Source organism: Cavia porcellus, unplaced genomic scaffold, assembly GCF_034190915.1.
Source record: "Cavia porcellus strain 051 isolate PalLab524CR breed Dunkin Hartley unplaced genomic scaffold, mCavPor4.1 scaffold_29, whole genome shotgun sequence".
NCBI lineage: Eukaryota > Metazoa > Chordata > Mammalia > Rodentia > Caviidae > Cavia > Cavia porcellus.
Window position 1 is genome coordinate 12,080,574 of NW_026947512.1, and position 144,179 is coordinate 12,224,752.

The 144,179-nt window shown below is 39.0% G+C and overlaps 1 protein-coding gene, 1 long non-coding RNA gene and 1 pseudogene across 3 annotated transcripts; 2 read left to right on the plus strand and 1 right to left on the minus strand.

The window, feature by feature from the left end:
* Nucleotides 1-6,063: 6,063 nt before the first annotated feature.
* Prdx6 (peroxiredoxin 6) lies at nucleotides 6,064-16,351 on the minus strand. The gene is made up of 5 exons (XM_003474706.5): nucleotides 16,146-16,351; nucleotides 12,853-13,009; nucleotides 9,404-9,550; nucleotides 8,522-8,668; nucleotides 6,064-7,022 (listed from the first exon to the last, which is right to left on the minus strand). The coding sequence occupies exons 1-5, from the start codon at nucleotides 16,238-16,240 to the stop codon at nucleotides 6,894-6,896; spliced, it is 675 nt and encodes a 224-aa protein (XP_003474754.1). The 5' UTR covers nucleotides 16,241-16,351; the 3' UTR covers nucleotides 6,064-6,893.
* On the plus strand, nucleotides 15,359-58,100 carry LOC106028756 (uncharacterized). 2 transcript variants are annotated; one of them, XR_010044551.1, is made up of 6 exons: nucleotides 15,377-15,470; nucleotides 15,801-15,920; nucleotides 25,423-25,549; nucleotides 30,405-30,501; nucleotides 31,864-40,406; nucleotides 57,640-58,100. It is a non-coding gene; the product is annotated as an uncharacterized LOC106028756 (long non-coding RNA). The 2 variants fall into 2 exon arrangements; XR_010044550.1 differs by lacking the exon at nucleotides 57,640-58,100 and having other exon boundaries at nucleotides 15,359-15,470; nucleotides 15,878-15,920; nucleotides 31,864-32,007.
* LOC100731864 (N-acylneuraminate-9-phosphatase-like) lies at nucleotides 51,380-52,144 on the plus strand (annotated as a pseudogene).
* Nucleotides 58,101-144,179: the final 86,079 nt, after the last annotated feature.

Below are 144,179 nucleotides of genomic sequence, written 5' to 3' on the forward strand. Positions count from 1 at the left end.
CTTGTCTCTTACAGCTTTTAATATTCTGTTCTTGTATTGAATTTCTGGAATTTTTATTATTATATGCCTGGGTGTTTCTCTGTTAGGGTTGTAGGTAGCTGGGGTCCTGTATGCCTCATACATCTGAGTATCTTTACCTTTTGCTAAATTAGGAAAATTCTCCTGGATTATTTCTGTGAGTAGCTTTTGTAGTTCACTTGTTTGTGTCCCTACTTCTTCTTTTATGTTCTTAATCCTTAAGTTATGGCTCCTCTTATCATCTTCTTGTCTTTGTATTATTGCTGTTTGTTTCTTTGTTATTTTTAAGAAGTTTTTCATTTCATTCTCCCATATTTCAAGTCTGCCCTCCAGTTCAGATAGTCTGTCCTTAGTTTCTTTCAAGCTGTTATGCCAGTCTTGGATAGACTTCTTAATTTCTTGATAGTCCCTTTGAACCTGCTTCACATACTCAATGCTTTCTCTGTTTTCTCCATCAAGCAATTCTCCCCTCTTTTTCTGTTCTTCCATTCCACCATCTGTTTTTTCCTGGGTGGTGCTTAGCATTTCTCTAACTATTCTGCATACTTCTAGCTTCAGGTCATTGATAACTTCATTCCTGAATTGGTCTATGAGGCTCTCTAGATGGCGCTTAATGTATATTGGTGCGGTGTCCACTATTGCCTGTTTCTCAGGATTGGGGGCCGAGGAGCTTTTTTTGTTGCTTCCCTTCCCCATATTTTCTGTTCCTTATAAAATGCAAGCTTACATAGGAGGCCTGGCTTCCCTGCCTGTCAGCCACAGCCTGATCAAATTGTGCTGGCTAGTTGTTCCCGCCCACCGCTGCGCACCAGGGAGTTGCGGAGGAGGCAGCCTACTCGGGAGTCAGTCGCTCCTCCGGGCCACCGTCAGGCTCTGGGATCTGGGTTAGGCCAGCCTAGGGAGTCCGCCAGCAGCGTCACTCAGGCCAGGCACTTTTCACCAATCCCGTCCGAGAGGGGAATGTGTTGCTGGAGTTGCCACTGCGCCCTGCTCTTACAGGACTGCCTGAGCCCAGAAAGACCTCCGCTGGAGTCAAACTGTGGTAGGGGGTCAGTTTCTCACTCACCTCGCCACCAGTCAGTTTTCGTGTACGCCTCCTTATCCGTCCTGTTTTCGACTCCGTTCGCAGACTCCCGTTCCCAGAGCTTCTGCGCGTCTCTCCTTGCCGAGCCGCTTGTGGAGGCAGCCAGCCGCCGGGCAGCGGGAAACCCAAATCGCGGTTTCCAATGGCGCGGGGTCGAGCCTCTACACCGAGTCTTTTCTGTTCCTATTTTAGCGCCAGGACTATATTCTAAGTTGGTTTCTCTCAGCCCAGCTCGTTCCTGAGTCAGCAGAGCATATCTCTACTGGTTCGTGTCTCCTTAGTCCGCATCATTCCTGGCCTCTGAGCCGAGTCTTTCAGAGAGCCTTCGGTAGTTGCTGTTGTCTGTCCGCCATGTTCTCCCAGAGTCCGCTAATTTGGTTTTTCATTCCTATTAATAGTTGCTTTATATAACTGGGTGCTCTGAAATTTGTTGCATATACATTTAAGATTGTTATTTCTTCCTCTTGAAGTTTTCCCCTAACTAGTATGTAATGACCTTCTTTATCTCTTCTGATCATTCTTGGTTTGAAGTTCACATTGTCTGCAAACATAATAGCTACCCCCACTTTTTTTTGGTTCTTGTTGCATGAAGTATTGTTTTCCATCCTTTGACTTTCAGTCTGTGAGTATCTTTTTGGGTTAGATGGGTTTCTTGTAAACAGCATATGGTTGGATGTTGTTTCTTGATCCATTCTGCCAGTCTGTTTCTTTTAATTGGTGCACTGAGACCATTTACATTAATGGTTATAACTGTTATATATTGGTTTATTGATGACATGTTATCTTTCTGCTGTTGCATCTTTAACTTTCTGTTGTGTTTAATTGTCTGCTTTGCTTAGTGGTTTTTTCCTAAGTGTATCTAAACTGTCTTTCAGTATTCTTTGCAGGGCTGGCATGGTGATCATGAAGTTCTTCAGCTGTTCTTTGTCATAGAAGTATCTTATCTCTCCATCAATTCTGAAGGACAGTTTTTCAGGGTACACCAGTGTAGGTTGGAAATCATTTTCCTTTAGGATCTAGAATACTTCACTCCATGCTCTTCTTGACTTTATTGTTTGTGCTGAGAAGTCTGCTGTGATTCTGGTAGGTTTTCCTTTGTAAGTGATCTGTCTTTTCTCTCTGACAGCTTTTAATAATCTATTCTTGTGTTGGATTTCTGGGATGGTGATTATTATATGTCTGGTTGTAGTTTTATTTTGGTTATGACTATTTGGAGTTCTATATGCTTCACTGATCCTGATGTCGGTTTCTGATCTCATGCTTGGGAAATTTTCAGCTATTACTTCTCTAAATATCCTCTTGACATCCTTTATGTTGTCTCCTTCTTTTTCATTAATCCCTATCATTCTTATGTTATTTTTCTTTGCATCATCTTGCAGTTTTTGAATTGTTGTTTCCTGATTCCTTGTTATTTTTAAAAGATCTTTCCTTTCCTGTTCACTAGCTGCAATCCTGTCTTCAAGGTCTGAAATTCTATCTTCACTTTCATTGAGGCGGTTTTTACAACTTTCAGTGGAGTTTTTTATTTCCTGTATATTTCTGTGCATCTGCATTATGTATTGTTTGCTTCTTATATTGCTCATCTAGGGATTCTATCTTTTCGTTTAGTGCCTCCAATTTTTTTTTTTGTCTTGTTCTTTTTTTTATCGGTACCAGGGATCAAACTCATGACCACCTGCTTGCAAGGCAGGTGCTTATGCCGCTGAGCTAAATCCCCAGCCCCATAGTTCCTCCAATCTTTTAACTGTGTTTTCTTTAGATACATTCAGAATCTCTTTCATTTCTTTTATCATTTCTTCTTTTACCTGGGAGAGTATTTCGAGTTTGAATTCCTTTAAAGCTTCCTGGAGTTGCTTGTTAATTTCAGTAGCTATTATGTCCGATATTTGAGGTGAATGGCATGTATTTTCTTCTATATACATCGCTCCTAGGGTTTCTTGAGATGGGCTAGAGGTTTGAGGTTGTAATTTGGTCTTTCGTTTTGTCATTTTCCTATATTTCTGTGTTTCAAGTGTTATTTGAAAGCTTCCTCAGGGTCTGTTGGAAATCCCCTTCTATGTTCACAGCTCCTGAGACTCTGGCACCCAGTTCCCCCAAGCCACTGGGCCTGTAGAACCAATGGCCCTCTTCTGCCTGTTTAGAACTCCGAAGTTCCAAATAAGCTGGGCTCCAGGGACACTGTGCGCTCACCTGCTTGTTGGAAGCTCCTCAGTTCTCCAAGCGCAGCTGGAATGGGGAGGCGGACGTAGATGCCTCAGACCCACTTATCCACTTCACTGCACCCGGAAGCCTGAAGGGTCCCAAACAGTCTGGGCTTTGGGCAGAGTGCACTGAACACGTACCGCAGGCTGCGGGGCCTCTGGAACCTGCGATGCTCCCCTGCTTGCTGAGATATCCACAGTCCTCCAGACACACGGGCAGGCAGATGCAGGCGCCCCAGATCTGCCCCAGCCCTTCCTCTGCACACCGGTGGTGAGGTGCAGGAGTCCCAAATAGACTGGGCTCCAGGGATAGTGTGCGCCTATTTGCTGAAAACTCCACCGTTCTCTAGTGTCAATTTATAAAGAGCTACATAATGATCTTTTTTTTTTTTTTTTTTTGTACCAGGGATTGAACTCATGACCTCATGCTTACCAGGCAGGTACTTGTGCCACTGGGCTAAGTCCTTAGTTCCTTAGGTAATGATCTTGGTCAGGCTTTTAACTACCCCTTATAGAACTTTGACAGACAGTGGTTATTTTGCCAGTGTGTCAATCACTTCTACAGCAGCTGCCATTCTTAAAGCAGAGGACAGGTTTCTCCAGCATTTCTTTGGAGAATTTCCATTGAAGTCAATGGACAGACAGACAGCTGGCTTCCTTTCTGGAGACTGACCTTTGGTTGTGTGGGTCAATACAAACTGAAAACAACTGAGCAGTCATGGTCAGAACACCCAAGGGTGCCTCAGTAGAACCTGGCTGCTAACAGCAATTAGCACTTTACTTTCTTGCTCAGTCAAATTCAGTAGGAGACAAAAGAAAAAGGAAAAGCTTTAAATTATTCCTCAGAAAGACAATTCTAGATAACTTCCAACAATCTTCTGTTTGTTCCATGGGCATGAAATAAATCACATGGTCATCTTTTAACCAGTTCTACAAAGTTGTATTTTCTGTTTGCATGGCTTCAAAGTGCAAGGGTCACATGAATGTTAGAATAAATAAATCACTGACAGTTGACTCCATGAAGGAACTGGTATTTGACTTGGTCATTCTTGTTTAACTTCTCTCTGAATATCTTGATTTTTTGTCTTTTTGAGACTGTGAAGTTCAGGCTGGCTTTGAATTCTTGGCAATCCTCCTGCCTCAGCCTCCTGAGTGCTGGGATTATAGGCATATGCCACCACAGAACACCTTTAGCCTGGGCATGGAATTTGGAGAGCATGCTTTTAACCACATGTGGAACCACAAATTTATTAGCATATCATAAAAACCATTTAAGTCAAAGCATTTCCTTATTCTTGAAAAGTTGTGTAAATGCCTCTCAAATCTCGTTTCCCCTTGCTGCCATGATTATGCTATTTTAACAAGTAAATTTTTGGATGCATGACATTTATTCTATGAGAAGTGAACTTTACAAGGGAATCTGCCCCATGATTAAAGAGTGTACTCACGATCACTCTCAGCTTGGAAAAAAACTCACTATGGAACACTTGGAAAGGTATACTTGCAGTCTTACAGTTTCAATGTTATTTAATGAAAGCACTAGAATTGGATGAGGGCATGACTCCTTTTCCTTGAATTCCTTCAACATTTTTGTAGGGACAGCAACATGTGTGTAGAATAGAGCCACACAAAACACCAGGGCTTGCAAGCTTGAGGGCAGGGTGGGAGGCAGTTACATGTAAAATGTTGGGGGGAGAGTTGAAGAACTGGTTTTGAATCTGCTAATTCAATGGCAAGTGTTTCATCAGTGAATAAACAGGACTCAGGTAATTAACACTGGAGACTGAAGCTTTGAATGGTCAACAAAAGAAAACTAAAACTAGACACTTCATGAGATAAGCACTACAGGACAAACGTCAAAGGGGAGAGAGCAGGAAGGAACCTATTTGCCAGGGAAATGACAGGAGACTGGAGTGAGCGAAGTCAGAAGACACAAGGGACAGCTGATGTTAAATTCTTGAGGAGCAAAACAGTTAGAAAATAGTGATACTAGGTGACCAGCCCTTCTCAATCTTCCAGATCAGCCCTCTCCACAATGTTGTGGAGCCTCAGATTTTTGCCAACCTTTTCAATGTTCTTAGCATCACCCAAACTTTACATATACAGAAATCAAGGAAACATAAGACTTAATGACTTGTTATGCACACAGCAAAGATTTTTGTTGTTTTATTCTAGTCAATAGAAACGTCATGTAAGAACCTACAAACCAGGGAGCAGCCCCTCACCGGACAAGGGATGTGCTACTGCCTTCATCTTGGACTTCTCAGCTTGCTAAATAGTGAGAAGAATTAAATGGTTAGTGTTTAACCCTCCCAGTCTATGGTTCTTGACTGGAAGAGCCTGCATACTCCTAAGTGGGACAGTTCTTTGCAAACGTAAAGACTTATTCACATGGTAAAATACAAGTTGGATGGAATGACTAAATCCAGAGCAACAATTACAGATATTTCGTTATTCTCAGAATCTGTATCTTTAAATCCAGTTACCTCATCAAGGCATTAGGTTTGATTTTGTACCAGGAATCACAAATCCCATGGGATTCTGAGTCAAAAAAATATGAAAGAGCAAGATGAAAAGTGGGCCAAGACATATATGGAAATCATTATGTTGTTTAGCTTTTCCTCCATTTTCATCATATGACATTTTATATTCTGTCTTTGGAGAAACTAGTTATGCCAATCCTAGCAAGAAGGAAGCCACTGCCCTTCAAGACACGAGTTTAAATAAGTATTTTAAAATGTAACAAAAAATTCACTGATCTAGTTTTAACAAAGGATTTTATTTATTGATCCCCTAAAAGCAAAATCCAGAAAATAACAACCCACTTTAAGAACAGTACTATGACACATTTTAGATCATCCTCATCTTTCCAAGAGGTGTGGGCTCCCACGCATCTTCACAGCAGTGATTGGTGAAAGGCACATGGCACCTACACTCATGCCTTCAGGTGCAGCTCCCTGCAGCAAAGGAGGCCTTTTCTGTGGGTTTCCCCCTTTCACAGAAATTTATCACAATTTTTTTCAAACATATAAACCTCACCCATCAGGCTTTATAAGAAACAGAATTGAAAAGTTCTCCTCTCCAGCTGTGATTAAAAAACTAAACGTTAAAAAATATCTGAGTTCCTGGACTATATGCTTAGATATTTATAGAGGAACGTGAATTTCCAGTTCTGTTGCTCTCCAAAGTGGGAACAGAAGATTTGATCAACAGTTACAAAAATTGATAGTCATTCTGTGAAAAGAAAGGTAAGTATTCTCAACCATCAATGAATACTACCTTGTTGATCACAAACCCAGCAGACACCAAACAAAATCAGATTGTTGAATACAGAATAATTTTCAAGGAGAGCCAGCCAGCAGCAGAGGGCCGAGATGTGTGAACAGGACAGTGTTGGTGAAGGCACATAGTAAAGAATCCCAAGAAAACTTTAGTGCTACTTCCGTTTAATAAGCCAGTAATATAGCAACCTAAAAACCTTGGCTGTTATCACACCAGGATATTCTTATGGAGCAGCTGCAGGAAAAGGTGATGGCAGCTGGCACCTTCTGGCTCACTGAGCGAGTAGCTACAGCCTCAGCTTCGCAGACCTAAGGCTGGGGAGTGTAGCGGAGGTACTTTTTGCCAGATGGGAGTTCTTTGGTGAAGACTCCTTTAGGGAAAAGTTTTTTGGCTTCTTCTTCAGGGATGGTTGGAAGGACCATCACACTATCTCCATCCTGTTGAAAGACATTCAAGATGGTGAAATTCAATCTTATGTAATGGCAAAAGGTATTCCAAGAATTAACTTTGGAAAAGTAGTACAGATGTTAATAAAAATAATTAAGTATCCTTTTATTCTCTCTTCTCTGAGGAATTTTTTTCACAAATTCGATTTTGATACTTTTCTGAGAACAGCGATTCCCCATCTTAACAAGAGTCCTGTTTTAAGCCCAGGAATGACTGATTACCATAGTTCTAAGTTTAATTCCAAGTCTGTCCGTGGATTGGACCTGGCCCCCTCATTTCTAGCTCTTCTGCTCACAGGTTCACTGGCTCCCTTCAGGTCCTCACTACAGGTAAAGCTCCATCTGCCGCCACTGATCGTCCCTCTCTACTATGCATGACTTGGTTACCCACTTTCTTTATGTTCTTTCCATAGGTCCCCTCCCAAGGCATTCCTTGACAGTCATTCTTTGGCCTATAAAGCCAACACCTGCTTATTATTTCCTGTAGCATCTTCATCACCATTCAATAGACTGTAGATTTACATACTGCAGTGTCCACCCACTGGAATGTAAGTACAAGGGCAGGAACTGCACTGCTAGCTCCCTAGTGCTCACCATCAGGGCTCAGTAAGCTTGTGTGCCACTAAGGGGTACAGAATTTAAATGATTTCCTTGTCAGAAAACCCACCAACCCACCCACCCACTGCAGGTAAGCGTATTTTTAAAAAAATGTAGCAACATAGGGATACTCTTTGGGATATTATTTTTGTCTTATATATTTCAAAAGATTTTAAGTTTATGAACAAATTTTAGAGACTTCTATGTTTAAAAGACCGGAGCTTAGAAAAAATATAATGCATCATAATGTTAACACATCAATAGCTTAATATCTATGACTTAAAAAATAGGCAATCAAGATTTGGCTATAAATATTTTATCAAGGAATGGTTTGTTATTTTAAAAAATCTTGTGTAGGTTGACTATCCCTTAACTCGAAATGCTTAGGAACAGAAGTATTTCAGGACAGGTATGTTTGTATAGACTTTACTAATTTAGTATTCCTCAACCTAAAAACCTGAATTCTCAATGCCATCATACCCTCAAGAAATTTCAAGACTTAAGAGCATTCTGGACTTTAGGATTAGGACTGCTTAACCTATCTAGGGAAAAGCTTGTAATCCCAGCACTTGGGAGGCCGAGACAGGATTGCTATGAGTTCAAAACCAGCCTGAATCACATAGCAAGAGCCTGTCTCAAAAAACTCAAAACCAACCAACCAAAAGGAAAAAGAAATCATTCTGATCAATTTGTCCAACTTCTTTACCAGTCAGGAAGCAATGTGAAAGTTCTGTTTTGTGTGCTGTGACCTCTTAGCAGATCTCAAACTTAGTCTTAAGGAAAAATCCTCCCCACTTGAATGCCATAAGCTTAGTTCCAGGAGGCAACCATTTAGACACGGGTCCTTTAGGCCCTCCAGACAAGCTGAGTATCTGCTCTTTTAATATCTTTACCTTCCAATCCACAGGGGTGGCAACCCGTTTTTCTGCTGTCAGCTGGAGAGAGATAACTACTCTGAGAATCTCATCAAAGTTTCTGCCTGTGGTAGCAGGATAGAGGATGGACAGCTTCAGTTTCTTGTCAGGACCAAAAATGAATACCTGCAAAGCACAGAGAGGCATAAACAGAAAGAGCTCCTTCCAGTACTTTTGAAATTAAAGCTACTCAGAGAAAGTTCTGTAGTCATTAAAAACACGCAAGGCTATAAAAATAAAAACAGAAACAAAACAATCACCTAACAAGGACATAACAAACTGCTCACTGGGGTGACCACAGTGTAATTTTCTTTTCTGTTACTTTCAAAACTTAAAAGAAAATTCTATTTGGTCCTGGCTGCCCCAGTAAGAAAAAAAGGCTATACAACCTTCACCCAAGAAAGGCCCTGTGAAGGGGTTATGTCAACCGGGGATGATTATCATAAAAAATAACATTATCTGGAATTGATGCTGGGCCTCAAATAGCTGTACATTATGCAGATGCGTTTATTTTTTACTGGATAGAAGACAGGAAAAAATAAGAATGAAAAAGTGAGTTGACATATGAAGAAGAATATAGCTCACCACTTTAAAGACAGATCTCTCGGGACAGCTATAGAAAAGGTTTATTCTACACAGCGCTTTAGAATAAATGACTTGATCTACAATTTCTGAGAGCAATGAATTAAAGAATTTAGCAGACTATTCCTATCACTTTGCATTAGAATTACACACAATCGATAATATCATTATCAGTACAGTTATTTAGTAACTGTAGATATCCAGATTTCCTCCTATCAGGCCAAATAGTCCCACCGAGCCTGACTGGCCCTGCTGACTACAAAGTGGATGAAGACTCACCACGCGAGCTGTCACAGGCATGCCCTTTTCGTCCTTTTCTGCTGGGTCCAGCATGCCCAAAAGGATGGCAAGGTCCCGATTCTTATCGTCAATAATAGGAAAAGGTAACTTTTCTGTGGGCTCATCACCATTGTAAGCATTGATATCCTGGAAAGGCAAGAGAAAGGAAAATTCCAAACCTGACACATTCTCTGAATTTCATCAGTTAATAGTGATCACTTTGAAAGAAAGAAAATCATCATCATAGTGATTTCTCTAAGCAATTTTAGTAAGAAAATGAATGAAGCTGGGTGTGTGGTCCGTGCTTGTAATCCCAGCACTTGGGAGGCCGAGACAGGATTGCTATGAGTTCAAAACCAGCCTGAATCACATAGCAAGAGCCTGTCTCAAAAAACCCAAAACCAACCAACCAAAAAAACCCCAAAAAAACAAACAAACAAAACCCCCCAAAACTTCTCCTAATTATTTAATGGTAGGAATAACAGCAAAGTACTCACAGATCAAAATCTATTTACACCCAATTTTCTTAAATTTAATGTATTTGCTTTGAGGAAGCCTCAACAGGCTCTTTAAAAAGTCCATTAATATAGTTACTATGATTCCAATAGCAGGTAACTGGATACTCAGATCCTATTAAAAACATCAGAGCTGGGGATACAGCTTATTGCATAGCACCTGCTTGGCAAGTGTGAGGTTCTGAGTTCAATTTTCAGTACCAAAAAAAAAAAAAAAAAATCGGAAATAATAGGTTCCAGATATCTAGAAATAATGCTACATGGAAAGCACAGTCTGCAGATTAGGCCCACGCCTCAAAAGTACCCTGATTTAGGACGCCAGGCTACAGATCCTGAGAAATGAAGGTTGGGGGTTTGTGTGTGTCACAAAACTTAACACTGTAAGGGAGCTTTGAATGTATATGCTAAGGACAAATGAAAAATACCTAGGTGAAAAGCATTTCAAGTCAGAACAAAAGCAAATGACGTACTTCTCTTCTCCCTTAATTAAAAGCATTATTTAACTTTTCTCTTGTAATCCTCCTGCCTCAGCACCCCCGCGTGCTGGGATTACAGGTGTGCACTCCCATGTCTGGCAGGTCTACTTTCACTATTTGATCAAGTGTTGACAGGACACTTACAGTAAGCATATGTGGAATACAGATATGTAGACATGGCTCTCACATCAAAGGAACTTCCTATTTGCTAAGTAATTCCTACATGAAGTAGTATAGCAGACAAAAGACAATAATGCTTCAGTAGTGCTACAAATGTGGAGATACACCCACATCTCCACTGACGGAACTGCTGAGCTGGGAAAGGTTTCAGGAAAGACGCACGCAAAGTTCTTCTGGGCTCTTGAAGGATAGGTAAGATTTTTCACTGAGCAATGGAAGGACTCTGTGGGGGGAATAACACCAATGAAACATGTAGGCGGGATCATGCATAAACTATTATACAGGAGTGAGGAACTTAAGTGTGGTAGTTTGAAGAAACAATGAGGAGTTAGATCTAGATTTAAGAAAAGGTCTATTTATTATTCATATGGAACCCTAAGAGTAATAGAGGGAGTTAATGGCATAGTAGACACAAAACCTTTTTGCATTTCTCAACAGAGATGAAGTAAAAAGTGACATTAATGAACTCTGAATGGATTAAGAGCTTTTAACATTCATTAATTTTTTCATTCGAACTTTACTAGTCACTGAGCCAGCTGCCTACCAAGTTACCACAAGAAAGTAATAACCACTATGATTTCATGATAGAGGCCCCTGGAAGTTTCCTACAGAACTAGAAGGTAGGTCAAACCACAAAGATATACCCAGGGAGCAGGTTTTCCAAACACAAGCCTGGGTATACTTCATAGGCAGAGTCAAGCAGTTTGTGGATGAATCCAAGGAGTTAAGAATGTCTTCTGGACTTTTTCCTTGAGCAACTACTAAAAACAAACAAACAACAACCCTAGTCACCATTAGCTGAGATGAATAAGATGCTGGATGAAGACTGGGGCCCAGATTGAGACAAACTGTTTGAGAAGACTGGGCACACAGGACAGAGGCTGCACAAACCGTGGTTTTACCAACTTGGAGACCAGCAGGATCTGGCCCAGAGATGGAAATCAAGAATCACAGCATACAGATATTATTTAAAGATATGAGGGGATGAGCTTACCAAGAGATGGAAAAGTGATGCAAGAACTAGTTCAAGGCAATTTCAGCATAAATTAGGAGTTGAGAGACAATAAAAACCAGTTAAGGTGTGAGCATCAACAGCAAGGATGTGATATCCAGGAAGCCAGAGGTGGAATTTCAGGACACCGAGTTATCAGTGGGGCCAAATGCTGCAGGTGGGGCAAGGAAAACAGTACTTGAGACCTGACTACTGCACTTGTCAACAGAGATTGCCATGAAGTCCCAGTCAGATTTTCAAATAACTAGTGACTTATAAACCTGAAGTTTTCTTGTACTTTTATCTAAAATAATCAAGCTACTCTAGAATTCCTATATACCTCAGGCTCAAAGCATATACCCCGGAAAAGCAATACTTTTGATGATACAGAGAAAACAAACAAACAAACAAACAAACAAAAAACTAGCAACACATAATTTCTGTGACTTCTAGTCACCAAGTAGCTGGGGTTTTCATCTCTTCAATCAATCAATCAGTCAGTCAATCAATCAATCAATCAATCAGTTCTTTAATGGACACCAGCCTTCTTCATTCAACTCAATGTGGACTCTTTAGCTAGAGATAGTATCAGATACCACTTGGCCTCACAAGTCCGCCTCCCCATTAATGCCAACTGCAAGCTCCAGGTTGCTTTCTTTGTGCTTCTGACAGGCTATAAACTCAAGTGCCATGACGCACTGCTTGGTGTTGCTTATTTGCTAGGGTAGCTCACAGAACTCAAGTTAAGACTCTTGTCAGTTTTTTTTTTGGTGGAGCTGATAACACAAGGCAAGAACTCTACCACTGAGCCATATCCCTTGCCTAAGGAAAGACTTTTGTTAAAAAGGCATAGACAAAAGATGCAATCGAGGGAGGTTTGGAGCTCCCATCCTTCTCTAGGCATACCACCCTCCAGGAATGTGTTTAGTTACACAGAAGCACCTGCAAGTTTCTGGGTTCTTATGCAAGCTTCATTACAAAGGGATGAATGGTTAATTCATTGGCCTCTGGTGATCAGTTCAACCTTAAATCCATCCCCCTTTTTGTTTAATCCCCAGAGCAGGGGTATGATGCTGAAAGTCCCAACCTTTTAATCTTGCCTCACTCTGTTCAAAGACCAGACTGAAGGCCTCTGAGGCTACCCAAAGCATTCCAACTGCTGGTCCACTCATTAGCATACAAAAGAACACTGCTTACTTGGAAGATATCAAAGATTTCAGGAGTTGTATGGGAGGAAAGAGGAAAGGAGAAACAAAAAAATCTACTTCACATATCACTGAAGTCTACCTTGCTCCAGGCAAGATGGTCTTCAACACTGTCTATTGAAAGGGCAATCAACTTAACATTCCTCTTGGCAAACTCTGGTGTCAGCTTTGCTGCTCTGCCAAGCTCTGTGGTGCACACAGGCGTAAAGTCTCGTGGGTGGGAGAAGAGGATGCCCCATCTGAAACAAGGAAAAGAAGGTCACCACAGAATGCAGTTACCAGTTACCCATACTGTTCACAACCAAAAGCCACATCTGCATTTAAAACAGGCTTTTGTTTTTAAATAAATACTTCTGAACTTACCAACTTTTCAGTTGAGAAGTGCATTTTTAAACTCTCTCTAGAAAAGCCTATTTGGATAGCTCCATTCAATTAAGACACAAAATTCCAGGTAAGTATTTAAAAAGACTAATTTTAGGGTGTTGCCTCCTTTAATAACTATGGAACCATTCTGACTCCTTTTCAGCTAATAAAATCTGCTACCCAAGCTGAGTAGCCTGAAATAACTTTTTATTTCCTCTTCTGCGTTTCCAACCCATTTTTTTCTAGCACAGATCGTAATGTTCAGCTCCCAATATGCCCTGAATCCAAGCAGCTGCCTGAATTTAAGAATAAACAGATTATGTAACCCAAAACAAAAAGGTTTCCAGCTCAACTAAGTAACATTAAGGCTAGCACTTGGCTTCTCTGAATTGAGGGAATATAAAATATTTTTAAGTAGCCTTCCAAAAAAGACAACCAATGGGACAAAACAACAACACTTTTACAGTTTTATCTTTCTCTTCACCTGCAGTTTCTTTTTCTTCTGTTTTAAATCAAGCAGGTGGAAAAACTAAAATGTTACAGTGGAGACTTCTACAGCTACTGCAATTCTTAGGTTAATACTTAGAACTCCCAAGGATTTAGTCAAGGAAAAGATCTTACAAAAAAGATGAAAGGTCCTGGGGTGAAGAAACAAATCAGGGTGTGTGGCATGTCTGTATTTAATAAAGAGCAATAAAAGGGATATATTTTGAAATAAGTAATCTAGCTCTGAGCAAACTTTTGAACTTTAATTTTTTTTAGAAATGACCTATTTAAGGACTACAACTGACTTAAAGTTCCCAGGATGGGTGGGTTGGGGTGGAACTGGCCATTTTTGCATTGACAAAGGGGTGTGAATTAGACTTTCCATTGTGAGTCAGTCCAGAATGTTTTGCTGAGTCATGCTGAGGAACTGGTTTTAAACGATTTCAATCCGGCCCTCAGTGCTAGGGATTTAGCTCAGCGGCATAAGCGCCTGCCTTGTGTGAGGTCGTGAGTTCGACCCACCCCCCACCATGAAAAAGACAAAAAAAAAAAAACCTGTCCTCTTTCAGAAGCCAAACTCACAGGGCTAGAGCTAGAAAAAGAATAAATTCCAATAATATTTTACCTTGGCCTACCTTCCCCTCTGTTTCCAGACTGCTGCTCGGAAGTGTAATTACATTATCCCATTTCTTTCCTCATTTTCAAAAGACAAAAGATTTCCTCCTTTTAAAGAGAATGGTCTCCATTTACTGAGTCCAGGAAGCCCGGTAAAGCTCTTTCTGAAGATGTACTATGAAGCTGCTATCACATACAGAACTAGTGATAAGCCTCCATACACTCATGAAATGCAGACCAAAGTTGTTTCCAATTGTCATAGGTAGGATAGATTAACTCTAAAGTTTTATGTTACAGTATTCTGAAGAAATCCTAGATCAGAAATTGACAGTCTACCCTGAAATCATAGGTAGAATGGAGTTTGAGAAGATGCCACTTTTAATCAAAGCTGGCTAGATCTAGCAGTCAACAAAGAAAGAACCAAAAGGTATGGTTAGCTTAAATAATGACAGCATTTAAAACTGTTGCTAAAGTAAATATGCTTTAATATATATATTTCTTGCTTTAAGTTAATATTGAACTCTAATTCATACAAAAACTAAGAGCTCTGTTAAGATTTTGTTGCCTGGGAGTGACGGTTGTAGACAGAAATGGCTAGGATCACACTGCGAAAATCCTATGGAGTTTTGGAGAAAAGCTAGTATCTATATTCTGAATTGAGACCAGCTATAATTTATATTCCTGAAGCCTTCTGCTTCCAAAGTCTGAGAGTCCCACTCATCACCCTTCTTCTAGCCTACCCCTTTTGCAAAGCTTAATTTTCCCTTAATCAGTAGTTGGAAAACAGACTTAAAAGGATTGAGTAGGCCTGAGTGTAAGACTCCCAGATCTTCTATTCTGCCCTGTCCAATCACTGATTAATTTCATAGGCTTGTGGCTCAGTCTCTATGAATATATGTCTAGATCCTGGATACATAAAGGACACACACCTAGGAGTAATTTTCTAGCCTGGGGCCTAGGACTCTAGAATCATAATGTAATTAGATTATGTCTGGTATGCTTTTGATTAAAACTAAGCAATTTATAGTTTGCTGATTCAGGAGCTGTACATCAAGGGTGACATCTATTCACTTCTAGTTATTGTGATATCACCATGGGTCACCAATCTGGCTATCAAGCCCAAGCCCCAGTGCTGGAGACTGCACAGGAGGGGGAGGGGTCAGCTGGCAAACAAAAGGGTCTCAAAGTGGGGAGGTACACGTTCTCCCTGCGTCCAGACCGGCCTACACAGGCAAGGTAAGTCACAGTAGTTCAACACCTCTACTCAAACTGTTGCAAGTTCTGGAATGAAGGACACACTACACACAATGTTCTTGGTTCCGCATGAAAGTGGTTACATCAAATCCTATCTTGGTCATTGGAGGAGGATCTGTACAAAAGGTCTTTCAGCCACTTACTTGGCCGCTGGTGGTTTAAAATATTACATTTTGTGTTCAGAAGTCTGCAAATACCGTGACAGACAGAAACCTCAGATACCACAGTGGGGGGTTCCCTCAGATACCACTGCGGGGGGCTTTCCTAACTTGCCGGGTTCCAACTTTGGCCTGAGGTACCCGGCTTCTCCAGGGGGACTGTGCGACCCTGGGCACGAGTTCCGGAAGTGACCGCCAATCACACCATGCCCTTGCCCACCCCTTCACCAGGCCTCGGCCGGACCTCACAGCTTGGACAGCGGACCAAACCAAGGTAAATGAACAGCAAACCTTTCCCCCTGCATGCCCCTCTTCCCCAAGCCAGCCCAGGCAGAAGGGCAGGCGACCCAGCGGCGGTGCAGAGGGGCAGGCGGGCGCGCGGGAGCAGGAGCGGGAGCGGGCAGAGGCGACACGCAGGGACGGAAAGGAGAACTGGGGAAGGCACCGCCGAGTCCTGAGCAGGGAGACCAGGGCGGGACTGCGTGGGGGGGGCACTTACGAGTCTCCCAGAAAGTCGTGGAAACGGATGCGGCCGATGGTGGTGTTGGCCTCGAAGTTGGGAGCTTCGTCGCCGAGAAGGAGCCCTCCAGGCATGGCGGCAGCGGGAACGAGCGAGGACGCGGAGGAGTCGCAGCCGCAGCGGCAACTAAACCCGCCGGCCTGCGCGACTTGGGCACCGCGCGAGGCGGAGGGCGGCCCCGGGGGGCGGGGCCTGGCAGGACGCCCTCGGGCGGTGGGGCTGGGGTGGGCGGGGCCAGGGGTGGGCGGGGCCTCGGGAGGCGGGCGGGCCCAGGGGTGGGCGGGGCCTCGGGAGGCGGGCGGGGCCTCGGGAGGCGGGCGGGGCTCCAGGTGGCCGTGGAGCTCTGTTCCGTAGGTCGCTGGGACTCGCTCCTATGGGGCACTGAGGTCCGTTTTTCAACACGTTTCGTAGGGCTCAATGGTTTCGCCCCCTGGAGGCCTGGGGGACTGTGACGGTCAAACCCTGTGCTTTGGGACGGTGGGATTTTGGGACAAGAGGAAATGGCGCATGAGGGAGTCTCGAGGCGGACAATTGCGGGGCCGACAGCCTCACCACATGGTCCTGCAGCCCGGGGTGACGCCCGGTCCCGCGCAGACCTTGCACTACGCTCATCGGCGGCCGAGGCCGACCGAGGGGTCGGTGTCTCCTCCACTTGCACCCTCTTTTAGTGTGAGCGGCTGTGGGGTGCGCGCTGCCCCAGCCATCCTAGCCTGATGAGTGTTGTCTGTCAGGATGTGGCAAAATCCTGACGTGTAGAGGACCTTATGTCACAGGAAGTGGCTTTCTTATTGCAGCAGAAATTCCTGTACCAATGTTAGAACCTGGGTAACTTCTTTAGCCATGCTCCACTACAGATTAGTCAATGCAATCATCCTGAAATCTGAACGTAAAATTTAAAACAGAATTTCTTGAGACTCTCCTCAAGAGGCCAGATGTTTAAATCCACTAATTTCCTTTCTGTGTACCAAGCATGAGGTAGATGACATTCTTGTTCTAGCATTTTCTACTGATAAGTGACAGATGATAATCTGGACATAGTTAAACATATATTAGAAAGCCATAAATCCTATCCAAGTTGTGTCCTAGAGAGGAGGGGCTGCTTTGGATTGTGTGATCTGGCCTGGGAAAGCCTCCAGGTTAACAGAGGCAAACTACTTAGTACCTAGTATCTACTCTCAAAGTGGTAACTTATTTTGATGATGATAGTGGTTCATGCAATAACTCTTTACTGTGTCTACTGTGCGTTAGGCCCTGTGCCATGCAATTGTGGTACAGTACACTTATGATACAGTGTATGATATGTGCTGAGGAGGAGGTGCAATGGTGGCAGTTTAGAGAGGCTCCCAGGAAGGGGAGCTCCGGTAAGGAAGGTGCACGGTGATGTTGAGAGTAACAACTCTAATAGTTTGATTTGAGCTGTCATCAGTGTGATGTGTTCTATGTGTATGTGTGTGTTTGTACAATTGTACATACTTAACTGCTTCTCCACGGAATGAGATTTGGTGGTAAGATAATTGATATAAGTTTTGGAAAACTCTTTGAAACTAACATAATTTAATCCCCTAATCCGACTTCAAACTGTAGTTTTTGAAAGCACTGAAATTCCTTTCTAAAGGAAGAAAGGACAGTTTGATTTTAAGGGACTATTAACCACACATGGTATAGATGGGTTCGAAAAGAGAATACAAGATACATATGGAAACAGATTTTTGGATTCTAGCAAAGGCAAATTGTACAACTGTCTGTTGTAAAACGAGTAAATATGACTGCCTATGCATATAGGCCAACTCTTGCATTCTGGGGACTTGTTTGCTTAAGCTTTTGCAACATTTAATTCTCTTAGTGACTAACATGTTAGAAACATTTTTTCCACAAAAAACCTGCATCTCTGTTTCTGTCTCTATCTCTGTCTGTCTATGTCTCTGTCTCTGTTTCTGTTTCTATGTGTCTCTGTCATCTACCTGCCTGTCTGTCTGTCTCACTATATAGTAATAGGCTGACCTTGAGCTTGCTGTGTAGCTCAGGCTGGCCTCAGACTCACAGCAATCCTCCTGCCTCAGCCTCCCGAGTACTGGAATTATAGGCATGCACCACCGTGCCCTAGATTTCTGTCTCTTGAAAAGTCAGAAGATCTAGCAACCAGGCCCACAGTACACTTAGTAGGAGACATATGAAACCCCAAATTAATATTAGGATAACGGGGTTATGTTTTTAGAGCATCTTACATACTTTCTTACTAGATGATTTGATTGTCTCCCCGCCCCCCGCCCCACCAGGCGCACACAGTGTAGTTCTGTGAAACTGTCCACGGACGCTGAGGCAGGCTGCTGACCTGCTGAGTGAGTGGGCCTGTGTCTCCTCTGCTCTTTTTTCTCATGTTTAATGTCACATTTTCCTATTCTATCTATAATAGGACTTCAACACTGCAGGCATTAATCAAAGCAGGAAATGAACGAGTAAAAGTGAAAGACAGCAGAATGATAACTCTCAGACAGGCTTTGGGGTTGTGAATTCTGACATTTCTTTTCCCAAATAAATTGCACTGGGAGTTTACTGCTTATTTATTTCGCCATGATGTTTTTCTAGGAAAAAGGTTTGCTCATAACAGTTTCAAAGATTCAACTTAAAAGTATGATATAATACTTGCATAACTAAAGACCAAAAGCCAAATTGCAATTGCTTGAAAGACGGTGAGCTAAGTGAGCCAGTTCTCTTACCTGCTCTTAGGTAACCCAAAGAGGCCCATGCTACTGAGGAGAGGATTTATAATTTTTGCACAGTGGACAGTGTATTTAAAGTTGTGAAGTTTCACATCTCTGTATCTGCAGAGACTGTCACAGAGGAAAGAGAGGAAGGGGAAAGAGGAAGAGAAAAGAGAGAAAGCAGACAGCAAAGAAGTTACAAGAGCTGGGGAATGTGGGAAGAGCAGGGGGAGAAGAGAAGGTGTGTTGGAGCGGAGCCCTGCCGAAGGCTTGCCTCGCCGAGGCCCCTTTCTAAGGACAGAGGTCCACATGGCCCTGGTATCCCTGGCATCAGTGATCACACAGGACTGCATGTCTGACTCAAAGACAATCAGTGTGCAAAGCGCCTAACGCACTAGCAGGGGCTCTGGCACAGGTGCTTGCTATTTGGATCTGATCTTGGTGACTGGACTTTAAGAGAGTAGATTCAGTCAGCAGCTCATAGTCAGGTTGGAAGTTGAAAGGTGGTCACACAAGAGAATAAGCACAAGTCCTAAGACAGCAAGGAGAACAGAGTGAGGAGTGCACACCTGTAATTTTAGCCTTCTGGGAAGCTGAGGTGGGAGGATCTCAGATGTGAGCCCAGCCCAGGCAATTTTGCAACTTAGTGGAAGTCTGTCTCAAAATAAAATATAAAAATAAGGGACTGGAACATGTAGCTTAGCGCAAAGGCCCTGGGTTCAATCCTTAGTGCCAGAAGCAAAACAAAATAAAAAACCAGTAACACAAAACAAAACAGAAAAACCTCAAGTGCACTTTTTTTTTCAAAAAAGAGAAAAATCTATCTTAGTATTTGTAATGAATACTAAGGACCCTGAATATCTAAAATGATCTTGAAAAAGGAGAATAATGTTTGTGGCTTCATGCTTTCTGATTTAAAAACATTACAAAGCTATAAATAATGTATTATCAGAAAGACTGATCTGTAGACCATGGAAGAGACATCCCATAAGTAGAGCATCACATACGGGGTCAGATGATCTTTGATAAGGGTGCTAAGATCACAGAATGGAAAAAAGACAGTGCTTTCAACAATGCTGCTGTGACAACTGGTCACCAACATGCAAGTGAAGTTAGACCCTTCCTTATATGTAAAAATCAACTCGCAATAGATTAAAGAACTAAATGTAAAAAAATGGAAAGTATGAAAATTCCTCAGAGAAAGTGTAGAGGAAAAGCTTTATGACATAGGATTTGGTAATGATTTCTTGGATATGACTCACAATGCATAGATAAGACCAAAAGTAGACAAATGAGACAATATCAGATTTCACAGCTTCTAGGTCTCAAGGACACAGTCAACACAGTGAAATTAGAATGAGAGAAATACTTGTAAATTATGTATCTGACAAGAGATTAATATCCAAAAAAAAACAACTGCAGTTTAACAACAAGGCTGCACATAGTCCATTTAAAACATGGACTTTCTCTGCTGATGGAAGAAGCACACAAAAAGTGCTCAGCATTGGTGATCTCCAGGGAAGTGTGAATTAAAGCCCCAGTATGATATCACCTCACATTATTTAGAATGGCTACTGTCAAAATGACAAGTGCTGGTGAAGTTGTGGAGAAATCAAAACCCTGTGCATTGCTGGGACTATAAAATGTCACTGCCACTCTAGTTCATCAAGCAATTAAAATGTGAATTACTATATGATCCAGCAATTCCATTTCTGAATATAGACTCATAAAATCTGGGTGCAGGGTCTGGAAGAGATATTTGCATGAGATATGATGATCATTGCCACATTATTCACAGTTGCTAAGGAGTGGCAGCAAACCTACTGTCGCCCAGTGGATGAATGGGTTAGCAAACTATAATGGATACACAGGATGAAACATGATTCAGCACAAAAGAAGGAAATTCTGACATGCTACAGTACAGATGAACTTTGAGTGTGTTATGCTAAGTTTTAAAATTTTCAAATTATTTTAAAAATTAAAATGATAAAATAGTACAATAGTTTTTTTGGGATTTGTAAGTACAAATTTTAGTTTGAATGTGAAATATTTTATTATATATGTTTCTCTTTAATGCTTATTCTTACTTAGGAGTTGTTAGTTATAGCTTTATGTTTTTACTTTTTTTGTGTGTTTTTTGAGACAGGTTCTCACTCTGCAGTTCAGGCTGGCCTTAAACTTACTATGTAGCCCAGGCTGGTCTTGAACTTATAGAGATTCTCCTGCCTCAGCCTCCTAAGTACATGTACCATCATGCCTGGCTTAGTTATAGCTTTACAACTAAAGAAAAAAAATATAATATTGCTAAACAAAGTAAAATGTTAAAAATATTAGGTATATATAAAAAGTATTGACTAACTGGTTGGTGTCTTTTTCTTTCTTAAACTGTAAGATTCATTTTATTTTTTATTTAAACGTTTAAAAACTGGCTGGTTATGTATAGACAATGTTCAATAAAAAGAATTTCGGGTTTTTGCTCCCTGGCTGTTATTATTATCTTATTTTGTGGTAACTGTTGAAAATTATGTTATATAGAAGAGGTGGGAGGAGAGAGAGGCAGGTAACAGGGTACTGTGGGCACAGATGTATCTTCTTTAGCTCTCACATCTAACCAACTTCCAAGTTGTCAGGCTATCCAAGGGTGGTCTTCCACCTTACGTAACAGCCCAGTTGAGCACATTCAATGCTGGTCATAATCTGTTTTAACCAGTCATTCAGTACAGGCTGAGCATCCATCTGATACCTGTCATTAGGATAAGAGGTGAATGTTACATTCTCAATGATTATATTGAAAAACTCCTAAAAGTCCCAATAATTTCTACTCACAAAGTAGGTAGTACATATGCAATGTGATTAGAAAATAGGGTTAATGTTTAAATCATGTATATTTTGGTCACATCTTGTATATGATCAGAAATTGGGTGTATATTTGTTAAAAGATTATACTAGATTATTCATGAGTAATATTCATAATTAAAATTAAAAGCACCCATTCACATTTACAAGGAAATGTGGTATAGCTGCACTATGAGCTATTAAACAGCAAGTAGGATGAAGCCTCTGCAGCTACATACAACAGTGTGGACACATTTTGTAAACAGTGTTAGGTCAGAAAAGTGAAATGGAGAGAGCACGCGCTCTTTGATCTCTTGTACATGAAGTGCAGAGCGGGCAGCATCAGTCAGCACTGTGAGAAGTCACTGTGGGAGTCTGGTTGGTGCTGGGTAGAGTGAACGGGATGAAAAGGCAGGTGAGGGGCAGAGTCCTGGACTTCAGTGCTTCGCAGTCCCCTGTGGCTAGTGGCTGCCATACGGGAAAGCTCAGTTTTAATAACTTTTTCATATTTATCTCCATTCATCTCTTTCTCCTCTTCTACACATTGAAACTCATCTCTTTAAATCCAGTGCAAGCAGTTCATCCCTTTCAGTGCATTTGACAGCTGACCTAATTCATTCATTTATTGTTTTTCTTTTTAAATTTCATTTTATTTTTTTGGTACCAGGGATCAAACTCACAACCTTCACACTTGCCAGGCAGGCACTTATACCACTGAGCTAAATCCCTGCCCCTTTTATTTTTTTCTTTTTGAGACAGGATCTTTCTATGCAGTTCAAGTTGGCCTTGGGTTCACTTTGTAGTCCAGGCTGGTCTCAAACTTGCAAATATTCTCCTGCCTCAGCCTCCTAAGTGCTGGGATTACAGGAAAACCATGACTGGTTTTTAAAAATTTATTTTCAAAAGAATGAAACCAAACACATAAAGCAGAATAAATCCAATCAAAGAAAAAAAAAAAAAACAGTGAAGAGCTGGGGATATAGCTCAGTGGCATATGTGCTTGCCTGGCAAGTGCAGTCCTGAGTTTGATTCTTGGTACCAAAACAAAACAAAACAACTCCAAAACAAGAAACATGATACAATGAAAATGAAAATGAAATGAAAATGAAAATGATACAATGATACAATGAAAATGATACAAGATTTCAAAACAGGATAATAAGAAATCAATGTGGTTACCATAATGCCTCTTGTTAGTTTCAAAATTGCTGCCGATACCATCAGACTTAATAAAATCAAACAGAACAGAACAGAATAAAACCAATTAAAGCAGAACATTGAAGAAAACAAAACAATAAAACAGAACAAAACAAAACAGTGAGAACAATACTGGTTTTCAAAAACAAGACAGAAATCCTCCATGCTAGATTGCATATTGTTATCCTCTGTAGATGCTCAGACTAACAGTTTTAGGCCTATAATCAATCAAACAATACAAGAATTAAGTTATTTTTGTACCTCAGTTGCTATGAACTCAGCCCCTGATCCTCCAAGTCAGCTGGCTGCTTACGGGAAGTGAGGAGGAGGGGCTCTTCTTGTCCTCTAGTCTGCGGGCAGCTGGCTCAGGGGAAGGGCGAATTGGCTTCTTGTTTCTCTTCTTGGCCCCACATGGCTGCTGCTGGCTCACAGGAAGGGCGAATTTGCATTTATTGTTTTGTAAAAATTTCTTTCTCTGCTTTCATAACACTAAACTCGTTTTTTCACCTTTCTCATTGATTACTCTTTTGGTTTCATCTTTCTCTTCCAAGTGTTGGTTTTTCTCAGGGTACATTTCTTGGCCTTATCTAGGAGTTTCTTTGTAGACAATATTGTATGAGTCACTATGAGATCTACAGAGGGGCCAAAACAACTTCCCATCCTCAAGAGCTCCTTTTCAAAGCTATGGTTTCATAAATTAAAATTTAGAGGTTATGTTAAGATTCTTAAATAGAAGCATGTATTTTAAAGAAAGAATTCATGGTGATTATTGTCCAGTTCTGGACTTGTCAGCATTATCTCCTTACTTTATTGGTAGCAAGATAAACATACTTCTAGCTTTCTTACTGTATGTTACTTCAGTAGTATGGAAATTTTGGGTAAAAGACATGGGGCATTTGAGAGACACAATCTTTTTAGTTCTAAAATTTGTCCTCATGTTTCTGAGCTCTGAGTAGTTTTAGCAAATGGCTGGAATTAGGCTGGTGATAGAATGTCTTGTTCTGAGGACAAGTTGTGTGGGTTTGTGTTAAGGCTTAGCAATTGGGCTCAAGTGTCTGTAAACTAAATTCTTTCCTTTTACAGAGGACTAAACAACCAAGGCTAAACAAACAGAGGATTTCTCTGAATCATCCAGTCAGTGGCACTCCTTTACAAAAATCCCCTGGTCAAGTAGACTTATTTTGCAATTAACAATCAAAACCCCTTGTGTAGTTTTGACTGGTGGAAGCTCAGAATTTAATCTTTTATTGTTGGTTTATATTTTCACATGCTTTATTAAGTATGTAGCTAGTTCTTGTCAGTAACTACTGAACTTTCATTTCTATCTCAGAGTAATTGAGAGCCAAACCAGGGATTCTGAAAACCAAATTATGGTTTCAGGTCTAGTGTGCATTGATTACATGGCCCCATCTGTGCGATCAAGATCCTAGTCAGAAAGAGAGTTGGAGTAGGGTAGGTGCTCTTCACAGAGAAGCATTTGTAACAGAGGATAAAGAGTTGAAAGTACACATACCATTTGGGGGAGCTGAGAAGAAATATCATTTGCATTGCCATTTTGTATATAGGTAGATTTATTAAATATTTAAAGACTGATTAATTTAATATTTAATGCTACTTGCAAAGTTAAATTATTAGTATAGCTTTTCTCAACTCATTCATCCTTTCATTCAACAAGCATTTCACTCTTTGTATACAAAGTGTTGATACAAGGCCTCAACAAGCTTATAATAAAATGCTCTCTTTCCTAAACTCTTCTGTTTTCTCATCCTTTGCCATTCTCCTTTCCCCAAACATTTTTCTTTTCCATCCCTTGTTTTCTTACAGTGTTAGAGTGTATAATAAAACAATTATTTTTTTCTACTAAGATTCAGCCAACTCAAATCAGGAAGATGCAGGTTTCAAGCAGACCCTACAACAAACTCGAGCTGCCCTCCTGATCTTTGACACTAGCAGTTTTTGTTTATGGGAAGACAGGAGGCATAAGGGCAGTATGAGCAATGCTAGATTTCCTACTGAGGTTAATTTCAGAATGTTGGACTTAAAGCGCTAATCGTCTGCTCTTTCAAAGTCTAGCTCTATCTATTTTTCAGCCTGCATACAACCTCTAGTCTCTCTGAAACAGATATAGTTTTAGGGAATTTTCTCTGCCCAGCTATCTTGCCCATGTGGAGTCTGAAAATTTTAATTACACAAACATCTGCACCAAAAAAGAAAGAGTTTGGAATATATTAAAGATAATTTCCAAACCATGAAGGCAAGTGCTCATTATGAATCTAGAAGAGCCTCTTGAACACCGGGGGACTTTGGCTTTGTACTTTCTCAGGCTGCTCAGCACATGATATTCCTTTTTACTGCTGATACGATCCCTTGTGTTATTTGATAAATATTTACTGATTGCAACAGATGATAAGAAGCTAACCTAGATATTTCGGTGGTCAGGTGGACATATTCTGAAAGAACAAGCAAATAATATTGACCTTTTCATGTCCCTTTTCAAGCTGGGGCTTGTTTTTGTGTTTCAGTCTTGGGTCCTAATGGGAACTGGATAACTGGAAGCAACCACTGAACGAGGGGCGAGGGGAAACACTTAGGTTTTCATCACTGACTATGAAGTCAGCTGTAGGTGTTTCATAGACGTCTGTTATTAGGGTAAGTAAGTTTCTTTTTATTTCATGTTTTTACTTCTTTTGCTGAAGTGTTCATTTTTAAATCATGAATGGGTACTGGGTTTGTTCTGTCTTTTTTCCCCTGTATCCAGGAATATGCTCATGTTGATATGGTGAGTTACTCCTATTCCTTTTCCAGTGTTGAATGAGCCTTTTGTTCTTAAAATAAACCTGCCTTTGTCATGACACAATTCTTTTTACAAATTTGATTTGCTAATTTTTAAGATTTTTGCATCTCTGTTCATGAGTAATATTGGCTTGATTTTTAAAAAAAACTATAATGTCATTGGTTTTATGGAGTAATGCCTACCTCATAAACTGAAATAAGAAGTATTCCTCTCTCTCCTTGTTCTGATAATGATTGTGTAGAATTGTTATTCCTTCCATTAATGTTTGCTGGGCCCGTACTATCCATTATGAAAGGCTTTCAACTACAAATTTAATTTCTCATATATCTGTATGTTTGTATATATGAAATAATTAGATTTGTTTACTATTTACCTGCTTCTTCCTGAATAAACTTGGTAGTTTGTTTTTTTTAAACAATTTGATTTACTTCATCTATGTTGTCAAATTTATTTTATTTTATTTTATTTTATTTTATTTTTGTCTTTTTGAGACAGGGTCTCGCTGTGCAGTTCAGGCTGGCCTTGAGCTCACTTTGTGTCCAGGCTGGTCTCGAACTCGCAACGATCCTCCTGCCTCAGCCTCCCGAGTGCTGAGATTACAGGCATGAGCCATGTTGTCAAATTTATAAACATTTAGACTTTTCATAGTATTCCCTTGTTATCATTTTAATGTTCATGAGACCAGTAATGATAATCTTTCTTTCATCCTTTATGTTGGAAATTTTTGTCTCATTTTTTTTTGGTCACCCTCAGTATCGATTGTAATGAAAACTTCAAAGAATCAGCTTTTGGCTTTTTTTCTCTTTTCTATTATCAATATCAGTTACTTTTGTTGTCAGTCATTCCTTTTCTCCTGCTTTGGGCTTATTTTGCTCTTCCTTCTCCTTTTCTCTTCCTCCCCTTCCTTTTCTTTTCCTTCTCCTGTAGCACTTAATTGGCTTTAATGATAACTAGAATCAAGCAGCTGTCTGGATCAAAACTGGTTCTGAAAGATTCACCCCACCAAATGAGCAGGATATATTTATAGTCTGAGAAACATATAGACATATAGAAAATAGAAGTGAGATAGAGACAAACTGATTGATGATAGTGTACCTCTGCCCCATTTGAACATGGTTTGATGAGTCACGCTTGTGGGTGGCTGAGGCTCAGCTACCTGTTACATGAGTAGGTTTCAGTCTTTTTACACATCAAATTAGGTAAAGTTCCCTGTATTCAAGCGTAGCTCCCTTTAGGTCAAACATAAAATATGCATGGAAAAGCTTTAGAATAAATGTAGCAGTCCTCCTCCTTGCCATTTGGTTAACCTTGCAATTTAAAAATACGGTCGGTCAGTATCATCTATGGAATTCTTCAGTCTCAGTTCACACTGGGAAAGAGCGGAACAGTGGATTTTGTAGGGTGGAACAAAGAAATGCAATAATAGGAAAAAAACCACTGTTTAACATCAGGTTACTTTTGGTTTCTTTTTACAGAGGTTAAATCAGAAGGAACTTCTTTATTACACTTCCTCAGGTAGACTCAAACCCCTCACTTCAGGAAAAGAACTCATCTGTTTTGGAGTATAGCATCTTCATTAAAGTTTTAGTTTGATTGTATTACTTTTGCCATAAGTGACTTCATTTTGGTTTTGTTTTAGTCTGTGGGCAAAAGTTCAGTCCAAAATACGATTTCTCATAGTTTTGTCTGACAATTTTCCCTTTCTGAGCAGGTTCTCACAGTCTAGTCGGAGACCGTTTGATGATAGCTCCTTGCAAATATCCAGAAACTTTGAGAAAATACAAGGCACCAAGAAGTCTACTGTTGTGACTGTTGGGAGGATAATATCAGGAGTTCAGAAAACACTTTTTAGCCAGGGTTCCCATAAATTAAACCAACTACAATTGAACAGATCAAATAATGAGCAAGAAAGGAGGCTCCTCATTTTATATGAGCCAAGCATTGTTTGCACATTGCTTGCAATGGAGTGGCTAGTATACCCTATGTGTTCATCCATGCACAACAAGTACCAGCACAGATTTCTCTGTGTTTAGATAGTAGTAGCAATGATACCACCTAGCATTCCAAGACTTGGTTAGATTAAAGCAGGAAGCGACAATTTGCAAGTTACCTCCACAAGCTACTAATCGTGAAGTTCTGATTACGTCACTATTTTGCCAAATGAAAAAAAGTAGGCATAGGTAAGAAAAGACTAAGAGAACAAGGGTATTATTTTAATGGAGAGTTTTGTTTGTACAGAAATCTGCCCACAGAATAAAGCCAACAAATTTTTTATCCTGTGCTGTAGGTTGAATGTCTGGTTATGATACTGGGTGTCTTGCTGAACTCTTTATATCCTCTTTCTTTCTTTCTTTCTTTCTTTCTTTCTTTCTTTCTTTCTTTCTTTCTTTCTTTCTTTCTTTCTTTCTTTTTCTCTCTCTTTCCTTCTTTTGTTTTGCTTTGTTTAGTTTTGCTTTCTAAGGTACAAACTTCAATTACTGATTTGACATTTTTTTCCCCAAGATAAGCATTTAATCCAATGGATTTCCCTAGATCACTGCTTTAAGTACTTATACCACAAATTTTGGTAATGCTGTATTTTCATTTCCATTTATTTTTTTCTAGTTTCCTTTATAGATTTCCTTTTGACCCATGAGTAATTTGAAACCCATGAGTAATGAGATCCATGAGTAATGAGAAATTTGTTGATTTCCAAATATTTGGAGATTGACTGCACATCTGTTTTTATTAATTTCTTTCTTTCTTTTTTTTATTGGTACCGGGGATTGAACTCATGACCACCTGCTTGCAAGGCAGGTGCTTATGCCGCTGAGCTAAATCTCCAGCCCCCTATTTTTATTAATTTCTAATTTATCTCCATTATGGCCCATTAATTTTGCCTGATTTCAAGTTTTCTAGGAAACAACTTAAATTTTAAAATTTCACTTAGACTATGAAGTGTTCCTTTTTGAATGACTAGTTAATTGGAAAATTCTTTTTGTCTTTAATGTTTGAAAACTTACAAATTTCCCATAATTTCAATTCCATTTTAAAGTAAAAACTTGAAAACACAAATACATCCAGAATCTATGGAGAACTAGATAAATCCACAATTGTAGGAGACTTGGTAAGCCATGCTACCAATTTGAAAATTGTAATCTATAAAATGATATTATTTATATAGGCATTTCATATTTCTTATACATTTACTCAAAGTTATTCTGCTCTTTTAGTTGCTCTTATGAAAATTATTTGTTTCTGTTTTTTAAAAACTGGTTATTTCTGTTACAGGAAACCCATTAATTTGTATGCTGTGTTTTCACAGATGGCTACCATACTAAATCTTTTTTAGTTGACTTGTTTTTGGTTTATTCTTTAGAGTTTTTTGATTGTGAAATAATAATGTCAGCAGGTAATAATTTTTTATTTTTACCTTTTCACAACTTTAATTAGGATGCCATTAATTTGATCATGTAATAGTTTATATTTATTATGTTATGGACCATTTCTTCTAATCTTAGCTTATCACATACTTTTATTGAGAATGGATATTACATTTATAAAATAAATTTTAAGCATCTGTTGAATTAATCATATGATTTTTTTTTGTTAATCTGTTAAGGAACTAAAATATATTAGTAAATTTCCATAGATTGAACTAAACTTTCAACTTAAAAAAGAAATAACACTTTTCATGGTATATTTGACTTTGAAATACACTATTAGCCTTGGCTTACTGATATTTTTATAGCTGTATTTGTAACTGAGAGAAGTTAATGGTTTACTTGTTTCAAATTTTTACATTAGCATTAAGCTCACATTGCAAAATTCATGAACTGTGTCTTTTTTTAAGTGTGCAAAACACTTTAAGTACTTGGAGTTACTGTACCTGTTTTTATAAGGTATTAGAGACCTTTAGATATGAAAGTTTTGGGACAACTTTTCAATTTTCTTATGGTTATAGATTTCTTTTCTAACTTGTTTAATTTTGATAGCTTTCCTAAATTATTTTTTAATTTAAAGTTTAAAATTCAGTGTAATTTTACATTTTGTTTCCATCTTAAATGCTTTAAAGTTTTTACCACATTGTGGTTTTACTCTTTCTACACATGATGTTATATATGTTTCTTTCTTCTTTTGGGGGATGGTAGTGTGATATTCACCAAAAGTTTGTCTAATTTACTTTTCTTTGAAAATACCAGCTCTTTTGTTTTGTTTATCAGTTACACTAACATAGTTTTTCAATATAGATATGTTAATTAATGGCATAACTGTCAAGCAAACTTACTACTTGGTATGCATGTATGTAGTGTTATCAAATTAACTTGAGTTCCAATGCAAAGCAAAGAAACTTCATATTTTATTAATTCCTACCATCATATCATAAGTAAAATAGCAATTTAGGTTGGACTTTTTATACTGTGGAAGTGAATCAGAGATTCCCATGACTACAATTAGGATCCTAGATAGGGATTTTCAAGAGTATAAATGATATAAATTGTTGAGGAAGGAAGATTGAATGTATTTTATTTAAATGTGGGCTTGATTTGTAATTTTGTAGCATTTCCACTTTTATGAGAGAGCCTTTCTATGTATTCTGGCTCAGAGCATAACAAATGTTGGAACAAATCTGTGGGAGACATACCTTATCATGCTCGGCACTAACTTCTTTGCATTAATTATCTTTTTCTTCTGTATTATATAATGCTTTGATACCTTGGGACCTTGAAGACCTGGGAGAATCTGCCTTGGGGTTACCTAATTCTTGGAGATAAAGAATGGCTTGTCTACAGGCATATCTTTGACATCTGAATCAAGCAACACCAAGGTATATTTCCACATACCTTCTTTCATAAGAATCCTAGAATTTAGGAAACTATCCCTCTGCCCCAAATTACCCCAGGACGACAATGGATAACTAAGGAGCATTCTTGTTGTACCCAAAAAGGCCCCCAAACAAAGGCAAGCCGTCTTAAAAAGCGCTTTATTTTAGCTGGTACCAGCGACACACCCTGCCGCTGGAATCTGCAGAGCTGTGCCTCCAGGTTAGATTACTGGGGGTTTTTAAAGGGTCAAGACAGTGAAGCAGAGGAGAAAAAGGGAGGAAGCTTATACAAAGAGGGAGTTAATTTCTGCAAAAATGTTTTACAACCAGGGCCAGTTGGTCCTGGGACCAAGTGTTTTACAATCAGTGGTCAGCAAATGTTTTACAATCCAGGGTCAGTGGGTTACGGGACTAAATTGCTGTTCTGGAAAGGGATAATTTACAAGTAATGAGAGTTGAAACATAGGTGAGGGTAACGACGCTTACAGAACAGGATAGCGGCACTAAAGGAGGTTATAACAATTCCTGTAGCCCACCATCTTATGAAATTATTCAAACTATCTACGCCCAAATCTGCTATCCCTGTCTCACCTGTTCCTTGCTGCAAAAGCCCAACAAACACTTTAGCACAGGCTTTTCCTTAGAGCTTCTGCTCCCTGACTCACCTGGGTGTGTCCCCATCTAAACTTGCATTGCATGACAAACCTCTTTGGGAACTTATTGTCTTGGGAACCATGAGTAGTAACTATCTTTCCAATGGTACTCATCTCTCGATTGTTGGCATTACTATAATGGAGTGAAAACAAAACCTCAGGTATATTTAAAACACTCTTGGTTTCTGGATTGGAGAGAGACGTGGGGAATACAAAGGAGAAGGGGCTGAATGGTTAGGATGAAGGAATGGAGACGTTGAATAGGGGGGCCAAGGTATTTACCATCTGGTAGGAATGTGGAGGTAAATATTGCCTGAAAATCATCCCCGAGTATAATCATTCATTTTACTGATGAATCAGTGGAATAGCTTTAGGGATAAAGACGGGAAAACAACTCAACGATTGCCCTTCTCAGAGAAGATACTATATGTTATATGCCTATTCATTCAGGTATTTACTGAGCTCTTACTAGTTGTTCAGTGTCATGAGAGATGAAGTAGAGCCTGTGCTGATAAACAGATAACAGAAGCAGAAGCCCAGTGCTGTAGCTGGATTTTAAACAACCCTCCACTCTGGTTCCAAGAGTGGTGTTATTAGACAGAAGTGGAGTTTTAACAGCTGCGGCCTTGTGGGAGAACTTTAGGTCACTGGGAGTGTGCCTACAAAGGGGATAGTGGATCTCCATTTCCTACTTTTTTTCTTTTTCTCCTAGCCATAGGTGGTGAGTGTTTTTGCTTCTTTGCACACTACCTGCCATGATGTGCTCCTTTGTCAGAAGTCCAAAAGCAAGAAGGCTGACTGATAATACATTGGAATCTCCAGAACTGTGAGCCAAAATAAACCTTTCTGTTTATAAGTTGTCTTAGCTACTTTATTAGAGAAAGACAACTAACACACTCTGTTAAGAAATCTGTTTGGGAAGAAAGTATGTCCTGGATACACATACACAGAATGCAGGTTAAGAAGCTTGCAGTGAAATTTAAACCTGACCCTGAAGTATGAAGTGTCAGAAAAGACCTCAAAGAAGAAAAGGGATCTGAGTGAGTCTCTCAAATGTGGGTTGGATTTGGAAAGGAGGCAATGGAAAGGCCATTGCAGTAGGAAAGGACAACCTGATCAAAGGAAGCAAAGATGATTTGTGCTGGGGAACAATGATTAAATCATCATGAGCAAGGTGGAAATTACTGAGATGAGACAAAGGTGCAAGAGAAAGTAAATAAAAGGGATACAAATAAGAAAGGAATAAGTTAAATTATCCTTGTTTACAGATGAAATGCCCTATATTTAGAAAGATCCACTAAAAGACTTTTAGAGCTAATACTCTCAGAAAAGTAGTAGGATAAAAAATCAAAATAGCTTTTCTGTACACCAATAATGAACTAGCTGAGAAATAAATGAGGAGGACAATTCTATTCATAGTACTTTAAAAACCTAGCCACAGAGGTGAAAGACCTCCATGATACAAACTGCAGAGTACTGAAGAGTGAAACTGAAGACATTAAAGGATGGAAAGACTACCCATGCCATGGACAGGCAGAATTAATGTTAAAATGATCCCACTACCAAAAGCGATATACAAATCCATTGAAATTCCCATCAAAGCATCAGTGCTACAATACCAATGATACAATCAGTATAGAAGCCCCTCATAAAATTGAAAATGGAGCTATCATTTGATCCAGCCATACCACACCTTGTTATATATATATATATATATATATATATATATATATATAAAAGAATTAAAGTCACTATAGTGATACCTGCATACCCATTTTTGTTGTAGCACAATATACAATAGCCAAGATGTGAAACCAGCCTTGATGCTCATCAATGGATGAATAGATAGATAAATGCTATATATATTATTCAGTCATAAAAAAGAATGAAATTTTATCATTTATAGAAAAATGGGTGAATCTAGAGATCATGATATGGAATGAGGGGGATTCTGGGAAGATGGCAGATTGATAGGTAGCAGGGTAGAGAGCCTCTCTGAGAAAAACAACTCAGATGCTAGAACTTAACACCATGGAGAAGACCAGACAAAAGGATTCTCACGACCCAGGAAGAAACCGAGGGAAAAAAAAAAAGAAAAGGAAAAGAAAAAAAAAGAAAGGAAAAACATGGACGAAAGGCTGGAACCAGACTTGCACTCACTGGAGCTGATCCTGCACTTTGCTGGGTGCACCTTGGAGTTGGACGACTCATGGTCACACTGAAGTCGTGGCCGCTGAAATCCGGGGTTGGTGAGCCTGGGCCCTTGGTGGGAGGATGTGGTGCCATGGAGAGCAAAACCAACAGGGAGAGCTGCACTAACCCATGGTGAGTGCTAGGGATTGGGTCCCGTGGAAAGGGTGATGTTCATTCCACTGTCTTCCCTGTTCATGGAGGCCTCTCTGCTACTGTTGCTAGAATCCTGGTATTTTTTCTCTCTCTCTAGAATGTCCTTCAGTATTTCTTGTAGGGTTGGAATGGTGATCACGAATTCCCCCAGCTCCTCTTAGTCATGGAAGCATCTTGTTTCTCCATTAATTTTGAGAGACAGTTTTGCAGGGTACGTCAATCTGGATTGGAGTTATTTTCTTTCAGGACTTGGAATACTTTGCTCCAAGTTCTTCTTGGTTTGATAGTTTGTGTCAAGAAGTCTGTCACGATTTTGATGGGTTTTCCTTTATAGGCGATGTTTCTTTTCTCTGACAGTTTTAATATTCTGTTCTTGTGATGAATTTCTGGGATCTTGATTATTATATGACTGGGTGTAGATCTGTTTTGGTTGTAGCTGGCTGGAGTTCTGTATGCCTCATATATCTGAATATCATTTTCTTTTTCTATGCTTGAGAAGTTTTCCTTAATTATTTCTGTGAATAGCCTTTGTATTTCATTTGTGTTTACTCCTGCTTCTTCGTTCACATTTTTTATCTTAAGTTATACATCCTCTTGTTGTCTTCTAGCCTTTGCATTATTACTTCCTGGTTGCTTGTTATTTTTAAGAGATCTTTCCTTTTACAATCATGCATTACAAATCTATCTTCAAGTTTTGAAAGTCTAACTTTAGTTTCTGTCCAGGAATTTTGCCAGCTTTCAGTAGAGTTTTTAATTTCCTGGTAATCTCTTTGAATCTGTTTCATATATTCTAGATTTTGTTTATATTCTTTATCAAAGGTTTCTCTCTTTTTTCTGGGTTCCTCCATTCTTCCATCTGTGTTTTCTTGAGAGGTGCTTAGCACTTGTTTTATTAATCTTTTTGTATCTTGCTTCACTTGAATTAGAATTTCAGTTTTAAGTTCGTATATGAGGTCATGAAAGTATTTCTTTATGTCCACTGATGCTGTGTCTGATGTTACATATTTGCTGCCCTCAATCTGGTCTGTATTCAGCTCTCCTGGACTTATTTTCCCTGGGTCAGTGGCTGGAGGCTTTTTCTTGTTTCTTTCTCTTGTCATGTTTCTGGTTTCTTCCAGACAGTTGTATGGTGGAGGTCTCAGGCCCTTTCCCTATTGTTTATAATTTTTCTGAAGCATGCTGGCTAGGGCACTGCTGCCCTGTCCGGTATACTGTTGATCTGTGAGCTCCATGCAGGGACATTGTGGGCTGGCCCCTCTCCGCTGAGCCAGTCAACCTGCGAGTGTCTTTAGCACGTTAGTCTGTGCCGTGCGGATGTCACAGGTTCAGGACAGTTTTGTCCCGGGCTATTGGGTCCTGACCCAAGCAGATCCAACTCTTTGAGCCAGAAGCAGCCGACTGACGCCAATGGGATCCAGGTTCAGGCCTGTCCTGCCCAACTCCAATGTGTCTGATCTCTGGTTATCTTGCTTTGGAATCTGTGTCTCTTACATTGTTATCTTATGATCTGTTTTGTTCTGCTTTGTTATGTTTAATTTTACCCTCTTTAAAAAGAAAAAAAAAGAAGACATTGTGGGCTCCAATAGTAGTATGATTTTAAAACTACACACATCACAGTTTTCAGTAATCCTTGCCCTGGTCTCAGTTCACTCCTCCTGCCTCCCTCACCTGGGCTTTCTCTTCTCTTCTCTAGATGCCAGCCTCACCTCCCACCTTTCAGTCTCCTTTAGCCTTGGGGCCTCCCACACCCTGTTCTCTCTGCCCAGAACGTTCTTATTATTCTGCATGGTTGGCTCACTTTCTCCTTCGAGTTCCTGCTAATAGAAGACTCTAATCACTCCAAGTATGTCTCTTGCCAACCTTATCATGTCACCTGATATGTTTCCTTCCTAGCATTTATCACATTTTCCTGTTTGTTTTATTACATGTTTGCAATGCATAGTGAATGTATTTATGGTTGAGGGTTGGTACATACCACAGCTTAACCCTTATATTCTTCCTTCCCCTCTCTTTACTCTTTCTCTTTCCCTAGATCACCTTCCATCTCCAAGAGATCCAACTCTCTATTTGCAACCAGCTGTCTTTTTTTTTTTTGTTCTTTTGAGTTTTTATATTCGTATGTGAGAGACCATGCAATATTTAACCTTCTATGTCTGATTTCATTTAGCATTACGGTTTTAAGATGCATCCATTTCTCTCCAAATGCCTAAAATTTATCTTTCTTTATGGCTGAGTAGTACTCTATTGTATATGTATCCCACATCTTATCTATTTATTCATCTGGCGATGGACATATCACAACTTATAGTAATGTCTTTATCTGTCTACTTGTTTTTTGTCTTTCTCACTGAATTGTAAAACTTTAAAAAAATTATCTCCAAGCCCCTAGCATCTAACATAATCGTTGAAATAAATAAATAAATAAGCAAGAAAGTAGACTCTAGAGATCAATGTTGTATCACGTCTACAAGGTAGAGAGAGCTCTAGATGTCTTTAATAAAAGCTTTCTGTGGGGAAAATCAAGATGTTGCATGTGGGTCATCAACAGACAGGGTGATGACAGGCAGGAGCAGGATCAGGCTTGGGACCAGTCACACAGCCTGGGCTTTCTCTCTCCCTCAGGTCCAGATCCAGATAAAATACAGTAAGTTTTCGCTGTGCTGGTGACAAGTTGATGCAGACCTACAGGATGTGTATGCTACATTTTCATTGTAGTTTCTGCTCATGTTTATATTTTTACAAATCTTTACATTAACAGTAAAGTAGGCAGAGCAGAAGTCACTATTTTCTTGGGCAGAGACAAGAAAGCCTGGTCAGTGTGTTACCCAAATTCTTGTGGATAACAAGGACAACGCGAATCAAAGTCCAAGACATCTGTCTCCAGATTCAGAGCTCTGGCAGGTGTGGTGGTACACATCTGTAACCCCAGCTCTTTGCACTCCATTTCCATTTAGCCTGTGTTTTCACATACTTACTACAGGACAAATACGTGGAGGGAGGGGTGCAGGTCACACGAATATAAAACAGAATCCCTGGACCAAGGATATAGCTCAGCAGCACAGTGCTTGCCTGGCAAGCATGAGGTCGTGAGTTCAGTTCCTGATACAAACACACACACACACACACACACACACACACACACACACACACACACAGAGTAACTGACCTAATAGAGTTAAACAATTGCCAGAAACAAGATGACACTGCCCCATGCCACTCACAGGAGTTGAGAGGCCTGGCTAGAGGCAGAGGTGGAGGAGAGCTGGGTGAATCCCAGCTCTGCACTCTGCCGGGAGGAAGACGCCTAGTTCGTTGTGTGCCAGCCAAGTTCATCCCCTTGCCTTTCACTGGTGAAGACACTGCAGAACAAACAACTCATTTCCTAATCAGTGACATGATGCACACACGAATGTCTGATGCTGTTAGAGGCAGCACGACTCTCCTCATCCATCTACTCGGTGATCTGTCTCACATATTCTTGTTGCTTCTGTCCTCCCCAACCTACAACATTCAGTTCTCAGTGACTCAGCAGTACGCAATGCTTTTTGTCTCCTGAATCCTGTGACATTCCAAAATTAGACTCTGCCATGGCTGATCACAGCCGCCTTCCTTTCGACACTGGGGTAGCAGCCAACTTCGCACTGCTGCAGCAGGTGCTAACGGGCACTGCTGGCCTCTCTCTTGGTGACTCCTCTGCCTTCCCCTCAGAGGGTGGAAATGCCCTGAGTGGCAGCCGCTAGTCACAATCCTGCCGCCCTTCACAGAAGTCAGGAGAAAGCAACAACAAAAGAAAACGAGAGCCTCCAATGAGGAATGATCCAAAGTTAAGTACCACCAGGTATTGCTGGAGGCGAGTTCACTGGGGATACCTGGGACCCAGCCTAGGTCAGTCAGGCACAAAGCTGCTGGATGATGCACCGGCTTTGCCTATGGCACAGTTCTGCCCACCTGATGCCACCAAATGCACGGTTGGCCAACAATACGGGAAATCTACCCTCCTGGGTGAGAAACAGCTCGGCTTGTTCTTTCTTCCGCCTTGCTTGAAGATGACACTGTTCTTCCAGACTTTGGAGACAGAGTTGTCTGAAAGCAGAAGCTTAAAAGAAAACATCATTTTCATCCTGGTAGACTCTTGGGACTTCTTCCCTTCTTATTCAAGTAAGAACCAAGATGTGGCTTTTTAAAAAAGAAGATAAATAAATGCTAGACTAGTAAGCCCCCCAGTTAAAGTATCTGGTGTCATTTTATTTGTTTGCTTTGCATACTCCTCATACCAAGTTCAGAATAGAACTAATACCAGATTTACTTTTAAATAAACAGTGTCTTCAAATACATTCTACGGACACTGTGAAATGTGGTATTCTAAATTTCTCTTTAATGTGTCAGCTTTTAAATGCAAGCTATATTTCTCTCTTCCTTTCTTTTCTTTTTCTTTTTGTCTTTTTGAGACAAGGTTTCATTATGCAGTTCAGGCTCACTTTGAACTCACTTTGTAGGCCAGACTGAACTTGAACTCACAGTGATCCTCCTGCCTCAGCCTCCCCAGTGCTGGGATTACAGGCATGCACCATTACTCCCAGCTATACGCTATAGTCCAGCATAAATTACTTAATTACTAATCTGATAACATTACTAAATCTTCAGGTCCAAGTAATTTTGTCGAAATGTAAAATGTTCAAAATGCCTCCCCAAAATTGGCAAAAGTAGAAAATAAAGATGAAAATAAAAACAAAAGCTTTTTCTCAAAATATTATTGCTGCTAACACTTTAGGGTGCTGGACAGAGCAAGGGTAGCCTCCTCTCCCACCAAAGCAGTTGGATTCCACCCACCGCATGTACCAGCTGAGCCCAGCAAGCTCCTCACTGTCATTCAATTCCACCTTTTGCTTCCACTGGCCTTCTGCAGGGCTTCCTTCCTGGCTTCTTTTACTTCTCTCCCTTTTCCTCTTCTTCATTCCTTTCTCCCCTTTCCCCTCCCTACCCTCCTTGCTGTTTCTTTTTCTTCTCTCACTTTTTTTGTTAGTGCATATTGGTTACACTGACAGTGGGGATTTGGCAGATTTCTACATGCACATAACACACTTTAATCATTTCCCTCCATCACCCCAACAGTACCGTCTGCTCTCCTGGTTTCATATACGGGGGAGGAAGGCAGCATTCAATATGTATAATGTATCACATTCCCTAAAGGGAAGAGTGACTACAGTTTACAGACTCAAGCTCAGAGAAATGCTAAATGTTTGAGGAGATGGGAGTACTGGTTTCTTGGAGTTGATCATTACACATTGTATACATGTGTAGTATCATCACGTTGTGCCCTGAAATATTAGGATTGTTATGCATCAATTAAAAAGAGACCTGTGGAGATGTTGGGACTTCTAAAAGTCAGAAAGGTGCAATCTGATAAAAAGAAAGGAGAGAAGAAAGAAAGACCTAAAAGTGAACAAAAAGAGATGGAATAAACTTTTTTCATGTAAAGAATGCTAAAGTCTTACCAATCGCATATACTGTAATACCAAATACTGTGATAAAGTAGATGTTTGAAGCAATGAAAACTTTTAATCACTGTACAAGTATTCTGTAGATCCCTACCTAATTTTCATGTAATACTCTCTCCCTCTCCTAGCCACTCCTAACAGTGTCCAAGAGTGGAAATGCAGTTAGCATTTTGAACACATACTACCCTGTACTAAATGTTGTTCTATCACTGATCTCATGAGCCTGGTCCAAGCAGAAGATAATGACAAGAAGTGATAAGGATGGTCCTTACCATACATCTCTATTGTGCTAGCATAACCTTTCAATGTGTGGTGTACAGTAGATGCTCAGTAAATGCCATTCCTGTTTCCTCCTTAGAGGCAGGTCTGATTTCATGAAGGCCCTGCACTAAAGCTAGTGCACTCAGGGCCTGGGAACGTGGCAGGCTGGAAGCAGGTTGGCTCAGAAGCAGGACGGAGCTGTAGAGGAGGCAGTGGGATTCAGTCAGTGCTTCCCCAGCCAAGGACAGCAGGGGCCAGCATTTCCTCCACAGCAAGAGGGGTAGAATATTAAAACTTAGATCAACCAAATTAATCACTACCGGTGACTGAACAGGGCTTTACGGTTTACACAATGCCTTCAAATAGATTTTCTCATTTAGCTCTTCTAACAGTCCCATCAGGTCACTCATTTCATAACAGAGAAAAGTGAGACTCGTTAAAGCGATTTAGTCAAAGTCAAACTTAGAGATGGTGCAAGGACTCCAGTCCAGGTTTTCAGACATCAAATTGGGTGCTCTTTTTATGAAACCATATCTGATTCTGAGAGATAGTTTTCTTGTTCCTTGACATTGCTGTGTAGATAGTATGTTTCTAGAATCTTGGATCATATCTGCCAAATATGTTGAACTTGTGGCTATAAATTCAAAATTTATACCCTTGCATGATTGATACTTCCAAGTGAATTTTAACTAGTATCTTTTCTTGGCGGGGGGGCGGGGTACCAGGGGTACCTGTGCTTGCCAAAGGTTGCTTGTGCTGCTGAGCTAAATCCCCGGCCCACAAGTAAATTTTAGCAACTCATTTTTAGATTGTGGTTTGTGAAATAACCTGCTTAACTCTTCACAGCCTTTCAGAAAACTAACATCAACTGGCTGAAGTATCCATCATTCTTGAAAAGAAAATGTATCTTGTTAGATACACTAGTGAGTTAGTCAACTTTCTATTATTTTACCAACTACTGCGATAAAGCAACTTACAAAGAGAAAAAATGTGTTTTGGCTTGTAGTTTCAGTCCATGACCGAAAGGCCCTGCTGCTTTGGCCTGAGGTGAGACAGCACACCATAGCAGGAATATGTGAAGGAGAAAGAACCCTCACCTCATGGCTCGGATGCAAGGAAAAGAAGCCACTGTCCACAGTCCCAGTTGATGGTATGTTGCTAGTGTCCTAAAACCTTGAACTAGGCTCTGCCTCTCAAAGTTTCTACTACTTCCCACTGTGCCAAACCAGGGAGCAAACCTATAACACGTGGTCTTTCAGAGAACAGTCTGGACCTAAGCTGTGTCTACTAAGTCTTTGGCTATCACTGCTTGAATTCCCTTTTAATGAGAACATTTTATTACTGAGCCAAAAAGTACGTGCAAGGAGTTCTGTCCTCAAACATTACTAGGTATTGCAAACATGTCCCCCTCTCACACAAAAAAAGAAGAATTCAGAGATGGATGGGGGGGGAGGAGGAAAAAAGATTTAAGATGTGTTGTGTACAGATATCAATTCTCCACAAGGAATGTAAACTTTTCGTATTGCAAATATGCACAAATAAAAAAAGTTACAAAGTAAACTAAAAGGTTATGGCATAAAGTAAGCTCCCAAAAGACGCCATGGTTCAGTAGACAGACAAAGCAAACAACTTTAAAAAACTCAGCCCGCACTTAAGTGACATACATTCCATGTGGCTTAGGGAGTTAAAGTTTACATGTGAGCATATGCTCAGCACATGTGAAGCCCCTGAGCCCCAGCCCCATGTTAAAAAAAGAAGGAAAGAATTTTAAACATGAACTATAAAGCAAATGAACATGTAAATGAATAGAAGAAAATATACAGAAACATTATGTGGTATTTGAATTAGAAGATCACCTAAATAATTATATAGAATAGAAAATAGGCAAAAGATAAAAGTCTACAAAGACAAAAATACAACTAACTGATAAATGTATGATGGATTATTCAGCATCTCAAAAAAGTCAAATGAGTACACACTAAATCTATGGAGATGTTTGTTATGTGCTCGATTTGGAAGTCTTATATGATGGTGGTAGAAGTAAAAAATTTCTGGAGATAATTTGGATTTGTTCACTAAAGGCCATAGTAATGCTTATTTCATTGAGGTTAATAAGAAATGTGCTGGACTTATATGAAGAATGTGAACTTAAATTTTTTTTTCATATTATTATCTTTATTGTTATTCACTGTGAAGTAAACCAAGTTCCTTCATGAAAAGGTTCAGTTTTGTAAATATATCAATCTTCCTCAAATTAATTTTTATGTAATAAAATTTCAAAAAAATCTAGTAGCATTTTATTAAGGGAGGGCAATGGAAATTGATAAAGTGATTTTATCTTCCATTTCTGAGAAGCATATTTTGGGGTGCAGAGAGTTTTATGATGGAAGATTAAATAGGCAAAGGAGCAAAAAATATTTAAGGGGGAAGAGTAAGTTGGAAAGATGGATACAGTGTAATATTAATGTATATTATAAAGCCACCCACAGAAACTAAGGGTGATATAAAAGATAAGATAAGGGTGATATAAAATCAAATCTATAATACAGACGAATAGAATGCAGTGACCACATAAAACCCCAGTATGCATGGGAATGTAGCATGTGATAAAAATGAAGGAAAAATAATTATTTAAAAGATTACGCTGGCTCTAAGTGAAATAAAGCAGACATACATGTTTAAACATCATATTGTCTCACTAGTATCAGAAGCTGAAACGAGGTATTTGTATATGTACACTTACACATATATAAAAATACAGTTAAGATAATTATACTACTGATTTGTCTGAGTTCACTGAAGAGAAGGATTTGCATGATTGAATGCAGATGTCTTGAGCTCTGGGTGAATGATTTGGAAATGGCAATACAAAATGTGTGTATCATAGTTGTCCCCTGATAGCTGTGTTTTGAAATCTTTTTTTCTCTGTGAAATAAAATGAGTTTTGAAAAAAAAAAAGATTATGCTGGGTCAACTGAGGAAAAGAATATTTTTTTTTTTTTAACCCACTAGCGATAACAAATTCCATAAAAATTAGCTAGGGAAAATGATACTATAAAACATTAGAAAACAAAGGTGAATGCTTACATGATTTTGTAGCAAGGAAACCTTTTAAAGTAAACAAAAGGGAGCAGAAGCCATGCTGGGTCTGCAGAGACCCCGCCAAGAAGCCAGTTCTGCCTTCTGGTAATCCTTGCAAACCGTACAGGGGGCCCAGGAGGTGAGAAGCTAGATCACCCTTCCCATGAGCCAGTCAGTCGGCACATGAGCTGAGAATCAGGAACTGTGCTCCCCCTCCAAGCAACTGGCTGGTTCGAAGGACAGGCTGAGTTGAGAGCAACTGAGTTATAAAAACAATTAAAGGCTTCCATTGTTTGTTTGACTTTGCAGGCCTAAGGCCCCAGTGGTCTGAGTATCTACTAGGATGATAACTACACAATATAGCAAATATGGGGGATTTCCTTGTCTTGTTTTTGAAATCCAGTATTGAACTCATTGCTTTGTTTTGATTTATTGTTTTTATTTTATTCAATGTTCTGTTTTGATTGGTTTTGTTCTATTTTGTTTTATTTGATTTTACTGTGTCTGGTGGAATGGACAACTATTGTGAAGATAACAAGATATATTTATGGTAGCCATTGTTGATTTCCCATTATCCTGCTTCAAAGTTCTGTACCACTTTCACTGCATTGTTTTGTTGGCTTTGTTCAGTTTTGTTTTGCTAGGTTTTATTCTCTTTAAAATAAAAAAAGTAAACAAAAGATATCAGGAAAAAGATTAATAGAACTGACTAGACAATAACTGAAAACTATCACAAATTTATTTAATAGGCAAATAACTTAACTATTTACCTGCCTTCTACTTGCCCTAAAAACCCTACAAAGTTAAGTTCCTTAGGAAAGAAAAAGCCTAGGGAGCTCATCGGTGACCATTCTCAGGTTGAATAATTTATTTGAGAATAACTCAAAACTCACCATACCTATGGTTATAATATATTTTTTTTTGTCTTTGGTGCAAGGAATTGAACTTACAACCTTGTCTGGCAAGCTCCTCAGCCCATAGTTATAATGTTTAAACATCGTGAAAGGAAAGAGATTAGAGCCAGCAGAGGAAAGAGACCCAAAGGCAGCACCAGGGAGGAACCCTCGTGTACGTTTCACCTTTTCCTCTTTGCTCAGTCCCCTGTTGCCTGACTTCCTGGTCACAGTGGGTGACAGCCAAGTGTTGCTTCAAAGCCCCTAGTAAATCACATCATTCTGCTGTCTGGTGGCCAAAGTTCCCAGGGAAGCAAAGACAGTTAACAGGCAGAGAGCACTCAGGAGGGATCATCGCCTCCAGTAATCAAGGTCAAAGCCAGAGGCTAGTTCTTCACTGTACAAAAGCTTGGCTTGTTTTGCCTACTGAGGACAAAGTGTAACAGATGCTGTCCCTGCTGGAACATGTTCCTGAACGTTTCAGCACACTCCAGTGAACTTCTAACTGCTCAGTCTGATGAAGATTTTCTTATTTTTGTTTTGTAACTACAGAAATCCCTCTGCTACCTCCCCTCAAGTATCCCTCACTTCATGGTTCTTGGGTGGACATAAGAGCATTTTCCCTGTAGGTGGGATAGTTTGAGGTCTTGTGCACCATTTGCCTGAGTTTCTCTGGGAGATTAAGCTCCAGCTGCCCTCTGTGATAGCTGGCTTAGTGACACACTCCTTCAGCAGCCCATCCTAACCCACTGCCCTGCTCGGTCCCTACATTACTCCGATAACCCCTTGCACTTGAATTCCTAGCTCAACATTTATAATTAAATTTAAGGGAGGCAGGAATATGTGGAAAAAGACACGTTCATCAACTCCTTTGTGGAGTGTAAATTGGATCAACTTTTTTTTTATTGGGAACTCTGGAATTTTTTTCAAGTAACCTTAAAATATGCACAGGCTTTGTGTTATGTTAGCTTTTTGTGACTATAACAAATAGGTGAGGAAGTCAGTTGACAAAGACATAAGGTGTGTTGGAGTTTACAGATTTAGAAGTTTTATTCTGTGCTTTTGGACTTGTGGAGAGAAGGCTCATCGTGGCAGGAGTGGGTGGTCATTCTGTGGCCAGGATTCAAAAAAGAAGAGAAAGGGACTAAGGCTTCACTGTGCCCTTCAGCAGTACACCCTTAACGATCTAAAATCCTTCCCCTAGATCCATTTCTTAAATGTTTCATCCTCCCTAGAGTGCCACAGGCTGGTGACCAAGCCTGTTAACAGACAGGTCTTGGGCAGCATTCCGGGTTCAAACCAAAGGAGTCTTCAGTTTAATAATTTTACTTCTGAGAATGTTTCCTGAGGATTAGCTAGGGATGTACAAATTGTTTTAAACAAACTACTTTTAACATGAAGAACAGGAAAATAAAGGACATCCTCCACAGGTAAAACTTTTTTGTCTTGTATATATTTAAGGTAAGTTGCAACAAATAATTGACTACAGTTGTCCTTTTTTGTTTGTTTGTTTGTTTGGTAACGGGATCTGCTGTCGAGCTAAATCCCCAGCCCTGTAATTGTCCTTTTGCAAGCAAATATCCACCTTAAAAACTTTCCTTAGAGATAGATTAATTTTTGTTGCAAAGATATTAAAGAAAAAGTTTAAATTTATTGTATACTCTACAATAAATTAGTCTCCTTACAATGCCATGCAAAATATACTTTGTGGTTTAAATACCACAAGTAGAAATTTATTCTTTCAGGTTTGGAAGCCAGCCAGTCCAAAATTGAAGTATTAATCAATTTGGTTCCCAGGAGGGACATTCTTCCTGGCTTGCAGCTGGCTACCTTCTCACTGTGGGCGCACCCAGCGGGAAAGAGAGAGCTAGCAAGCTCTGGGGTTTCCTCCTTAAGAACGCTAATCCTACTGGACCAGAACTCCACCTTCATGATCATTTTTTTATTTTTTTGGTCTTTTTTGAGGCAGGGTCTCATTATATGGTTTAGGCTGGCCTTGAACTCACTTTGTAGCCCAGGCTGGCCTCCAATTTGTGGAGGCCCTCCTGCCACCCCTTCCAGAACGCTGGGATTACAGGTGTGTGCCATAACACTTGGCTATAATCGTTTAATGTTAATTATTTTCTTATTCCACATATTGCCACACTTATGGTTAGAACTTCAACGTAAGAATTTTATACAAAATTCATTCCATAGCATGTAGTTTTAATTTTCTTTGGCTGGGGGAGGAACCAGGACTCAAATCCAGTACCTCCTGTTTGCCAGGCAGATGCTGTGCCGCTAAGCTGTATCCCCAGCCCCAGCTTGTACTTGTAAGTGGCTAGTTACTTAGTGAGTTTCAGAACTTCCTTATTTGCCTTGCCCTTTTCCAGCCTCCCCTGGGTGCATCTGCTGATGACTATCTCTAGTAAGGTGCAACCCCAACTGCTATGGCTTTCTGGGTCCACCCAAATCGGGGTGTTTGATGCTGTTATGCAAATATCCTGGTCTTCCCACCTACCAGCAAGACATGACTGTGATTACCCATGAAGCTTTGCGTCACAGCAGTCCCCATCACCTTCCATTCCTGTCTCCATCCTGTTTCCTGTTGGTGGCCCAGCTCACAGATGGGGCCTCAGTATTATTCACATCCAGATCTCCAGTTTTTCAACGGAGATCGAAAGGGAGGAACTGTACCAGAGAAACTGTTCTTTTTTTGGTGTGTGTGTCTTTTTCCTTTTTATCGGTACCGGGGATTGAACTCATGACTGCCTGCTTGCAAGGCAGGTGCTTATGCCGCTGAGCTAAACCTCCAGCCCCTGAAACTGTTCTTTTTAAAAGTTTGTTCTTTTGAAACTGCCTAGCCCTGTAATTATTTCATGGCTTTGTGATTACTTTCTTGACCCCTGTACCCATGAGAGTGAGATTGTAACTGAATGTGCAGGATGCCTGATTGTGTCATTGTATTCAGCTTCATGAACTGATGATCATTAATCTACCCTTGTAACAGACGATCTCACCCCGCTAGCTAATCGACAGAACTGCTAGGCTGTTCTGTCTCACCTCTGTACCTCCTGCCTGTGCGTCCCATAAAAGCCCTAGCCTACTAGAGACAGGCCTGATACTCTGAAAATGATCCTGATCAGTGTCCAACGACATAAATAAATCTGCCTCCAAATCCTGGGTGGTGTTTGGGTGTTTCTTCCTGCCATTGCAAGATGAGTCTTAGGCTGTTTGGATTTGCATTTAGTGTTTATTTCCTCCATGGATCTTAGATTGCTCTCCCAGCCAAGACCACATCTATCACCTGACATTGACACTAAGATTTCCTTGGGTTTCCTTCTGTTTCCAGGTATAGAATTTCTGAACTAAAATCCTGTGTGACCCATGCTTACATTTACTGTCCTGGTAGGCACTGGGTATCAATTACTCTCGTGGCATTGTGAGTGCCTGCCTCAGTGAGATGTGTTTCTCTGGCATTTGGTTCCTATTCTTTGCACACTTGTATACCCACATTCATTCATTACCCTAGAGCTTCCAAGCATTGAGTGATAACTCTTACAAAGCCACCAAGAACGGGGACACAGTCCTCTCCTGCTTGCGTGCCTTTTCCCTGTCTTTACTGACACCCATCTTCCACTCCCTCACCCCACGACGGCCTCCCTGACGTCTTCTGGCTCAGCACGGTGATAAAAACAGGAGTGGCAAATAGTCAAACTGCTACCTCCAAATACTCTCTTTTGTCATAGCACACCAATTGATTGCTCACTTAAGTCTTAGGCCAGCTCTCCTGAGATATTTTATATAAAACAAAGCATAAATGCCACGAGGTAAATTATGTAAGGTACAACAGACCAAAAAGCATCCAAATAATTATAGTCACAATCATCATGTACATATAATACTGTAACTAGGGCAAGAAAATATAGAGGAGGTAGAGTCATTAAAACGTGTTCGTTTTCTAAAGACACAGTAATGAAGCATTACAAGTGCCGTTGCTGAAACAGCATAAAAATTGAACTCATGGTTTTGGAAGCTGCAGGTCTGAGGTCACAGTGTCAGCAGGACTGGTTTGTTCTGAGAGCCTTTGGGAGAATCTGTCGTATGCCTCTTCCCTAGCTTTCAGGGGTTTGCCAGCAAACCCCTCGGCTTGCAGCAGCATGGTTTTAGTCATCACGTGGCGGTATTCTCCCTCCGTGGGAGCGCTGGTGGTCAGCTCTTTCCTTCTATCAGACCTACTGGATTAGGATCCACCCTACTCCATCCTGACCTAAATTAACTGACTACATTTGCAGCAACTGTGTTGCTAAATTTGTACTGCAGTACTTTCAAAGCAGCAGTGATTTAGCATTCCTTGAAAACTTGAGAGTCAAAATTTTGTTTTACTTTTTTTTATCTTGCTAGTGTCTGGCGTAGGCATACATTTCCTGGCAAAGTGGTTCCAGGGTGTTGAATTGGATTATCAATCAATGCTAAGATAAAGAAATATACATATACTTTTAGTACACACGTATGCATGCATGTATATTTATATTCACATTTCAGCATCCTTGAAATCAAGACATATCTCACAAAAGATAATGTCTATTTTCTTTTTTTAAGATGGTTTTTGTTATTTATCAGTTTTTTTCTCTTAATAGTAAATGATAACTATGTAAATAACATGCTCCTTACCTCTTTGGAAGATGGCTATGGGGAAAACAGACATATTATGACATATCAGTTACTAGCTGAGCCCTAAGAAATAGTAAGATACAGAGAGAACATTCAAATTTCAAACTTACCCCTTTGGAGACTGCTTATTCATGTCATAAGTGGGTTCTTTCTTTTACAAAAGGCATCTTTACAGATTTAGGCTTGACTACCAATTAACCTACAGCCACCTAGCAGAATTCTAAGAACTGAGGAATGGAATTCATTTGTGGGATCTTTGAGTATTGGGGACTATGTAAAACAAATGCTTAGAGTTTTATAGGAGTAAGCACAGAGCCTTTGAGTTGCATCTGACACATATAACACAATGATGTAATTGGTATGTTTTCATGTAACATCTAATACAATTATTTGTACCTGCAGAGTTTGACTAACTTCTGCAGTGAACTGCCAGTGTAGTTTCTTCTTTCTAGTTTGTCTTCCTAAATGAGTCCTACTTGCCATGAACATACTTTTTCAAAAATTTGTCGGGGAATATGAACCCCAAATTATTTCTTCTTGTAACAAGCAAGAAGCAACAAAATGCAAGGAAATCCATTACATTGCTTTCCCCATAATTCTTTCCCTGTCTTTCCTGAAACGTTGCTCTGGGATTTTCCCTCCTAATCCATGATGCCATATTAAATGTTTATTGTCTTAACTAGGCTAACAGGTTTGTAACATCCTCACTTGCTCTGGAGAAAATGGAAGACTTTATAAAATTTGTTTACACTACACATAGAAATTTTAAAGACACTGGAGAAAAACAGAAAGGTTTTAAAATACTGGTTGTACATTCTGTGTACCAGGATGAGATGAACGATATTTGTGTTTTTTTAGGTGCCTGGCCAGGTAAGACAGAGTGTTCAAGTCCTTTTCCTGCTCAGAGCTATGTACAGGATTCCCTGGTAGCTGCCATATCCTGGTGACCCAGAAACAACCAGAGGCGCAGAGCACAAACCTGTTACTCATTAAAAGCACATACTTTTTTCCTGACACAGCCAGGGACTTAAATCTGTTTTTGCTAAAAATAAAACAAAGAAAAGGTCATTGTTTACTTGGGTTTATAGATGCCCATTAGGTAACTGCCAGAGTTAGTAAGCTCCAACAGGGAGGCGACTTCAACTCGGTCCTCTGACCCAGGATCAGACAGGCCTGAAAGCTAGGCCTTCATTTTGTAAGTGTCTTCTTTTTTATCTTAAAACTTTGGGTCATATCTCTGCTTATCCTGCACAGAGGCATGTCAGTCCTTTAGGAATTGCCTGTCTGAAAGCTGACAATACAAGGTTAATTTAAAAAAAAATTATTTAAAGAGAAAAGCAAAACAGATAAAAGGGTAGAAATAATACAGAATTAAAAAAATAAACACTAAGAAATCATTAGTTGATACATTACATATCGTCATCTTAGAAATAGTCATTCAAGTTACAAAATTAAATCATACAAAGTGGACATTCAAATAGTGAGACTGCAAACAATTCTGTTCAATGATTCAACAAAAACTTAGTAATATGCTTATCTATCTTATAAGGTTAACAAGGTTAATTAGTCCTACATTTACACAATCTATCTCATCCCTCTTCAAGTCTGAGGACACCAAGATGAGAGATTTACAAGGACATTCAGTTACCAATGAGTACCCAGAAGTCTGTAGCCATAGCTGGCACAGTGATGAACACCTGTAATTCCAGCACTCTGGGAGGCTGAGGTGGGAGGATCTCAAATTGAAGCCTAACCTGGGAACTTAGCACTTAGTGAAATCCTGTCTCAGGATTTAAAAAGGGTTAAATGGCTCAGGATGTAGCTCAGTGCAAAGGCTCTGGGGTTTAATTCTCACTACCGGAAAAAAAAGTTCTGTCCTTACCCTAAACCTAAAGGGTCACCTTGGGTTCCAGCAGAACCTTGAAAAACTGAGAGTGTCCCAAGCAGAAATGCTCCTATCATCCAGCCTAGACTGCGTGATAAGGGCTTCTTCAAGAGCCATCTTACAGATCAGAGCTGAGATTGTGATCAACCAAACCCCACTCCACCCCACTCATAAAAAGTGGATCCTATTCCTGTGTTACCAGGCCTGTCTGATCCTGGGTCAGAGGACCGAGTTGAAGTCGCCTCCCTGTTGGAGCTTACTAACTCTGGCAGTGAAGCCTGCCTGTGAGACACATTGATGCATCTTTAAGTGCTTTTCTGTGAAGATGAACCAAGAACCTATCTATTCCCATCTCCTCTTTGTGGAGGACATTCCAGCCTCCAACCTGACACACGGGGACCCCGTGATGGGTGGGCTCCGTGGTCCTTTTGAAGTGGAAAGGAGCCCGGACCAGCAAAGGCAGCACAGCCTGAGTTTGACTTAGCAGCGGAGGGGGAGGCCCTCTACTTTGTCCGAGGACTGTGGTAAAGGTTAAAAATAAAGTAGGGCGCCTGACTGTGTAATAGGGGTTTAAAGTCTAGGCCTGCAGATGCCCGTGGGTAACTTCATTTTACATTCATCTTTATTGCCTTGAAAGTTTGGGTCAAGTTTGCTTAGCTCTGCAAATAGGCATGTTAATCACTTAAGGAGTGTCTATCTAAAAACTGGTGATACAAGGTTTATTCGCCCTAACTTTACCTAACTTGTCTCATTCTGTTATAGGCAGCTGAGTTAGAAATATTATAGACAGTGAGACAGGGCTAGATCCTTGAAGGAGCCAGTGCAGAAATCCAGATACCTTACAGCCTTGGAGGAGACAGGGACCTCCTGCTGTGGGCCAGGTCTCAAGACAGATCAAACAAATGTGTCTATATCCTAAGGACTGATTTTCTAAATAGCTCCCTGTTACCCTGAGGAAGCCGGGAGTCACCATCCCAACCCTCTCGGGAGGAGTCACTGCTCCCTGAGAATGTCCACTTTCTACGTGACTTGCTTTCCCATTTGTCCCTAATGTAATCAGTTTTACTTGAACTATTAATCTTATTGGTTAATCACAGTTCTATCTCACCTTATGCCCACCTGCCTTGTGAGTTCCCAGTTTTCCCCACTTTGAGCCTGTCTCACTCCATGATTTTACTCTATAAAAGTCCCTGGAAAAGACAGTGTCCTTAGCAACCTGCTCGGGACTCCTGTCTCTTTCAGACAGAAGCTTTCTTTCTCTCAATAAATATATTCTGCTCTTAACCTCTGTTGTTCCTAAAACTCATTCTTCAATTTGGAGAACATGAACTTGTCCTGGACATTTAGGAAGCTGGGAGCCTCATTCCTCTGTATTCCTAGGACTAGGAGACCCTACCTCTGCTGCGGTGATGTCACTGGAAGGCAGAACTGCAGTGTATGGCCTCTTTCAAGGGGAAGTTTTCCTGCTACAACAAAGAGGACTAGAGGATATTGCAGTGGGGTCAGCAGGCCTCAGAGGCCGTCCACATCCTGGGCCTGCAGGCTGCCCTGTGCCTGCCCAAGTGGCTCAGTCGGTCGTACCTGGTATTAGGCTCATGGAATTGACCCTTGTTCTTCTACCTGGACCACATACTCACTGACAGTGCTGGGGTGAGCTGGAGGGGCGTGACAGAGGTAATAAAGCTATTGCAGTCAAAATGCCATTATAAAGAAGAAGCTGAAATCATCTGTGATAAAGTTCAAGTTAAATTCAGCAAAGAATGCTTTCTTTCTTACAATATGCACATTACAGACCTGAGGACTTCCCACTGGGAACAATCAGTCCAGGAAACAAAGGTGGTGAGGACAAACAGGAGATTGGCTGAGGAATGTTATTTCTTGGGCAGATCTACACATCCACAGCACATGACCCTAGCAGAAGATGTTAAAGCCATGCTCACAGATGTTCGCACAGAGGTCCGCTATGCCTCCTCTAGTTAACAGATGGAGATAGACAGACACAGCGGGAAGAGACTGAGGTTTGTGCCTGTCAGTCCTACTTTGACACTATTGTGTGCAGAAAGAAAAAGAGGAGAAGCCAGCACCTTCCATGCTTTATCACTGTGCTCTCCTTGGAGTGCAGCCTGGCGACTCAGTGATGGTCGGTGACACATTAGAAACTGATAGACAAGGAGGTTTCAATGCAGGGCTAAAGCTACAGTCTGGGTAAACAAGAGTGGAATCGTGCCACTGACATTACCCATTCCACACTGTATAGTTTCTTCTGTGCTAGAATTACCTGCTCTCTTATAGAATATTGATTGTAAAGTCAGTTTGTCTGTTGAAAGCACATTAAAAGGCACAATTTCAAGTTTTAGAGTCTATTTCCAGGGTTGAAACTAAGGAGACTTAAGCCATTTCATGTATTATGATCTAAGTTCTAAAAATAATTTGATTTAGGATTTAATAGCCAGTTTGTGAGGGTCTTTGCAATCCAATTGCTCTTTACAACCAACCATTGACTTGACTTATATTTATATCTGAAAATCCAAATTAATACAGGTTACTTCTAGAGCTATAGAAAAAACTTGAGGAAATACATCATTTTTGAGTCTATAACTTAAGATTTTAAAACACCATATATATATATATATATATATATATATATATATATATATATTTTTTTTTTTTTTTTTTTTACTAGTACCAGGGATCGAACTCATAACCATGTACTTACAAGGTAGGCGCTTATGCTGCTGAGCTAAATCCCCAGCCCCAAAATACCATATTTTAAATCTTTTAGTATTTTGGCTTCACGGTACAAAGCAGAATAGCTTACACCCAGATATGCAAGTATAGGTTGCATGGCTTAAAAGCAGATACTTTTAAACATACATATTCTAAAACATTTATAGTAGAAGTTTATCAGAGCAATTGTATCTGGTTAATATGAAATAAATATTAAATCATGCAAATCCCTGCATTTCATAGTAAAATTATTTGGTATTTTAAAATATGAACCATTTTTGCCTGCTTTGGGTGTGTGTATTGTTTTCTATTAGTAATCTACTGCTTCTGCATGAACTTTCTTGAAGGAGATGATTTTTCTGTGGTATTTACATGATGAATAGATTGGTAGGGTTAAAAAGCTGTGGTGCTTCCTTTCTATGACACCTGCATACATTTTTTGAACAAGCTCATAGCTTTCTTGTAGTTGTGCCTCTTATGGAAATATTTATCTTTGCTGAGGATAAGTGCAAGCCACAAGGCACAAAAAGTCCTTTTCCTTCTGTGCATCCTCAAGCGGAGAACTGCTTTCTTCCATATAGCCCAACCATGAACCCCAGCCCACCTTAACTGAGTAGTTTCACCCATATTATAAGACTAATAAAAAATTAAATTTTGCAATGAAAAACAAAAGTTCCATAAAATTTTTCACTCCTGCCCAATTAAAAAGCAAACCCACTAAATGAACTTCCTCTCTCCCTTCCCAAACATTTGTAGAGTACCCGAGATGTGCCAGGCAGCGCACCGGGTCTTCTCCCTCACATCTGCTGGAGGTTACAGTGCAGCCTGTGCTCAGTCCTGAGGCTGCATCTTTTGGAGATTTTTTTCCTTTGAGAGGCTTTGTTTCCTAAAGCAGGGGAAGTGGGTGGAGCCTTCATGGGATCTGGGGATGAGGAAGACATGGATGTCTTTGGGGGACATTATTCTACCCACCATATTTATGTAACTGAATGTCAGAAAGTGTGGGAAATTCATCAAGAGATTTACAGAGCAGTGTGAACAGAGTATAATGACATCTAATGTGGGAACGGCCCTGATTCTGTCGCATTCCCCAGGATTGGCCCCAGGAGTGGCTGGATCATAGAATCAGGTGGGGCACACAAGGCTGTGCATGGATTAGCTACTTACCGTCTCTCATTTCGTTTTCTGGATGGAACTGAATTTCTAACCACTTGCTGTCTTTTTTCTGGCTGCATTTACTGGCCCCTTGAGCTCAATGTGTCCCAGATGGAGTTCTTGGCTTCCCTTCTGAATCGGCTGATTTCCTCATCCCTGGGTGTGTTAAAAGGCTTCTCATCCTCTTAGAGCCAGATTTCAACCTCATCCTGTGCTTCATCTCATATATCAATTATTTGCTAAGTCCTAGGGATCCCATTTCCGTGAGAGCTTTAACATGCATCCTTTCTTCCTTGTTTCTGGAGCTATTCTCTTACTTCAGAGCCTTAGATTCTTTTCTTAGATTATGAAACCGTCTTCCTAAGTCATCCCTGCCCAGCCACATGGTACTCTTCTACCGTAGTCATTTTAACAGACTCCTCCACATCCATACTCTTATTAATTGTCCTAATCACTGTGAGTTTAGGCGAGCCAACGGGCAGGCCAGAAGGCAGAAGTTCTAGGCCACAACCTGTAAGAGATAGGTCACGAGATTGGAGCCCTCATGGATGGGATTGGCACCCAAATAAAGGGATCTGAGGGGAGTGGATTTTCTCTCCTTTGTTCTTATGACTACTGGCTGGTTGAACATGGCTCAAGACACCTCCTGAGAAGCACAGACCAGGCCCGCACCACCCAGGCTGTTGGTGTGTGTGTGTCTTAGGTCCTCAATGGCTTTCAGAACTGTGAGACATAAATTTCTATTGCTTATAAAGTACCTGGTCTCAGATATCTTGTTGCAGCTGTATAGAATGAGTAAGACACTAATTACAGAGGATTTGCCAAAACATCAGTCACGTGCCGATAGTGATATTTCCACCAACGGTGGGTCACATGTCAGAGATATCACAAGATTATGCAGGTGATGAAAATTCCGATCACCTAGTGATGTCAGAGCCATTGTAATGTCAGTGTGAAATACATTACTGAAATGCATTATTGTAAACAAACCCTTAGCACCTGTAATTTGTGTCCTACATAATACTTGATAATAAATGATGTTATAAATGTATGTGTTTACTATACCATGCTTTTTATCATTATTTTATTTTTATTTATTTATTTTTTAATTTAAGGAGAAAAGAAAAAAAAGTGAAAGGGTACAAGTTATACAGATTTACAGAAGAAAAAAATGAACAGTAGGAAATCACTAGTTAATGGATTACATATTGCCATCTTAGAAATAATTGTTCAAGTCACAAAATTAAAGCTTGTAGAGTGGACATTCCAACAATGATACTGCAAACAGTTCTGTTCAATGATCCAATAAAACTCTGTGATATCATTTTCTATCTTATACACTTGAATATACATGCAGTTATATAGTTTAGAGCACTTTCTTTTCCTCTCTTTTGTACAATGACTATTACACATTTTGGGTTTCATTGCTCCCACGGTTCTTATAGCTTTTTTGGAAGAGAGTAAAACCAAATGAGACATAACAGAACAGAATCGGTCAAGTCAAAAGGGTGGACATAATAGATAATATAAAAACATAATACAAGGTGATCAACAATGGTTAACATAATGCCTCCCGCTATCTCTAATAGAATTGCCTATATCATTAGTTATAATACAATTGAACAAAATAGTAAAGAACAAAACCGACAAAACCAAAACATTGGAGACATTGTAGGTCTTCAAAAGTAGATAAAAGTCAACGAGAATGGGCGTTATAATATCATTATTTTAGATTGAATTCCTTCTACTTACAAAAAAAAAAAAAGTAGCTTACCATGTTATGTTACCCTAGCAGCAGCTTTATACACCTCCTGTCTCCTTAGTGTGTTGATGGCCACAGGAGGTCACATCAAATGACCGACGTGTGCAGGGAAGGTCAGTACAGAAGTCCCCCGTACTGGTTAGTGCTCTTTTGACTGTTAGTGATCTTAATGAAGGGCGTTAAGATGTAACATAACAACATCTTCAGTAGTCCGTGTTTGAAACTTACAACCTTGCCCCATGTCTCCGGCTCTCTCCTCCCATGGTGTCTGCCATCTTGCTTGCTGACGGTGGGAGAGGTTTTCCATTTTGTCTTCCATTGTCAGGGTGCCACAGACGGGTGTCTCATTACTCTAAGAATTATATAGATTGTTCAGCAATTGGCTGGTTTTCCAAGTGCGAGGGAAAGTGGATTTCCCACCACTTCTCTGCAGATACTTCATTGTTTTAAGTTTATACTTTTGCTTGTTGGTGCTTCCTCTACCTGGCCCATCTTAGTCTCGTTGGGAGTTATCAGCCTGGTAAGAGCCAGCTGAGATGCCACTCAGGGAGGACTCCCTGGCTCCTTCTTGGTTTCCCAGAGTGGCTCAGTCTCTGCCTTATTGGTGTCCACATTTGGATATTGCTGTCTCCTTGCACGAGTATCACACTGCCCTGAATGAAGGCTCCCAGCGCTTCAGGATTGGCACATATCATTACATGGTGGACTTTCTCCTTTTCCTCCAAGTCCTACCTTTTTTTCCCTTCATCACCACCATGTCTTTGCTCTTGTTCTGCATTGTTTATGGGTTGCTAGTTACAAAAACACTTCCTGACTGGCCACTCAATAATGTTCTACTGTTAGTACAAAGGTTAACACCAGCTCACATTTATTTATTGGGCATTCTAAGCATTTTCCTTGTATAGGCTTTAAAGTTCTTTGTTATTCTGCTAGGGACTAAACTTCACCCTGGTGGGGAGGCCAGGGTACTGTCCTGTTATGATCCCACCCTGGAAGAGTAAATTCTGTAGTGAAATACAAGTTGGTAGATACAGTTACAAAAAGAGTACTAAATATTTGTTATCCTTTTAGTGCAATGATATGTTTTTATCTTCTTCATGGGCTTAAATTGTGGTGTCATGCTTCAGGTAATTTAAGCCAGAAGAACAAATTGGTATAGACAGCTGTATTTAAATTTCAGTTTACTAGAGGAAGCCTCGAGAGAATTTCAGAAATATGAGTGTTAGCATAAAAAACAAACAAAAATCCCAGAAACAAACAAAAAAGAAAGTTTTTTTTTTTCAAAAAAAATAAGCTGGAAAAGAGAAGGTAAGTCATGAGAATTCTTGGCCAGGAAGGACAACTTTTCTTCCAGGTAGCTGTGACACGGGTTACTCTAGCCGAGGATGGAAGCAGTTGGCAGACGAGAGCTTCTGGGACAGCACAGGTGTGTGTGTGTGTGTGTGTGTGTGTGTGTGTGTGTGTGTGTGTGCGTGTGTGATGTGGTAAGGAGGGAGTGCGGTTCTCAGGGCCTGGGCTCACAGTTTAGACACTGCTCCCCGGCTGTTGGTCTTGGTCAAGTTACCTTCCTTCCCTCGGGATCATTTCCTTATGCATAAGATGGGGGTCAAATGATTAAGCTTAGCAAGTAACAGTATAGGATGCCCAGTTAAACGTGGGTTTCAGTTAAACAATAATGTGATAGTATAAATATGCTCCATGAAATATTGACATCCCACGTAAAAAGTTTCTACCCAGTGTTTTACCTGGCAACCCTAAATGTGTGTGTTATAATTATATCGCAGGAGTGTTGTGAAGATAACACAATATTACAGTTAAGTGTAGCCATTGGTGAAATTTTTAAGTGATGTATAGTCAAACACCAATGGATGTTATTCATATTCTAGTCAATAAAAGTCTTTAAATGGCAATTTTCCATGCAAGGAGTCTGTAGGGAAAAGTTTCTGACTCTAACTAGACTAAAGTGAATTATAATCAAGGTATAGGAATATGCTTTAGATATGATGATTTGGAGAAAGGAAGAGAATTAGTATATTATTTATATGAATAAAATACTTGGGAGGTTTCCTAAGAGTTTGTCCCCTAGAGTAGTATCTTTACATTATTTTCAATATGTGCTATTTAAATAGACCTGTTTGTGGGTTTAGGTGTTTGTTTTCTTTATTTTGTTTTGAAACTGACTGAAAATGTTTTACTTTTTTTTTTCTTTTCGTTTTTATCGTACCAGGGATGGAAGCATTTGCGCGGGAGCGCGAAAGTGATGGGAGGGTCTTGACTGCCCCCTGGTGGCGCTATCCTTTAACTGCGACACGCCCGTGATGGGCCCTGTAAGAAAGGGAGCATCAGAGCTCCGTGCGGTGACCTAAGAGCCTGGAGCAAGCGTCCCTTTCCACCACCCTTCTCCTTCTCAAGCTTGAGAATTTGCAGCTGGCTCGCGGAGGTGGAGCAGGGGTCGTTCCGTCCTCCGGGTACTGGGGTTTCTGAGCCTGAAGAGACGCAGCGGAGAGAGCAGCTGCAGCAGAGTGCGCGGCCACGGGCTGCGCCTTCAGAGACCAAGTCTTTGCTTAGTGGCTGAGAGTGGCTGAAAAGTCCTTGGTGTGGCTTGGCTTTCACCCAGACTGCGGGGACAGGACACACCTAGAGAGCGGGGCTGAGGGACAAAGAAAGAGGAAGAAGCCTTTCACTTGTGTCGCATTGCATGCTGCTCACTAAATAAATATTTTTCAAATGCATGAAACTATCGCGCGGTGGAAACCAGGGGGGAAGGGACACACGGAGACTGATCCAGGACGGGCAAATGGAATTGCTTTGGATCCTTGCGTCTCTTACACATGAACAAACTGAGGTCAGAACCCAGGCACAGCGAGTCCAGAGAAACTTATAAGCTGAGTCAGTTCTAGGATTCCTAGTCATTTCTGTGTGTGCAGTGGTGCTGAGGACTGAATCCAGGACCTCGTACCTGTTAGGGAAGCGCCCTCCCACTGAGCTATACTCTCAGCCCTTTTTATTTCATTCTGAGACAGAATCTCTGTAAGATGCCTAGGCTGGCCTTGCATTGGCAACTTTCCTGCCTCAGCCTCCTGAGAAGGTGGGATTAAGATCCTGGGACCAGCAAACTCGGCAACGTCTCCTCTATTAAAAGAAAACTATAACAAATTCTGATGTCCATCACAGCAGGTACCTAAGTGAAATCTGGTCCTGGCCCTGACCCCAGAAGGGGGCTGCTTCCTTTCATCCTTTTTGTGTCTCGGCAATCTGTCAGCCTGGTCCCTAGGCTCCCCACTCCTCTCTCTCCCATGATCCCTCAGTTTCAGTCATGCCTGTGCCCTGAGTGCTGCCTGGCAGCCGCTGCTGCAGGTGGGGAGGTGACCGCTATAGGCCAGCGAGGCCCAGGGAGCAGGGGCTGACCCGTCCGAGGTTCTTACACTTCTGTGAGAAAGTGGCAGGACCTGGTGCAAGCCTGCGTCTTTGACTCCTTCTATTTCCTCTCTGCCTTCAAGTTTTGGCTTCCCATTTTGGACTGCGATTTTTATTTTTATTTCTTTTTTTTAAGTGTGAAGGTTTCCAAGACGCCTACAGATCCCTGACAGCTGTGTTCATTGAAATGACTAATGAAAGAGACTTGTGCTACGGGTGGGACTTTCACAAGTGGCACAGTGACACTGTTGGTGCCAGTTGGCAGGATATGATCCTGGGCATTTACATACTGGATGTCACCCCAAAAGCCCCTGACCAGGGGATTTCTGGGGTGTTTAAGAATTCTGCTCTGATCCTCCGAAGGTGCATGGCGTGAGAACTTCAGGTGCAGGGCAGGGGTATCACTGCAGCCACCCCCTCCCTCGGTGAGCAGGGTCTCTCCTCCCAGGCAGACACCCAATTCAGGCACAGATTCACTGGTGCTGGGGACAGCTCAGAGCAATAGCTCTGCAACCTGCTCGCTCCTGATGGAGGTGCTGGGGGTACCTAGATGGGGGAGTCAGGCCCCCTGCACACCTGAACTGGATTCTTGGGAAGGCAAGGGACACAAACTCTGAGAATTTCTGTCCTTGGTTCACATTCTGTGCCACAGGTGTGAAGCAGGCTCTCTGGGAGCTCAGAACTGGAGTGGCCACTTGGGGCTGGCCAGGAGCTCAGAGTGATGGAGCGGCATCTTCAATGCTGTGTTAGTTGGCTTTCCATTGCTGTGACAACATGCCCTCGGGAAGTCAATGAAAAGAGGAAAGGTTTATTTTGGCTCTTGGTTTCAGAGGCTTCAGTCCATGGTCCCTTGGCCAGATAGATTGTGGGCCTGTGGAAACATTTGGCAGGGGAAAGCTGCTCACCTCATGGCTGGGAGAAGCACAGAGAGACCATGTAGGGCCCCCTCTCCCTTTGAAGTCCTGCCCCAGGAACCTGGCCCCTCCCGCTTGGCCACACCACCTAAACATCTCCCCACCTCCAGATAGCACCACCAGCTGGGGACCAAGACTCCAACATATGAGTTTCTGGGGGACATTTAAGAACCAAATCATTCTTAGAAAGTGTTCTCTCCCTGATTTTGAAGGTGAGACATTTCACTGCAAATAATTAAAATTTTACAGGAATATGTTTTCTTTTCAGTTTGGGGGAAAAAGAGAAAGAAAACTTCATGAGTCAAATTTTGAATCAGTCGGTGCTTGTAACCTTCCTCCGGCAGAGCACAAAGGGAACGGGTTAGAGAGAAGAGTCTGTGGGGAGGCTTTATCTCTCCGACCAGAAACTCTGTGTTTTAACGGCAGCCAGTGTGAGACATCAGGTGCCTGGGCACCTGCCCTCTGTGGGTCTCTTGCTTTCTCCAGCTTGCTGTTTTAGGTTTTGGTCTTGATTACTGCTGTTTGAAATATCATCTCTGCTCATTCTTCCAAGAGGTTTAAAAGATGTTTTCTTAATTGACGCCTCCCCAAAGAATCCTAGGTCCAGTTCTAAGATGTGAACTATGTTTAACATGCTAGAGAGCCCACAAGAGCTCCCATGTATGGAGGACTTTCCTTGAACCAGGTGTGTGCTCAGAACTTTACATTTGTTCATCTTGATATCAAACCTCACAACAACTGTATGAGTAGTTACTTTATTATTCCCGTTTTGAGATAGAAGCAACCTAAGGTTGTTTTTTGCTTAATCCACGTAGCCAATAGTTGGCCAGGGCTGGCCTCCCACCCACATCACCCGGACTCTTGTCTGTGCTCACGAATGTAGTACTCCTCTGTTTTATTTTTTGAGCATATTTGGCCACAGAAGCATTTCTTAATGAACCATCCCATCTTTCCCAGCACTGTTACTAGCATTTCATGGAACCCAATATGGGAAATGCTTCCTTAGGGAAATGCATTGCCCTTTCTATAAACTAGAGATAATAACATAATATTGCCGTTGCGATCTTCAAAGAGGATTTAGGTAATGAGTACCAAGGATACTTGCCTTCTACCAGCAACATGGGTGCTTCAAAGACAACATTTGCAACATCTTTAATAGCAGGAGTCCCAGTGAGGATGATGGTTGCTCAGGTCCTGCAGGGGGCCCTGTATGCTGCCTCTTGCTCTGGTCCCCACTGTGATCTCCTCCTTTCGTCTGGCTCCCATTCTGGCCTTCATCCCCCTGCAGTGCTTGTCTTCCTTCCAGGAATAATGCTTTAGTGACCTGTTTCTGGGCCCGGGCCTTGCTTTGTCAGTGGCCAGAGCCCATCTCGGAATTTGGGATGTCCTCGAACTGCCCACAGCTCCACTGCCACCCTCCCTCCATCACATCTCATCAATAGATCATTGCCTTGGAGAGATGGCCCAGCCTAGAAGATGCCTGTGCTGCCTATAGCTCCTTGGATCTTTTTTTTGGACAGTTTGCCAACCCCCAGATGGGCTAGTGTTTCTCCTTGGTTAGCTCCGATCTTCTCCCAGGACCCTCCTCTGCTCCATCAGTGTGTGGCAGACCTGCCATCGAATGGTGACATTTCTTTTCCCCAAGATCCAGTTTTACACAGCTGTCATTTGTCTTTCAAAATTTCCGCAGTCCCAAAGATGTGTACATTGAGAAGAAACACACTCTGAGCAGAACAGACAAAAGTGGGCCCTCGAGCTGCCTGGAAAGAGATTGGCGTTCTTTTCACTGGACATCACGGGTGTTCTCACGTGCATCCTTACTCTCCTTTCACCCGTGGAAACGTCACAGCGGGTTAGCCCAGCCTCACACAGTGAAGCATAGCGAGGCCAGGCCAGAGCAATTACCCTGACTTTGTCCCTCTGCTGTGGGATCCTCAGCCTTGGGGCTGTCAAGGCTGGGGCTCTTTGCTACTGGGGTGGCCCAAAGAGACAGATTAAGGGTGTTCTACTTAAGTTTGAGATGTGTGGGGCCTGTTTTCCTTCCTCTACCCTCTTCCACTCTTCTGTTCCTAACGCGGATCCCCTGCCACTCTCCTGGGCTCCCAGGTGCCCTGTGTGTGACTTTTCTGCTCTCACCCAGCCACCGATGCACTTCTCAACCACAAGTTGGAGAGATCCTGGACAGGAAATGTGGGGTGTAGTCTTTCCTCAATGAACTGGAGAGGAAAAGTTATTCTGACACTTGTTACAAATGGCAGTAAAGGCTTTGTTTAGTGCTACTGCAATAGAGCCAAGTTTATTGCAATAGGTGAGAGATTGAACTCAACGCCAAGCACAAAAGGAATGAATGGGGATTAGAGCCAAAGGGCAGGGTGAGAGAGTGGGTGGAAAGTTACCAAGAGGAATGTGCGTAACTGTGGCGTGGAGCAGAGGAGCTTGATTGGGTACCAGGATGGGGATTCTCAATAAACCGAATGAGCAGGATTTATTGCTGAAACTGGGCTCAGTGGGCCAAGGGTCAGGCCTGGTTTAGAAGAGAGTTCTGAGGAGACAGACTCAAGTCAAGGAGGAAGTGGTCAGCACTGATGAAGCAGTGACAGTCTCAGGACCCAAATTCAGAATGAGGCAAGGTAGCCGTGTGGCAGCCGTGCAGCTGGATGGAGCTCAGAGGGGACCTAGTGAGAGCGTCTGGGCCACTCCAGCCTCTGGCTTAGCACTGACCTTTGGACAGCCACCCTGGCTTTATCTCCTGTTCACTTACAAACTGTGACATCCACATACAACTTCTAGTATTTTGAAAACTGGATTTTTAGGTATTTGATACTTTCTATTATAAGCAGAAGTAGGAAGCATAAAGGCTTTATTTTGATCCTAAAAAAAGGATTTTGACTTCATGATTCTTTTCTGTAATACTGAGACAATATCATTATGGATTGCACTGTTTCACCCTGCAAATTTGTATGTGGAAATCTTAACCCCTGATATATGTATACGTGAAGATAAGATCTCTGAGGAAGTAGCTGAGATTAAATGAGGTAATGTAAGCATGGCCTTCTAATCTAGCAGGCCAGTGTCCTTATGTGAAGCATCATCAGCAACTTGTTCCGTGATCTACAGAGGAAAGACCACATGAAGACATGGTGGGGAGGTGACTGCTGTAAGCCGTAATTGAAATCTCTGTCCTGCTGATCTTAAACTTCTTGCTTCCAAAATTATGAGAAAATAACTTTTTGTTGTTAAACCCCCTAGGCTGTGGCACTTCTTAAAACAGCAGCCTAAGCAGACTAACATGATACCTGGCTTGTGAGTCTCTTAAGAGATTTGCGCATTTGTATAAAACACCTTCCCACGGCACTGTGGTTTTAGCTACCTGCAAACTGAAGTCTGAGCATAGAAAAAGGAAAACTTCAGAAATCAACAATTAGTGAGTTTTAAACTGTGCGCAGTTCTGAGTAACATGATGAAATCTCTTGGGTCCTGCCCCTCCTGCCCTGGATGTGAATAACCCCTTGTCCAGTCCTCACAGGATGCCATCAGCCCATTTGTCACTTAGTAGCCATGTAGGTTATCTGTTTCAGTGCTTGTGTTCAAGTTATCCTCACTTTGTTTAATAATGGCCTCAAGACACAAGAGGAACAAAGTGGGCAATTTGGATACACCAAAGAGAAGCCATAAAGTGATTCCTTAAGTGAAAAGGCGAAAGCCCTTGACTTAATAAGGGAAGAAAAAATATTGTATGATAAATTTTCTGAGATCCATGAAAAGAATGAAACTTTTCTCTGTAAAGTTGTGAAGAAGGAGAAAGAGACTTCTGCTAGTTTTATCTTTACATGTCAAATTGTAAAAGTTATGAGTGCAAACATTCACATAACTTTTATTACAGTGCATCATTGTAATTGTCTTATTTTGTTGTCGGTTGCTATTAATCTATTTGCACCTAATCTATAAATTAAACTTTATCTTAGGTATGAAAGTAAAGAATGAAACATCGCATATACATTCAGTATCACCTGCAATTTTGGGCCTCCGCTGGGCCATGTACCCATGATGAGCACCCCAGTGGATAAAGTGGGGCTGCTGTTTGTAGAAGACCTAAGAGCAAATCTCACACATTAGTTAATTTATTCCACTTTCCTCCTGACCTGTGTTACAATTGTGGGGTGATAAAGGGACTTTTGCCACCAGATATCTTCCTTATGACCACATGATGATGATGATGGGGGAAATTTATATGGTTCTCATTTTCTTGGATTCAGACTTTATTTCTCCATGTTGTAGGAAACAGGATTGTTACTGATGGAACCCAGCATACCCCCAAAAGCCTCACTGAATTGAATACTGGGCTGGTGATGGACTTTTGGGAAGTGATTGGATCATGAGAACTTTAACTGTGTTTGTTGATTAATCATAATTTGATGGCATTAGTGAAGAGTGATGCAAGCAGGAGGTAGGGCCTAGTTGAAGGGAGTGGATGACAGAGGTGTGACCGTGGAGCCCATGTCTGCCCCTGGTCCCTTCCCCTCTGGCTCTCTCACCCTTCCTGGTCCCTGGTTGCCTTCCTGGTCCCTGTTTTCTGCTGCCCTGTCTTTCCACCCTGTTATTTCTGTTTCACAACGGCCCAAAGCAATGGAGCCAGCTGGAACCTCTGCGATGATGAACCAAAATTAACTTTTCTTCCTTTAAACTCACTTTGTCAGGTAATTTGTCAAGGGATAGGAGACAAACTCACTCCTAAATCTTCACAAACTAGTGTAAACCCAAAGGGGGAATTTTCTGAATGAGTTAGCTTTTTGTTACTGTATCAAATACTTGAGAGAATCATTTCAAGAAGACAGAAAGTTTACTTCGGCTTGCAGTTTTGGAGGTTTATGTTCATGGCTAGGAAAACAGATTAGTTTTGGGCCTGGGATGAGGCAGCAAATGATTGTGGGGAGCACGTGATGAAAAGGGAAGAAGCTGCTCACCTCATAGAGAGTGGAAAGGAGAGAGAGAGAGAGAGAGAGAGAGAGAGAGAGAGAGAGAGAGAGAGAGGGAATTGGAAGAGTTTCTCTGTGGGGGACATTCATGATCCCAATGATAGAAATGCTATTATCAGGACTCTTGGATGCAGTTGCAAGCAGTATAAATGAACTTTGGCTGATTTAGGCCAAGAAAAGTTTTGAAACATATATAGCAGGATCTAGGATTGTCAGGAAGCCTGAAAATCAGGCTGGGGCTTCATAGCTGAGCAAAAGGGCCCAGCGTCACAGAGTGATGCCTGCAGTGGACCACAGGGCCACGTGCTGGTTCTCACTCCTGCTGCCTGTTCTTCAGACACCCTGAGCGCTGGATGGCACCAGCATCACTGGGCCACATTCTCCTGGATCTAGGTCCTCTGACCGCATGTGCCTGTGGGTGCCTGCAGTTCTGAGGCAGGGCTAGCACCTTGGCAGAGCCTAGACCACCCCTCTGCACTCCTGCTTCGAGGAAGGATGTAAGCCCTGGCATTTCAGCATTGACCGTGGGAGGTGATTCTGTCTTCTGTGAAGATTCATAAGGTGAGGATTTCCCCATACAACTGATGGGAGGTTTGAAATGCTGGGCAGCTAAAATGGACACATTCTTCACTGATACAGGGGGATCTTACAAAGCCTCCACACAGGAAGCAGTGGAATCACTGCCTAGACTGAGATACAGAACATTTCTAGTGATTTAACAAGCACTCATGTAGCCCTTATTGGTACTATTCTACTCAAAGCAATCATTATTCTATTATAATAGTGCAGGGCAGACATGGACTCCACAGTCACACCTCTGTCATCCCTTCAACTAGATATATATTAGATAGAAGGTCCTTTCTGAATTTTACATGAATGAATTAACATGGTATGTAACTTTTGGTGTCTGGATTTTTTATTTAACACATCTTTTGTGTTGTTTTATACAATACTTCATGCTTTTTGTACCTGAACAAAATTCTACTATATGAATTATAGCATTAAGCTATTTATTCATTGTATTCTTAATGATATTTGGGTTGTTTCCTGGTTTGGGAATCTTAGATATTATTGTTTATGGACATTACTGTATGAATCTTGGATGTTTATGAGCACTCATTTCTTGAGGAGTGAAATTTTGTAGTCATTGCCAAATAATCTTCCCGACTGTACCAATTACTTCTTTACAATCTGTGTATGAGGCTTACAATTGCTTTACATCTTTTCCTCTATCCATTATGGTTAAGTTTCATTTGCTTTAGCCCTTTTGATCAAGTGTGATTGTGGCTGAGTGTGGTGGCTCACACCTGCAATTTCAAGCATTTGGGAGGCTGAGACGGAGAATTGCTGTGAATTCAAGGCCAACCTGGACTATATAATGAGACCTTGTTTCAAAAAAAAGAATTGTGGTTGTAATTTGTGTTTCTCTGGTGGCTAACTGTGCTGTACCCTTATAAAAATATGTTCCTTGGCTATTTGCGTATCCTATTTTGTCGAGTGAGTATTTGCCATTTCTAAAAACATATTTTTTTTTATCAATTTGCAGCACTTTTTTATTTTGGCCTTGAATCTTTTTCTCGATCTTATGTGGTAAGTATATTCTCCTAGCCCACGGTTTGCATTTTTAGTCTCTTAATGATGTCTGTTTAGGAATATAAATTCAAATTGCTAATCTTTTTTCTTTTTGAAACAGTCTTACTCTGTAGTGTAGGCTGGCCTTGAATTCACTATGTAGCCCAGGCGGGCCTCAAACTCATGATGATCCTCCTGCCTCAGCTTCCTGAGTACTGGGATTACAGGTGTGTGCCACCAAGCCCAGCAAATTTCCAATCTTTTCTATGGTTAATGTTTTAAATTTTTAAAGTCCTGTTTAAGGAACTCTGTTTAAGGAGTCCTTGCTTACTCAAAGAAACAATGAGGGGGGTAGAGGTCAACAGCTTCTTCTTTTTGTGCATTTGAGGCGGCGAGGAGGTGAGGGTGAGCTGGAAGTAGAGACAGAAAGCACAAAAGCTTGTTGAGCTGGCTTCGAAGCTGGGCACTGTCACATAAATTCATCAGGAGCCTCTCAGGAGCTGTGCTGAAACTGGAAACTTCTGGCCTCTTAGAAGACTCATTTAGCTGATTGGGTGTTTATTAAAAATGTCTCATGAATCTATTTTACAGGACTTCAGCATTCATTTGTTTATTAATTATTATCTTTTTGCAGTTCTGGGATCAACACTAGAATCTTGGGCATGCTAGGCATGTGCTTTGCCATAAGCTACATCCCCAGCCCTAGAAATTACTTAAGAACACCTTTTTATATTCCAGGATAGGAAACCAAGGTGAAGACGTGATGAGAAATTTGTCAGCATGTGGCCAGGGCAGATCCACAGCTAAACCTAGGTCTCCAGCACCAAATGCTTGCATGTGCCCTCTCCAGACACCAGCCCAGCAGACACGGGCTTGGGGGTATGTGGCGAGGAGAGACACCGGCTTCACTGTGGTGACTGACTGACCTCTGTTCCTCTGACTGGCAAAGTGAGATCCTCTGATCTGTGAGGCGAAGGCTTCAGGAAGCCCACAAAAGCCAAGGGCCAGAGGAGACCACTGTCAGCAGGGGAAATCAGAGAGATTTTCCCCAATTCTTCCTGTCAGAGAAAAAAAGCATTAGAGATCTTCACGAAGGGCATACAATGTCTTAAGGACTGTTCCAGCCCAGGCACACGTCTTCCTGGTGGGTCTTACCTGCTACCCCAGGGATTTTACCCCAAGGCCTTGGGTCAGTTCCTGGAAGCTGGATGTCAGAGCTGGACGCACACAGCTTCTAGAAGCAGCAGGGTCTTCTCATGGGCAGCAGATGGGAAGGGATGGGAATTTGGATGATGCCCTGGAGGTCAATGACAGGTGAGACTGTGCGCTGTGCGGTCTCTATCGGTCTCTTCCCACATTCGTGTGCCACATCAGCTGTGAGAATCAGCATCACAGGGGCTCACTGAGACCTGCTCCCAACAGTTAATGCATCACTAGGATCGCACCGGCTGTCTCTTTACAGTAAACCTTTTTCCCCTCATATTACAGGAGGAAGGCAATATGTTTAGGTTCCTGCATTCAGACGAGTGAACTAGTGCCTGGCTGTATAAGAATCACCTTGTAGTTTTGGGTGTGGGGCTGAGAATGTGGGAATTTAACAAGGCTGCCAATTGACGATGATAACAGACAAGTCTGAAACTCATTTTGCCACTTAGAGCCTGGGCTCTGGCTGACCTGGGTTTCAGCTCTGGCTCTGCTTCACTGCTTACCTGTTCTGTTTTGTTGTGTACCAATAGCCTCTTGAGCCATCAGTTTGCTTATCTATAAAATAGGGGGGAAAGTAACGTCTCCCTCACTATATAGTGTGCAGAGCCAGTGAGAAAATGCAAAGCTTTAGCCTGTGAGGCTTAGAAGAAGAAAGAGATATAGAGAAGTTAAGTAATTTGTCCCCAAATCACATAAATTGGAAGAGCCTGAGCCAAGGTTTAAATACGAGACTGTGGCATCCTAAAGCCAAGGAAAGAGGCAAAAGAAGTATTATCACATATCAGTGAAAGGAGACACTATCTGTTTACATTCTTTTCCCTTGCAGAATTGTAAAGAAGTAAATTAATTAGATTACTTATATAAAATAATGAAATCAACAGCATAATTGTGAAGAAGTGAATGATTGTAAAGTGCTTTTATATTTATAAAGAAGCTCAGCCAATTTGTCAGTCCAAAGTTTTATCAGCTCAGTTCTTCCCCACAAAGGATAGGCATACCAGTTAGATGGAGGTCTGGGCTTTGTGGCTTGATTCCTAATGCAAAGCCACAGCTCACAGCACTGATATAACCATAAGAAAAGCAGACTCTCCCACCCACCTCCGATCCTCTGAATTGTAATGTGGTTGCCAGGTTAAGGTCTGAGAGGAGTAAGTGGGGTAGAGCCCCACTTAAGGGTAGACAAGGGCCTGGCCTAGAGACCCAGAGTCCATGCACCTGCAAGCTCACAGTGTTTCCCACTGAGGACTTGGAATTCAACGTGAAAATGACCCTTGTTGAGGAGGAGCAGGGCTGGCTGAGCTTAGCATTTGGAGTTCCTATAGGAAGTGCATCCTTGCAGGTACAGTAGATGAGCCCTCCCATTTTTTTCCTGTATCCTTTGTGATGTTTGTGAGCAGCATTGTTCAGGCTCCGTACCACAGGGCCTCACTTAGATGCGATGATAACTGGTGAAGCATCACTGGGGTCTTTATCCTGGCCAAGTTCCTTTTACAGTAAGCATCTTTTGTATGTTCTCTAACATTACTAAAGAAAGGCAGTAACAACACAGTAGTAAAGTTGGATCTTGGTGTTCATCGACCCTTTCTGCTAGGGAGGGTGACAAAGACACCTGGTGAGTGCATATTTTTTTATTATTCCTTGCCTCAGTGACCTTTTCCCTTGTATTCTTTTTGAACCACAGCCTTAGCGTTTCATTGCAGGTTAGTATAATGATTCACTCAGATTTGTGAGTGTTAGAAAGCTGTAGCAAAATTCCCATCATCTTGTGTTTATGATGCAGTGTAGATTTGTGTAAGGTCAAGTACAATCTTTTTCATGTCAAATTTAAATTTCATTGAAGTAGAAGAAAAATGGCAAAGAGCATGAGTTCTAAGTGTTCAGCCTGAGGTCGAACATGTACAAAGGAAACACAGTCATAATTCCAGCTCCCAGGGCAGGAAGTGGGCAACCAGGGCTGCAGAAGCTCCCGGCGATCTTCCAGTTAATACTTCTCCACCATCCTCCTGTCGGGGCAACCCACGTCCCCTCTCCTCATGCGGCCAGTTAGTTCTGCATGCGGGAGTCATAGTCACATATCAGAAAAAATATCTCCCATAAAGATATTTCAAGTCACTAAAAGCAACAGGGAAGCACAGTAGTTTTCGGTCATAAATCCTACCATTTTGGCATTACCTGCAAAAATTTGAAGATTTTCAATTTAATTTTGTCTTTTTATTTTGTAGTAATTTCCAACTTAAACAAAAATCACCAGGATACTATAGTAGCTTTTTTTCCCCCTGAGGACTTGAGAGGAAGTTGTGACATCATGCTTCCTGCCTCCCACAGCGTTTTACAGCATAATTCCTGCATGCAAGGGCATTTTTTCTGCAGAACAATAGCACAACCAGCAACATCACATAAATGACATTTGTATATACTAATGTGTTTTACCAACTGCCCCAATAAATGTGCTTATTATGAAAGTTCAGTACCTAGTGTTGCTTTATTTAGCTGTCATGTCTCTCCAGTCTTTACATAGTTGACTTCCTTGGGTTTCATGACTTGGTAATTTAGAGACTGAAGGAGCAACTATTTGTGGAATGTTTTTTAATTTGAGTTTGTCTGATGTTTTCTCATAATCAGACTTAGTTAACACTTTTTACCTTTGACAGAAATATCTTATTTCATCCTGTGTGTAGTGCACATTTCAACTTGTGTATTCACAGCTATAGAGTGTATTTCAGTTATTTGATTAATGATGATATTCATTTCGATCATTGGGTTGAGGTGTCAGGATTCTTTATGGTAAACTCATTCTTCCCCGTTCACAATTAGTAGAGTTTTGATGGGATATATATTGTGGCTATTTTTTTATGTTATTTGCTAACTTTAATTATGTTTATTTCCTAAACAAAAAAATAACAAAATCATATATTGATAGTGTACAGTGCCATCTGTTTATATTGTAAAAATACCACATTCTTTCTTGGTAGCATTTACACCATCTGTTGCATGTCGAGAAAATGCTAAAAGCTACTTTTAGCAAACTGTGATGCTATATGTATCAATCACTGTAGTTACTATGAGATCTATGCCAGTTTCTATGCTACAAGGGAAACACTTTCTCTTTAACATCTTTCATATTCCCCACCCACACATGTGGCAACCATCACTAAACTCTCTGTTTCTTTAAAGTTGTCAAACTTAGATGCTAAAAACACGATCAAACTTTCATTTGTCTATTCATGGCATATTTCATGTAATGACTTCTTGGTTAATCTATATTGTCACAAATGAAGTCTTTCCTTTCATTTATGACTCAATAAAATTTATTGTATGAGTAAACTTCACTTTACCCATACACCTCTGGTAATGGTTTGCATGTAAAAGTCCCTTAAAGGCCATGTACTGAAGACTTGGATGCCAACACGCTTTGTTATTTTGAATTTAACATTATTATGCACTTACCAACTCATCAGTGCATTAATCCATAAATATACTGGAAGACTGTCTCTGCATGTGTGCTTTGACACAGTGTCTTTCTCTTAGCATCTCTTTCTCGATCTCTGTTACTCTGATTCTTAGCTCTCTCACATTTGGTATTTATACTAAATCTCATTTCGAGTTTATGTATTTTTTCTGTTATGACAAGCATACAAACTTTTCACACATTTACACAGGCTTTCATCAGTGGGAATTCTTTCATGATTTTCAATATAAGTGGAAAAATGGAAGAGCTTCTCATATTTATTGCACACATATGGCTTCCCTCTCGTGTGAATTCTTTCATGAACCTGAATGCACTGAGAAAAATAAGACATTTCCCTGGATTCTCTGTCCTATGAATTCACTCAGGTATGTAATATGACCTGTGTGTACTGAAAGATTTTGTTTTACTCCATACACAGAGAGGGCTTCTTTGCTCTGTTCTTTCAGATCACTTCAAATATTCAAAGTTAATTTCCTCTTTTAAGTTTTTAAATGTCTATGGCAATTGCTAGAGTACCTAAAAGCTTTTCTATATTGCTAACATACGCAGGGCTTTAACACTGTGATTCCCTTCATGGTTTTGACAGTTGTGTGTATTGAAAGCTTTCCCATATTACTTAATGCATAGGATTTCTCCTTACTGTTAGTCTTTTCATATATTAGACAGTAACTGTGTTCTGAAAGCTTTCCCACTTCACTTACATAACTAGGGATTTCTCCCACTGTGAATCTTTTCATGACTTTTGTATGTATGTTATGTGCTGAAAGCTTTCCCACATTGCTTACATACATAATCTTTCTCCCTAGTGTGAGTCATTTCATGTGTTTTACAATGACTGAGTGTAATGAAACCTTTTCCATATTGCTTACATACATAAAGTTTCTCCCCAGTGTGAAGCCTTTAATGTACTTTACAATAACTGTGGATGGTGACAACTTACCCATATTGCTTACATACATAGGGTTTTTCCTCAGTGTGAGTCCTTTCATGACTTTTATGTACACTGTAGGTGCTGAAACCTCTTCCACATTGCTTACATACATAATGTCTTTCTCCACTGTAGTTCCTTTCATGGATTGGATAATAACTGTGTATGGTGAAAACTTTCCCATATTGCTTGCATCCACAGTGTGAATTTGTTCATATCTTGACAATGTCTCTGTGTTCTGAAAGATTTCCCACATTGTTCGCATACATAGGGTTTTCCACCAGTGTGACTTCTTTCATGTTTACCAAATGAAGCATTACTATTTAAGGATTTCCAACTGTGTTTATATATGTACAGTTTTGTCCAATGAGAGCTCTTTCATGTTTGTGAATACATTGGTGAGAATTCAAACTTTTGCCACATTGTATGCATATATAGGTGTTCACCTTACTGTGATTTCTTTCTTGAATTTGAATATAGTTGGGTGTATTGAAGGCTCTGATATCCTGCTTATATACAAAGGCTTTCTTCATTCAGTGCAATCAGAGTAGCATGTCCCACATTGCTTATATTTGTACGGTTTTTCTTCAGGATTTGTCTTTGCATGTTTATGCAAGGAGTGAAAGTCAATGAGGTTTTCCCGTGTCTGTGTCAGTTAGACAGTTTCTGTTCAAATCTATGCAGCTCATGACTGAGTCCAGCATTATGTAGGAAGGACACGTTGGTGATAAATGACCAATCAGAGCCTTTCCACATGCAAGGCCTTCACCTGGTTTTGTACCAAGCAGTTTCATGTGCACATTTGTATCAGGAATCATGAAAACCATTTCTCCGTGTTGATGCCATAATTTATGTTGAAAGCCTTTACTTACCTCTGCACTTCTTAGATTTGTCCTGAAATTTTTGTACTCATCTACTGATCAAGTCAATCCAACAGGGAAAGTGCTGGTCACCCCAGTTTCCCTATAGCAGTCACATTCGTAAAGTTTTCCCACGTCATCACTGTAGAGGTCCTTTTGGGAGGAATCCAACAAAGCCAGTCCTCCACGGTGAAGTTCACAGCCACATCCTCGAACATCACTGCCTTCCTGGTGGGGCTGGAGGGCCTACGAGTTCTTCCCATGCAGCCTTCGATCAGCCAGCCTGTGTGCCCAGCTAGAGTGGTTCTCAGCACTATGCTCAGAATCTGGGTTTTGACACTTGGAAAAAGTCTATTGCGGCTGGGGCTGGGGATTTAGCTCAGCGGCATAAGTGCCTGCCTTGCAAGCACGCTCGTGAGTTTGATCCCTGGTACTGATTAAAAAAAAAAAAGGAAAGTCTATTGTGGCTATTAAAATAGTATCCTACTGTCTGCCAAATGATTACCTATTAGCTTTAGTATTGATGTTGCCAGAGGTTTTTAAAATGTAATCATTCAATTTATATTCATTAGTTGGCCTTCTGATGTAAGGAATAATTTCCTCATTATTCAACTAATTAACTAAACCCTTGTTCATATTAAATTATATGGCCTTATGGATTCCTATTTTGTTCACTGGGTTTTAATCTATTTTCATCATATTGCCCCTGATTTAACCAGTGTCCATATTATCCTTTGTGCTCTTCCTTTCTTTTAGAATAAGATATTATTATAAGTTGTTTGCAATTTTCCTGCCATTTCTTTGGAGAGCCCTGCTTCCTTTTAGCGAAGGATGGTATTTAGAAACTTTATTGGTTGGGGCTGCTGTGACAAATCCATAGACCAGGTGCTTATAATTAACACCTTACTTACATACCAGTGCTTACTTACATACTTCAGGTATGTAAGTAAGTTGTTAATTCTCTCACTTCTGGAATGTCCAGACTGGAATGTCCAACATCTGGGCACCAGCGTAGTTACCTTTAGACCAGGGCCCTCCTCTGAGCTGTGGACTTCGGACTTCCAGGGTGCCCTCAGGAGGTGGAAGGGGAAAGTCAGCTCTCCAGGGCTTCTTTCATGGGGGTTCTACCCTCCTAAAATCATCTATTCCTGTGCCCCACTAACACTATTACTCTGTATGTCAATACATGAGTTTTGAAGGCACACAAATATTCAGACCATGGCAGAGATCAAAATACAGATGCCAGGTGTTTATCACTGGGGCCTCTCAGAGGAAACACACACACACACACACACACACACACACACACACACACACACACCCCTTTATGTCTATATCTTAACATAATTATATGTACCTAACACATGTATTCACATTGATATTGATCAAGTGAATCTAGTAAGGGAAAGTTGTTTTGTCTCTTTTTAAGTTTCTAATTCCTTCTTCTGACATGAAAAGATTTGATCAAATTTCTTTTGATTCACCCTGCTCAGTCTCTGACACTCCAAGTTGTGCTGCTATCATTCCCTCCTGCTTGGGCCTGACCCGCTGCCAGACTGTCTTCTGTAGTCTCTTCCTCCCAGAGAGGCTCTGCTGCCCGCTTTGCTCCCCGTGTCGACGTCCTCCTTAGCCTACTCCAGGCTCAGCAGCTGGCTCTGAGCAGCGCAGCTGCCCTCCTCCTCCTCTCCTGCTGCTGTAACATTCTGCCTTACAGGATTTTTATAGGAAGGAACCCATGTGACCTACAATGAAGCCCTGCTGGGTCTTCAAGGTAGTGTAGGACAAGTTCCTTGTAGAGTTCCTAGAACATAGCAGGTAGCTTCAATAAATGTTATGAAATAAGTGAATAAATAATCACTGGGGCTCCTGTGGAGGACAAGAATAGAGAAACCTGGTGCTGATGAAACCTGTAGACTCCATACTCAGATGTGTGTTTTTCTTTCCAACTAGTTCAGAGACCGTATGTTCATTCATTCAGATGTTTATGCAGTGCTTTCTATCCATCTATATTCCAAGGTCCTGCTTCCTCTGTGTGAGTCAGCATGAGATTGTGGGACTTCTACTGCAGTCTTCGGTGAGCAGTTTTCAATTTCTTATTTGTTTGCTTGTTTAGTGACTGATTCTGAGTGAGGTAACTAAGTGAAAAGGACATAGTCCTTGAGATCTGGAAATCTACTGGAAGATGCAAAGTGTCACAGGATAGGTTCACTGTGAGAATAGAATGCAGCAAGAAACTTGGAGCCCTGGAGCTGGATGCAAGAGCCCCCTGTTGTATTGATTGGCAAGGGTTCTCCAGGGGAGTAGGAAAATTATTTATAAATATACATATAATTTTTATAATATATATTTATTTATGCAAGGGGATCTATTAGGCTTACAGGATGAGAGGCAGGATAGTCCACAATGGCCATTTGTGCACCAGAGGATCCATTGGCTACTTAGTCCCAAAAGGCACAGGACAGGAGGGGTCAAGGATGCAGTGCCAATCCAAAACGAAGGCCTGGAAATTCCCTGGAGAACTGTTGGTGTGAGTCGAAAGGCTGAAGAAGGTGGAATTTAATGTTCATAGATGATGCCACCTACTCAAGCAGTACAGGGCTTTTCAAAGACAGGCTTCCTCCTCCTTCCTTTTCTTTCCATCTGGGCTGCTAGCCTATTGGATGGTGCCACCCCAGTCAGGGTGGGCCTTCCCCCTGAAATTTGCTGGCCCATATGTCAGTCATCTCTGGAAGCACCCCCCACAGACACACCAGAAATGTGCTGTCCTAATCTGCTAGACATTTCTTAACACAGTCAAGTTGACAATCATGTATACTGGTGACACTATATCTATCAAAACTCTGTTGTTGACTTATGTAAGGAGTAGCCAGGCTGGGCGCAGTGGCACAGGCCTGTAATCTCTACTACTCAGGAGGCTGAATCAGATGGATTGCAACTTGGAGGCCAGCACTGGCAACTTAGACATTGTCTCAAAAAAAAAATGAGGTGAGCCTGGCGAAGTTGCTCAGTGGTAGATGACAACTACTAACAATAATGACAACAGCAACAATAACAGCAAGCCAGTGTAGGCACTGATCTGGCCCCATTCTCCTCTCAAGAGTACTTCAAACTACAGGGCCTGCGAGTGAGAAATATGTTCAGGCTATTTTCTGGATCCAATCATACACACACCCATGCTCTGGTGTAGCCTTTTCTATACCTCTGAGATCAGCTAAATCCATCTTTTCTCTGTATGAATCACAGTATAAAATTGATCACATCACTATAACTAGTTTAGTTTCTAGTTCTATTATTTTTAAAAACTATAATAAAATTAAATCCAAGAATCACCCTGAACATGTGGTTTTACTAATGAGGTAAAAATCTGATAAGATATTTGGGGCCAGAATTATTTACCATCTGCATTTTTACTATTATGGAATTTAAGGACTTCATTATCCCTATTCTTAGTAAGGTAAATAATCCATAATTCAGAAAGCAGATTAAGTTAAATTCACTTCAGTACTGACTTTGAAAAGGTACTTTACAAACATATTAACAATATATGCATGTTTAAATAAGCCATGTTTAATATATTAAAATGACATTTACTTTCAAATACACTCAGGTATTGTGGCAAGATATCTTCCAATTGAATCCTTACAATATTCTAGATTGATGTCTGTGAGTATGGCCTATGAGCTAAAGATAGTTTAATATATATGTATTTTTAGTGGTTAAAAAAAGAGAAAAATATGCTGTGGCACGTGAAGATTTCAATGTTTATTAAGTTTTATTTGACATGAGTTACATCTGTCCTGTGTGTAATCTGTGGCTGCCCTTGTTTTATGAGTACAGTGTAGCCTTTTTATTTTTTTTTTATTTTTATTTTGAAAGTATACAACAGAATAAGTCAGAATAAAGCCAACTAAGATTGTACAGTGAAATTGGTACAGAACTTCACAGCAGGTTACCGGGATAACAGTAATAGGTATCACAGTATATTTTGTTATCTTTATAATAGTTGTTCTTTCAATCCCATATATCAAAATGAGATGAAATATAGAACACTATAGAACTTATCAAAACAGAATATTGAATAGAGCAGTACCACTAATAAGAAAAGAGCATAACAGTAATAAAAATATTTGCCTTCAAAGAAGTGATAGAAGGAAGTCCCCCTTATTTGCTATGGTCAATCTCCCAGGAGATGCTCAGATTTCTGGTTCCCACTTGCTAATGGACGGGGAGGGGGAGGAGAAGGAGGATAGGGGAAGTGGGATATTTGACTCTAGGCCATGTAGCAGTAGGTTCACTATTGCTAAGCAGGGAGGCAGAATGGTCATTTGTTTTCACTGCGTCCTCAGTTCCAACATGGCGTGGATCTCACGAGACACTGCTGGGTCTCCCCCTGGAAGGGCTGCAGTGGGCCACACTACTGCCGCTTACCAGGGAGGGGAGGTGCTGGCTTGGCTTCCCAGAGTCCTCCACAGTGTAGCCTTTACAACTGCAGTTGTAAGGGAAACCACAGACTCATAAAACTAAAATTATTTGCTGTCTGGTCAGCTAAAGAGAAGTTTATCTTCCCCTGTTCTAGGTCCACTGGATGGCTCAGTGAGAAAAACAGACATAAATCCCCGCCTTTAGGAAACTTGATTTCATAGAAGACAGTAAATAATAAATATAAATAAATTCTATGTATTTTTTATATATTGTGTTAGAATGTGGTAAATGTGGTGGGGGGAAAGATAAAACAGCATAAAGTTGATGGGGAATTTTTGTGGTAGGAGAGGATGATGTGATAATTTGAAAGAGGGAAGTTAGGGTTGATCTCCTTGATAAGGTGACATTTAAGCAAAGACCTGGAGGAGGTGCTGGAGGAGGGCCTGTGGGAAAGCATCCCAGGCAGAAGGATAACAGGAACTCTTGGTGGCTTAAATGACTTAAAAATTTAACAAAGAATAGTTCCTGACATGGTAATTTTTCAGAAAATAGTTCTTTGTTTTAGTTGCTACAGGTGCTACTTCCCTCTCCAAAGTGGGCTACTGCTCTGAGATTCTTTCTGTGCTAATCATATGGGTTACTAATATTTAAGCTGGATCTGTCCCAGAGTTAGTCCTCACCCTGGGATGAGACAGAGCTCGCTCCCAGAGAGTTCCTCATTTGTAAGATGAAGATTTTCCTAGAGAATCATCATCCCAGGAGGCATCATGCCTGTGGTTTTTATGTACAAAATACACATCTAAAAGCTTGTCACCAACACATGAAATGGCTTGCCCTCATACCACACAATAAATCAGCAGCAGAACTTTGGTTTTTGTGTCCTTGTTTTTGTTTTTTGAGACAAGGACTTATTTTATAGTTCAGGCTGCTCTCAAACTCAGGGCAATCCTCCTTCCTCAGTCTCCCCAGTGCTGAGATTATAGGCATGTGCCACCTTGCCAAGTTTACAAAAAGAACTTTGATAGACTTGGTGTGATCAGTAAATATGATTGTCTACATGATTGGATTAAGAATTGCCTAACAGATTAGTAAAGCACATTTCTGGGTGTAATCTGTGGGGTGTTATAATAATGACTGATTGTTGCATTTTGTCAAGAGCTTTTTCTGTATCTATTGAGATGGTGGTATTATCCTATTTGTGTGGTGCATTACATTACATTTATTGATTTACTTACGTTTCACCGTCCTTGTTTCCTTGGGATGAAGCTGACTTAGTCATGATTCATAATCTTTTTCATGATTTGTTGCAATCTGTTTGCAAATATATTGTTAAGCATTTTTGTGCTTATGTTTATTAAGGAACTGCAGTTTTTTTTTTGTTTCTTTTTTCTTTTTGGTACAGGGGATCAAACTCATGACCTAGTGCTTGCCAGGCAGGCACTTACACCGCTGAGCTAAATCCCCAGCCCTTCCTTTTTTTGTTGAATCTTTTTGTTTGTTTGTTATGTTTTTGTATTAAGGCACTAACTGGTTTCAGGCAATGGGTTTGGCAGTGTTCTTTCTCTTTCAATTTGATGGAAGAATTTGAAAAGTATTGATACTACTTCTTTGAAGTTTTGATAAAGTTCAGCAGTGAATCCATTGGGTCCTGGATTTTCTTAGGTGGCAGAGTTTTTATTTCTGTTTCAATTTTATTGCCCAATATTGGTCTCTTCAGCTATTTTGAATCTCCTTGGTTCAGTTAAGCGTTTAGGAATTTACACATTTCTTCTAGATTTCTCAATTTGTTAAAATGAGTTTTAAAAAGTTTATTTTTTGTTAAAGTTTTGTTAGTAAATGTTGTGACACATAGTCGGTGCATACATATCCCACCTTAATCCTTTTTACCTCCTCTTTCCCTTTCTTTTTTATCTTTTTCTGATGCTCAATCCCCTCCTCATCTCTAAAAGATCTATCTCCCTTTTTCTTGTCATTTATTTTTTTATTTTGCTCTCTAAATTATTTATACTTTGGGTTTCTCATGTTGAGAAGCCATGCAACATTTAACATTTTCTGTCTGATTTTTCCCCCTCTCTTGATCTCAATGGTGTCCATTGTGAGTTTTACATTTTTCATTTCTAAATTGCTTTGATTGATATGAATCTTTTCTCTCCTTCTTTTGGTAAGTTTGGCTAAGGGTTTATTGCTCTTATTTATCCTTTCAAAGAGCCAACTCTTTGACTCACTGATCCTTTGTATTGTTTTATTACTCTCAATTTCATGGATAGCCACTCTGATCTTTGTTATTTTTTTCTTTTCATAAATTTCGGGTTTTACTAGTGCCTTGAGATATAGCTTTAGATTGTTTGGTAATGCTCTGCCTTTCTAATAAAGGTGCTCACAGCTATAAACTTCCTTTTTAGAACTTCTTTCATTGTGTCCCACAGGTTTTGGTATTTTCATTTGATTCTAGGAACTTTTAAATTTCTTCCTCAATTTCTTCTGTGAAGCATTGATTATTGGAGCATGTATGTTTAATCGCTACATGTTTGTATAATTTCTGTTGTTTCTTTTGCTGTTGATCTCTAGTTTCATTCAATTGTGATATGATAGAATGCAAGAGATTATTTAAATTCTTTTGTTTTTATTTAAACATACTTTTTTACCTAAGACATGGTGTATTTTATCTCCAAAATTTCCATGAACTGATGAGAAGAATGTGTCTTCTGTATGGTTGAACAAAACACTGCAGATCATTGTTAGGTCCATTTATTCACTTGTATGATTTAATCGTGGTATTTCTTTGTTAAATTTTACTTTTTTCCTCTATCAGTTTTGGTTTGAAGTTCATTTTGTTTGAAAGTAAGATGACTACACTTGCTTGCTTTTTGGCTTCAGCTGCATGGCGTATTTCTTTTTCACTTTCAGTCTAAATGTTTCTTTGTGGAGGAGATGTGCTTCTTGCAACAACATACAGTTAGGTTTTGTTTCTTGATCCAAGCTGCCAGTTTCTGTTTTTTGATTGGTGGGTTAAGATTACTTACCGTGAGCAGTACAACTGACAGGTACTTACTGATTCTTGTCATTATATTATTTTGTTTATTTATTTTTGTTACCAGGGATGGAACTTACAACCTCATGCTTGCCAGACAGGCGCTTGTGCCACTGAGCTATATCTCCAGTGTATTTTCTTATTTTGAAGAGAATAAAACCTAACAAATTAAAATAGAATAAAACCAATCAAAACAAAACAGAACTTCAACACAGGATAATAGGAAACTAACAATGGCTACTATAATGCCTCTTGCTATCTTGAAAATTGCTGCCTATACCATCAGACATAGTAAAACCACATAAAACAGAACAGAATAAAACCAATCAAAATAAAGCATTGAATAAACCAAAACAGTAAAATGGAACAGAACAAAATGGGTGAGAACAATATTGGATTTCGAAAATAAGACAAAAGGAAATCCCGCATATTTACTGTATTGCATACTGTTATCCTCTTAATACATGCTTGGACTACCAGCTTTTGGTCTGCAAAGTCAATCAAACAGTATAAGCACTAAGTTTTGTACCCCAGGTGCTATCAACTCAGCCTATCCTCTGAGTCAGCCAGTTGCTTATGGTGGCGGAGGCAGGGTGGAGGCATGCTGTTATTCACTCTCAGCTTGCACACTGGTCGGCTCACAGGAAGGGTGAATTGGATTGTCTCTCTTCCTCAGCCCCACGTAGTTTGCACAGCTCACAGGAAGAGTGAATTGGCTTCTTGTTATACTCTTCCCAGACCCAGCATGGCTTCTGCCAACTCATAGGAAAGGTGAACTGTGTCAGTGTACTTTTTCAAGTGCTGATTCCTTTCTATTTTCCTTTTGTTAAAGTACTCTACTAGTTAAGTGTACCCTTTGCTTTTTGGCTCTTTGGTTGGGGGGGGCCTCATCATCTCTGCTTAGGAGTCCCTGGAGTTTATTCTGCAATGCTTATTTGGTCATCATGAATTTCTTTAGAATTTCTTCATCATGGAAGATTTTAATTTCCCTGTCAATTTTGAAGGATAATTTTGCAGGATATAGTAATCTGAATTGACAATTTTTTTCTTAGGCCTTGAAAAAAATGTGTTTCAAGTTCTCTGAGACTTTCAGGTTTGTATTGAGAAATCTGCTTTTATTCTTATGGGTTTGACTTTATAAGTTACTTGTTTTTCTCTCATGGTTTTCAGTATTCTCTCTTTGTTTTTGGCATCTGAGATTTTGATTATGATGTGTTATGGAGGGATTCTTTTTTGGTCATGTCTGTTTGAGTTTCTAAGTGCCTCGTTTCATTCTGTGTCTGTTCAACGTCAAGATTTTTGTCACATTTTTGGTGAATAATTTTTTAAAGTATTTGTTGTGTCATTTCTTGCCTGATATAATTATTGGTTTAGTTCTTTTAAAGTCATTTTGGAGCTCTTGACTCAACCTTTCATGATTTCTTGTTTTTAGAGTACTACTAAGTAATCTACTACATCATTCTTGTCTTGAAATTCTCTCTTCTGATGGGTGATATCTACTGACATAGCTTTCGACTGTGTTTTTCATTTAATTTCTGCTCTTTTTATAGCCTCTGATTTTTTGATGGAGTGATCATTAATATTTTTCAGTCTTCTTTAATTCAGTCAATCATATCTTTAAACTCATTGAACATCTTATTAACCATTCTTTATCTGCTTATTTACATCTTCTTTGAGCTCTTTGAATTCTTTTGCATTTGCTTATTTCTTTCTTTTTTTTTTATCTTCTTGAACAATTTAATCATTTATTTTTATTTCTTTTCCTGGAACTCTTTCCCGTGTGTCTGTGAGGTCAACTTTTTTGGGGGGCTACAATTTTCTGAGGCATCTTACTATCTTCATGTGATCATATATATATCTATATATATCTATATATAGATATATATATATATATTTCTTTTTTACAGGAATCAAACTCATGACTTTGTGCTTGCCAGACAGGCACTTATACTACTGAGCTAAATCCCAGACCCCGATTATTTTATTGTTTGCTTAATGTTGTAGATCAGTTGTGCTAAAAAGCTCTGCCACTATAGGAGAGATGCCAGCCCTGAATTTCAAGAAGAAAACAACCTAGTAATATTGACAGCTTACCAGAGAACCAATCATGTATTGATGTGTAATTCAGAGTTTGATTAGCAAATTTTCTATTCTTTCAGTAACCCAGGAATACAAAAAAATAGTAATGACTTAATAAGGGCTGGGAAGGAGAAGAGTGAAAAAAGAATCTATTTTTATTATTTAAATTAATTTTTTTTTTGATATTGGGAATCTCAAACACATGGCCTTATGTTTGCCAGGCAGGCATTCACTCTGCTGAGCTAAATCCTAGCCCCCAAAAAAGGATTTAAAAAATAATTTAAAAAAGGGGGGAAAGGAGAAAAATAGGAATCTAAAAGGAAACAAAAGTAGATGAAAGACAAAAAGTAGTTTTTGATGATATTATTTTTATGTATGCAAAAAAGGAGGAGGGAAGAAGAGGGCTTTGGAGCTATGTGTGTGAGAATACAAGGAAAGGAGTAGATGGAGGGGATTTACGCATAGAAAGTAGGATGGTCTTTTTGGAGATTGTATGCAGACTATAAACTAGAAGAAACTGTATGTTAGAAGATCTAAGTAGGTAAGTGTGGTGACACAAATCTGCCATTCCAGCACTCTGGGAAGCTGAAGCAGGAGAATCACAAATTCAAACTCAGAAAGGACCAAGAATATAGTTCAGTGTGATCTTGGGTTTAATGCAGGAGAGAGAGAGAGAAAGAGAGGAAGAGAGAGAGAAAGAAAGAGAGAAGAAGGAGAGGGAGAAGATGAAGAATAACAGAAAGAAGGAAAAGGAGGAGGAAGAGAAGAAAGAAGATGAAGAATAGAAGAAGAAAGAGAAGAAAAAGAAAAAGAAAAACCTCAGCAATGACTTTAGGGAAGGAGAACGTGACAGGTGGAAACACAAATGACAGCTGACAATTCCACAGCTGTGCATAAGCATATGTCACTTACATCTACTTTAAACTGAAGAAGAGGAGAAAGTAAGTGTTTCTAATGGCTTTTGTATAAAAGAGAAGAAACAGGACATGGGATACTTGTGAGGGAAGAGAGGAGAAGTGAGGGAAGAGGATGGGCAGAGGGACTCTAAATGGAGAGAGTGAAAGCTGATCGAAGGAGACGTGGTGCAATTAACGACCTGACAGAAGCAATTTTAGAGTCCTATGAAACAGCCCTTGTGAAGTCAAACCTCTTGGTGATGTTAATTTAGATGAATTTTAATAGTTTATGCATAAAAGAGAGGAAAGAGAAGAATAAAGGATAGGGAAAGAAAAAGAAAAAAGGTACAGATAAGCAAGCAAAAATGTAAGGAGGAGGAGCTGAGTGATATAGCACAAGGTATACGGGGTGGAAGATAATACAGCAGGGAAGGATGAGGTGGTGGGGAGAGCTGCGAGGACAGTTAGGGAGGTGACAGTCAAGCAAGGTTGACAACATCAGAAATAACCTTTGCAGTGGGCATGTGTGACTGTTTTCTAAGCAACAGGAGATAACTTAAAAATAGTTGTAACTGTGCACACAGGTATATACGAGCTGGCCACTCAAAATATCAAGCAAGAAAAAGAAGAACACACACAAAACAATTAAAAAATTTAAAGAGCTCTGCGTTCAGGGGCACCTGCTGTTCTCTGAATGCTGGCAGGTCACCAGCTCTCCTCCAACAGAAAGGTACCTGGCTGAGATTCTGGCCTTAGGTACCTGGCTGAGATTCTGCTACAGATTCTTCTACTTACTCTGCCCAGCTCACCTCTCTCAGCCTCCTGTAGATCTGCTAGCAGCTCTAGGTGGGATGTGCCTGGCTGTAGGCATGGGATACCTATCCTGGGTAGGATATTCCATACAGTTTGGGTAGGGTGGGAATGCTGTGTGTGTGGGAGTCTATGCTGATGAGAAAGAGCTGGTGAACAGTGGAGGCAAAGGGACCCGTCAAGCCCCAGGGGCCACAGGGGAGTGGGGTGTTCCAGTGAACCCAAGCGGGTGGAGTGCCTTATGCCAGCTACCAGGCCAGGGCACAGTCAGTTTTCTCAGGGAAATATTGTTCTTGAAAGAAGCACAGTATAGCTCTAAACTGAGTTACTCCCTTAAAGATGGACATTTACCCTATTTTTATTCTTTCCTTATTATAAACAATGCTACACTAAATATCCTTGTATATAGCTATATTTCTGAAAATCATAGTCCTAGAAATTAAATTTCTGGATCAAATTTAATACCAAATCAGCCTTCAAAAGTGGCTAGGCTTCACTCAGTTAGAAACTTCTATTATGAATAAGGCCAGACTGAGATATATGGATATTTAAAACATACATACATGGGTACATGGGTATCTAAAACAACCTTCTTTCTCTTCGTTCTCTATCCCTCTCTCTGTCTCTGTCTCTCTCTGTCTCTGTCTGTCTGTCTCTCTCCTGCATTAAACCCAAGATCACACTGAACTATATCCTTCACACATTCTGGGTTTGAATTTGTGATTCTCCTGCCTCAGCCTCCCAGAGGGCTGGAATGGCAGATTTGTGTCACCACATCTATCTACTTAGATCTTCTAACATATGATTTCTTCTAGTTTATAATCTGTACACAGTCTCCAAAAAGACCATCCTCTTTCCGACTCATAAATCCTCTCCATCTATTCTTTTCCTTGTGTTCTGACACGCATAGCTCCAAACCCCTCTCCTTCCCTCCTTTGTTTCAAATGTATAAAGGTGGTACTTCTTTATTCCTGAAGCCATTAGCCCTATTCATGTTGGAAGGGGTGGCTTAGTGGTGCACAGAGCAAGAGCAGAAGCAGGGGACCCCCCAGAGAACGCTGCTCCTTCTCCATTTGTAGATCTACCCAGAAGATCAACAATTCTCCTGTTAATTGGATCCACATATCTTAAAAGTCAGTTTAACAAGTGTCTGGTGTTTTCAGTAATCCTTTAAGGGGATTTCACCCCCATTTCCTTCTTCACAAGCAATTACCAAATTATTTCTTGTAACCACATTCAGTACACATGCTGAGATGAGTTCCAATGCACATATATTTCTCTATCTCCTTATCTTTCCAGAACTGTTGCCCTGTGGTAAACTTGGCCAATCCCTTAATCTTTTAAGCCATCCACAGCAGAGGGCTGCTAAGGCATTCATTCCGGTAACCTGTGTGAAAAGTCCCTGTCCCTATCAGCAATGCACAGTGCAGGCATGAGTTGCTTGGTGGTTTTCTTTGCAGCATTATTTTTTTCTCACATGTTCACTTTAATAATCTATGTATGTGGGTTATTACTTCCGTTCCACCCCCTAATTTCTCACAGCAGGGTTCCTTGTCTGGCCAATGAGTCCTTCTCTAGCACTTCTTTTCCACAAGGGCCCCTCAGCCTAGCTTCTTGTGTAAGTTCTTTTCTGTATCTTTGGACCTCTTCCTGTTTTTGCCTCTCACAATAGCTCGATCTGCTATCCCTAATTATTCATCGTGTGTAATTTAACAATAAAAATGTAGGTTATAAAAACAAACTGAGTGTTCACATGCTCAGGAGTTGTTGCTCTCTTTGGTAAACATAGATCCAGCATGGTCAGTGGAATTAGTCATATTCTTTTTGAAGGAAATCTTTGATCTTTAAAATTTTTGTATTTATTTCATCAACATGGTTACCTACTATAGCCCACACGTAGTGAGAGGAAGTGTTTAAGTGCTTGAAAGGCTTTTCACCAGAGTCAGCAATGACTTCTCAGGCAAACAACTTCTGAGGTGCAACTTTGGTTGTGAGAGCCCTCATTCAAGAGCACAAAGTTTGAAATGGGAATCCAGGAAATTTCCAAGATAAGATGTTGTATTTCGTGAGCATATGACCTTCCTTTTCATGACCATAAGATGTATATTTCATGAAAATATGATCAACAGATACTCTTAAAATGTCTCCGAACAAAAGAAATAGACATATATCACTTACATTATGGTCCGTTATCAGCTCCGTGAGCCTATGAACTGGAGGTAAGTCCAGCACCATTCAAGATGCTCTCCTCATCTCCAAAGTATTTGTTTATAGTAGAAATTTATAGTACAGTAAGCAGTGGAAATTGGATTTCTGGGATGCAGTTTGCCATGAGCTAATGAGTCAAGCACAGTTGTATAGCTCAAGAAGAAACAAATAGCAGCCCAATCCTGTGACATTAGTGGCTTGTATTTAGTATAGGTGAAAAAACTGACAATATAAAGATTTGAAAGAATGGTGCTCTGATAGGGACTCATCAAAAAGACACCTTTATCTAGAGAAATCAGTGTGTGATCCCTCAGGGAGTGTTTAGCATTTACAGAACTACTTAGTAATAATATCCCAGGATCTGTGTCTTTCTATTTTACTAGCACATGCAACATTTTATTCTTTTAGTTACAGAAATTCCAAGAGTATAATGAAGGGGATTATTGTCAAGATGTTCAGTTAAAGACAGTATTTCAAAGTTTCTTTGCAGTGAAGTTCTAGCTCTGTATAAGTATAAATATAATACGTCATTGCTGGATACTGTACTTACCAAGGAGCAGACATGCACTTGTATCTCTGCCCTTCTCTCTGATGGTTTAAATGGATCGAGGTGACCTGAACAATCCTATTGACTCATTGTGCTGAAGATGATAAGTAACTTGAATACTTGACTTAATGGAGTCCAGCACTGGATTGCCCAACTCTGCCTTTTCCTTTAGTAGGGAAATCAATCCTATTTTGTTTAAGACAGGATTTTTTTTTTTTTGGTTATACTGTATGTAGTTCAATCTAATATTATCTAATTATTCTAGCAAGTTCTGCCTAGGACAAGAATATATAGAAAAAGGGCAAGACCTTTTAAATATGAGAACTACCTGGTCATTTCTCATAATACTGCAGACAGGATCTGTATGGACTCCAGAACTCTACAAATATGCCCTTGTTGAATGAAATTGTTGCCCAAACCAATGTAAGAGCAGTATTTTCCTATTGCTACTATGACAAATTATATATGTTATATTATTATAACTTGAAACAACACACATTTTTCTTTTACAGTTTTTGTAGCAGAAGTCCCGAACCAGTTTTCCTGGGCCCAAATCAAGGCATCAGCAGGCCTGTGTCACTCCTGGTGTCTCTGGGCAGAACTTGTTCCTCTGTTTTCTCCTAGCTACTAGCAGCGGTTCACATTCGTGGGTTCATGGCCTCACATTATTCTAACCTTGGTTTCCATCATCACCTCCTCCTCCCTAACTTTTACCTTCCTACTTTCCTTTATAAGGACCTAGAATCCGGGGTGCTCTCTCCATATCAAAATTTGATTTAATCACATTTGTAAAGTCCACTTGCCATGCAGTGTAACATAGTTACAGGTTCCATGGGTCAGGACACGAGCATATTTGGGGGACCTTTCTCAGTCTACCATAGTCGTGTGACAGTCTCGTCTTACAGTGTGAGTGATTATTATTTATGTGGGTCAGGTGGGAAGTAAAGCTGTGAGAAAGAGGGAATACCGATTTGGAGTTTGCATACTTGGAGTCTTAGAGCTGTGTTTAGACTGCTGTGAGCTCCAGGGCAAATCATTTAAATTCTCCCGATTCTAGCTTTTTAGTTTGTGAAATGAGATTTTGGGCTACACCTCGGAGGGCAAATATCTACTAAGCACACTGCAAACCTATCTTGCCCTATCGGTGGCACAGATTGCTATAGTTCATGCTGTTATCTTGTGAATGTGTGTCCAGGAGATGATGCTAAGATGAAATCTAGTTTCTCCCTCTTGGCAGATCTTCTTGGCACCTGCAATTTAAGCCATTCCCGCTTCCTCATCCCTCCAACTTGGTAACTTCATCATGGATCATTGAATCCCCCAAGTCAATCAACTTCCTTTCTTTTCAGTATCTCCCTCCCCTCCTTGAATTTTGTTTAGACTTTACGCCTATTAACTTGGCTAATTAGTATTTCACAGCTCCTCATTCTCTTAAAAAAAAAAAGGAAAAAAGAAAAGGAAAGAAACAAAGAAAGGAAGTAAAAGTCTGAAAGGTGCTTAGCTTCCCTATCAATTAGGTTTAAATGAAAGTTGCCTAATACAGAAACCCTGCCCTGCCACCATACCCCCGGGAGCTGTTAGCTTACCCATGCATTTGTATGTATACACATACCTGTTCACTATTCTTAAAGTTAGGAACCCAAGTCCTCTTCCCCTACACACATTGGTCACCTCTTTCTAATATGCAGCAAACACAGCAATCACCTATATTCCTTCTTGCCAGATCTTTAAGTTAGAAAACTCCGCAAAACAATTAAAGATCTGTCACTTGCACCATGGAAAAAACTGAGACAGGATGTGAGCTCCTTTTATGGGAAGGAGTTTCGTATAAAGAACACACAGCCGGACCTTTGTTCCTCACAAGGATCAAAGCCAGTACGAGAATAAAAACCCCCCTCAGAACAGTGAAATGATCACATTGATTATGATCTGTGGTTTCGGGAAGGCATTATGAAAAATGAAAGGCAATTTTCTATTAAAGCAGTGTTCCTTAGCTTCTGCTGAGATTTGCTGAACCTGACTTTCTCAACTCTATTTTGGTTTGCAAGATTTTCCGTAGAAGAGATAACTTTTCTTCTCATTCTAATCACTTTTCTCATCAAAGTGGAACTTTGGGTTGCTTCATATCCTAACCACAGAGGCCAGAGAACAAGTCTCTTGTGAGCTTTGAGTTCCTTCTTGGAAATTCTTGGTAGTGATGCAAAAAATGTGGATCCTTGGATGGGCGGCCGCCTTTGAAAAGTGAAAGCATCCCTGGCTTGAGTTAGGTATTTGCTATTATGTAGGTCTGTCTTGTTTTCTTCACAAAATGTATGGATATCTAAAACGATCTACTTGTTTACCTTGAGGAAGACAACCCTGTGATGATGAATGGGGTCACTAATTTTTATTTATTCATTTATTATCTCTTTGAGATGGGTCTTGTTGTGCAGTTCAGCAGTTCAGGCTGACATTGAACTCACTTTGTAGCCCAGGAAGGCCTCAACTCTCAGTGCTCCTCCTGCCTCAGCCTCTTGAGTGCTGGCATTACAGGTGTGCACCACCACACTCATGGGGCCGCGAATCTTAATTGCAGTTGGGTATTTTGTTTCAGCAATGAGAAAAGTAACGAAGACACCTGGCTTCGTCTTTCAAGTTTAACTAAAGTTTGTTAGAGATGGAGCAATACCACAGGTTATCTTAGAGTTGTACTCCGGTCACATAACATCAGAAAAGATAATGACATATTTATAGTGTATTTGTGATAATTTATAATCTAGTTCGAAAAGTCTGTTGAATATAATAGGAGCTCCAATGGATTTCTCCACAGGCAGAGTTTTGCTGTAAAAACATTAAAGTATAACAAAAGAAGGAATCTTACATTTGGAATAGCTTTTTGCTGTTCACCTTTGTTCAGATTCCTACTGAGAAGACTACTTTGTCAGTCAGGATGAGCTAGGTCATGCTACAATAATGAACACCTCTAAAATCTCAGAAGCTCAAGACAACCCATGTTTACTTGTCACTCAAGTTATTATGTCCAAAGTGGATCGGCAGAGAGTTTAGTCTGCCCCATACAGACCTGGATACCTGGACTGGCAGAGGATCCACTCTCTTATGAAAGCACCTTCCATAATAACTTTTTGGTCACTGTAATGGGAAGAAAGTGTTCCCCTAGAAATGAACCACCTCCAATCACAAACTGTGAGTGAGATATGGACACAGGTAGGGCCTTACTTGATAGGAAAGTGCAGTTTTCCTGGATTGAAACCAGAAGAGAATTTGATAGAACTCTCCAACACAAATACTTTCCTGTTTGGAGAACCCCAGGTTATTTATAAATTCATTAATTTATCAACAAAGATGCTTCTGACACCACATATATACACTGCTGGATAAACTAGATATTTTCTCTGTTTTTGTGGAGTTTACAGCCTAAATCGAAGAATGCTCCATGGTTTTTTAAGTGTGTATTCCATTGTTATCGAATGGGATGTTCTAGATAGGTCAGATTGGCAGTATTTTTTATTCTGTTGACTTTTCTATCTAGCTGTTCTGCCAGTTATTGAGAAAGGAGGATTAAATTCTTCAGTTTTAATTGTTGAATGGTCAGTTTCATTTTTATTCTGCCAGTTTTTGCTTAACATATTTTGAGGCTCTTGTTAGAGACCTAAAGATTTCTTTATTCTATCTCCCTGCTATACTTTTTTTAAAAATCAACATAAAGTGTTCCTCTTTTCCTTCAAATAGTTCTTACCTAAAATCTGTTTTTAAAGATATTAATATAGTGACTCTAGCTCTTCTATGATTACTGTTTGAACAATGAATGTTTTCTTATCAGATTACCTTATGTGTACTTAAGTATTTACATTTAAAGTGTGTGCTACGTAGTTGGATCTTGCTTGTTAAATTTTGTTGGACAATCTTTGCCTTTTGACTGAAATTTTTTCACATTGCATTTAATGTAATTATTAATATGGTCATGTCTGACATTTTGCTTTTCATTTTTTCTTTTGATTCTCCTTTGCCTCCTCGTTTTGTTTAATACATGTTTTTGTGTACATTTTGATTCATTTACTGATTTTTCAAGCTATCTTTGAATTTTTGATTGTTTGCTCCAAGGATTGAAGAATATATATTTAAATAATTTCTGGTTAATACTAATTTAATTCCAGCAAAATATAGCAATTTTGGTCTAGAACAGCTCCCTTTCCTTCCTTTGTCTTTGTGTTATTATTGTCTACCTCTGTTATAAACCCAGGCTTGAATACTTAATGTTATTGTTTCCAATAATTGCTTTTTAAAAAGTTCAGAGAAACAGAAGAAAAGAGAAAAAAATATATGTAGACTTTGTGTTTGTTTCTGTATTTATAGTAGCGGGTACTTTCCCTTCCTTCCTTCCTTCCTTCCTTCCTTCCTTCCTTCCTCCTTCCTTTCTTGTCGCCAGTTAGTGTCATTTTCCTTCTGTTTGAAGACTTTTTTATTATTTATTATAGTAGTGAGTGGTGAGTTTACTCCAACATCATTTATCTGTAAATATCTTTACTTTGTTTTTGGAAGATAGTTTACTATGGAATTATTATTTTTAACCTATCACAATTAGAATATTTATTTCACAGCTGACTTCTGTAATTTCTAATGAGAAGCAGCCATTAATATTTTGGTGGTAAATTTCTCTTAATGGTATTTACAATTTTTCTTGGTTTTGCCTTTCAAAACTTTGTCCAGATGTGGATGTGTGTGTGTGTGTGTTGGTATTGTTTAATTCTTTCTTGGGACTTCTGTTAGATATATATTTATATGTTTAATGTCTCTATTTTTTATTATTTTTCTCTCATTATTGGGTTATATAATTTCTCCTTATTTTCAGATTCTTTTGTTTTGTGACTGTTATGCTCTTCATATATATATGTGTGTGTATATATTTATAAATATGTGTATATATGTAAATATACATAAAATCACAATTTGCTGCTTTTGAGTAGGTTATTTGTTGAGTGATTGCCACTATATTTTCCTTTAATTAAATGTGGCCTTCTTTAACACTTTGGACATATTTTATAGCTGCTTTTAAGTATTTTTTTCTGACAAATCCAACATGTATGCCCACTTAGAATCAATTTCTGTTGACTGTGTTATTATTTATTTATCTTGCTATTAGCGATTTTTTCTGTTTCTTTGAGAATCTGGGTTAACAAATGGGACATTTTTACAATGAATTGTAGGAATTCTAGACTGTTTTATAGCCCAACTGTTTTAGAGTACAGTCATTAATTTATATTTATTGTTTGTTTAACTTTCTAAGAGTTGCTCTTGTTATCTGCATCTTCATGATCAGCGATGTGGGCAAGTCAATCACCTCATGTTCCCAAGACTTTTATCCTAGGTGATAGAACTGTGTGTGCTTTGAAGGAATGCATTCAATGCTGCAGCCTCTGAATGCTGCATCTAATTCTCTCTTAGCTATTACTTTCCCCTGAAATTTATTGTGTCTATGTAACAAGAATTTGGAGGTGAATATTGCAAAAAAGCACTGACTGTTCACTTGAGCAGCCCCCGTGGATATCTAAAATCAGGACAAAACTTGACATCTCTATCTTTATTTTGCATCTACACTGGATCCTTTCTATCTTAACCTTTGGGTCAGATTCCCAATCACAGGTATGTTAATCATTCAAGAATTGTTTATCTAAAGCTCATAATTTCTTCCCTTCCAAGGATTAAGACACTAACATAAGAGTAATTAAGATATTGTCAGGATTTGCAGGGACATAATAATCAACAGATTTTCAACAGTCAGCCTGTACATTTGGTTCCAGATCTCCTGAGTGGTACCTAGAAGTCTCCAGTCATTGTTCTAACCAACCAGGAGCAGTGAACCTTGTAGGTGGATCTCCCCATTATAAAACTGTGCCCTAAATGGGAAGAATTAGTCCATGTTGGGAAACAAGGCTGTTCCCTAGAGGAACAATCCTTTCATGATGGGAACAAGATTGCTTCCTTAAGCACTAACAACTTCAGAGCCACTGGGAAGAGCCAGACCTGAAGTAATGATTGTCCAACCCACAGTTTGACCTGAACTATGCATACCTCTTATCTCCTGCCTCAGTTTCTTGCCTATTTAATCCTGAAGCGCAAAGCCTGAAGCTTCAGTACCTTAATGACAGGGCTGAGGAAGATTATCCCTCTTGTCTTTTGATACAGCTTTACCGAGTCTTCTACCAATACTTTTCCATTCAATGTTTGGGCAAATGGCTCTAGCTAGTTTGATGGGACTCCTTAAAGTGTGGCCCTACTCTGGCAAAGGTCTTTGGTAATATCTTTTCAGTATATACTGTAACTTATCAGTCAACCAGGGACTTTTGGAGAACTTATCTCAGCCCTTACATGACTTTCTCATTTCAAAGATCTTCCTAAAGTAGGATAGAAATGTTGTAGCTTGGCATAACTGACACCATCTTGAGCCCTGCATTTAACTAGTGTCTTGTATTTGACCCAGGAAAATGGAAAATTATTCAAGGTATAAGTCCCACGAGAAAGGCAGAATGAGCTGTACCCACAAGAGAAAAATCAACCTGCTCAACAAAAGAAGCAGGCTACAGATGTCAACCAAAAATTAATGTAAAATTCTAGCTAAGTTGTTTCCAACAGGATGTCTTTTTGTGGTTATCTGTTTTAAAAACTCGGTAATTTTCCAGTTCAGGGCCACTTGATGAGACTCTGAAATGGGTCCACACGAGTGGTCACTGAGCTCAGTTAATTAAATTACAAATTTATCACTTTGGCTGCTTGGATTCCTATATTGTTTATGAACCCACTCCAAGAAGAAATAAAAATATATAGAAACGAGACAAGAAAAATCACTCTGTATGTGTGTGGTTTTTTTTTACTTAAAAGAATTGCAACTTCAGGACACAATTATCTTAGTTTACAATGCCTTTTTCCCTTCTAGAAACCAACTCCAAAAATTCCTGAATTTCAGACACAATAATCCTGTAAGTGGGCCTATCTTCCCCTGCTTTTGCTTCTGACATTGTAGATTCACAAATCTCACAGAGGTCCACCCTCAAGACAACAGCACTAGTAAGTAGGTACCAAATTCCTAAATTTCAAACACTAGCAAATGTTACCAGGTAGTCTTCTGTGATGGCTCACCAAATAAATGTTACTGGGTTTTGAATTGCTCGCTTTTCCTTCTGAATTTGGATTTCGGGCTCTTCTGTCTTGAACAAAGAATCAAGTGAAATATGCAAAGAGGACAGTGACAAAGTTTATTTGAAAAAGTAGAAGTGAAGAGTGAAGGAGAAACTAGCTCTGTAGTGTGAGCTTAGGCCAAATTAAAGAGGAAAAAGCAAGATACAAGTACACTCCGGAGGACACAGCGTGGGCTGTCATGGAGAAAGCCACAGATAGTGAGCTCTTCTCAGTGTCTGTGACCTTTTATGCCATCTACATCTCAATGAAACGCTCAAGGACTTCTACATAGAAGTCCTGAGAGGCGGCGCTGGGATCTTGTGCTTCAGGCCGATGCGAGGTCTAGGCTTTCCTGTTGGAAACCCACCTGAGTTCACATGAGCAGTTCGCACGCAGGACTTTCCGAACTGTTCTGCACGTGTGTTCTAGGATCTTGTAATTAACAGGTCATGCCTACGTTCCCAGCCACCTTTGCCCATTGCTAACCTCCAGTCTCACGAATGGTTTTGCACTCTGACCTAGGGATGGTAACCTGACCTGTTGTAAGTAAGGTAGATGTAGCATAAAGTAAGGAGATGCAAAGAAAAATTACCCAGTGAAATAAGGCGAAAAAATGTACCTTTTCCCTTAGAATATTTACTTGAAAAACTCATAACTCTGAGTTCTTTCTTTGCACCTTTGAGATGTGTGTAAATCTTGTTGAAAGCTGAAGAAGTATCTGTTTTTACAACCAAGAAAATTTCCCCCTCAGGACCTTGGGAGCATCTTTTCAAAATGTAGTCACCAAGGACTATAATGCCTTTGTCTTTCTGATTCTGTGAGGAAAGGAGCCTCATTTCAGTGGGGAACTCCAAGGTGCCAATCTACCTCCTGTAATGAGTATATGAAAAATTACTTTTCCTTTGGATAAAGGCAGTCTGCAAACACGGTGGCCACCTGAGTGATCCGGCGGGTTTATGAGGGACTATGTAGGACAAATGGTGTTGCCAAGGCCTCTTGCTTGAGTATTAGTTATTATACACCAAGAAAATGTATGAAATAAACAAGTTGCATCTGGTTTAGTGATTCATCAGTAATGAAATCCTGTATCTTGTAATCTGAGCAACTATTTGGAAGACAACAATATATCATGTAGTGACCACTGTTAATTTTCTATCATCATGTTTTGAAATTCTATATTTTTTTATGTTTTTATTTTACTTTAATCTCTTTAAAATAAAACTTTTTTGTTTGTTTTTTATTTTAAAGAGCAAAACAGAAAAAAGAAATGATACAGAATTTCAAAAACATAGTAGGAAATTAACACTAGTTAATAGATTGCATATTGTTATCTTAGAGGTAGTTCAGGTTACAAGATCTTGGCACAAAATTGATCAAACAATCAGACAATGAAAGCACAAATGGTTCTTTTCGATTAACAGAGATTAGTAGTATAGTTATTTATCTTGCATTATATATATACACATACTGGTATATGTATACCTATATATATAATCTTTTCCTTTCTTTTCTCCTTTCCCCTGTGTCAGTTGTTCTTTTCTTTTGAGTGCTTTCTTTCTCTTTTATTACTATAATATCTATTGTACATTTTGGATCTTATTACTCTCTCAGTTTTAAATTTTTATTATTATTTTCATACTAGGGAGACAATACGATATTTATAAACATGAGCTTGATTTATTTCACTTATGAGTATGGTAAAACTGCTTTTCTGCCTCTATTTTCAGAGCTCTTATTGGCTCATCCCACTTGGTCAGATGCAGTGGTGTCAAGACATTGAATGATTGGATTTTAGTCTTACGCTGTCAAAATGTTTGTGTTACATGCACTTATTAGTTGCCTGCTGATAAGTGAACACAGAGATCTGCAGTATGTTTTTAGATTTCTGGATTCTTCTTGTCACTCTGAGCCTTCTCTGACTCTTAACGGCACACTGATCTGTAATGGATATTTCCTAATGCTGTAGACATTACAGCAGGTGGGAATGGAAGACTGCTTTTCTGTTTGCCAAAGTTCTACAGCGCTAATACATAGACTATCTCACTGCTAACAAAGCTGGAGACACAGGAAGTGAAAGGAAGAACATCTTTTATCTTTTACTTCTTATCCCCATTCAAAAGTATTCTTTGCCACTCTGAGGCCATGGCTGGGGAGGAAGATCCAGAGGACCTGGAGCTTTTCGCTGTATTTGATTCATTTGTTTTCTGAAAATTGAAGGTATCTTGAGGTCTGCTCCAATCTCTCCTAATTTTTTTTTTTCTGGCAGGGCTATTTGCCCTGGTAAACTGCTTATGCTTCAGGCTTCTTAAAAAAGAGCTTTACTCCCCTCTACGTTGTTTTGTCTTCTTTTTCAGGGTTAGGGTTCCCATCTGCTTGGACCACATTTAGTGCTACTTCCTACACCTTTTTTCTGGTGTACTCTTTCTCCTTTACCTTTTATCACTTAAGGTTCTCAAGAGGAGCAGAACAAATAGGTGATGTGTGTGTGTGCATGCGTGCACGCCTGTGTATGCATAGAGGTAATATGTAAGAAATTGGCTCATGCAATTACAAGTCCCAAGTTCTACAGACAACCAGAGATTTGACAGTATAGTTCCATTCCAAAACCTAATAGGCTCAGGACTTGGGAATAACTGATGTTTCAGTTTAAGTCTCAAGACAGGAAGCGACTGATGTCTCAGCATGAATGTAGCCAGGTAGGAGGAATACTCATGGGAGGCTTAGGCTTTTGGTTCTGTTTAGGCCTTTGCACATTAAGGAGTAAAATTTGCTTTACTAAATCTATCAGTTCAAATGTTAATCTCAGAAACATCCTCACAGACACACTCAGAGTAATGTCTGAAAATATCAGGGCACCCATGACTTAGTCTAGCTGGACAGAAGACTAACCCTTAGGAGGCCACCTCTTGTCACCTTGGCATCCATCTCTATTTCCTTGATGAAATGTTGTTGCCTTGATAATTGAAAGAGGACAATTAAGCATTGCATCTCTCTTTTAGCAGGGTCAAGAGCCAACAACTTACTTGTTTTGCTCTTTGAAATGTTATATTCACATTCTCCATACTACTTTGTTCTTAGAAATTTCATTGAGTAAAAGGCCTATGGATTCTCGTTGGATTTATTCCTACCTCTTTCAAATGTCTCACTAATAAGCCTAGGCTTCCTGCTACTTCTTGCTCACTGCTCCTACTCAGCACAATGCCACGAGTGTAATAGACATTAAGAGAAAATGATAATGATCCCTTGGAAGTAAATTATGACATAGGACCAAAGAATTTCTATATATCCATAATAGTTCAGTGAAGGCCTATTGCTAGTCTTTCTAGATGAAAGCAAACTGTGACTGATGGTCCTAACTGATGTATGTACAGAAAAAAGCATTTGCCTGATCTATAGCTGTGTCTAGGTACTGTGTAATGTGCTGATTTGCCCAAGCAATGAAATGAGGTCTGGCAATGCTGCTGTATTTGGAGTCACCATATGTTTTAGCTTATAGTAATTCTCTGTTCTTCAATATCCACCTATCCTCTGTCTGGCTGAATAGGTGAGTTGAGGGGGGATGTAGTGGGAATCACTATCCTTGTGTTTTTCATGATGGTGCTAATCTTTGTAATTCTTCAGAAACGGGATACTGGTTCCAGGCCTTCCACTATAATAGTCCTCAGTCCACAGGCCTGACAACCAGTGGGAATTCTGTGAGCTGCTAAGTATGTCTGTTATAATTGTGCCTTTCAGAATGGAGGAAATAATCACAGGATGGGTTTGGGAACCACTGTGAGCACTGTGAGAAAGACTTGAACTAAATTTCATTGGTCACCTAACTTTCATAAAGTCTTTCTGGGACTGATGTTTAAGGTTGCTTGGAAAAATTAGTGTAGGGTTGGGGTCCAACAGTCTCAGAAAGCTCTGGTTATTTCCTTTTCCTCAGTACACAATTAACTTGGCAAAAGACTATAGATTTGTATATAGAAGGCTGGGAGAAATACTAATAGTATAAATTTTAGGTATTGTACTGGGGCCTTTGCTCAGGAAATTAATCCAAGAGGATCTAGTTTGTTAACCAGCTAATGTCTAGAAATGATGGAGAGGCATGACTTTCCGCTTCTATTATTAAAGTTAGATTTTTGTTCACTATACCTAAAACTCTTCTTATATCAGTCAAGTAAATATTCAATAGGTTTCCTGTCTATTTAATTTCTAGGAACACTGTGATCAAATAGCCAGGGCCGTAGATCTGCTTGAGTCACAGTAGTGTGACTAACTGGCTGATTGGCTCTGCTGTCAGTTATGTCAATCAAACCTACATTGCCTTTAGTTTTCATGCCACTAGTTGGCCCATGTCATGGCCCAAAGTCAATTACTGTCACTGTACTTAGGTTTCTTAATTCAGGGACTGAGGTTTCCATTGTGATGTATGGCCTACAGAAATGGGTTTCTAAGGATGCTGAGAATCCTCTCACAAATTTATTTCTCATTGTAATGGCAAAATATATGGCTTCTGAACTCTCCCTGGGTAGGTGAGCAGTTCTGAAAGGATAGTTCCAGGCTAATATACTGGTGCCTATAAGTCTTTGAAGCTCTTCATATACCTTAAACCAGACAAATTCGAAATTTCCAGTTCATTCACTGAAGGTCAATTTTTGGTTGACCAGCCAACAAACTCTTATGTCTATCTGAGTTCAACATGAAACATGGTTTATATATTTATTCATCAATAAATTCAGACGAATTTAACAGTGTATTCCTTCTACTATTATCCCTTACTATCCATCCCTGTATGTGTTCCTTATATTTCTGCCTGTATAAATCAGAAAATTCCAATAGTTGGTTTGAAATGTAGTCTTCCCCCTGGTTTACATTTTGTATCTCATCTTGATTATGGTTAATTGGAGTTCTATATGCCTCACTTATCTGTATGCCAGATTCTTTTTCTCTACCAGAGAAGTTTACTGTCTATGAACGTTTTTTTAAAATGTCATTTGTTACTTTCTGCTTTTTATTTGACTCTAATCAATCTTTTTCTTTGTCTCAACTAGCAGCTGCTGGACTGATTTCACATGGTCCCTTACTATTTTTATGAAATCTTTCTTTCTTGATCACTAACTGCAAGCCTTCCTTTTATTTCTGAGATCCTGGCTTCACACTGCCTTAATCTGCTTTGAACACTTTCAGTAGGATTTTTATTCTCCTGAACATTTTCTTGGATCTGCCTCATCAATTCTAGCTATTTCCCATGCTGAGCATTCATGGCTTCCATAATTTTCTTAAACTCATTTTTTCTGCCTGTATCTGCTCTAGTATCATCTTTATTTTGGACACCATCTCTGCAGGTATCTGAACGATTATTTATGATTTGATGTTTTTCAAAAGCCTCTTTCAATTGCTTTGTTGTTACCACTTCAGAGAGGCTTTCGTTTATCCCACCTCATTGCCCTGGGGTTTGCCTTTGGTGAACTGGATGACTGGGCTGCATTTTAAGTGCATTCTCAGTTTCTTTTTCTTATTTTAGTTTAATTCTGAGGTGATGCTTATAAGTCGCCTATAGTGGGTTGCTTTATTGCTAGTATTCAGGACCTTTACTTAGCTAATGACTACTTCTCCGAGGTATCTTCGAGGTGTAACCAGTTTGTGTGCGTTGAATCTATTGGAAGATCCTACCTGTTCAAATTGTTGATGGTGAGAAGTTGCTGCTTGTTTGGCCTGGTCCCTGGTTCTTTGTACTGTGCCACAATATTTTCTGTGACCTTAGTCAGTCTCAATCATGGAACACCAGCTGTTTGGAGCAATTATGTCACTTTTGGCTACAATGGTATTAATACAGTCAGGCACAACCTAGAAGATGATAAACGGAGCTAATCATTGATTTGTCACTTTTAACTGTATGAACTAGATTTGTGGTTATATAACAAAATCTAAAACAAACCAGAAAATTATATGCAATATACAAGTTCTCAATATGTCAGTTTCCCCCTCAGGCATTAAAATGTAAAGTGGCTTAAGGAGAAAAATAGAGAAGTGGAAGAAGCAGAAGAGATTAGAAGGCTGGAGGACCAAGGGGGATCATGCTAACTTTGGGAAACTGGTGTAGAAGACTGCAGGAGAAGAGTGAAGGAAGAGATAACAAGAAGAACAGAAGAGAACCACAGCCACAGAGAGGCTAGAAACTACATTCACATTCATATAAAAACAAGATCCAACAATGGAGAAAAAAATGAAAGCAAAAAGTAACAAACAAAAACAAATGAGAGAGGGGAAAGAAAAAGTTTTGTCCAAGAAAAAGTTTTGTCTGGATTTGTCCAAGTTTGTCTTTGCTTTTCACTGGCAGAGAGACAGAGTGCCAAGCTGTGCCAATCTACCCCAGCAAATCAACATTTTTTTTTGTGTGTGGAATAGTGGATATTCTCAGCAAACCTGCACTTTCTGGTCAAGACTGGCTGCACAAACTCACTGCTTTCTGAGAGCACCATCTGAGAGTCTGAGGTGTGCTGGCAGCTGCTAGGCGGAGCCAGCTGCAGTTCTGAATTCTGATCTCAGCTGACACATCTCCAAGATGGCTCCAGGCCAGTAGCTGGGAAAACCGAGCCCTTCACACTCACTGCCAGCCAGTGAAATCCTTTGTACATGAGTGGGTTAATGTATTTATTGATTCATAGCTTAATGGGTTATGGGGGAGGAGATTTGTTATGAAATGAACTTGCTTTCTTTGCTTGCTGGCCATGATGAGGTGAGCAGCATATAGTCCATGACTGCTACCTGCCATGATGCTTTGACTTGACAGGAGTCCAAAGCTAGGGGTCAAGTGACCATGGGTTGAAATCTCTGAAATAATAAGCCAAAGTGAATCATTCCTTTTCTTGTTTTTCTCAAGTATTTTGTCACAATGATGGAAAGCTAACACATACATGCACACCCCCCCCCACACACGCACACACACGATAATATTTGCTCATGTGTCGGGGTACTCAATGCAGGCACATAAAATTAACTACACCTGCTCTGGCCTTTGTTACCACTTGTCCCTTGAAGGCATTTCCATTCCTTCTGATCCATATATTCATCTTATGCCCTCCATGTTATCACATGTAATTTTGAAACAAAAAATTGTCTGACTTTTTTTTTCTGGTTATTTGTGCTATGTTGTCCACCAAACTCTAAACTTTTAGATGATGATGGCAGGGATTTTATTTATGAATTGAGAGATGTATTAAGTAAATTTATTATATCTTTCTCAATGGGAAGTAGGTGGTTACTCAATAAATACTCATTGTTTAGTGCTGCATATTTAATATAATTTGAAAGGAGGGTTCCTGACCAGTTGATTTCTAAGGACTGAATTTGATAATAATTTCTTAGTCTTTCTCTCAGGCTTGTGCAGCAACTCACTCCTGGAGCCATGGGGTAGAGCAGAAAGGGAACTCCTTTGCTCTTTTAGTCTGAACCTCTATTTCTAGATCACAGTTGTTCTGGAATACCTAGATTTCCCTGGGTACAAAGCATTGGTTGGGGAGCTGAATAGCTTGCATTTCCCAGTACGAGATTTCTTAGCGTTGTCTCTATTGGCATTTGGCTGGGTAGTTCTTTGTTATGGCAGAGATGTTTGGAAAATCACAGAATATTTAATACATCCTTGTCCTGCACCTGCTTCATGGCAATAAACACCTGTATTCCTTGTGATACCCCCAAATGTCTCCTGATATTTATCATTGCCCCCTGGGCTGCTGTCTTGGTTACTTTTCTGTCAATGCTGAGAAAAAATATCTGATACCCAAAATGAAGGAAGAACAGATTTATTTAGCTCACAGTTTGTGGAGGTTTCAGTCCATAATCAGCTGGCTCCAAGGCAGGGTGGTGTGGCACAGAGGTGACACTTCAAGGCAGCAGAAGACAGCAAAGCAACAAGAGCAAAAGTGGGGGAGTGGTGTAGGGAACAAGCCCCTTCTTTATATTGTAAGCAGGCTACCACTCCTCCAGGTTAGGCATAGCACTCATACCTCCTGTGCCCTCCTGTTGCACAGGCTGAAGATATTTACAAAGTAAGGACCCTGGCTCCCTGCTGAGTCAGTTAAACTTCTAAACTTCTCAAGTTGACATAACATATTAACCATCACAATCCACCCCTTGTCAACTTGGCAAGCAGACATACTTCTTAAACAGATCTCCAGATGCAAAGTGATGCTTATTCTTTTCATTTCACAACTTGAACATTATAACACTGGTTTAACAATCCTTAAGAACCAGTATTAAGTCTATCAACATCGTATTACATTAAAGCCCTAACATTTTGTCACTGGCCCCCCAAAGACTCAGGCATATTATTTTACGTAAAAGGCATTTGGTTCATCTCTAAAAGTTACCAAAGTCCTAGTAGTTTTAGCATTGCAGAAAAGTCCAAATCCCAAGTCTCCTTTGAGATGTAAGGCAAAACCTTGGCTGCAGCTCCCTGTACAAATGAAAACAAAGTTAAACACTTTCAACATTCAATAGCACAAAATAAACACTTTCATTTCAAAAGTTACAAACAAGAGGATACAAAGGGTTGGGACAAAACCAAGTCCAAAATCTAGCAGGGCAAAATGTCTTGTTTGTAGTTCCACATCTAGCATCTCAAGCAATCTTTCAAGTTCCTAATGGGATTGAGTGACTCCATACCTATGGCAGTAGTGTAGTTATAGCTCCCAGGGTTTTTCTCTTGGGCTGATTTTTCTCCTTTCTTTCACGTTTCTTTAAATGATCCACACTCCTGGGTTTTCTAAATTTCTGGGTTCCCCACTGCACCTTTTGGATTCACACTTTCACATACTGCCCTCTCAGGGAAACTACCTGGCCTCACAGGCCTTCTGAAATCAGGGTGGAAGCTTTTATAACCTAGAACTACTGCATTCTGTGTGCACCTAAAACCAGTACCACATGAATGATGCCACGGTCTGCTGTCAGTTGGAGCAGCAGTCAGGCTTTCCTCTCTCTTAACTCTCTTTCCTCTCTCTTGAGTGCCTGGATCACTAAGCACTCTGAACCTGACTGTGAGGAAAAAGTTCTCCATGCCACTGCTATTCTGGAACCCAATGCAGCTGCTCTCACCATTCTGGAACATGGTGTGGCTGCCGCCATTCCAGAACATGGTGCTCTGCAGCTTTCTCCTCGAGGCAAAGTCTTTCACTTTTATAGTTTTGAGGCTGCCAAGGGTGGAGACTTGCTGCTTTCTGTGATGCCCTCAGGCTTTTTTATTCTCCTGTTCCTTCTCAACAGTACAGATCTTCTCAGGCCTATCTTTGAGGCCTACAGCTTTATCATAGCTTCCTTTCTGGCCAAACTCACATTTTGCAACATTCTGCAAGGCTCTTTGCTCTTGATTTGTGACACAAATCTGGTTAAAAGCCCCCAACAATAGCCATGCCACAGCCTCAACATTTGAGTCTCTTGAGATTTCTTCTGCCAGATTAATTAATCTGCCACCCTTAATTTCAGTCGCATGCAAAATCTCTGGACATGAACAAAATGCAGACAGACTTCTGCCTAGCCATAACCCACAGCCAGTGTAATCTTTCTTCCCAGCAGAAAAATCCTGAACCTGGTCTTTACTGGCAGGATTTTTATCAGCCTTCTGGTCTTCTGAGCTCTGACAAGAATCTCCCATACATAACAGTCTGAGGCATTCCAACAGTACTGTTTCAGGTGACATCTCTGAACCTTTCCAAGCTCTTCACACAAGACATTTCCAAATGCTTTTGAACCACATTGTCAGGTACTCACAGCAGTGATTCTACTTCTCTGGTGCCAAATTCTATCTTGGTTACTTTTCTTTCATTGCTGAGACAAAATACCTGATACCCAGAATGAAGGAAGGAAAGATTTATTTAGTTCATACTTGGTGGAGGTTTCAGTTCATAATCAGCTGGCTCTGAGGCAGAGTGGCCTGGCAGAGGGGCAACAGTTCAAGGTAGCCAGACAGAAAAACAAGAGAAAAAGTGGGGGTGGGGTCGGGACAAGCCTCTTCTCCTCCTTTATATTGTAGTACTACTTAGCTAGGGAAGGGGTAGCACTCACCACATCTGTACCCTTCTCTTGCACAGGCGGAGCATGTTTACAAAGTATGGACCCTGGCTCCCCACTGAATGCTTAGCTAATGTTCTAAGCTTCTCAAGTTGACACAATATATCAACCATAATAGACACATAAGCATTTAAAAAGAACTGACCCTGGCTTTCTTTTTTGCAAAGCAGCTTCACTTGTGGTCTCACATCTGAGAGTCAGTATAAATATGTAAAACAGCTATTACACAGCTAATCAAGTTGTAGGAGGAGAAATACTGCAAGCTTATGCTCCTCTTCTAAGACACCTAAGAAAAAGTGATTAACAGAGAGAAAACAACTTGACCTCATGTTAGAGGAACTGTCAGTTTTGAGTTGAAGAACAAAAATCTGCCCTTTATCAATAACTACTTGCTACTTATTTACCTATTTATTTATTTGTTTTTGAAACAAAGTCTCACTGTATAGTTCAGGCTGGTTTCGAACCCTTAGTTATCCTCCTGCTTCAGCCTCTTGAATGCTGAGATTCCAGATGTGTGCCACCACACACATCTATTTTGCTGTTTTTAGACTGCACCTCTTAATTTTAGTTTGATGAATTTTCATGCAGCTCTTTAAAGGGAAGAAGTTTATATTTTCCTTCTGAAGTGCCTACTTGCATTCTTGACTATAAGCATTTCCAAACATTTCAAATCTTTAAGACAAAGAAGAAGGTGTTGATGAAACTTACTCAGTTCCTCTTGAGGATGCGTCACTGTGTATGCAACTTTCCCAGCAATACTGAAAAAAAAAAAAAAAACACAAAACCAAAATACAATACTGTCTCTGAAAACAAGTTTTCTGTAATTGTTTTTGAGACTAGATGAAAAAAAAAAACTGGAAGTACTGAAATGAGTATAAAAGGCACAAGAACTGTGTCTATAAATAACTGGTTTACTTTCTGTATTTTATAAAGAAGAAAGGAAGTATATTTTTTCCAAATTGCTATTTGAAAATAAAAAACTGAAGTTTTATTTTTTTATTATTGCATTTTTTTTTCCTCTTCTTGAGACAGAACTTCACTATGCAATTCAGGCTGATCTTGACCTCTGTAGCCCCGGCTGGCCTCTGAACTCTCAGCAATCCTCCTGCATCAGCCTCCTGAGTGCTGGGACTCAGGCTGGGCCACCATGCCTGGCCTTGTTATTACATGTTTGCAGTACACAATGATTACATTTATCATGGGGAGTTTGCCTCTGTACATAATAGATCTTAATCTTTTTGTCACCTTCTCTTCCCGTTCCTCTCTGCTCCCTCCAGCTTTTGTTTCCCTTCCTATTTGCCAAAGCTCTTTTGCCGTTTTTCCTTTGATTCTTTTTTAAAAAAAATCCCCCCTTTTTTTCTTTCCTTTCCGTTCTACTCCCTTTATCCATTCTTCTTTCCACTTAAAAAAGATCCCCCTACTTCTTATTATCCATATTTTATTTTGTTCTTTATACTTTGGGTTTCTCATTATTTCAGTCAATAGTAGAGTCTTGAGATGTATCCACTTATTTCCAGATGTCTTGAGTTTATTCTTCTTTATGGCAGAGTAATACTCATTGTGTACAAATGCTACATTTTCTTCAGTCATTCATCTTTTGTTGGGCATAGAGATGGTGCTATAAACATGAGCATGCCCATATCCCTGTAATAATGATGATTTTAACTTTTTCAGAAAGATATTTAGAAAGGAGTTTGTATTGTTAGCTTTTTGAAGACTCTCCATAGTGACTTCTATAGTGGTTGTACTAGTTTATATTCCCAGCAACAATATGGAAGCCTTCTTTTTTTCCCCACAGTCTGGCCAGTATTCATTACTATTTTATTTCTTGATGATAGCCATTATTTCTCTGAGATAGATGGGATCAGTGTTGTTTTAACTTGCATTTTTTTAATGACTAGTGATTTGAACATTTTTTTTCTCATATATTTAATAGCCATCTGTACTTCTTATGGAAAGTATCTATTCATTTTTGTTGCTCATTTTTTTTTTTACTCGGTCTTTTGTTTTGGGGGGACCTAATTTTTTGAGTTATTTCTGTATTGTAGATGTCAGTGCTTTGTTCAAAGACTAGCTGGAAAATTTTTTTCTCATTCTGCATTTCATCTCTTTTCTTTGTTAGTTATTTCCCTTGATTTTTAAATTTAATAACCAATTTGTGATTCTTGGTCCTATTTCTTATGCTATTAGGGTTGTATTCAGAAAGTCCTTGTCTACATCTATGTCTTTAAGTGTTTTACCTATTTTATCTTCCAGAAGATTAAGCTTTTATGTTTTAACATTTAGAACTTAGATCCATTTTGATATATATCAAAATATGTATATTTTGATATATATATATCTGTATATGTATATATAGATATAGTGTTATATGTGGGTTTAGATTCAATTTTCTGCATGTAAGTATCCAATTTTCCCAGCACCATTTATTAAAGAGTGTATGTTGGTTTTATTTTTTTCCTCTATTCTGTTGCATTGATCTTCATTTCTGTTTTTGTGCCAGTACAATGCTGTTTTTTTTAAATCACTATAGTTCTGGAATATAACTTCAAATCTGGAATTGTGATGTCTCTTGCTTTGTTATTATTATTATTCATAATTGCTTTTGCTATTCTGGATCTCTTCTGGCTCTATGTGAATTTTTGGATTGAATAACTGCAGTTTTTCTTTTTAATTTCATCATAGGGAATTTATACTTTGTGCATGATATGTTTTGATTCTTTTCCCCTCATCCCTCTACCTTTTCTTCTATCCATCTTCCCTTTCCTATTTACAAAAGCATTCTTGTGGGGAGTGGCTGACACTGGAGATTGATAACATATGTGGAGCTAAAACAAAGCCAGGCTAAGAACACAGGATGCCTGAGGTAAGCCATGTGACAAACTGTTCCAGCTCCAAGAATATGAGGTGCCTGAGGTGAGCCAGACAAACGAGTTGTTAGGCAGAGGGGTTTTGATTGACATCAGCCTCCCAAGTGTATAAAATGAATGCAATGCAGTCATTGGGCAGTTCTTTTCTCCCACTAGAGGAGGCTCAGCTTTCTGCATTCTGACTGTTGTCTCCATTTCTTCATCCTCCACCATCCTTCCCTCAGGAAATTCAAGAGCTGCACTGGGTTCAGTGCTTTGTTTCCATTTTTTCCCTTTTCTCAATTATTTTCTTTTCCCTTCCTTTCTTTTCCCTTCTCCCTTCCCTAGTTCCCCTTCTCATTTGAACATTTTCTATTTGCAATATCTGTTATACATTTTGGTCCTTATTTACACTTTGGGTTTCTCATATCAGAGAAACTATGCATTACTTACATATATGTGTCTGATTTATTTCACTTAGGAATATATTCTCAAGGTGAGCATACTTGTTACCTAGAAATGTCTCAAGATTATCCTTTTAAAAATATTTATTTATTTGGTACCAGAGATTGAACTCACAACTTTGCACTTGCCAAGCAAGTGCTTATACTGCTGAGCTAAATCCTCAGCCAGATTATCCTTCTTTATGGCAGGACAGTACTCCATTGTGTAAAAGAACTATGTCTTTTTTATCCATTCCTCAGTTGATGGACATTGGGTTGTTTGCCAGATTTAGCTATTACAAGCTGTGCCACTATAAACATGGGTGTGCATATATCATTGTGGTATGAGGTTTTTAATTTTTTTGGAGGCTACCAAGAAGTGGAATGGCTGGGCCTAATGAAAATTTTAGTCCTAGTTTTTAAAGGAAGCTCCACTCTGATTTCCCCCTGGTTGCACCAGTCTACATTCCTACTAACAGTGAAAAAGAGTTCCTTTTTATCCACAGCTCTGTACGCATTTGTTATTGGTTGATTTCTTGTTAACAATTCTTTCTGGAGTAAGATGAAATCTCAGTGTGATTTACTTTGCATCTCTCAATGACCAGTGATGTTGAAACCTTTTTCATACATTTATTATTCACCTCTATTTCCTCAGCTGAGAAGTGCATGTTCACCTCAGATGCTCATTTTTGGTTTGGGTCTTTAAATTGGGGAAAGTCTGATTTTTTTTTTTTTTTTAGTTCTTTACATATGTAGTAGGCTTTTGTCTGAGGAACAGCTGCAAAATTTTTTTCCCACACTGTCATTGATTCTTCACTCTGTTGATGGTTTTTCTTGCTGTGCAAAAGGTTTTTAATAAGATGAGAACCCAGTTGTTGATTCTTTGTGATAGGTACTGTGCAGCTGGGGTTTTGTTCATAAAATCTTTGCCTATGCCAATATCTTCATGAATTCTACCTATTCAATCTTTCAGCAGATTTAGTGTTTCTTTTTTAATATTCAGATCTCTGATCCATTTTAATTTTAGTTTAGTGCATGGTGAAAGCAATGGGTCTAGTTTAATCTTTAGCATGTGGAAAGACAGGTTTTCCAGTTTTATTAAAGAAGCTATCTGTTTTTTGGTGAGTGTGTTTGGCTCCTTTGTCAAAGATTAGGTGGCTAAATGTGTCTGGGACTGTTTCTGCATCTTTTAGTCTGTCCCATTGACTCTTGGATCTGGGTTTTTTAAAAAAAAATCACAGTAACTTCATTGTACAGTTTCAAGTCAGGGATCATGATGCCCCTGCTTTGTCTTTTTTGTCTGGAATTGCTTTTGCTGATTTTCTGATTTCAAATGAATTGTACGATTGATACCTCTAATTCTGTGAGATACACTGTTAGAATTTTAATTGGAATTGCATTAAATCTGAATGACAATTTTGGAAGTATGGCTACTTTTACTATTTTGGGTCTTCCCACCTAAACATGAATAACTTTCCATTCCTGATATCCTCTTTGATCTCCTTTTTCAGAGTACTGTAGCTTTCAATATAGAGGTCTTTTACTTTTTCATTAGATGTTCTTGTGGTTTCTTTTGCCTTGATTTCCAATTTCACTGCACTGTGCTCTGGTGATATGCAGGGGATAACTTCAATTCCTTTGCATACACTTAAGCATGTTCTATGAGCTACTGTATGGTCTATTTTGGAGAAAGTCTTATGTGAAGATAAGAAAAATGTGTAATCTGATGTTGTGAGGGTAGAATACTAAGTTCATTTGTTCAATAATTTGGCTCAGTTATAATATTTCATTATTAATTTTTTGTCTAGTTGATATGTTTATTTGTGCCAGAAGTATATTGAGGTCCCCTTTATAATGGTTTTAATGCTTATTTTACTTTTCATGTCCATTATTATTTGTTTTATATACTTGGGTGTGTCATATTTGGTGCATATATATTCATGATTGCTATGTCTTCCACTTGGATTGCTCTTTTTACAAGGATATAATGACATTTATTGTCTCCACTTCATCAGTTTTGGCTTGAAATTCATTTTGTCTGCAAATAGGATAGCTACTCCTGCTTTTTCTGGTTTTGTACTGCATAGACTATTGTTGTTCATCATTTGACTTTAGGCTTATGAATTTCTGTTTGAATTAAATTACTTTCCTGTATGCAATATATTGTTGGATCTTGCTTCTTGATCCATTCTGCTAGTTTGTTACCTTTGACTGGGGGTTTGAGACCATTAATGATGGTTATAACTGATACGTATTGACTTATCCTTGTCACATTATTTTCCTGTTATTGGCTTCCTTTTTCCCTCTTTTGTTTTATTGTTTACCTCAACTGGTGGATTCATTCTGTTGGGTGTTCATGGAGCTGTAATCCCTATTATATTTTTCTAGAATGTCCTTCAGAACATTTTGAAGTGCTGGTTTGCTGGTCAAGAATTTCCTTTTTTTTTTTTTTTTTTTTGCTGTGGAAGTTTCTTATTTCTCCATCAATTTTTAAAGAGAGTTTTTTGGGGTACGTCAATCTGGGTTGGAGGCTATTTTCCTTTAAGGCTTGAAACACTTTACTTCAAGCTTTTTTGTTTTGTTTTGTTTTGTTTCTTTTGTTTTGTCTTTTTCGTTTTTATCGGTACCAGGGATCGAACTCACGAATGCCTGCTTGCAAGGCAGGCGCTTATGCCTCTGAGTTAAATCCCCAGCCCCAACTTTATTTCAAGCTTTACTTGAGGGTTTGTGTTGAGAAGTCTGCTGATTCTTATGGGCTTTCCTTTATGGGTGATCTGTTTCTTTTCACTAACAGATTTTAATATTTTGTTCTTGTATTGAACTTCTGGAATGTTGACTATTCTATGCATTGCCAAAGATTTTTTTTAAATCGTGGCTAATTGGAGTTCTATATTCTTCACTGATATGTATGTCAAATTCTTTTTCCTTGCTTGGAAAGGTTTTTGACATGACATCTGTGAACCAGTCTTTTACGTCATCTGTGCAATTTCCTGCCTTTTCATTGACTCCAATTAATCTTATGTTATTCTTCTTTGCATCATTAGCAGCTGTTGAATTGATTTCTCATGGTCCCTTGCTATTTTCAAGAAAATTTTTTTCATTATTGCTAACTCCAATACTGTCTTCTATATCTGAGATTCTGTCCTCATATTGGCTCATTCCACTGCATATACTTTCAATGGAATTTTAAAAATTCTTGGATATCTGTTTGGATCTGTTTCATGGCTTTCATTTCTCTAGTACATTGGGGATTCATGATTTCTATCATTTTTCTAAGCTCCTCTATTTTTAAAATTGGTATCTGCTCTAGAATCACTAAGCATGTCTTTCATTATGTTCACCCTCTCTGTAGTTTTCTGAAAAATTATTTCTGATTTTTTCTAGAAGCTCATTCATTTGCTTTATTATTCTGTTGTTACCAGTTTGGGGAGAGCAGGTGGGTGGCTTTCAGATTGTTCTATCTCATTTACCCCTGTTTGCCTTTGGTGAGCTGTATGTCTGGGGTTTATCTTGTGTCCTCTCATTTTCTGTTTTTTTTTAGTTTAATTCCTAGGTGATGCTTGTAAATTGCAGGTGACTAGTTTTTTTGCTAGTATTTAGGCTCCTTAGTGAATGACTACTTCTCAAACATGTCTTCCAAGTGTAGCTGGCTTTTGGGTTTTGAGTTAATTGGAATATTGTACCTCTTCAATTTATTGGCGATGAGAGGTTTCTGTCTAGTTGGTCCAGTCCCTAGTTCTCTGACACTGGCCTATCATGTGTTTTATGACCCTTATGTAGTCTCAATCTTGATATAACAGGAAAAATGACTGCTTAGAACAGTTATGTCCCTTTGGCTAAAGTGGTACAATCAGCAACAACAACAGCATCAAAAACAGCCTAGAAAATGACAGACTGAGGTCTGCCACTTGCAACCATATGAATTAGATTTGTGGTACATAAAAAATTAAAACAAATCAGAAAATTATATACAGTAAATAAGTCTTTGGTATAGTAATTTTCTCCTCAGGGAAGAAAATTTAAAAGGGATTAGTGGGAACAAATAGAAGAAGAAGCAGAGATTAGAAGCAAGGTTGAAGGACAAAGGAATACCACACAAATTTTGGAAGGCTGGTAAAGAAGACATTATGGAAAAGACAGAAGGAAGAAATAAAAAGAAGAGCAGAACAGAACAACAATAACAACAACAACAACAAAAATAGAAACCATGTTCACAGTCATATAAAAACAAGAACAACCATGAAAACAAAACAAAACAAGAATAGAGAGAAAGAAGATAAGAAAAAAAATTCTATTTCCAGATGTGTCTGCTGCCAGTGGTAGATACTATGGACAGTCAGAGTCCAGGTCTGAGTTGATGAATCCCAGCAATCCAGTGGTAGTTTTACAGCAAGGTACTGGATTATTCCAGGGAACTTCTTCCTTTCGTTTCACTGAAGTTAGGCTGGTTCCTGTCCATGAGGGTAGAATCAGACCCGTTCAGTCTGCAGCCATTTTATTTTTATTTCAAAGGTAGTAAAAATACCACAGAACAAGACAGAACAAAGCCAGTTGAGACAGTGCAGTGAAATTGGTACAGGATTTCATAGCAGGATACCGGGATAACACGAATAGGTTTCATAGTTTAGTTGTCCAGTCAGTTAGGTATGGCAAAATCAAATAAAACTGTTCAAAAGAGAATGTTGAATAGTGTAACACAATTAATCGTAATGAAACAAAACAGAGAAAAACACATTTGCCTTCAAACAGAAGATGGAAGGAAATCCCCCATATTTGCTATTTTGCATATGGTCATTCTCTCAAGTCGTGTTTAGACCTTTGTTCCCAGTTGCTAACAGTTGGTGGGTGGGTGGGGGTTGGGATGTTTGATTTTCAGCCTGCGTGTCAGTAAGCTCACAGGAGCCACTAACTGGGTCTCCTGGTTCATGCTGGGAGAAGGTGCTTACCAAAAGGGCAGGCGAGTTGCCTTCTTCTGCAGCCACCTGGGTTCCACCATGGCCGATTCTCCTCTGCAGTCGTTTTTGTGTCTCCTCTGGCTTTAACTCAGCTTCAATTCCTCATGAGTTGAACTTATTCCAACACTGGGAGCTGGTAGTTGGAACCAGCAGTTGCTCTGGATTCCAAGGTTAGTTTGCCCCTCTCAGCCAATCGTCCTCTTCTGGGGGACATTTGAACCTGAATACACTAGCCACTGCAGTCAGTTGTGTCCCCTTCTCCATTCCACTGGTGTATTTCTCCATGGAGAACTCTGGAGTTGCCCATAGTCCACCATTCATCTGCAATTTTGTACCATTCTCCCCCAACTACACTGTGAGTCCAGACTCAGAGAGAAAGCACTGCCTGCCACCTCCCCCTTCTTCTTTGAAGTCTCTCTCTTTGTTCTCCCTGTAGCTTCAATTCTCTTTTCAGACCCTTTCTAAGTCCCAGGGACCTACTTCCTTTCTCCTTCTCCATGTTGCTACGTTCCAGTGTCTGAACACCAAATCCTGACAGCTGGATATGCAGGAGAAGTAGCACTGGTCCTACTCTCATGCCATGACCTAAGACCCCGAAGTTTTCCAAGTGTACATTCTATATGGAAAGTACGAATATACTTAAATTTGAGAAATTAATTGAATTAAAGCATTTTTTCTATCATGATATATTTCTTTTCCTTTAAAATTCTATTCAATTATGTTCAGATAGTTTTAAATTCATAGCTTCAGAACTATATTGATAACTATAATTAATGATTTTTAAAGATTTTCTTGTTTTAAAGAGGGGAAAACTAAACAACAAAACAGAACAAAGTAGATCAGAAGAAAACAATATAAGTGACACAGATTTCAAAGCAAGATAATAGGGTATCTACCAAGGCTACCATAATGTCTTTTGTTTTCTTCCAAATAGTTGTCCATATCTTCACACACAATGAATTCATACAAAACAAAATTGGATTAAACTCATCAGAACAGAGTGATGAAGGCATTATAGACCTTCAAAACCAGACAACAGGAAAATCAACAATGGCTGCCATAATGCCTCTTGTTCTCATTCAAATTAACTGTCCATATCCTCATGTATGTTGAAATTAAACAACACAAAACAAGCTAAAACCACTCTGAACAAAGAATAATAGCATTACTGGATTTCACAGCATGATGATATGGTGTTCGCAATGGATACCATAATATCTTTTTTTCTTCAAAGTAGCTGTTCATTTTATCATGCATAATATAATCATTTCTCATAAACTGTTTAGGAGAAGTTCTACGCGTGTATAAGCCTCTACGTTTATACCTATCTTTTTTGTATTAGAGGGAAAAACAAACCAAGACAAAACAAATTACTAGAAAAACACAAAACAAAAAAGACAAATAATAATAGCAAAGAGCCCAAAACAATGATGACATATGCCTTCAAAACAAGGTGGTAGGAGCATACCTAGGGTTGTTATTTTACATAATGTTCTTCAAGAGTCTCAGATCACCAGACACTAACATGCAAAATTGTTCCAATCCTATGAATGTTAGCTGTTTTGTTCCAAGAACTTAGGGAATTTGTAGCACAACCATCTTGGTTGTCCTAAGTGTGACTATACAATTTTAGATATTTTTTCTTTTCCTTTCTTTTTTCTTTTTCCTCCTTTTCCCTGAGATATGATTTTTCCTTTTGAGCAGATTCTTATCCTTTCACTGTATTTATTAAAGTTAATGATTATTAATATTAAATGAAGGCCTATTTTGTGGCCTACTATGTTCTAGGACATTCAGGTTTATGGGAAGGAACTGAGCTAAAGCACAAGCTTGATTTTGAGAGTCAGTATGATCTTTTCTTCTGCATGTTTTGAAGTACGTTGGCCCTTTCTAGATAGAGCTTTCTACAAATTAGGTAGCCTCATTGAACCTGTTATATCATTTGTAAAATTCAGTAATAATTCAACCTTTAGTTGTGAAATCTAATTGAAAAAATATGTAAATCCAAATTAAGTCAGCATTAATATTAAAAACTATTAACAGCTAACTATAATTTGTTCATTAACATTTAATTTGAACATTTGATGACATTTAATACAAATTATGTGGTAGCATTATTATATTAATATGAATTACTAATTAATATCAATAGTAATCATTAGTTTTGCGTGTGCTGAATTGTTTTTAAATAGTCGTGAACAGTCTTGATGAAGAAGGGAGGTTGATACTGGAGGATTTTAAATTTTTTTCTTCAAGTTGGATTTAACTTTTACATTTCTAATTTTCTGGTTTCAGTTTTGAAAGTGCCAGATTAACTCTCCCATGGTCTAAAAGAATCACATGGACAAGAGCTGATCTGTATATGGAACAAATGTTACTGCAGAAATGGGGAGGAGAGATTGTACATCACTGGTTTTTCTTATTTTGGGAAAAACATCTGGGGTTAAGGTGATAATGCTGACATTTTTGAGGAAGTTCAGAACTAAACTGTGAGTGTGGGATATCTTAGTAAAATGTTCCTTTTTTTGTGGTTGTCTCAAATATCTTGTGGTTAAAGCACATGTTCCTTTTTGAAATTTCTTAGTAGTAACACAGAATGCTATTTATAAATAACATAGTTTCTACTACAATAATTACCTACTGAACTGAACAAGTTGCTCATATTGCATCATTTATTACAGTTGTAGTGTTTGTTACTGTCCTCATCACATAGAAAAATCCCACAAAGCCCTGCTTTAATAGGTAACTGTATCTATATCTTTTCTGTGTTTAATGTTTTAGATATGATTATAACAGTATTATACTGTTTTTACTCTGTTTTTGTTCTTGCTCATTAATGCATAATTTAAAAAGATGTATAGCAGTTTATCAACCTATACATTGTACAACTGGCTACCTATTTTGGAGCACTTATGTTACTTTCTTGTATTTTAATGCTATAAAAATGCTATGTTGAACATATTTTCATATAAAGTAATTTTCTGTGACTTTTCATATTCTTTCCTTAAAATGATTTTCCCTGTGTGGAATTACTGTATTACAGGGAGTAATACATTTTTCAGACACAAAACATTTTAAGTGTTTTGGTATATATATATATATATGATATATATATATTACATGTATGTCATATATATGTAAATTGCTTTCTGAAAGGTTTTAACAGTTTGCATAAAACTTACTTCCTTCTCTTGACAGAATTGGCTGTTAGCATTAAAGTTTTTCAGTATTTTTATATTCATATTATTAGATTGATGAGGCTAAAATTTAAAAGATATATTTCATTAAGTATTTGAATTTCCTCTATAAGTTTTAGAGTCCCATTCTTTAATTTTCTGATCTTTAGATTTTGCTTTGTGCCCCTAGTGACTTTTTGGTTTTAGGGCTGAGTTGTTTAGGAGGAGGAAAGGAATGAACTTTCCATTGTTTTAAAAATGCAAATCAAACCCATTTAAAGATTTAAATTTATGTCTGAACATCATAAGTGTGGATACTTTTTATAATGACTCAAAATAACGGGTAATATTTTTAGTTGCCTGACATGCATATGCAGATAGGAAACTTATGTGTACCATTTACAAAATTCTCCTAGCTGTTAAGAATATGAAAACTATAAACTTATGTATAGGATTTATAACTATTCAACCATTTGGGTACCATGTAGTAGAATAATCTACTTTTCCAGTGATTTTTAATCCTTCCTTTATAAAGTTTGTGTGAGTGTGTATTTTTGAGCCATTTTTCTATGCCTGTGATGTTTAGCTTTCTCTTAGTTATTATAATTATCATAATTGGTACTGATAAAGGACTAATTTCTCCTTGAATATCTATTTCTTTAAAAATTTTTCAAAATGTCACACTTTCTTAGGTGTTGTTTTGGATGGACATTAAAATAATTTTTTTCAATTGCACTCTTTCCCCAAAATTCTATTCTTTAACTCGGATTTTGTAAAAAAAAAAAGTCTATAATTAGTATCAAAATTAAAATTTTTAGAGAATTTGGTTTTCCTATCCAGGAAAAAAAACCTGTCTTTTTCCATTCACTGCACTTTTAGAGGGAGCATATGGTTTATGGTTTCGTCATATGGATTCCCTTGTTAAACATATTTTTAGATATTTTAAATGTATTGCTATTACTGTTTTAAAATCATTTTGCAAACAATCTAGTTTCTTTCTCATAAATATTATATTTTAATTATACATATAATAATCATATCCTTGGAGGGGCTTTAAATATTACACATAAGGGTACACTTTTCACTCCCATCATATTTAATTCTAGCATCTTCACAGGAGGTACATTAAACAAATCAGATGACCATACAGATTATAATACAGATAGCACCATGGCTTTTCCAATGGACTTACCCCCATGCATGTAATTGTAGAATATTTATATGATATGATATAGATGTGGGGGCATTTGGCAGTTGGATGGCTGTGATAACTTCACTCACCTATCTGGCTCCTTGATGGAAATGGCTGGAAATCTAGGCTTAATGAGTTAGCCAGAATATACACATAATTCTCTAGCACTGTGGTCTCAAGCAATCTGACTTCTAACACGGCAGAACAAGGCTCCCAGAGAGTGATTCATAAAGCCCACATGGAGGTTGCAGTGCTTCCTCCTTAGATGACTTAGCCTCAGAATTGACAAAATGGTATTAATACCATTTTCTATTGCTCAGGCAAGTCACTAAGGACAAAGCTGATTTACACGGTTAAGACTTTCAATGAGAGGTACAACAAAGAATTTGAGCCATCTTTATTATTTCAGGTGAGTCATAGTCCTAAATGTGAAAAGTAAACCAAATTTAGGATGAAACATGAGAGAAAATCTCTATGACCTTAAGAGTAGGTAATATTCATTAAATAGAACACAGACAATATTAATCACATTAGAAAACAATATTAAAGGGCTGGAGGTTTAACTCAGCGGCATAAGCACCTGCCTTGCAAGCAGGCAGTCATGAATTCGATTCCTGGTATCGATAAAAAAAAAAAGACAAAAAAAAAAAAAAGAAAACAAAACGATATTAAGAAATGTAATCAAAAACATTTTTTAGAGAGTTAAAATACAAGCTACATCTATTAGGGCATATCTAGAATATAAAAGAATTATTTGTCCTATTGCTTAATCAATAGGATATATAATTCAATAAAAAAGATTTAAATTACACTTCACAGAAAAGACTCAAATAGTAAGAGTATAAAAGCACACTCAATGTAATTAGTTATTAAGCAAATGTAAGTTAAAATCACTAAGCCACACACCAAAATGGCTAAATTAAAAGGCAGACAGTGCTAAGTGTTAACAAGGAAGTGGAATATATTGTTGATTAAAATTGTCAATTGGCATATCTACTTTTGAAAAACATTTACATCCAGAAAATCCAGATATATTAGCAATAATATGTCAGTTTTAGCTTTATTAAAATTAATATCAATCCTAGATTTATTAAAAATGAGCCTTTTTGAGTATAGTGGTACATGGTTGTAATCCCAGCACGAGAGGCAGAGACTGGAGGACTGTTATGAGTTTGAGGCTAACTTGTGCTATGCAGTGAAGTCAAGGCCAGCCTGGACTACATAGTGAGATGCTGTCTCAAAAAAGAGCCTAAATTGGGAAACAACCCAAATGCACAACAACAGAATGGATACATTTATTATGGCATATCAGTACAATACATGCTCTTGTAAAGTAATAAAAACGACAAACTATTACTACTACATAAGACAGCTGACTCTTACAATGTTGAACGAAAGATTCCAGGAACAAAACAATACTTACTTTAAGATTTCATTAAGATGAAATTTAATTGTGACAAAATGAATCAATAGCGATTGAAATTAGTATAATGTTTGTCTTTGGAGCATATTGCCTGGAAAGAATCCATTTAGGGTAGCATGCAATTATTCTGTGGCATGCAATTTTCTGTGGAGTGAGTACTTATGTATTGAACTATACAATTTATGCACTTTTCTATATATACCTCAGTAAAAAACAAAAAAGCAAATTCAAATAAGTCATACTTTTAAAAAAAAGCAGAAGGAAATGAGACACTACAGGTATTCTAAGATACAGAATGTTTCTTGTTGTCTTTATATCTACTTACTACATACTTGAACAGGCCCATTAATATTGTGTTTTATGAAAACAAAAAATAATTCATTGCAAAAAATTGAGTTCACAATATGAAGTGAAAATTATTTATATTTTATCATGCCTTTATCACAGATTTTTCTTGCAATTTGACATAACTCCAAATTTTATGTCTTTGAACACAGGGAAAAACTGTCTTCAGTGTGATTCTGGTGGGAAAAAAGCCTCCCTAGTCTGATCTAATCTGCTATCCTTTCTTTCTTGGTCTGGTTTGAATTTCTTTCTGATTACTTTTTTCTGTATCATTGCATTCCATGGGTGTTATAAATGTCTGATTTATCTCTCTTTCCAGTTTATAAGTATTGCTTCCTCCAATAAACCCCTTACAGTGCAGCTGCTTGCCTCATGCGTCAGCCTGGGAACAGCTATATTCTGTTACCAGTCTCCATCTGTTATGGCTTGTTTCTGGATGTCCCCCCAAAGCCTCATGGAGTCATAAGGTTTCTGGGTTTTGCAGAACCATTTGTTAAACTTGGATCTCTTGTTTTCATACTCTCACCTCAGGATACAGATTTACAGTGTTTCCAGCTCCACTAAGCAGGGGGCCAGTGTTTTCACTTTGTAACATCCTCAGCCTGTGCAAGAGCCGGGCTCTGGGATGGTGTGAGTGCTACACCCACCCTAGGTTGAGTAACTTGCATATGCTATAAGGGAGGAAAAGAGGCTTGCTTCCCTTTTTGCTCTTGTTGCGTTTGCTATCTTCTGCAGCCATGAACTAACTGTTGCCCCTCTTCTAGGCCACCCTGATTTATAGTTGGCTGGTTATGGGCTGAACTTTCTAAAAATAGTGAGCTAAATAAACTTTTCCTTTATTGATTCTGGGCATCAGGCATTTTGTTTCAGCAATGAGAAAAAGTAAATAAGACAAAGTCTCTCTGAGCTATGACCTCTGGATTCATCCATTCACTTAACAAAAGCACTATGTTCACCCTTGTGGACAGGGCTAACAGTGCTGGAGGTACTATGTCATTTCAGGTTTGGTAACATGTTTTTCACAATCTATATGTTATATAGCATTTTTTCCAAATATAAACACTTTAAACCTTTTTCTCTTTTAATTGACAAATGCAGATGTCTATATTTACTGTACACAAAATGATGTTTCAAAATAGGTATACATTGTGGAATGGCTTAATGCAACTAATCATGTGCATTTCTTCACATAACTATTATCTGTGGTAAAAACACTTAAAAACTACTTTTAGACTTAAAAGTACAATACATTGATATTAACTATAATCACTATGCTATACCATAGATCTTTCAAGGTTATTTTTACTAGCTAACTGAAATCTTGTATCATATACATTTTTTAAAGACTATTTTTGCTTTTTAATAATTCTGCTATAAGTAACTCCTTAAAAAAAACCACATGCTATGATTTCTTGCTGATATTGGGAAATTATAAAATGTTGAGTATGATTTTAAACCAACAATAAATTTAATAATTGATGAACTAAGTTGTTGATTAACTAGTAGCATCATGTCATGAATATCAATTTTAGTATGAATATCATGTCTCAAAAATTGTCCATGGTCTGTTGCTTACTCCTAAACTATTAATTGTTTTTTAAAAAATTAAGAACAGAAATCGAGAGTTAAGATTTAGAAATTTATAAAACCAATTTGAGAGTAATTTTATTTTGTGTAATCTAAGAATAAAAGAGAATTTGTGCTTATTATTTAAAAGTTTCTTTTGCCTAGTAATTAATTTTTAATATATTTTGCAAATATAAATGGTCTTTCACCATAAGTGGTTTAAAAAACTTTAATGTACATTACAGTGAAATACAGTGAGGCCTTGATATTTATGTTAATGAATTAATAAATAATCAGGTTACATCACAAGGTTTCTTCTAGTTATAAAGTTTTTCTACTTGCAAGTGTTTTTGTTCTTCCAATGGCATGTGCCCAGTGAGCTACCTCCTGGGCCTCACTTCTTAACAGAACAGTCAACTATGAACATTAATGGTTTCCTCTACTACTGAGTATAGCAATCCCACGACTTAAGCACCCCTTCAGGAGTTTCTTCATCCAGTGAAGCTAACAATTAAGATTAATAATAAAATATTGACGTAGAAAAGAATGTAATTGGGCTCTTATTACACTGTACACAAAAATCAACTCAAAATGTATGATAGACTTTCAAGGCTCAAACTGGTAAGACCTAAAACCACAAAACTCTAGAACAGAGGAAAATCTCCTTTACAATGGCTTTGGTAATGATTCTTTTAATATGAAACCAAGAGCTCAGGTGAAAAACAAAAGTAAGTAAGACAATCAAACTAAAAACGCTTCTGCCCACAAAGAAAAAAAATCTACAGAATAAAATGGCAACATAGAGACTGGAAGAAAATATTTGCAAGCTATATGTCTGATAAGTGGCTGATATGTAAGATATATAAGGAGTTCATGCAACTCAGTAACACAAAAACAAACAAGTTTAAATAATCTTGATAAGCTGATAAGTGATAATACTAAAAATTTAAACATACTCCTCTGGAAAGTTGCAAGTACTTTCTTGCCCTTAGAAAATTTCTAACAAATCAGTTTACCCACAAAACATAAATTCTTTTAGCAATTGACTTAGCAACTATCTAGGCTAGCCAGAGTTTTGAAAATCTAAATGTTATTAATTTTAAATCATAATTGAAGTACACCGAGAAGACTTACATATAAAACATGGACCACAGGTCATTAGCCTCTAGTGAGCTTGTTTCTGTGTTCATCTCATATCCTTTCTGACCGTCAGTATTAGATACTGTTGTACCATATTGAAATCTCTCTCCTTTAAGTTCCCACTGTGTCCAATCACCTTCTTCCCAACTTCTCCTCATTTTAACTGCTCATTCCCCCAATTCCCCTGCCACCTAACTGTAGCCAAGGCTAATGTTTGGTGTTCAGTTTTCTGCTCTATTGTAGTGTTTCACCTGTAGACCCAGCTCTGTCAGATGAATGGCTCCTTGAGGGAATTGGTAGCTCTAGTTCTGATGTCATTCAGTCTTCTTTACTGTGGTGGAATCTGACAGTGCAGGACCTAGTGGGAGGTCTTCAGATCGCTGGAAGCATACCCTTGAGGGTGATGGTGGGACCTCAGCCTCTTCCTCTTTTTTGCTCCCTGGTCATAAGGTGAACAGTTTTGGCTCATCATGAGTTTCCACCATGATGTGCCACCATAAAGCCAAAGCTTTGAGTCTAAGCAATCATGGATGGAAACCTCTAATGCTGTAAGCTCAAATAAATCTTTTCTATTTCTAAGTTAATTATTTCAGGTATTTATTATAGTATTGGGAAGCCAACTAATATAAAAAGCATATATTTTTATGGTTCAGCAAACTGAAAAATAAATCTAAGAATTTAAGAAAGAGAAGAATGGTGTAAAATAAAAATTAGAAAGCAGCAAATAAATTAATAAATTTTAGAGTTATAACTATGATATAAAACAATGAATTATAAGCAATTTATTTCTTAGAAGATAAGATACCTGCCTGGACTGTGGGGGAAGAGAATAAGAAATCGACAAGAAACAGGCCACCCCTGAGAACCAGCGTCATGTGTGAGCCACTGTTGCCTGGGGCACAGCCAGATCCTGGCCTTTTCCCATGAGTCAGCACCATTTCTGGACTGCGGGGGAAGAGAACAAGAAATAGCCCTCTCTGTGAATTGGCGCCATGTGCAGGCTGCTGAGGGGACAGCCAGAAGCCAGCCCCTTCTGGCCCCTGAGTTTGGAAACAAAAAGAGCCACTCCTTCACCCCCATAAGCAGCCTGCTGATCCAGAGAAACACAGGCTGCGATGATAGCTCTTGAGGTGAAATGCACTTTGATATTTGTGGTGTTTGGAGTTTCACTGACTTGGCAGGTCTAGAGCCAGTGGCCTGATCATAAGTTCAGTGGATCATGGTACGCAGTGTGGCACCTAGCGGCGATCTCCTGAAGGTGGTGGCCCTTGTTAACTCCCTATTACCGTGTTTTGAAGTCCTGTGTCATGTTCATTGTTTTGTTTGAGTTGGGCTTTATTCTGTTTTGTTTTGTTTGATTTTGTTATATCCGATGGCATGAGCAGCTATTTCAAAGATAGCAAGATAATATTATGGTAGCCATTTCGGATTTACTGTTGTCTTGTTTTGAAGTCCTTGATTGTATTCATTGTTTTGCTTTTATTTGTTCTACTCTGTTCTGTTTTGTTTGATTTCTATTATGTCTGAAGGTATCCACACCTGTCTTGAAGACAACAAGAAGCATTATGGTAACCACTGTTGGTTTTTTATTGTTTTGAAGTCCTATGTCACTTACTCTGGTTTGTTATGATTGACTTTATTCTGTTTTATTTTGCTTGTTTTTATTTTCTTAATAAAAGGTAAGATACATGATATAAGAAGAAATAGAAAAAGCATTTGGACCAGAAAGCTTAGTTAAATTTTATAAGACAAGCAGAAGGGAAGTTGTCATATTTCATCATGGAAATCATTATTGATTTTGATATGGAAGTATAGTTTCAAATATTTACATTATGATTATTATGTAGAGAAGACAATAGAATGGGTAAGGTATATGACTAATCACTGGAAACAATGGAAAATTAATACACTTTAATTAAACAAGCCAGGATTATAAAGATGGAATATACCAAGATGCATAAAAATACAAAGCCTATAATAAAATGATAGCCATAGCGATAGTGATAACCATATTAGACATATCACTTAACTAATATGAATGATCCAATGGTTTTATTATAAGACAAATATTTCTAGAATTGTCGCTAAACAAAAAATCTAAATGCTACTAATTATACACAATAAACTTATCTAAACTTAAATGACTAGAAAGCTAAAAGTAAGGGATAAATTTGGCTTCTGTATAAAAGTATGTAATGTGTGAAAAGAGAGGAATATTTTCCACAGTTCATAAAAATTGATAAGCTGGTTATGGTGGTGCATGCCTGTAATCCCAGCACTTGGGAGGCGAGGCAGGAGGATTGATCAAAGTATGAGGCCAGCCTGAACTGCATGGTGAAAACTTGTCTTAAAAAGACAAAAAAAAAAAAAAAAAAGTAAAAGCTGATGAATTTTTAAGAGAAATATTAATTTATAACACATGCTGTGTCCTTTGATAAATTATTTAAAATCAGTATCTTGTTTTAAAAGAGAAGAAAAAAACCAAAGAAAATCAAAAGCATTGAGAGAATTTATGCTAAGTAAGGTGACTGTTGTGTTTGACCCATGGCATCCAGGAATCACAGAAGATTTGGGGAGAGCTCCTCCAGCCATGATCTAATTCTCCAGGAACTTCTGAATCTAATCAAATTGACTGTTACTAGTCCATTTCTTGTCAGCTTAACACACACATAATTCCATCTCCTTAAATCATACTTAATCTTAAAATAAGACAAGTTCATAATTCTGTCTAACATGATACAACTATCCTGTATATAACTGAAAATGTACTAATTCCTTCCACAAAGTCTCAGTAGCTCCAGAATTTTTCAAAAGCCTATCCAAGGTCTCTTCTGATATTCAAGGTATAGGATAAACATTCCTATCATCACAGTGAAGAATAGGCGGATAGAAAAGAGTCCGATTAAAGCAATACGGAAACCCAGCAGAACAAGCATTAAGGCCCGTAGTTTCATGTCTGGTATTTGGGGCATATAGTGGTAAGATGTGAGGTCTGGCGGGTTCAAGTGGACCCGCGGGTTCACATGGTCTTATTGGTTGCAGCCCACAAGGCCTTTCTCTCGGGCTGTCTCCGTTCATCGCCTGTGGTTTTCATCTGCAGATATTCCATTGTTCCTGACACCTCCAAACTCCTGCCTTCCTCACTGGACTTTTACCTTCACTCACACAGCTCCTAACGCTGCCCTCTCAGAGCACACTGCTTCACTTCCTTGGCCTGCCTTTGAAATTTGAATGAATGCCTTTATGACCTCATGTTATAGTTTGTGTCTAGATGTGCCCCCAGAATGTTATATGGTCACAGGTGGGGCTTTTCAGAGATGACTAAATCTAGAGTGTGTGCTGTCGAGATTAAGTGTCTGAGGCAGGAATCAGGGTATCTAATTACTGACTTAGTGCACTGATTGGTTTGGCATAGTTCCGGGTATGGTTAATGGGCCCACCATTGCTGTGAAAGGCACCTGGCCCATGGGCAGGTAGCCTGGATAGAATAAAGGGGGCAGCAAGGGGGCTGCTACTGCCGCTTGCTGCTTGCTGATTCTTCACTATTTTGCTGCCTCCTGCCCACAACGAATTGTTTCTCCTCTGTGATGCCCCCTGCCGTATCACTCTGCCTTGGAGCTTACCAGTTACAACTGAAAACTCTATATACTGTGAAGTAAATGGAGTAAACCTTTCCTCCTTTAACTCTCTGTGTTGGGTATTTTGTTTCAGTAATGAGAAAATTAACCAAGACACCCACAATTCTTATATTCTGTGTACCTGGAAAAAGTTTCATGTGGATGACATAAAAATCTGATGTCAGATCCAGCCTTATCCCAGGTCCTTGGCTTATGGCTGCGGTACCAATTCCCCAGGTGGTCATTTTTGAGCACCAGAGGTCTTTCTCAAATGAAGTTTTTATACTTTCACAACCTTGAGCCTGTGATGGTGAGTACTTGCTGATTCTTAAAATGGTCTCAAGGCATTTTATTGTTATGGTTTAAAGTACATGGTTTCCAAATAGTTTCCCTAGTGTAGGAAATGATTCAAATATATAAAAGTACGTGATAATCATGATTCCCCATTATGTGGCCTTGAAGCCTTATAAAATTTTCACTCATTAATTGGAATGGCTTTATTCTGGGCTGTTTGATATTATGGCCTGTGATGCAATGAACAGCTACTTTGAAGAAAATAAGACATCATAATAGCTAGTGCTGATTTAATACCATTTTGTCTTAAAGCCGCACCAAACTATGGCTCTTCTGTCTTCATCGATTTTATCATGTTGTAGCTTGCTGGATTTTATCGTATGTGGTAGTATAAACAAAAATTGTTATAGGCAAAGAGATAATATAGAAACCATTGATCATTTTTTCTGTTAGCTGGTTCTAAATACTCTACAATGCTTTCATCCACTTGAATGGTGTTACACAGTCTTGATATTTTTGATGCTATACAATATGAAGTTATATTCAAATATTTCAAAGAAAAAGACACTATGGTAACTACTATTAAGTCGGGTTATTTGGTGGTGAAGCACTAGGTTGCTGAAAGTGTCATGCTTTAACCCGTATTGTTATGTTGTTATGCCCCCTTTTATCTCATCCTCTCCCTTAATCATTAAAAAATTATTTAATGTTTTAAATTCCTTTTTTAAACTAAGGGGAAAAAATAAAAAATCTAGCAGGATATATTATAGTAACTTTTTTGATTTCCTATCAACTTGAAATCCTGTAATACCCCCGTTATCTTGTTTTGACTGATTAGACTCTGTTCTGCTCTGTATGAAAGTATCAAGTATCAGAGTACAGGCAACTACTTTAAAGGCAATAAGATTCACTATGATGCCCATTCTGGTTTGACTATTATCCTCTTTTGAGGTGCTGTAAGATTTACAAAGTTTAGGTTTTATTGGTCTTGTTCTCTACTGTTATGTTTAACTTTATAATACCTAAAGAGATAGACAATTCTTCTTAAGGATACAAGAGGCATTATGGTAACCATTGTTGATAACCTTGTACTCTGTTTTTACATCATGTGCTATGTCTATCCTTGGTTTTGACTGACAGCTTTGTTTTATCATGCTTGATTTTATTCTCTTACAAAAAAAAGTAATAAGATCTAAGGGAGCAATAAAGCCCAAAATGTGTAAATTTTGTTGTAATAAAGAGAGGGAAAGAAAAGTACCCTGAAGGATACAACAGCAAGGGTGTTTAGGTGTGTTGCATAGAAGACCATATTAATAGTTTGGATTGGATTACTGAACACAACTGTTTGCAGTCTCACTGTTTGAATGTTCGCTTTGTGTGCTTTGATCCTGTGACCTGAAACACCGTTTCTAAGATGATAGCGAGTAATCTATTAACTGGTGATAGCATACTGATTTTTGTTTTTTTGCTTTTCTGTAGTTCTGAATTACTTGTACCCTTACACTGTTTTGTTTTGTTCTGCTTTTTTCCCCTCTTTTCCCTTTTAAATAAAATATTTAAAAAAAAATAAAGTACATGGTTTCTTCTTAGTGGCTCTAATCTTTTCAGTAATCACACTTCCTTGGGCCTCAACATTACATAAGCATGTGTATGTGTGTACAGAATTTAAGTCTTCAAATCTTTCTTTCAAATCTGCTTTTCACTTGCTCTCATTTCTCACTATGAATCTCACTAGCCAGTAGTACCCATCCCACAATCTGAACAGAGGGCTACCTTGAAATTTCCCCCTCCAGTTTGGCACCTATAAATTCAGCCATACACTGTCTTAAGACATGGACAAGATGTAGAAAAATTGTTTGTCAGAGTGTGTAACACACATGGTCTCATGATGTTTCCAATAGAGTCCTCATTTTCATCTGAAACCTTATTATCCTGTCTTTATTGTCTGCATTTCTATCACAATTCTGGTAGTTTGAGTCCTGAGTAGAATCACCCATGAGGTTCTTCTTAGAACATTTTAGGGCTTCTCTAGCTCATACATTCAAACCTTTCCAAAAATCTTCTAGATCCAAAGGCTTTTAAACCCCATGATCAGGTTTAATTACAGCAATATCATTTTTCTGTACTAGTCTACTTTCCTGTTATTGGGACATAGAACCTAAAACCCACATTTTAAAGGATAAAATGGTTCATTTGTCTCACAATTCACTTGAAGGCAGAAATGGCATGGCAGAAGTGTCTGAAAAAAGCAAGCTGCTCACTTCATGACAGCCAGGAATGAGAGAGAGAGAGAGAGAGAGAGAGAGAGAGAGAGAGAGAGAGAGAGAGACAGAGAGAGAGAGAGACAGAGAGAGAGAGAGACACAGAGAGAGAGACAGAGAGAGACAGAGAGACAGAGAAAGACAGACAGAGAGAGAGAGACAGAGACAGAGAGAGAGACAGAGAGAGACAGAGAGACAGAGAGAGACAGATAGACAGAGAAAGACAGAAAGAGAGAGAGAGAGACAGAGAGAGAGAGAGAGAGAGAGAGAGAGAGAGAGAGCCAGCGAGCGCTGGGAAGCACACCTCTAAAATCCAATCATCTCTCCTGAAGTCTCTTAATAGAATCAAGTTGACAATTAAGAATAACTGTCACAAATGTGTTATCATTTGGGATGTGACAAAATTAGAGGTAAATCTGATAGTGCAGAAGAATTCTGAAGCAAAGCTGGCAAGTACAGATACAGTGTAAAACAAAACTGAGTTGACTAAATTTAAACAATTCATTATTTTATGTTCCTGGTAAATTCTTTTTTGTCCTTGAATTTCCTATTAAAATACCGAGTCTCTAAATTGCCTCAGCTAGGGGTGGAGGTGGTGGGATGGGGAGCGATAGATAATTTGATGGTAATTTGCAGCTGGAGGAGTAAGAAGTCTTGGAATGCTGTTGCACAGCAGGGCATCTATAGACAATGAATACGTACTTTATATTTTGAAAAGCTAGAATAAAAGGTTTTAAATGTTTTTGCCACATGGGAATGATAAATGTTTGAAGTGATGGACACATTTAAACTCATTTAAACATCACACATTATCTACATGTTTTGAAATGCTATTACGTTTTTCTAAGACTAGGAAGAATTTATTGAGCTTTTAAACCTATTGAAAGAAAGCTTCTCTCTGAGGAAAAGAAGGGGGACTGGACAGTGGGTTGCCTGTTAACCCCACTTCTGAAGATGTTTATTGAGCAAAGCCACGAGATGAGGTGAGCTTAAAGTGGGAATTAACAAGATTACAAGTATAGTCTCTGACTTCCGGGAGAACATGGCGGACAGATAACAGCAACTACCGGAGGCTCTCTGAAAACTAGGCTCAGAAGCCAGGTATGGTGCGGACTAAAGAGACATAAGCAGGTGGAGTTATGCTCTGCTGACTCAGGAACGAACTCGGCTGAGAGAAACCAACTCAAAATGCAGTCCTGGTGCTAAAACAGGAACAGAAAAGCCTCGCTGCTGAGGCTGGACCCCACGCCATTTGGGTTTCCCGCCGCGCGGTGGCTGGCTGCCTCTACATCGGCTCGGCAAGGAGAGAGACGCGCGGAAACTCTGAGAACGGGAGTCTGTGAACGGAGTCGAAAACAGGACGGGCAGGGAGGCATGTTCTGACTTGTGGCGAGGTGAGTGAGAGAAACTGACACTCCACCACAGTGTGACTCCAGCGGACTTTCTGGGCCCGGGCAGTCCTGCGGGAGCAGGGCGCGCTGGCGACTCCAGCCACACATTCCCCTGTCGGGCGGGATTGGTGAAAAGTGCCTGGCCTGCGTGACGCTGCCGGCGGACCCCGTAGGCTGGCCCAACCCAGATCCCAGAGCCTGACGGAGGCCGGGAGGGGCGGGCCCCCGCGTAGGCTGCCTGGTGTGCAGCAGTGAGTGGAAACACCTAACCGGCGCAATTCGATCAGGCTGTGGCTGACAGAGAGAGAAGCTAGGCCTCTCATATAAGCTTGCATACATAAGGAACAGAGAATATGGGAAGAGGCAGCAACAAGAAAGGCTCCTCGGCCCCCAATTCTGAGAAACAGGCAATAACAGACACCGCACCATTACACATAAGGCGCCATATAGAGAGCCTCATAGACCAATTCAGGAATGAAGTTATCAACGACCTGAAGCTAGAAGTATGCAAAATAGTTAGAGAAATACTAAGCACCACCCAAGAAAAAACAGATGGTGGAATGGAAGAACAGAAAAAGAGGGGAGAAGTGTTTGATGGAGAAAACAGGGAAAGCATAGAATACGTGAAGCAGGTTCAAAGGGACTACCAAGAAACTAAGAAGTCTATCGAAGACTGGCATAACAGCTTGAAAGAAACTAAGGACAGACTATCTGAACTGGAGGGCAGAATTGTAATATGGGAGAATGAAATGAAAAACTTCTTAAAAATAACAAAGAAACAAACAGCAATAATACAAAGACAAGAAGATGATAAGAGGAGCCATAACTTAAGGATTAAGAACATAAAAGAAGAAGTAGGGACACAAACAAATGAACTACAAAAGCTACTCACAGAAATAATCCAGGAGAATTTTCCTAATTTAGCAAAAGGTAAAGATACTCAGATGTATGAGGCATACAGGACCCCAGCTACCTACAACCCAAACAGAGCAACACCCAGGCATATAATAATAAAAATTCCAGAAATTCAATACAAGAACAGAATATTAAAAGCTGTCAGAGACAAGAAGCAGACCACTTACAAGGGAGCACCCATCAGAATTACAGCAGATTTCTCTGCACAAACCATCAAATCACGAAGAGCTTGGGGGGAAATAATTCAAGCTTTGAAAGATAATAATCTCCAGCCAAGATTGAGATATCCTGCACAACTGTCCCTCGAAATTGATGGAAAAACAAGGTGCTTCCAGGATAAAGAGGAACTGGGGGAATTTGCAACCACCAATTCAACTCTACAGAGAGTATTGCAGGATATTCTAAAAAAAGAAAAATACAAAGAACCCAGAAATAGTGGCGGGGAGGCCACAATGAATGGAGCAGAGAACAAAGTGAAGAAGACAAACTGACAGCTACTGACAGAATAAGAGCTCAACAGAAATGAGGCAGAGAAGATTGGATGATAGGAACAGCTATTTTGGAGAAAATGACATCTTAATAGGTAATACTGATTTAGTATCATCTTGTTTTGAAGTCTCATCTAGCTTTTGTCCTTCTGTCTCCAATGGTCCAAATAGGTTGTATCTTACTGGATTTTATTATGTATGATAGTATAAGCAAAAACCTTTTAAAGACAAGGAGATTATACAGAAACCATTGTTCATTTTCTGTTAGTCGATTCTAAATACTCTGTAATGCTGTCATTCTCTTGAATGGTTTTACATTGTTTTGATATACTTAATGCTACAGTATACGAAGTTGTACTCAAGGATTTCAAGGAAAGAGATAATATGGTAACTACTTTTAGGTCAGGATTATCTGGTGGTGAAACACTATTCTGCTTAAATGGTTATGTTTTGATCTGTGCTGTTTCGTTGTTATGCCCTCTTTTATCTCAATCTCCACTCCATTATTTACTTTTTTATTTTTATCCTTTTAATTAAAGGAAAAAAGTAGCAGGATATATTATAGTAACCCACTTTGACTTTCCATTACCTCGATTTAAAGCCCTGTATTACTCTCACCATCTGGTTTTTAACTGATGTTCCCCCATTCTGTTTTGCTGGATAGTATCAGGTTCGAAAATTTAGGCATCAGCTGTGAAGATAATGAGATTCATTATGATGCCCATTCTCATTGACTTTTATCTATTTTTGAAGACCTACAATGTCTCCAATGTTTTGGTTTTGTCGGTTTTATTCTTTACAGTTTTGTTCAATTGTATTGTAACTAACAATATAGGCAATTCTATTAGAGATAGCGGGAGGCATTATGGTAACCATTGTTGATCACCTTGTATTATGTTTTCACATTATCTATTATGTCCACCCTTTTGACTTGACCGATTCTGTTCTGTTATGTCACATTTGGTTTTACTCTCTTCCAAAAAAGTAATAAGAACCATGGGAGCAATGAAACCCAAAATGTGTAATAGTCATTGTACAAAAGAGAGGAAAAGAAAGTGCTCTGTACTATATAACTGCATGTATATTTAAGTGTATAAGATAGAAAATGATATCACAGAGTTTTATTGGATCATTGAACAGAACTGTTTGCAGTATCATTGATGGAATGTCCACTTTACAAGCTTTAATTTTGTGACTTGAACAATTATTTCTAAGATGACAATATGTAATCCATTAACTAGTAATTTCCTACTGTTCATTTTTTTTTCTGCAAATCTGTATAACTTGTACCCTTTCTCTGCTTTTTTTCTTTTCTCCTTAAATAAAATTTAAAAAAAAAAAATTAAAAAAAAAAAAAAAAAAAAAAACAGTGGCATAAACTTGAGCAGGTCATGTCCATGTCTCTTTACAAAAGATTTTACCTCCTATTTCATAGGAATTACTGTTTCTTTGAAAGGTGAACCTGTACTGAAATAAAGATAATACCTCCTTTCCTCATTGGGCTTGAAACCACAAAAAAAAAAAAAAAAAAAAAAAAAAAAAAAAAACAAGTATAGTCTCTTAGGTAATGTTGATCCAATGGCAAATAACAGGATGGGTGTAAGGTGGGACAAACCATGATCATCCAATAAGTATACCACAAGTATACTTGACACTATCGTACTAATATGTATAACTTTTATATTTTTAATGTATCAGTTACACACATTTTAAAAAATACTGAAAGAATATCTGTATTAAATTATAGAAAAAATGGAAGGCAAATATAAGCCAGAAAGGAAAAAAAATCCCCTATGACTCTTATGGGATCAGTATTTTTAATGTATTGAGATCTTTCTACACTGGGGACATTTCCTCTTCCTTCCAGAATTTTTATATGTGCTACAAAATTAGAATTTTAAATTATTTAGTAGAACAAAGGGGAGACCGCCACCCTATATTCTGTTCTACTCAAGCCTGAAGCGAGGTGGAGGAAAATGCACAGCTGTCACCTGCACGGGCCTGCCCATCACACCACTGAGTGGAACTGAAACTCAGCTGACTGTAGGACTTGGGCACAGGAAGAAGCTGGGGTGATCTGGAGAAAGGGCCAATTCCAACCAAAGGGGAGTTTCTAGGTCTGAAGATCTGGATCCATCCAGTGAATGTACCTGTTGCTAAAAAGTTGCCATTGGGCCGAGCTAGGGACCTTGTGAACATGTGCATTTCAACTTCTTTTGGCTTCTTTTGCTTATGGACCTGCTTATTCCATGCCTGGGGTGTTTTGGTTTTGTCCCATGATACTGGAATATACTGTCTTTTATAGTAAGAGACCTATGTTTTATGCTTGTGACTGGAAATGACGGCTGTAATAAACCTGATTAATTCAGAAGTAAAGTACTAGGAGATTTACCTGGATTCTGCCTTACATTATCTCTATCAGCAAGTAAGAGCTGGCGGTGCACAGCTGTAAACTCGAGAGGCGGAGGTGGGAGGATCACTGCAAGTTGATGCTCAGCCTGGGCCACATAACAAGTTTAAGACCAGCCTAAATTATATATCAAGATTCTGCCTCAAAAAAAAAAAAAAAAAAAAAAAAAAAGTAATGCCCTCTCTGGGAACCAGCACTATGCACGGGCCACTGGTGTACTTTTCCTATGAATCAGTGCCATTTGTGGACTGCATGGAGAAAGAACAAGACCATACCTAGAAGCAAGCCCCGCCTGGCAACCAGTGCCATGTGCAGGCCGCCAGCAGACTGAGGACAGACCCAGCCCCTTCCGACATGCAGGCTGGCAAACAAGAAGTACCAGTCCTACCCACAGCCCTCCTTAAGTGACTGGCTGATCTAGAGAAACACAGACTGTGATGATAGCTATGGAGGTGAAATGCAATTGGATCCCTGTGGTGCTTTGGTGTTTCACTGACCTTGCAGGTCTCGGGCCAGTGGTCTGATCATAGGTTCGGAGGATCATGGTACACAGTGTGGCATCTAAGGAGATTCCCCTTCTGAGGGGTGCAGCCATTGTTGATTCCCTATTGTCTTGTTTGTAAGTCCTACATCATTTTCATTGTTTTGTTGGGTTGGGTTTTATTTTCTTTTGTTTTGTTTGATTAAATCCTATGGTAGGAGCAGCTAGCACAAAGATGGCAAGATATATTATGGTAGCAATTTTGGATTTACTATTGGCTTGTTTTGCATTCCTTGTTTGTTTTTATTGTTTCTGTTCTATTATGTTCTGTTTGATTTTCTATTGCTGAAGTTATCTGCAGCTATTTTGGACATCAAAAGGTATTATGGTAACTATTTTGTAATGATTTTTTAATGTTTTAAACTCCTGTATCTTTTACATTGGTTTGTTTTGATTGGTTTTATTCTGTTTTTTAACCTTTAAAAATAAAAAAAGTTTAAAAAGGTAATAATTTTATTTCTATATGTTTGTTCTTTGTTTACTTTCTCTCTTAGTTTAGACTCAAGAGAAGAAAAGAAAGATGCTATTCAATAAAATAAAAGAAACAATGAATTTAAAAAATGGTCAGAGGACAGGAAAAACCATTCAAACACAAATACAAGTTACAAAAACAAATTCAAGCAAGTTGTATGAGTAAAAATTCATATCTCAGTCATTGAAATGAAAATTGGAATAAAAAATATATAAATATATATACAGAACCAAACCAATGAAAATTTAAATAAATTAACATGTTATGGCAAGTTGATAAGTACAGGCTCAAAAACTGCTGTTGAGTGTGTAAATTTGTACATTTCTAGAGGCAAGTATGATGGTCTATATTCAAAATGTTAAGATTTATAAAAATACAATTCAACACAGCAATTTCACTAAGACTTACCTTAAGAAAATAATAAGCTATTCACACATGTGTATTTATCAGTGAATTAAATATATAACAAAATAGCATTAAACCAGAATTGGGTGAATGGAATTAAACTGCTCTAAGATTTTGTTCTGCTAGATGAGATATTAGCAACATATCAGTAGCAAGTAATATCTTGATAATTCGTGAATTCCGTTATGATTTCCATAGCAGCAAAAGAAGAGTAAAATAATAAAAAGCTGTCAGCGGATGCGTCCATCACTTGTTACTTGGCTGTTCCAGATCCACATTTGTGCAGTGAGGGAATTGAAAATTCCCTCACTGTTAGGCACAATGCTAAAATTCACCTGCAGAGGGCGCTGAAGGGGTTTCTCTGGTTCTGGAGGGCAGCATCAGGCTGACTCCTGTGTTTTGCACCTTTTTCCTGCTGGGTACCAAGCCCTGCCTCTCCTGTGTGATTTTTCACTTACCACAGAACTTCCCGAGAGCTTCCAGTGAGCTGCTGGGCTGCGAGCTTTTTCACTGGGAGCTTCATGTGAACTAGAGAGGGGCTTCCAGAAGATCAGTGGGACCTCAGTGGATGTTTCCACCATTTCATGGACATGGTTATGCCCTCTCCAGTGAGGGCTGAATCTCAGCTCAGCAGGAAAGGGATCTTTCATATTAATTCCTTTATTGGTTATTCTGAGGGTCCTGGGTGCCCTCTCATCAATACTGTCTTTGATCTTGTATTGATGTCTGTCTCCCATCATTTCAGTATCCTGTTATAGTTAATATTTTGTGTATCGAACATCTCTATTTAGATGACTGTACGATTTATGCTTCCTGATTGTACCATGATAGATACACAAGGAAAAACACAGATAATGAAATATGGTTAATCTGAAAGATGGAGAGGGTTGGGGTGGGGAGGAGAAGAGGGAGAGGGAGGAGAGAGAAAGGGAGAGAGAGAGATACTGGAAGAAGAGAGGAAGAGGGGAGAGAGGAAGAGACTATATTTTGAGCCATCAAGCGAGGTCAAGTATTGAAATAACAATCAATGCAATAAAACAAAAAATAAACTACAAAATATTAGAGAACTCTCCAAATGTTTACAAATTAAAAAAATACTCTTCCAAATATTCCTGGGTGAAGTGAAAAAAACAGAAGTTAGGAAAACATTTTGAAATATCAAAACATTTGAGGGCTAGGGATATAGCTCAGTGACACGGTGCCTGCCTGGAAAGCGTGAAGTCATGAGTTCGATCTCCAGTACAAAAAACAAAGCAAAGCAAAGCAAAACAAAACCAACAAACAAACATGTGAATGTGCTACAGAAGTGCAGTGTTTGGATGACTTTTTTTGTTTAAATGTGTATATTACAAAATAAGAAACTTCAAGTGAATTTAGTATCCTTATCAAGAACTTAGAGACATAACAGATAATTAAAACTGAAGTAGAAAGAAATAAATATTACAGAAGTAGAAACTAGTGAAATGAAAAATTTAAATGATAGAAAGGTCAAAGGTGTTTTTGTGAAAAGACTACTATTAATGCATTTTGGTAAGACTGATAAAGATAAAAAGCTAGAACAAATGATCCCTATCAGGAAAGAAAATAGTGACATCAGGACAGAGTATACAGTCATTAACAGTTTATGTGAGGGTATTATAAAAACATTTCAATCTATAAATTAAAAAAAAAGGAAAATGTTACTATTCAAATAGAAGTAGAAAACCTTATACTAAAATAAAATGGAAAGTCTGAATAATTCAGATTACATTTAGAATAAGAAATTGAGTCCATCATTAAAAATCTTTCATTAACAAAGTTTCAGGGACAAATGGCTTCATTGCTAACTCTTATGAAATGTTTACAAAAGAAATAATGCTCTCTCAGAAGAGAAACTAGTAAAGGTTCTATTCTGTTTAGTGGGTTTTTCTGTTAAGTTTGATAGTTGTTTCCTTTGCTGTGCAGGAGCTTTTAAATTGTATATAATTCCTTTTGTTTATTCTTGATATCAATTCCTGTCTCAAAAAATTAACCCTCCAAAACAAAGAACCAGTCAAAAAGTGGGCACATGAACTGAATAGACACTTCTCAAAAGAAGTACGAATGACCTGTAAATATATGAGAAAATGTTCAACATCTTCAGCTAGGATAGAAATGCAAATCAGATATACTTGGATTCTATCTCACTCCAATCAGAATGACTATGATCAAGAATACAAAATCAGTGAGTGTTTGTAGGGACATAAGAGAAAACTTTCTATGGGCTAATGGAAAGATAATCTGGTACACACACTACTCAAATCAGCATAGAGATTCCTGAAAAATACTAAAATAGAAATACAATTTGATCTGGCTCCACCATGCTGGATATGTTCCAGAGAGAACTAAAGTCATTGTACTATAGTGATAATACATTTATAGAAGCAGAATTCACAATGTTTATTTACTTATTTATGATATCAGGAATTTAACTCAGGACCTTGTGCTCGCCAGGTAGGTGCTGTGTCACTGAGCTACACCTCCGGCCCACAATTCACAGTAGCTAAGCTGTAGAAGCCGCCAAGACGCCTGTCAACAGATGAATGGATAGAGAAAATGTATGGATAATATATATGGAAACATATAGAGTACACATATTTAGAGTATATATATGAAATACATATAGGAATGATGAAATATATATAGTTATATATTTACAATGTAAAGTTATTCATTCCTAAAGAAGAATAAAATGTCATTTGCCAGAAAATGGATGGAACGGGATAGCATCATATTTAGTATATGAAGCTAGGCTCAGAATGTTAAATGTTGCATGTTTTTTCTTACATGAGAAACCAAACAAACACACAAGAGATGATCAAAAGCTAGCAAGTAGACTTTGAGAGATAAGGAAGGTGATCAGAGGGAGAGGACAGAAAAAAAGAGGGAAATTATGGGGTTAAAAAAATCAAGACATGTTAAATTCATGTGCCAATTTACCAAAAGAAGCCTCATCATTCTGTATTCCTAACATATAATAATAAAAGACAGATTTATACAATCCCTTGAAAAAATAGAAAATGGAGAACAATTTTAGCTCATTTGATGAGTTTGGCATAATCTTGATAGCAACATCTTGAAGAATATTGTAAAAATGGAAAGAAAATTGTGAGCTAAACTCCTGTATGTGTAATAAATTTTAAGAAAAATTAATAAAATTCAGCACTACTTAAAAGGAGACCATATTACAAGCCAACTATATTTATTTTGGAAATAAAAGATAATTGACTTGAAACTAAAAACATGGAAAGGAAAAGAAAAAATTACATGATTATCTCAATAAACTAGATACATGTCTATAACCATGCACTAAAGTCAAAGTGGGTCAAAGATCTAAATATTAAAATGGAAACACTAACCACTCTTCTACTGGAAGAGAAAGTAAGTAAAATTCTTGACATAGAGAAGGCAGAAAGTTCATGAACAAAACTCAAACGGCACTGGAAACACTTCAAAGAGTCAACAACTAGGGTGTCACCTTATTAAAAAGCTTTTGCACTTCAAAATAAATCACCAACAGAGTGAAAAGACAGCTCACAGAGTGGGAAAACATTTTAGTTAATTGTCCTTCAGACAAAGGGACTTATACCTGCAACAATACAAAACTGAAAAGCTCAGTCCCCCCAAATTCAAGCTGAGATGAACACACACTTCTGAGATGAAGAAATACAAATAGCAAATAAATATATGAAAAATGTTCAACAGCATTGGTCAGCTGAGAAATACAAATTAAAATAATCCCAAGATTCCATCTTACCCCAGGAAAAATGGCTATCATCAAGAAATCAACCAATAACAAATGCTGGAGGGGTTGTGGGACCAAAAAAAAAAAAAAAAAAAAAAAAAGAAAAGAAACACTTTTCCATTTTAGTTGGAATGTAGACTAGTGCAACTACTGTGGAAATCAGTGAGGAAATTTCTCAAAAAATGAGAATTTGAGGTCTCATTTGACCCAGCTATTCCCTTTCTGGGTATTTTCCCAGAAGAGTTAAAAACATCATACCACAGTGATACATGTGCACACATGTTTATAGCAGTATAATTTGTAGTAGCTAAATCTTGGGAACAACCCAAGTGCCCATCAACTGAGGAATGGATAAAAAAGATGTGGTATTTTTATACAGTGCAGTACTACTTAGCTGTAAAGAAGGAAACTTAAGCCACCTTATTGCATACTTTTTACTGTAAGCTATTTCTGAAATTTTGGAAGTACAAGTAGGGAATGAACAGACTTAATAAATAGAACTTGAGACACACATTTGATATATCAGTGTTTGTCTTAAAGTTGATATAACATGGAAACAAGTGAGGTTACCTGACACTGACTATTCCAAGAGGTAAATAATAAGCAGTGTTTTCACCTACAGGGAGAATGTTTTAAGGGAATCATCTGGAGAGTTCCTCACATATTCCCTGGTGTTGGAGGGATGCAGGGCTTGGTATCGGATCCATGCTTTTTTAAAGGTGAGAGGCAGCGGCCTGACCTCTCCTGACAAAGCAAAATGAGGAAAGGTGGCTTGTGCAGTCCATCACACGTGCTAGCACATAGCGTGAGAAGAGATACTTGAATTTCCCATGAGTCTATCATGACTCTGCAGCAGGGAATCACGCTGAGTTGTTTTTAAGAGCATTCCAGTGATACAACTAAGCCCAGTATACATAGAGTTCACGAGAAACCAATGGCTAAAGGGAAAGTTGTAATTGGCATCTAGAGGATGCCTAGCCTACGTCAAAGGACTAGTAGGCAAGAGAGCCCCAGCGATGGAGATGTTCTCTAAAACAACCACAAAACCACCCCAGGAAGGAAAGAAGTGACGCTTAGAACATCCCACACAGGCTGCCTAGCCTGCAGCAGAACCACACGGTGAGGGGGAACTTGTGCTCACCCTGTCTTCTTTACCCCACCTCACTGCAGTCCTGGGGGGTCCCAGTGCATCAGCCGGAGAATGAAAGAGAAGGTTAGGGTTCTCATGGTCCTCACCTTCTGTCACTGCAGGCTGCCAAACCTGAAGTGGGCCAGATGTCAGAAGGGAAAGTTTTCAGTGGGATAGTAGTTTTAATTACTATCCTTGATTAAACTCCAAAATTATGACTCTTCTTGAAAATTTACTATCCTCGTTTCTTTGGCAACTGAGAACAAGAAAAATTGTAGTAGGAAGGACCAGAGTTTGTATTTAAGCTTCTGTCAGCGGTGATTACATCAAGGCCCAGGGTCATTTTTCCATAACAATACTCAACACTTGAAAACTTTTACCTCGTGAGGAATTGTATCCTCCTGTTAGCAATTTTCCCTTGCTAAACTATTTCCATCAGTCACTGAGATTTTCCTGCATCAATTATGCTATTGTGCTATATAAACTAAAAAAAATGCACCATGCCCCACCCATTCTCATAGCCTTCATGGTAAAATACAAATCCTTTTACCTGGTGCGGAGGTTTGAACACGGTTTAAGTGAGTCCCTTAAAGGCTAGAAGTTTGGTTCCCAGTGTGGCAGTACAGAAGTGGTGGGACCTTTCAAACCTGAGGTATATTGGAAAGTGATTAGGGCACAGGGGCTCTACTCTCATGACCAGGTTAAGGCTGGTTTCACAGAGTGGATTAGTTCTGGAGAAAGCAGGTTGTCATAAAGGGAAGCCACTCCAAACATGTGGCCCCTTTGCCACGTGGCCATCTCCCTTTCTGTTTTTCTGCCATGTTGTGTGACACAGTAGTGGTGTGTGGGTTGGGTTTACCAGATGTCACGCTGTTTGACATTTTCAGCCATGCAAATCATGAGCTACATAAACTTATTTTCTTTACAAAGTACCCAGCCTCAGGAATTTTGTTATAACAACACAGAACAAAGGTACTCGGTTTATAAGAACTCTCAGCACTGGAATGATACAGAATTGTGGTCAGTGCTCTCGCTATGGGACATGTATTTTGAATCTTATGCAACAGTTTTATATTGCATAAGTTCTATAGAAACAGAAGATACTGTATCTTTAACTGGAAATTTTTTGTTCTAGAAATGAGTATTTCATGTCAATTCTCTTTTTTATCTAAGCAAAATTAGTGGACTAAGTGACCAAAGCTTCTGAGAAACAAAGAAATGACTGTTTCCATACTTATAGAATAGGAGCAATCAACTCTGTAGATTGTTGAAACTGGACAGATGAATGAAAAGATATTGGAAGAGCAATATGTATTTCTTCTTAAAATGTTACTGTATTGAGTTCGTAAGAAAGAATAAAAGGAAATAATAATTGGTATATCTACTGTGTAGCCATTGAAAAGAAAAAGGTTGACCTATGTTCCTGACCAGGAGCGTTCTCTATCATGTTGATTAGAAAAACATGATTAGGGAACAGTATGTAGCGAATGACCATCTTTAGGAGAAAGTTTATGCAAGCATACAGAATGTAGAAGGCTACATGTTGTTAATGATGGCTACTTGTTAATGATGATTGTCCCTGGGGAAGGAATTCATGAACAGAATTTGCAGGATAATTTTGCATTATTTACTTCTGAGTTTCAAAAATTATATTATCATATCCTTTTATAATTTAAAATGACAGTTCTATTTTATAAAGATCAAGAATGACATAAAACAGGAACCGTAAGCTGACATCTATCCCATCTTCAAACAGATTCTCATTCAAATATTTTTGGGATGACAGGAGGTTTGATACTGTGATTTAGTCATATCTTTAAACTGTATCCCAAAGATATTCATCATAATTCCATGGTTAAAATAGTGCCTTAAAATAGTGGTTAAAACAGTGCCTATTACTAAATTCTTTCTTATGGCCACTCTTTGTATTACTCTGTGTAATTTTCCCCTGGTGTTCAGGTAAAACTGGGAAAAATGAAAGCATTGATAATTCCCCTTTGTTTAAAAGCAATTCTGTAACTTAAATTTTTCTTCTCAGAGCATGTTTTTTTCTTTCCGAAAATCTTGTGCATGATTTTTTGTTTGGAAACAGCATGGTAAAATGAATAATCTGGGGTTGGAAGTCAGAGCAACTGACCTCACCTCCTATTGTCTGCATGTGGCCGCTGTCTGCCCGTGAGTATGTATGTCATTATCTTGCCAAACTCATTTTTTCATCTGTAAAATGGGTATGAGAGTGACTGAGCCAATCACAGGAGAATGAAAGTGATAGTGTGATTAATGATAACGTTGTGCAAATATGCTGTTTTACTTTTCTCTTCCCCCTGCTTCTTTTCTTAGAGGAGTTCCAAGAACTCTCTACTACCAATATCCTCTTCTATAAAACAGGAAAAGGAGATAATCCCTTCTCCTCTGCACCTTGGAAGTAAGCATTTATAGATTCTCTTGGCAAATGCTGTGAGAGCATGTCTTAAAGAATAGGGTCTTTATAAACACTGGCTATGTTTGTATTTTGTTTCATGACAGTTCTAGACTAGATGTGTCAGAAAAGACATCTTTTCTTTTTATAGATAAGGAGGATCTTGAGATGCTGTGACTTGAGATGCTGAGACTTGTGTGTGGTCCCACAGCACTAGAATCCAGGATTCTAATCCTGTGATAGGACTAGATAGTCGTATCTATCCAGGATAGTCCAGGATTCTGGACTATTTAAGGCCATTCTTTGTCATCTGATTATTAAAAAGATCTTAATTTTTTAAAGTTTCTGTACATAAATCCCACACATCAACACAACCAACAATGAAAATCCAATGATTGTTCAAATTACTACCTTTTATGGGATTTTGCAATTAAAGTTGAATCGAATGATTTGAACACTGAGTCTGGACGGGAGGTGCTGGGTGAGGAACGCAGTGGTAAATGAGAAACCTGCATGGAGTGCATGTTCCGTGGAGGTGAGTCAGGGGGTAGGGAGCAGAAAATAGGTGTGAGCAACTCCACGAACAAAATAGTTTTAGGTAACAATAATCATTTTTGAATCAAAGCATAGTGGCATGAAACATGACAGGCTGGTAGTGTTTGATGAGGAGGTATGACCTAGCTAAGTGATCAGAGAGGGTCTCAGTGCAACTGAGGTGTTCAGGAAAGGGAGGACTTTGTCTTCCTCACTGCCTTCCCAATGCCTTACTAGACCAGCGGCAGGAAATAACAAGTGCTCAGCAGTATCTATTAGGACGATCATGCAAGATCAGGACCCAAGAGACTGTCTAGAATGCCTTTGTTATAAACTTGATACCAATAGCGGTTCTTGATTTTGCTCTTATTATGTGCCGATGTTATACTTAAGTTGACTCTTAACAGACCAAATATTTAATCATCTTATTACCTCACTTTTGTGTGATAGTATAAACACATTTTCTATGGAAAATGAGATAATATGGTAGCCGTTGTTTGTTTTCTGTAATTTGGTTCTGAATGCCCTGTAATACTTTCATTCTCTTGAATGGTTTTATACTATTTTGTTATGTTTGATACAATTGTATATGAAGTTATGCTCAACTACTTCAAAGAAAGAGACATTATGATAGGTACTGTTAGTTACAGGTTGTCTTGTGGTGAAATACTATGTTGCTTACATTGTTCTGTTCTGATCTGCTTTGCTATGTCTTCTTTTGTCTTAATCTCTTTAAAATAAAAATGATAAATGCTACAATGACATTTATGGTAAGAAGAATGAGACTTTATATTTAAATTTTTTAACATTTTTATTACTTTTTTTAATCTCAAGGACTTAGGAAAAATGTGATTACATAGTTAGTCAAGATACTGGGAGAGCAAGCTGACTAATTCTCTATCAAACTGTATTTGTTAAAGTTCAATGTAAAAAGAACACTTCATAGTGCAGCCGCCCCACTGTGAAAACCACCCAGCGTCTCTCGAGAGCCGTGCGGTGTTGGAACTTAGGGTGCTGGGAAACCAAGCAACCAGTCTGCCTTCCTGGTATGTGGTTGTGAGCCTACCATCCCCACCTCCATTAGCAAACGGGAGCCAGAGATCTGAACATTTCTTGGGAGACTGACCATATGCAGTGTAGTAAATAAGGAGTATTTCCTTCTACCGTCTCTTTGAAGGCAAATATTTTTACCACTGTTTTGCTTTGTTCTAATTAATGGTACTACTCTAATCAATATTCTGTTTTGATAAGTTCTATAATGTTCTGTATTTCATCTGATTTTGCTATACATGATTGAAAGAACAACTATGGTGAAGATAATGAGATATACTATAGTACCTATTACTGTTATCCCGGTAACCTGCTGTGAGGTTCTATACCAATTTCACTGCATTGTCTCGATTGGCTTTATTCTCTCTTGTTTTCTTGTATTTTACTACCTTCAAAATAATAAAAAATTTAAAAAAGAATACTTCATCTGCTCAGTTCATGTGTTAGTTGTAACTAGATCACAGAAGGTCTGAGTTGAAAGCAGACTTAGAATTCAACTTGTTTAACAGTACTTCTTTATAAAATAAATTAAGTGAATCATTTTATTTTTTATATAACTGGATATCTGAAGTGATAGAAAGTAAATAAAAAAGAATGGAGGGGGATTTAGCTCAGTGGCATTAGTGCCTGCCTGGCAAATGTGAGGTCATCAGTAGAAAAAAAAATCACCATTTGGTAGGCACACTAGTCACGTTTCTCAAACACTATTTGCTTTTTAAAAACTATAGTAACATAGAAGTTATGGTCTCATTTTCATTTTTAAAAACATGAAACTCAAAGCCCTAAGAAACCCATTCAAGGTCACACTGGTGGTGAATAGTTTACCTGGGATTCAAAGGCAGATACGCTTCCCCAGTACACCATCCTGTCACTCTCTGAGTAGGATCAATTCATGGTGAAAATATTTTAGAGAGACATTTTAGCAGTTTGGATTGAGTTTTCATTCATCCCAGAACACTGGAAATTATATTGATTTTGTTATCGAGGATGGGAGGAGAAGCACTCCACTCAAAAGTAAAGGTTAGAAAAAATTTTCATTATATGTGTGTCATTATGCTTATAGAAGCACACGCCCAATGGTCAGTGAAATTATGCTCTGTTTGGACAGTGAGATAATTGATTCAGATGGAAACTTGACAGAGACTCTTGGGGAAACCCCAAACTGAAAATCCCTTTGTGACAGCCAAGTGCCCCAAGGACCCTTGAGACTACTAAGGTCTGATAAAGTGCAATCATAATCTAAGTGGCAGATAAAAATCTTTCATGTCTTCTCTGAATGACTGAGAATTTTTGCCTCTGATATTTGTCTCTCCTCTTCCTCAGAGGAAGTTCCTGACTGGAGAAATCCCCAAATATAGGTGGCAAAGATAAAGAATTATGGGGCTTCTTGGTCTTTCCCAGGGGTTTCAAAGACCAATTTCAGCTTTCAGC

Excerpts from the sequence above, each read along its gene's own strand:
- Prdx6 (XM_003474706.5), bottom strand. The coding sequence starts at position 16,240 with ATGCCTGGAGGGCTCCTTCTCGGCGACGAAGCTCCCAACTTCGAGGCC. Across the intron at positions 9,551-12,852 it reads ACCATCTTGCCTGGAGCAAG|GATATCAATGCTTACAATGG; the intron begins GTAGACTTCAGT and ends TTGCCTTTCCAG. Across the intron at positions 8,669-9,403 it reads TGCCTGTGACAGCTCGCGTG|GTATTCATTTTTGGTCCTGA; the intron begins GTGAGTCTTCAT and ends TGTGCTTTGCAG.